This window comes from Hemitrygon akajei, chromosome 15 (genome assembly GCF_048418815.1).
Source record: "Hemitrygon akajei chromosome 15, sHemAka1.3, whole genome shotgun sequence".
NCBI lineage: Eukaryota > Metazoa > Chordata > Chondrichthyes > Myliobatiformes > Dasyatidae > Hemitrygon > Hemitrygon akajei.
In genome coordinates, this window is record NC_133138.1 from 60364027 (window position 1) to 60508205 (window position 144179).

At 40.4% G+C, this 144179-nt stretch overlaps 2 protein-coding genes, 1 long non-coding RNA gene and 1 other non-coding gene across 6 annotated transcripts; 3 read left to right on the plus strand and 1 right to left on the minus strand.

Moving 5' to 3' along the window:
* Window positions 1-25014: 25014 nt before the first annotated feature.
* ergic1 (endoplasmic reticulum-golgi intermediate compartment 1) lies at window positions 25015-111417 on the minus strand. Of its 3 annotated transcripts, XM_073067661.1 has the most exons (11): window positions 111315-111417; window positions 101692-101880; window positions 71018-71079; window positions 57446-57518; window positions 54293-54387; window positions 48225-48349; window positions 42965-43069; window positions 37421-37481; window positions 34511-34611; window positions 32972-33094; window positions 25015-25711 (listed from the first exon to the last, which is right to left on the minus strand). In XM_073067661.1, exons 2-11 carry the CDS (start codon window positions 101709-101711, stop codon window positions 25604-25606), a joined length of 873 nt encoding a protein of 290 aa, XP_072923762.1. In that variant the 5' UTR covers window positions 101712-101880; window positions 111315-111417; the 3' UTR covers window positions 25015-25603. The 3 variants fall into 3 exon arrangements, with proteins under 3 accessions (XP_072923762.1, XP_072923761.1, XP_072923760.1); XM_073067660.1 differs by lacking the exon at window positions 101692-101880 and having other exon boundaries at window positions 111315-111355; XM_073067659.1 differs by lacking the exons at window positions 101692-101880; window positions 111315-111417 and adding an exon at window positions 100773-100888.
* Window positions 29225-34385, plus strand: LOC140739392 (uncharacterized). The gene is made up of 3 exons (XR_012101619.1): window positions 29225-29359; window positions 29697-29784; window positions 34323-34385. It is a non-coding gene; the product is annotated as an uncharacterized lncRNA (long non-coding RNA).
* LOC140739627 (U6 spliceosomal RNA) lies at window positions 97167-97273 on the plus strand. The gene has a single exon (XR_012101697.1). It is a non-coding gene; the product is annotated as a U6 spliceosomal RNA (small nuclear RNA).
* Window positions 111418-111832: 415 nt separating the features above from the next.
* Window positions 111833-114155, plus strand: dusp1 (dual specificity phosphatase 1). Its single transcript, XM_073067658.1, has 4 exons — window positions 111833-112317; window positions 112607-112752; window positions 112913-113132; window positions 113452-114155. The coding sequence occupies exons 1-4, from the start codon at window positions 111948-111950 to the stop codon at window positions 113814-113816; spliced, it is 1101 nt and encodes a 366-aa protein (XP_072923759.1). The 5' UTR covers window positions 111833-111947; the 3' UTR covers window positions 113817-114155.
* Window positions 114156-144179: the final 30024 nt, after the last annotated feature.

Genomic DNA, 144179 nt, shown 5'->3' on the forward strand with positions numbered 1-144179 from the left:
ATTCAGGGCCTCAATCAGTGAGGTGAGGCAACACTTCACCTGTGAGTCTGTTGGAGTCATTTACCATATCCAATGCTCCCAGTGGGACCGCCTGTATATCGGTGAGACCTGACATAGATTGGGAGACCACTTCACTGATCACCTACCTTTCCACCAGAAAAAGTAGGATCTCCCAGTTGCTACCCATTTTAATTCTACTTCCCGTTCCCATTCTGACATGTCAGACCATGGCCTCCTCTAATACAATGATGAGGGCACATTCAGGTTGAAGGAGCAACACCTTATATTCCGAGTAGCCTCCAACCTGATGGCATGAAGATCAATTAATCAATTTTCCAGTAATTCCACCCCCCTACCCATCTCCCATTCTTGATTCCCTCTCTCACCTTATCTCCTTACCTGCCCATCACCTCCCTCTGGTGCTCCTCATCTTCCCTTTCTTCCATGGTCTTATACTGACTGCTATCAAATTCCCCCTTCCCCAGTCTCACCTATCAACTTCCCAGCTCTTTCCTTCACCCCTCCCCCCTCCCCGTTTCCCCTGTCACCTACCACCTTGTACTTCTTCCTCCCCTACCCCCCCCCCCCCGACTTCTCATCGTTTTTTTCCAGTCCTGATGAAGGGTCTCAGACCGAAACGTTGACTGCTTACTCTTTTCCGTAGGTGCTGCCTGGCCTGCTGAGTTCCTCCTGCATTTTGTGTTTGTGTTGCCTGGATTTCCAACATCTGTAGATGTTCTCTTCTTTGTGAGATCTATTTTACAACTATTTCTCACATTCTTAGCTTCAATGCATTTAAACTGCAATGTTCGCTGCGAATACTGTTCTTAAATGTCATTCCACTGAAAATGATTTGAATCTAGGATACAAGTGTAAAAGATGAGTGCCTTCCTCACTTCTGCTTAACTGTTATACTTGACATTCCTCTCATTTAAAAGGTAGGAACGACAGCCAATAATCTACTTCAGTGCATTAAAAAAAAATCTGTTGCCATTGAGAACAAATGAATAATTGCACATTGCACATCCTGAAATTTGTTAAGGAGTTGCAAGCCAAATAAAGTGGAGATGTCTGCAATTCATTTTTGTAGACCTTGCTGTTCAGCTGTACATTACATTTCACTTGGAATTTTTTCCTTCACTTGCACAACCGTGACATTGACGCTTCAATTATCTATTAAAAGAGAAGTGAGTTATTTTGGCATAGGGAACATCCAGTTAAAACACAGAAATTAAGGTCAGCACATGTTCAGGATTGGTCCTTAATGCATTCACAAAATAAAGAAGTGATTGTATGTCAAAGAACAGTGGAACTAAACTGTCAGTTTACTTGGAGGTAGAGAAAGTGCTTGAATGTTGAACACTCCATTTTCAGTGCAATTCATATTCCACTGTTAAGGGTGGTTAGCAAATGTGATATTCCTATATAATTTACTTAAATCCTGTATTCATCTCCAACATATTCCAAGGAGGCATTCCTCAAGATGCATTTTCAATTATATATTAATTTTTTCACCAGTTCTAGTGTTAAAGCAACAAGAAAAACATGTTACACATCTCATATGGCCTCATATGGAGCCAGTGATCATTAATGGAGAATGTGTGGAGCAGGTTAAGACCTACAAGTATCTGGGAGTACAGTTAGACGAGAAGCTAGACTGGACTGCCAACACAGATGCCTTGTGCAGGAAGGCACAGAGTCGACTGTACTTCCTTAGAAGGTTGGCGTCATTCAATGTCTGTAGTGAGATGCTGAAGATGTTCTATAGGTCAGTTGTGGAGAGCGCCCTCTTCTTTGTGGTGGCGTGTTGGGGAGGAAGCATTAAGAAGAGGGACGCCTCACGTCTTAATAAGCTGGTAAGGAAGGCGGGCTCTGTCGTGGGCAAAGTACTGGAGAGTTTAACATCGGTAGCTGAGCGAAGGGTGCTGAGTAGGCTACGGTCAATTATGGAAAACTCTGAACATCCTCTACATAGCACCATCCAGAGACAGAGAAGCAGTTTCAGCGACAGGTTACTATCGATGCAATGCTCCTCAGACAGGATGAAGAGGTCAATACTCCCCAATGCCATTAGGCTTTACAATTCAACCGCCAGGACTTAAGAACTTTTTAAAAGCTATTATTAATGCTTTTTGAGATAGTGATTTAGATGCATATCATATTTTTTACTGAGTTAAGTATTGTATGTTATTAGTTTTGCTACAACAAGTGTATGGGACATTGGAAAAAAGTTGAATTTCCCCATGGGGATGAATAAAGTATCTATCTATCTATCTATCTGTTCCGCCCAAAGAAAGAACTTTCAGACAAGTGTCAACTAATTATTAAACATGCTAGTGGTTGTGACACAGAAAATTGCCACACATAATTTCCTAATCTATTTTGGAATGAGTATAGAATATTCAAGTGTACATAGAACATAGAACATTACAGCACAGTACAGGACGTTCAGTGATGACCTTTTAACCTACTCTAAACATCAATCTCGAGGAAATCTGCAGATGCTGGAAATTCAAGCAACACACACAAAATGCTGGTGGAACACAGCAGGCCAAGCAGCATCTGTAGGGAGAAGCATTGTCGACGTTTCGGGCCGAGACCAGTCCTGACGAAGAGTCTCGGCCCAAAACGACGACACTGCTTCTCCCTATAGATGCTGCCTGGCCTGCTGCGTTCCACCAGCATTTTGTGTGTGTTGCTAACATCAATCTAATCTTTTCCTCCAGCATAGCCATTTTCTACCATCCATGCCTATCTAAGAGTTCCTTAAATGCTCCAAGTGCATCTACCTCTACCGCCACCCCTGGCAGGATGTCCCATACACTACCACTTTCTGTGTATAGAACTTACCTCTGAACTTGCCTTCATCCAATCACCTTAAAATTATATCCCCTTATATTAGCCATTTCTGTGCTGGGGGAGAAAAATCTCTGGTTATCCACTCTATCTATACCTCTTACCATCTTGTACACCTCTATCAGGTTACTTCTCATCCTCTTTTGCTCCAAAGAAGGAAGACCTAGTTCACTCAATCTACCTTCATAAGACATGCCCTCCAGTCTAGATAGCTTATTACTCAAGCTAAAAAAAAAGAAATGCGTGGATTAAAATTTAATGAAAAATGTCAAAGGATTAGCATTGGATTTCAAAGGTAACTGCTGAAATAATGCTCCTATTGATTTTTGAAAATATCCTTACTGGAAGATTTAACTATGAAAAGAAAACGCATTAATTTAGTTCAAACCCCTCGTCCTTCTAAACTATTTTGTAACTTTTCTGGAAAACTGTTTTGAGTAGCACATTCTCAAAACATCTTTATCTGGTTTACATCATGATTTGTATAACTGGAGAGCTGAAAATGTCCATTCCTACTTCATCTGTAAAACAACCATGCTACACGTTAACCCTTTTCTAGCCAATTAATTCACGGAAAAAGAAGCAAGGCTGTATACCATATTTAAAATTCAGAAGAAGATAGATTGCTAACAGCCCTATTTAAACATTATTACAGAGATGACATTGAGGAAATTAAAACATACACTCTTCCTTGGGTAAACAATTTCTGTATATTTCTTTCTTGGCCTGATAGAGAAAGAAATATTTCCTTTTAGAAATGTTTCAACATATAAACACTTCTAACTCATTCTGAAATCAATCAATAGTTTAATCTGTAGCCAACATCAGAGGCCAATTTGGGAATAGCATTTCCAAATGATGTAAAAATGCATGTGAAGGCCAAAAAGCAGATGTTTTATTCCATAATCACTCATTTGAACTTTTGAGTGGAAAGAATTTGTTTTATGTTTTGAGGAAGTGCAAATGCATTTATTTCTTCCAGTTTCTTGCTTTAACAATCTGACACATATATTTGGTTAGGATTGTTGTTAATAGGTCAAGTAACTAACTTGATATTCACCCAAATCTCTTTTCTTCATGCAAGAATCAATATGCGTGACATCGGTTAAACAGAAACTTCCCACTTCTAAAGATCATCTCTTTACGTTGTACAACTTACTGAATTGATAGAAATGTCAATGAGTGGAGTTAATCCCTAGTTACGTATCCAAGGTGAATTTCATGATAAAAATTATTATATTCCTATTAAGATGTCTGCTTCCAGCCATTAGTTCAGAATCATTTAAAAAACAAAATGCTTTCTTACAGCTCCTTCATAACTTCCTGGTGCCCCCAAATATTTAAAGCAAATGAAGTATTCATAAAGTGTATATAGGCAGCAAACCCCACATAATTCATTTTCAACAATATGAAATGAGTAAAACTCAGAGTAAGCTCATGGCCAGCCGGGAAGAGATGCCATGTGATCATTTTTATCTGGTGAGGTAGGGATGTGTTCCTATTTTCCAAGGACCATGTAATATTTTGACCCCAGCAAATGGCCCAAGAAGTGGCCTGCAGAACTCTTTCAAACTTTTCCCTGATAGCTCAGCACCGAGCTTCCTGTAGGGGAACTGATTGCTGCTACTGTCATATAGAAGGTCCAGAAGCCTAAAGTCCCATTTAAGGAAAAACTACTTTCTGAAACCAGGAAGTCCTTAAATCTACATGCACAAACCTAACCCTACCTCAGAAATGGAATACTAAAGACATCTTCTTGCTCTTCTGTCCACTTGTCTTCAATTGCTTTTATTCATTTTTGTAGTCTGTTTTCATTTTTCACTTTATGGTACAATTTACATTTTGTGTGTGGTTTCTGCCTACGTGCCTGCGATGCTGCTGCATGTAAGGTTTTCATTATACTGTGCCCCATCTTGTTTGTGCACGTGACAATAAACTCAATTAGGTGTGACTTAGAATGTCAAGAATGTTCTGTTGTGCTTATGAGTATATAGCTTACCTCTTCCTCCTGACACCAGTACATGTCATCCTGACTCCATACCAAAGCTGTGCACGTACCAAGCTGTAGACTGTGACAGTCTCTGCCTGTTACGTCTAGTCTGGAAATTGGTAGGGGAATAATGAGGGGAATGGGAAATCAGAAGGGGAACAAGGTCAGGCAAAAGATGGTGCAGGTTTTGTAGACCGCCGCAACTTCTTCCAGTTCATCCTCGAGGCAGCTTATTCTTCTTTTCTCATGTCTTTCTTATCTTTAGAAGGTGGGTGGGGTCCTGCTGCTGACTGAAGCATTGTCGGAGACTGAAACATCAAAACAGCAGGTGGTGTGCACTGCTGTCGGAAGAAGGTGTGTATGTGTGAGGGTGAGAGTGTGTGAGAGAGGGAGAGTGAGAGAAAAGAGCGACGTGGAAGATTGTAATATTAGAACAGCAAACTGCTGGTGTTATGCCGTTGGCCCCCTCCTTTGTGAGAATCACAAGAACCCTAGTTAAGGGGGGGTCAACTGACCCAAAAAGAGAGAGAGACCATGTTCTCCCAAGAAGCAGAATGAAGGTGACATTGACTATTGTCTCATGGAGACCACGTGAAAAGCCCTCGGGCAAAGTGGGCTGGTTGAGAGCGAGATCGCATTACCTGCAACTTGATTGACACCTGCGATCCCGTGAAGAAGTATAAAGGCGGGTCTGAGGGGGGGAGAACCCTCAGACGCACCCAGGAGACACCAAGGAAACACGATATCGATTCCCGTAGGAGCGGGACGCCATTTTGAAGGAAGCCACGTGCGTTAGATTCCGAATTTGAATCTGTGGCTAAAACCAACGAAAGACTGCTTTTAAATAACAACGGGGAAGTCTGCTCCCCTGATTCCAAGGATTTGCTCTGCCAAGACGACGGGCAAGTGTTCATCTTTTCTAAATCATCTCTTTCTCTCTACAACATAAAAAACCCCAGCGGGTTCCCAGAAAGGAAAAGCCTGCAAACTTCTGAGTGACTCTTTATATTTCCGTTGGACTCAGTATTACCCCCTAGACAACTGTAGAGCTTATTTCTGATTGATTATGGTTACACCGGTGTTTTAGATTGAGTTTTGACGACGTGTATGATCTGAATGTTTTGTATTAACCATACGTTTGTGCCCTTGTTGAATAAAACGTTTGAAAATAGTAGCATCCGACTCAGCTGATCCATCTATCTTTGCTGGTAAGTTACCTGGTTACGGGGTTTTCATAACACTGGTCTCTGCTCTCATTGTTGCAGGAGTGACCTTTCTCCCTGGCTGGTGAGAAGGAGCCTGCCTGAGATACCAAGGTGCTAGGCTATGGGCTAACATGAGGAAATCTGCAGATGCTGGAAATTCAAACAACAACACACACAAAATGCTGGTGCAACACAGCAGACCAGGCAGCATCTATAGGGAGAAGCGCTGTCGACGTTTCGGGCCGAGACCCTTCATCAGGACTAACCGAAAGGAAAGATAGTAAGAGATTTGAAAGTAGTGGGGGGAGGGGGAAATGCGAAATGATAGGAGAAGACCGGAGGGGGTGGGATGAAGCTAAGAGCTGGAAAGGTGATTGGTGAAAGTGATACAGAGCTGGAGAAGGGAAAGGATCATGGGACGGGAGGCCTCGGGAGAAAGAAAGGGGGGGAAGCACCAGAGGGAGATGGAGAACAGGCAGGGTGATGGGCAGAGAGAGAAAAAAAAACAACAACTAAATATATCAGGGATGGGGTAAGAAGGGGAGGAGGGGCATTAACGGAAGTTAGAGAAGTCAATGTTCATGCCATCGGGTTGGAGGTTACCCAGCCGGTATACAAGGTGTTGTTCCTCCAACCCAAGTTATGGGCTGTAGTTTTTGACAGACTCTTAGTCAAGGTCTCTTTGGGGGTCTTTGCTACTGGTGAGAGGAAGGTACTTTTGCTGGTGCAAGTGGAGGAGGGGTGGGTGATACTACTGCTGCTGCTTGTGTGTGGAGGGAGGGGGGCATTGTGGTTCCAACATTTCTGTCATTTATTCTTCGGGGTCCTTTGTTTTTTGGATGTCTGTGGAGAGTAAGAATTTCGGGTTGTATACTGCATGCATTCTCTGATATTAAATTGAACCATTAAGCCACTGAACTTAAGGAAAACATGTTAGACAGATAAACAGACGTCAGTAGGGATGCAAAATAGGAAATAAGAATGGGAAAGAGTATAGTAGTGTGAGAGGCAAATGGATTAATGTGGATGAGATGAGATTTGAGAGGGAGGAGAGAATTCAGAAGAAAGTGGTCTTTTTTTTAGCATATGGAAAATGTTCTTTTACAATTTGATGCCTGAATTGAAGGTGATGTGAAATTTGTACTCATTGTTAATGCCAGACAAATGTATCATCACCGAGTCAAAGATGACCCATGAGGTAATTCAAGCAGCGCACACATCCAGACATTTGTCATTATGGCATTGCAAATGGTGGGCAACTTAATACAATGTGTTTTCTGTAATTACTTTGTAAACATCTTGCAAGAAAGTCAAAGAGAAACTGCACATGCTGGGAATCTGGAAAAAAAAAAGCAAAAAATCCTGGAAATACCCTCTTATTCCAGCCAGGCAAGAATAGTTTCCTTTTGTCCTTTCTTCCACCCCCATCTATCTTCATATTCAATACACTACCCTTTTATAATGTTCACAACCTTCAACAAAGTTTTGCACTGGACCACGTCTACCCTTTCACTCACTGTTACCATTCTAAAGTGATCTGTCCCTTCTCATTTTCCTAGACCACACTTCCATCTCCTCTAATCACGCCTATTCCCATAGTACTTTTCCCTGCAATTGCAGGGTGCAACTCCTGACTTTGTTACCTCATCCCTTCTCACTATCCGAGTATGCAAGAGTCCTTGCATTTCACTTGCGCTTCTTCTAATTTAGTGCACAGCATTTAATATTCACTATATGGTCAGCTGTCATCCAAACACTGAATGAGTGACCGCTGTATAGAACGTCTCTGTATAATTATCACGGGTAACCTTGAGCTTCCAGTCACATCACATTATTCTCTCTAGATAGCCTTCAAACAGACGGCATGAACATCAATTACTCCAACTTCTGGTATTTTATTTCCTGTCCCTCTTCCTTCTTCTTCATTTCCCCTCTCTGGCCCCTTACCTTTCCTCCTCACCAACCTATCACTTCCCTCCAGTGCTCCACCTCCTTTCCTTTTCTCAATGATCTACTCTCCTCTTCTATCAGATTTCTTCTTCTCCAGTTCTTTGCTCTTTTCACTTATCATCTCCCAATTTCTTTCTTCATTCCCCCCTCCTCCACCCACTTGGCTTTATCTTTCACCTTCTATCTGATCCTCCTTCCCCTTCCCACTTTGTATTGTGGCTCTGTATCTCCAACATCTGCACGATCTCTTGTATATATTGCATTAATCCTTTGCCTCCTACACTGCTCCAATAGTCCAATATTACAGTATATTTTGTCATATTTCATATTTTGTTTGGACACATTGCAGCCCATGAGATTCAATACTGAATATCAAATAAACAGCATCTCAGTTGTATGGAACTGACCAGTTCTGATGTAAATGTCATCTGCCTTAGCCCAGGTTTTAGTCACTGCCTGATATGATGGGTATTTCCAGCATTCTCGTGTTCTGCCGCCCACTATTCCCACATGTTCTTTCTCCCGATGCGGCCTCCTCTACAGCGTAAATTAGGGGGCCGCTTCGTTGAGCACCTCCACTCCTTCTGCCAAGAGCGGAAATTCCTAGTGGTCAAACATTCTAATTCCAGACAGACCGGCAGACATACTTTACTGATCCCGAGGGAAATTGGGTTTCGTTACAGTCGCACCAACCAAGAACAGTGTAGAATTATAGCAATATAAAACCATAAATAATTAAATAATATTAAATAAATTATGCAAAATGGAAATAAGTCCAGGACCAGCCTATTGGCTTGGGGTGTCTGACACTCCGAGGGAGGAGTTGTAAAGTTTGATGGCCACAGGCAGGAATGACTTCCTATGACGCTCAGTGTTGCATTTCTGTGGAATGAGTCTCGGGCTGAATGTACTCCTGTGCCTAACCAGTACATTATGGAGTGGATGGGAGACATTGTCCAAGATGGCATGCAACTTGGACAGCATCCTCTTTTCAGACACCACCATCAGAGAGTCCAGTTCCACCCCCACAACATCCATTCCCATTCTGACATGTTGGTCCATGGCCTCCTATTGTGCCACAATGACACCACCCTCAGGGTGGAGGAGCAACACCTTATATTCCATCTGGGTAGCCTCTAACGTAATGAATATCGATTTCTCCTTTTGGGAAAAAAAGTTTCCCTCCCCGTCCCCTCTTCTGCTCCCTACTCTGGTCTCTTCCTCTCCTCACCTATCACCTCCCCCTGGGTCCCCTCCTCCTTCCCTTTCTCCCATGGTCCACTCTCCTCACCTGTCAGATTCCTTCCTCTCCAGCACTTTGCCTTTCCTACCCACCTGGCTTCACCTGCCACCTTCTAGCTATCCTCCTCCTCCTCTCCCATCCTTTTTTTTCTGGCATATCACCCCTTCCTTTCCAGTCCTGAAAAGGGTCCTGGCCCAAGCGTTGACTGCTTAATCAACTGCATAGCTGCTGCCTGACCTACTGTGTTCGTCCAGCATTGTGTGTTGTGGCATGGACTCTGTAGACCAAAAGCCCTATTTCCCCGCTCTATTTTTTCTGTGAGTCTACGGTTTAAAAGCTCTTCCTGTTCCCTCTCACATCTGCAAAGTATGCCGTTAAGTTAATTACCACAAATTAATCTAAAACACGCTGGTAAGTTTAATTGGCCACTGAAAATCAGGTAATGCTAAAAATAAACCAACGGAGAGTTGATTGTCATGAGAGTTAAGAGGTTGTGGATCTACACTGAAATGAGGAGAGAAGAAATGAGAAAAATGGGATTGCCCTGCTGGGAATCTGCTCTTGTTTCTACCATTATCTTCATGAAGGGGCAATTGACAGAGGCCAATTAAACTACCAGCATGCTTTGGGGATGTCAGAGGTAACAGGAGAAGCTTGAAAACCATAGACTCATAGAAACAGTCCACAGAGTCATGCTGACCCTTATGTCCAAACATCGGCGTTAAAGTTCCAGCTTAGGAACCCGTCAAAACCAGAAAAGTAGAAAAGAAGTGTATTTTAAGTTGCAGTAAGGTCATGGAATACAGCATAAACCAAATGGCCAAACGATCTGTGTCATAACAGTAACTACGAGCCCACTTGCTGACTATAGTCCACGAATGGCAACTCATTCTTTCAGCTAATCCAGAAGGCTGATAGTGACAGCCTATGAGGCCAAAGTACAAAGAAGAGATTTCAGTTGCACAGATTTGAAAAATGAGGGAGAGTAATGTCAAAATGTTTCTTTATTTAATTGTTCTTATAGGAAAATTAACAGGGAACTTTGAGGGCATTTTTGGCAACAATGGCCAGACTGCAGCTGTTATAGAACCAGCTGTCTTTACAGCTCTCCTCTTTCACAGTGGTCAGCGCTAACTTATTAATTCATCTGCTGAGAAGAGCTGTGCTGGACACCATCTAAAACAGAGATAATGGAAATTATGTGGCTCATATTTTTGTGCAAACTGGTGTGGTTTCTCAAGGGATCAGTGTCAGATTGTAAGATGGCGCCAGCAACCAACAGCAGCATTTTGCAGATAACTCACCAAACTACTAGATACTCCAGTAGTAGATAAACCTCTTCTGAACTGTGACCACTGCAGTCTGCAATTTCCCTTTTAAGGATGTTCTTCTGAACTGACTAAACTCTCTGGTGCTTTTGCCATCTCCTGGGGGATTCAGTGAACTCAACTCTTGAGTTGATTGGCCATTGATGGGGGTGGACGCTGCATCGAGGCCTGATGGTGGAAGGCAAAGCCAGGCCAATTCCATAACTCCACACTGATTAAAGTGTCGAGCAAGATTAAAATTGTCGAGGACAAGAACAGAAAATGAACAGGTGTTCAGCGCCTTCTGCCTGTGTTTGACTGGTCTTCCTCTTGTTACTACCACCAGACAGGAGGGGCAGGAGTCTTAGGTCCCATGCCACAGGTTCAGGACCAGCTGTTGCCCTGCTTTTATTGGGATCCTGGAAGGGCTTCACTCATCTCGGTGCTGAACAAGCTCTGCAGTTGTGGACTCACTTTCGGAGTCTCTGGAGTTCTTGTTAATGTGTTTTTCCTCAGCTTATTTTCGTATTTTCACAATTTGTTCAAGGTGTCAGGGCCGAGGCCAAAGGATAAACCAGTGTTCAGCTCAGGACTGGCTTCACTCACCTCAGTGCTGAACTGCCTCCGTGTCTATGGCCTGCAGCCATTTGGTTCTTGAAACAGCTTCTCTCACCTCTGCGCCGAACTGTCTCTGGCTGTGGACTAATTTCTCTGCGGTTAATGTCCTGTGTGTTATTTGTTTACTTTTTTATTGGTTGCACGATTTGTTCTTTTTTTGGGCACATCAAGTGTTTGACAGTCTTTGTTGAGTTTTTTACCTGGGCACTGTTGTTTGTTTTGTAGCTGTCTGCAAGAAGACAAATCTCAAGGTTTTATGAAGAATACATACTTTGATAATAAATGTACTTTGAACTTCTGAGTGCAGCACTTTCTTGCTTTCAACAAGTAACACGTTGGCTTTCCTGGAAAAAGGAGCCCTGGATTGTTGAATTCTACAGTACAGAAGCATCACAAACATTCCTTGGGAGCCTGTAACTTTAGGTTTTACCACCTTTGCATGGTACTTTTGACATGATTCTTCCCCTGAACTTGGAATGTAGTATCAAAAGCATCTGTGACCCAATCTATCCTATTAATGTCTATTTGAAAGCCTGCAAAACATCTTATTGTAGAATTTTTATTGGCATAGAAATTCATACTTTTGCCAGTGGAAACAGACCAAGCAGCTGTAAAAATGAGCCTTCACTGAGATCAGATCATTTGACTTTTTAAGAGACACAACATTGACGAGCTACTCTAGACTTTAATGTATTGGAAGGAATATTAAAATCAATTGGAAACCCCCAACATTTCCCTGTCACTTCATCATGAATAAACGAACCTACATTAAGAGGCACCTCATGCTAAAATTTCCCCCAGTCATTTAACTAGCGTATTTTCAAACAAAATACAAAAACTGATAAATTGAGATACGTTTTGCTGATCCGCATGAACAAATCATCATGCCAGTGGGTGATGATCATTTCCCCTAGTTAAAATTGACAGAAGATGGTTTAAATCCAGTTTCTTCTATGTTTGTTGATGGCCACTGTTGATTGGGGTTAACCATGGATGGTGTGTCCTAGATGTTGAAGTCAATACACAAATCAGGGCAGATTTTTCCTCAGCATTTACTCCTGAGGCCTTCCTCATGATTGGGTGTAGCCGCAAGGCAGCGGAGGTTTGAGATCAGTGATCCTTCTCCTAGATGAGCTGCTTCATCTGCCCGAAGCAACTCGTTTCAAAGCGCCAGTAATCCACTCTTTGCCCCTCTTTCCATCAGTAGAAATGGTTCTGCCTGGCGTAATAACAAAGCCACACATGGAGGCCAGGAGCCAGATTTGGTTGTCAGAGGCTATTTGAGATGCATGCCATAAGGAGCATTTAATAGGTAGTGAGAGCTTGTCCCTACTACACACACTCCTACACTGGCTATGACAACCTTAAGGAACCTTCTAAATTTACTTCCTGCTAATCTCCAATCTACAATTTCTTAGACATTAAATCGGCAGCTGCAAGGAACTCTTGTTGAGGCATAGCTTAGGGAAGGCAAGAGCAGGAATTGTATCTCTGATGGTTCCTTTGAAACTCTGGCATCAATAACGGAGGCAAAGATATTCTCCTTCCTCCAAGGGAAGCAAAGCATCCATCCATCATCAACTGTGGGACAAAGTTGCCAGGTATTACATGAAAAGAAATTGCTCTAATTTCTCAAAAATATTGAACCACACCAAAATGTGACATCAGTTATCTTCACTCCTGGCTGTCTCAGTTACTGCATCAAATAGACCAGGAGGGAGTTGATAAGTGGTCTCGTGTTAGAAAAAGGTGAATGGATGGAGAGCTACCAACTGAAAGGCTGAAATCAATAGGAAGAGGAGAGTATGTTTCCATTAGTAGGAGAATCCAAGATCTGAGTGCACAGTATAGTATCAGAATAAAGGGACCTCCCTTTAGAGCAGAGATAAGAAGGAATTTCTTAAACCACAGGGTCATGAATCTGTGGAATTTGTTGACACTGTGGAGGCCAAGCGATTAAACATATTTAAGGCAGAGGTTGATAGGTTCTTCACTGGTATGATGATTAAGGGTTAGAGGGAGAAAGCCATAACATTGGATTTAAAACAAAAATCAGCCACAGAAGCAGACCCAATGGACCAAATAGCCTAATTCTGCCTCTATACCTTACCATGGAATTGAGGTCATACCATAAAGTGGATGGCTCAGCTACAGATGAAGAGGATTCAGTTGCAGACTGCAAGCTCAAGATCCCAAAGGTTAAAGGAATTAATTGGAAAAACCTTGATGTACTGGGCAGTTTTCCAGCAAAAATGCAATAAAGCACTGAGAGCTATGCTTTTTTAAGTCATCTGAAGGCCTTATTCAGAAGATGGAGGTAATTTGACCCAACACAGTCAGATCCATCAACTCTATTATGTTACCTACTGTCATAAGAACCCACTAATATAATCTCCACAGCAGTAGAATTTGGGTACAAAATTTCATTTAGCTATTGCTGCAGCTCATGTTGTTGGCAATGGAAGCTCGTCATAGCCTAGGGGTTCATTGTTGACAAGTGTTTTTTGAACTCTCGGTTAAAATAAGGTGCAGAGGTATTTGTTACCCAGTCACTCTGCCAGACCAGTGCCCAAGAATGTTCTACAGCTAACTGGGCCAGACCACAGCAGTCTATATGGAAATCGTACAGACTGCAAGCCAAGACCTGTCTATGCAGATTTGCTTGAAGTTATCCACAAAAGTTATACTACATATCCCCAACATCAGTCTCCCACAAAAGTGATTTTCAACAGGCTTCAGTGTATTTGCATGGGTGGGTAGTATAAGTATTGAACTTTTATCAATTAACACTGACAGATGAAAATACATCTCATGAATCTGTTGCCAATCTCATGCTGGTTTAGTTTTCTGGTGAAATGAGGGCAAAACTGCAGATATATGATGAGTATAATGGCAGGGCTGGGTTAATTTTTGCTCTTCTCAGACTTTAGAATAAAGGTTTTTGCTGGGTGCTGCCTTGCCCCTCCTCTGATACCATTCACATCCTGGTGTGAAGTTATATTTGTAGCTCAGCAGCTGACGCAGCTGACTGATAAAGGCCAAAGCACAAGAGGAAATGCTCTTTGAATCGCCCCTGTGAATATATGTTGTGACATTGTCAAAGGTCCTCGGTGGTGCCTTCCTTCCTATTTCCCTCCACCGTCCAGCTCAGAAGACAGTCTACTTTCAAAACCAAATTTCTCTGAAGCAAACAAAAATGCAAGACCAGCAAAGCATTTTATGAAAACAAGTGTTAAGTAATGCAAGAGGCCAACTAACTGTCTGAAAGACACCAACAAGCACAATATTGTCTCTTTAAATAACAGCAGTGAGAGTGCGCTGCACTGTGTGTAAGTTCAGCAAATAGCAAATGAAAGTGGGATAAAAGCGTTAAAATGTAAAATGTTTGCAAGATGTGCAGAATCTGGGTTTCAATATTATCACCAGTGTGTGCCCCTGCTACTGACAAAACCACCTTTACCAACAGGGCAGACAGTATTAACTTCTTACTTCATAGGGAGTTTGATAGGCCAGTTAGTGCCTGATAAATGTACGTCCAAGAGTCTCATCCAAAGTACCTCAAACTGAGTTTGGTAAGAAATTAAACTATATGTACTACGCAGAGTTTCTTTGACACTTCAAATGTTCAGGCTATGTCACAACTGTCAGTTCCCTGTATTATTGTGTATAGCAGATACTATATTGGCCTGGCACATGAATTAATATAAATGTGTCAGAGCCACATACAATGTATCTTTATTCACACAATTATTTATATCCTAATTACACTAAGAGTATGTTCATCTTCAGAGTAAAATGCTGGCCATTAAATAAATTTGTTGTTAATTTCTTTCATCCCTTCACCTACTAAAGTTAACTTGCAATGGCTGAAATTATTTATCTGTACATGTTTTGGCTTTTTCAGCAACTTTAAGTAATCTACAGTTAACCTGACATAGTTTGTTAATTAAAGGCATTTCTCAAGCCATAAATCTGCATGTTTCAATATCTGTGTGAATATCTGTCACAAGTATGTGGAGAAATCTAAATAAGTATTGACTGTTTGTAGTTAAGAATCTATTACTGTATAATTCATATATTCATAAATTTCTCCATCCTTTAATGTGTCCAGTTACATCATGGAGTTAGAAAATAACATTTTTCTTAAAAAAAACTATAAATCATGAGCATTCTTAACCATCCTTCACATGTAGAGAAAAACAATAACAGGCATATTGAAATATAACTCAAGACTATCTATTTGGAACAATTAACTCAACTTATATTCAAATAAAAATACGAGAAAATCTGCAGATGCTGGAAATCCAAAGCAACAGATACAAAATGTTGGACAACTCTGGAGGTCAGGCAGCATCTATGGAAAAGAGTAAACAGTCGATGGTTTGGGCCGAGACCCTTCAGCAGGATTCATGAATTGTCTCAGCCCGAAACGTCGACATTCTACGCTTTTCCATAAATGCTGCCTGGCCTGCTGAGTTCCTCCAGCGTTTTGTGTGTATTGCATTTGATTAAAAACACTAACCTTTCACATATTTGCAATGAGTAACGTCAATACAAAGCGACATATGAAACTCAAGTTTATCTGAAATTGCCAAACATCGATCGATTAAAGATCAATATATCTAAAATGCAGGAAGTCATGATGGAACGTTTGTGCTTGGGAGCATAATTTGCTCATCAAGTTTCACAACCCTCAACAAGCATAGAGGCTTGGTAGCCAGCACAACTGGAGAATGTTGTCATTATGTGCTTCTTGCCTTTATTTAATGGTCATTTATGCATCAAGTTCATGCATGAATTGAGGGATCCCATTGTGTCAGACAGTCAACAGTGTAATGGTTGGGCAGCAAATTGGTTGTTAACTGAATGCCAAGAGTTCATTGGAACGTTCTAATGTATTTTGTGCTTTCAGTAGTGGAATCAATATGAAATAGACAGAGGAGAGTGGAAGTTAGCAATAAAGGAGGCTATTTGGCAGTGATTTTAAGGGTGACATTTATTAAAATGTATAATATTTTACATGAGCTGTGGCTCAGTTCATAACACTCTTGCCTCCAAGTCAGTAGGATGCAGATTCAAGCACTGAGCACGAAAATCCAGGCGAAAATATTGTGAAATAATGAGTCAGTACAATACTATTGGACAAAATCACTTCTTTTCAATTGAATAATTTCATGGTACACTTGAATATTACCACATCCCTGGCCAAAATTTATCCCACAAGTAAACCATTACTGTGTGCAAATTGTACTTTCAGAAACATAGCAACCAACGTACTTCAGTGGTCGTAAAGTAGCCAGGGACATCCTGAGTGCGACTTGGAAAAGCACTTTGATTCTGACACTTTGGGGGGAAAAAAGGGCTTTAACACCAGATTAATGCAGTTATAATTGAGAATCGATGTGGAACAACTTCCAAGAAAGCCAACAGTTGTTATAAAGCAGAGTATGTCCTTCTGAGTTCTAACCAGTGGAGGAGTCTGTTAGGTTTTGTGACAGATTTGAGTTTGTGTTAATACAGTGTTGGCGACTGACCAGGCTGTAGGAGAGAGCTGGTGGGCCACATGTTGTATACCACAGATCTGTAAACTGCAGTTATTCACCAAGGCTACTTTGAAAGATCTTCCAAATCCATAACCACCTTGAAAGGGAAGGACAGTAGGTGCAAAGAAACACAAGTGCAAGTTCCCTTCCAAGTCACACAGCGTTGCAATTTGGAATATATCAGTGTTTTTGACCCAGTGACTTCAGTAATGCATTCAAATTTTCCAACCCTTTCTAACCACAATGTGGAATAATTTGAGCAGAAAAACTGTAATATTTCAAGGAGGCAATTTGTCATCTTCTCAAGGGTAATATGAGTTGGACAATAAATGCCTTGAGTAATCAAAAGATAAAAATATTTTCATTATATGTTTTAATGAATGCATTTGGCATTAAAGATATGTTATTAATATACAATCTTCTACCCCCATCCCTACAAGAACAATTAGAAGGCTACTAATTAAACTAATAATTAAACTGATGACATAAAAATCATGACATTTCTTCATACTATTTGCAGTAATCTCTCCCTGCTGTGTCAAACCTTCTGACACTTTACAGATTATTCTGAAATTTTATCCAACAAAGCTGCCAGACTTCACTATGAATGGCTTTCTCTGCAAGAAACACAACACACTGATTCAACCAGTCGCTATGGCCTTTCTGTGGGTGGAAGCCACAAAATGAAGTTGGGACGAGGCAATTTTCCACTGAAATCTGGAAGAAAATCAAAATTTAGTTCCCACTCTCAGCTTCTATGGTGCTTGATTTTTGCTAGCAATCAGCTGGGAGTCAGCCAACAGTCTGCTTCCTTACCAGAAATGACTACAGGTCAAAAATGCAGAGAGAAGCTTCAAACAAAAATAAAGACAACTAAGCCATACAACGTAGTGAAATAGTTCAGGTTTTATTTATTGTGGTCACATTAATTATTTAAACATTTACATAATTGGATTATACAGCCTTTACATGTAGCATACCTCATGGCGACTGGCAGTGGAAAAGTACAGGAAGAGTCTGGCCTTTGGAAGTTGACGCTTCCCTTACAATATAATCTCCACTCATAAGTATGGCCTTTTATACAGATTGATGCAAATTCAAAAATGTATCCCCCTCCAACAAAAAAAGTCACATTGCTACGATAGAAAGAAATCATCAGAAAGCCATGTAGATGGAATGCTGATGAATCAGTGTAAAACTTGTGTGAAAGTATTTGGATTCCTAAAAAGGAATTCAGGTATCATCTTTGATACTATCACGAGGAGCTTCCACACCTACCGCTCGTTCAATCAGATTATGAATAACTGATGTGGAGATACAGTAGGCCAAAATACTGTTTCTGTCCTACATCTCTCCACGAATTGCAATCCTCCAAGTGATGTACATTTTGAAAGGTTAAATGTGGTAGGATTAAACATCCCAATAAAATTTCAGAGACTCTGTGAAATTTTATAAGTATATTTATTGTCATATATTGTTTCCCTTGTAGAAATATTACAATTTTACAGAATAGCAATGATATTAGAAACATAAAAAGCATAGAAAACCTACTGCACAATACAGGCCCTTCGGGCCACAAAGCTGTGTCGAGCTTGTCCTTACCTTAGAAATTACCTAAGGTTACCCATAACCCTCTGTTTTTCTGAGCCCCATGTACCTGACCAGGAGCCACCACCACTACCGTCGCCAGCAGCCCATTCCACACACTCATCACTCTCTGCGTAAAAAAACTTAACCTGACATCTCCTCTGTACCTACTTCCAAGCACCTTAAAACTGTGCCCTCTCATGCTGGCCATTTCAGCCCTGGGATAAAGTCTCTGACTATCCACACGATCAATGCCTCTCATCACCTTATACACCTCTATCAGGTCACCTCTCATCCTCCATCGCTCCAAGGAATAAAGGCCGAGTTCACTCAAGCTATTCTCATAAGGCATGCTCCCTAATCCAGGCAACATCCTTATAAGTCTCCTTTGCACCCTCTCTATGGTTTCCACATCCTTCCTATAGTGAGACAACCAGAACTGAGCACAGTACTCCAAGAGGGGTCTGACCAGGATCCCATATAGCTGCAACATAGGCTCCTAAACTCAATCCCATGATTGATGAAGGCCAATGCACCGTATGCCTTCTTAACCACAGAGTCAACCTGCGTAGCAGAGGAAAATAAAGTTGATGGAGGGAACCAGTGCATCTGGAAGAATCTTTCACTTGATGAAAATATTTAGAATTTAGAATTTATTTAAATCTTACATCCATCCCACAACATGAGGGAGTAAAACTCTTTGTGTTATGACTCTCTCGCAATGTACAGGCATGTGAATTTAAAAGTCTAATGGCTTGCAGAAAACTGTCCCGTAGCCTGTTGGTTTCGGCTTTAGTGCTACGTTATCATTTGCCAGGCGGAAGCAGCTGAAACAGTTTATGGTTGGGGTGACTGGTGTCCCCAATCATCTTCCAGGCCTTCTTTCTGTGCCTGCTGCTATAAATGTCCTCAATGGAGGGAAGTTCACATCCACATATGAGCTGCGCTGTCAGTGTCTTGTAGCATCTCTGCAGTACCCAGTGATCAGGGCTGGTGCAGTTCCCATACCAGGCGGTGATACAGCCAGTCAGGATGCTCTCAATGGTGCCCCTGTAGAAGGACCTGAGGTTTTGGGGGCCCACGCCGAACTTCAGTCATCCGAGTTGGAAAAGACACTGTTGTGCTTTTTTTGTCAGTGAGATCATCGGTGATGTGTATACCGATGATGAATCTAACCTAAAATGAAGAGCAACACATACAAAATGCTGGTGGAACACAGCAGGCCAGGCAGCATCTATAGGGAGAAGCACTGTCGACATTTCGGGCTGAGACCCTTCGTCGGGACTAACTGAAAGGAAAGATATTAAGAGATTTGAAAGTAGGAGAGGGTGGGGGAAATGCAAAATGATAGAAGACCGGAGGGGGTGGGGTGAAGCTGAAAGCTGGAAAGGTGATTGGCAAAAGGGATAGAGCTGGAGAAGAGAAAGGATCATGGGACGGGAGGCCTAGGGAGAGGGAAAGGGGGGAGGGGAGCACCAGAGGGAGATGGAGAACAGGCAGAGTGATGGGCAGAGACGGAGAGAAAAAAAAAGAGGGGGGGAAACTAAATATATCAGGGATGGGGTAAGAAGGGTAGGGGAGGCATTAACGAAAGTTAGAGAAGTCAGTGTTCATGCCATCAGGTTGGAGGCTACCCAGACGGTATATAAGGTGTTGTTCCTCCAACCTGAGTCTGGCTTCATCTGCCCTTACACTTCCTCCACCACCATTCAGGACCCCAGACAGTCCTTCCAGGTGAGGCGACTCTTCACCTGTAAGTCAGCTGGTGTGATATACTGCGTCTGGTGCTCCCAGTGTGTCCTTTTATATATTGGTGAGACCCGACGCAGACTGGGAGACCGTTTCGCTGAACACCTGCGCTCTGTCCGCCAGAGAAAGCAGGATCTCCCAGTGGCCACACATTTTAATTTCACGTCCCATTCCCATTGATATGTCTATCCATGGCCTCCTCTACTGTCAAGATGAAGCCACACTCAGGTTGGAGGAACAACACCTTATATACCATCTGGGTAGCCTCCATCCTGATGGCATTAACACTGACTTCTCTAACTTCCAATAATGCCCCCCATCCCTGATATATTTAGTTCCCCCCCTTTTTTTTCTCTCTCTCTGCCCATCACTCTGCCTGTTCTCCATCTCCCTCTGGGGCTCCCCTGCCCCCTTTCCTTCTCCCTAGACCTCCCATCCCATGATCCTTTCCCTTCTCCAGCTCTCTATCCCTTTTGCCAATCACCTTTCTGGCTCTCAGCTTCACCCCACCCCCTCCGGTCTTCTCCTATCATTTCGCATTTCCTCCTCCCACTTTCAATCTCTTACTATCTTTCCTTTCAGTTAGTCCTGATGAAGAATCTTGGCCCGAAACGTTGACAGTGCTTCTCCCTGTAGATGCTATCTGGCCTGCTGCGTTCCACCAGCATTTTGTGTGTGTTGCTTGAATTTCCAGCACCTGCAGATTTCCTCGTGTTTGCTAAAATGAAGAGCTTTTCCTCTGTTTTTATCAAAAATCAAATACCAACATAATAACAAACTATCAGATTAAGTAATATCCTCCCAAATAATTGAAGTAATTAACCAAACATTAAAGAATCAAAACACTCCTTCACATGAGTACAATTTTGCAAAGGGAAAATGCCTAACCCCAGTAAGTTTAGAGATAATCAGAACCAAACTCTAGACAGGCATCCTGGTCTGTTGAGAGATGCCCCCTCCCCACCCCCACTCAGTTATTACCAAAGGATTAGAATCAGTTCTAGTTGTGCAAACATCCTATATTCAAAAATTCTGCACAGGAATAATAAAAACATATAAAATTACCCAGCCACCCACAAACAAATTCTAAAGACAACTTTACTAAATGTTGCCTATTGTTTGATCCCGCAATTACCTTAAGCATTCATAAACATATGAAGAGTGGACCATATGTCTCCTTAGAGCCTGCTCCACCACTGCTTGCTTGCAGCTAATCCCTTGTTTGACTTAAATTCCACTTTTCTACATGATACCAGTCATCCTCAAATTTCCCAAGGTCTTAAAATGTATCTTTGAACATAAAGCCCTCTGGCGCAGAGAATTCCAAACACTGCAGCCTAATCAGAGAAAATTCTCATCTTATTCTCCAATGCCTGAAACCAAGTATCATAGCTTCAGACTTTCCACCAGCGAATAATTTGTAAAATCTATGCATGAGTAGAAATCCTAAATCATTTCCATTTATGGAACAAATTGAAGAAAAATATTGAGAAATAAGACCTTGTTAAAGTTTTGGTCTTGTGCATCTTGTCTCCAAATTATGATTAATATGACAGAACAAATCACTATGTCATTGCTACCAATATGTGCCCACACGTCCTATGAATCTTCTAGAGCTTACTTCACTTCTCATTTAAATAAGCCACAAACGTTCCCCGTCTGATGAAACGAATACATTTACATTTAGTTGGCAACTTATTCAGTCGCCAAATTGTACATCTAGTTCCATGCAGTCCACTGAATTCACACTTAATGAAGCTGCAGGCGACATCTACTGCTAATCCAAGAACACAAGTGCCAAGATTACCATGGTAATTTCTTTAATTAGATATAAATTTTGTTCATTTTAACAATTTTTAGGAAGCAAAGGATCAAAACTCCTATCAAACTCTAAATTTTACCAACAAATAATGCAGTATAATTTCTGATTTTCTTTTGTTTAATAAGTGCACAAACTTACAAAATGTAAATGTTAATGTAAAGGAGGGGAGTTCAGAAGGGAAAGATAAGCTGTACAGCAATTTTCATCTGTGCTTAATCATTGCAGCCCTTAACAAGACGGAAACACCCATAAAGTAAACGGATGTCTGAATATCCTCCGGGAAGAGAGAAACTTTCTTCGACATTTGTCCTTTCATCCAGTTGCACTGCTCTTCCCCTGATTAACCCATCTACTGAAAAATGCTGTCATTAAAATACTTTGATCAGTAAAACACATACAAATGTATTTTCCCAGTGTTCATTATTAAAGTGGAACCTCTGCAATATTTAATAAGATGGACTATTTTATGTCAGTGTTGCAAGAATGGCATAACTTAAATGAAAGAAAACAGATACATCGTCAATGCAATTACGCCCAGAGGACACACAGCTGTAGTTTTCAATCCAATTTGTTAGAGGATGATGACGGAAGTATGGAACAATCTCAAATCTAAAAACGTTATTTTGTGTTGAGTATAATTTAAGTTCATTGCTAAAAATGTCATTTGGCACTGCTGCAGCTCCAGTAAGCTAGCAGATGGCATACTTCTTGCAGCAATGCAGAACAGAAGCAAGCTAACCTGCTCCTGTTATCATAACAATACAAAAGGAAATTGTTCTAAAAAGTGGCACTGCACATTCTTTCAAGATGTGACCAGGTAGCTCCTATTCGATTTGCATAAATGCTCAAATAAAAAATACACAAATGAAAGTTATTATTCAGACAGAACCAAACCTTTGTGATGCATGACACTTCATATGTTTTGTCTCAAAAGTCCAAATTTGGCCTTCAAACAAGAACCGCATAAGCTATGAAACAGGATTATACCTAAACAGTAGGAATTATAACAGAAGACAAGAAATCTGTAAATTTCAGGAAAATATTTCTTCCTACATTATACCATTTCAATTTTCAAAGATTAAATCAAAGTTTGTAGAAACGAACAATTGAACAACTTACAGATGAACAAGGCTTCCAGGAAACATTCATCTTCAGTGGTGCCAGGCTTCAGCATGCGTTGGTAGTCAGCGGGCTAAATTTGCCTCTTGTATACCACAACTACAGGGAGCTAGTCTCAACCAAAGTGAATCAATACACAGAACATTAACAAGGAATTGAATGCACTAGATTATCAACACTCTGGCCCAAATAACATCTCAGCTGTAATGCTGAGGACTAGTGATTAGAATTAACCATGTCATCAGCCTATACAAGGTATGGCATAACTCAAACAGTAGACAAGAATAGCCCAGCCATTACAACAGCATCAATCTACCCTCGACCATTAACTTAGCTGTTCACTGAAGTATTACCATCAACTCCTGGTGCCATTCACTCTTGGTTACCTTGCTTGACAGTGCTCAGTTTGGATTCCATCAAGACAAGGAAGCTCCAGCACTCGGTATTACACTGCGGCCCGTATCAGGAATGAAGCAGAATCCCAAAGCAAGGTGAAAAAGTCCTTGATTCCACGGCAGCAGCTGTTGGACTTCAAGCTGATTGGAACTAGTGGGAGAAAAGTAAACATTATGCCTGGAGTCACATCTCATATGAAGGCAGTGGTAGTTATCAGGGGTTAATCATCTCAGCCTCTGGACAAGATGAGCTGCTTGCAAACACAGCTACCTTAAGATATTTCATCTTTGGCCTTTACCACATATTAATTTTCAGCTAAACTTTATTAAATCATATTTATTTATTTATTGGCATGCAGAGTGGAGGAGGCCTTTCCGGACCTTCAAGCCACGTCACCCGGCGATCCCCCAGTTTAATTCTATTGTAAGCGTGGGACAATTTATAATGCCCAACGGGAGTGTCTCTGGACTGTGGGAGGAAACCAGAGCACCCGGAGGAAACCACGTGGTTATGGGAAGAGTGTACAAACTCCTCGCAGGCAGAGGCAGGAATCGGGCCTGGATCACTTGCACTGTAAAGCATTGTGCTAACCGCTACACCATCGTGCCACCAATGATGTGACCTCTGAGAATGGCAGATTATTGTTAACACCACCACCTACAAAATTCCCCTCTTACAAGAAGGACATTTGAAGGTCTTTCAGGACCATTGAATTAATATCCTAGACACACACATAACCCAGAAGTATTGCAATGGTATCTTTACCCTGAACTTCAGAGGTCCAAGAAGGTGGCTACTCAAGAGCATTCCCATGAATGAAAAAAAATGACTTTTCACAATTCTGAATAGTATTTTTGAAGAAACATTTAGTTTCAGTCATTTTTATAAAATGAATCATACCATTATTCAAGATATTTGGTATGTATGCATTGTTAAAATAAAACAGCAACATTTTATTATTCATTCTTTTTCATCAGCATTTAAAAAAAATATCCTTAAAGCTATTTTTCTCACATGACAGCTGATCTTCTGATAACATGGCTGCTGATATCTTTTATCAATTGAATTAGCTGCTTCATGAGTGTCACTAAGTTTTTAACAACCTTACGAAGAACGCATCTTCTATTCTTTTTAACTATTTCAAATAACTTCAGCTTACAGAAGTAAAGCGACAGGAGGAAATTCATCTTTGGTTGCTTGCCCTAAACGTGTGGAGTCCTATGGACAATAAGTTTCACTAAGGTTGATAATCAAAAATGTGGGGCAAGAATATTCAACAGCTATACTAATAAACACTGGAAACCAAATACATATTTTCCTGCTAAGCCTTTCACCACCACATCTTCAACTAATTTCTAGATTTTTACCTAAACTCAAGCATTAATGTTGCATCCAGTAAGCTTTCAGATTTAATGTGCTGAGTAGGTGACTATACTGATAAGTAACAATACCAAAATGGCATTTAATCTGAACACAGATTATAATTTTACAACACCCTTATAGCTTTCACAATTTACATATATGCAACACATTCTTTTAAACACTTACAATATGCCAGTTAATCTTTGCCTATGTGCAGAACAAGGCATAGCATACAAGATAGCTTAGGATATCACACAACACAAATACAGCATTTTCACACATTTTATTAAAAATCACATAATTCATGAAATTATAACCCATCATTTGCATGACAATACTACTTTCTCTGGTTGAGATCATCAGAAATCTAAAGACAGAGCCAACTAATGATTAAGTAGTACGTTGATCTTTGTTAAAAGAAACTAGAAAAAAATCTGATTATCCTCAACTTTCATCAAAGAGGCATAAAAATGTGAAAGAAACAGGTAGTTCATTGTCCAGTGCTATGTCCTCGACTAAAGCTAAAATTAGTAAATTTGTATTTCTCAAATCCTTCCCAGTCTTTCTTCAACCATTGTCATTGATTTATTTCCAAATATAACTTACTACCAGCAAAGAGAGAAGTGTAGAATAATATTTTTCCATTCAAGAACATTTTCGTTTTAGATATGCAAACATCATTTTTGACACTTTTCTATTTGTAATGATGCAGATGTAAAAAAAACGAATCACCCAAGATCTAGCTAACTTTAAAAGACCTTGGATGACGGCCTGACATAAATAGAAAAAAAGATGCAAAAGAATTTAAACCAGTTACTGGCAAACCAGGCTGGCTCAGCAACTTTATATGTTCCTGTTAGTGCATTTTGCCCAACTGAATCTTCTTCCAAGCTTCAGATGCTGTAAAAATGCAGGAGTCTATGATCCCGGCAACTGTAAATGTTCCTCCAATGATTGCACAGATCTAAGGATTAAAACACATATAATGAGTCAGACTGTACAACTGAAACCTCATAATCTACATGCATAATATTTGGCAAACAAAATTCACTTTAAGGATTGGTTCCAAAACAAAATGTAAAAGAAACAGGTGGCTGTTCAAAGAAACAGATGGCTGTACATGCAAAGTTACATCTCTGTACGTCACAGAGGGTGGCTATTCAGCCCATCAAGCTCATGCCATCTTTCAACAGAGCAAACACACAAGTCCCATTCCCCCTTATTGTTTACTTAAGTTATTCAGATATTCAGTTTAAAAAGGGCCCTAATTAATCTACTTACTGTATTTTGTAGCAACTTTTAACTCTACAATATACAACAGAATAAGAGTTTCATTTTGTCCCTCAATATTATTTCCCCAATATTTTATGCAAATTTCTGAAATATTAAATTGGACAACTGTTGCCATTACAAAGGTCGGGCTAGCATTCAATATAGTCTTTGGTTCAGCACTATCCATTTCTACTACGCAATCAGAGATTACTGCTCAGTATCTTGTCCCACAAAAGCATGACCTGGAGTTCCAACATTGAAAACCGGATATTATAGAACCTCAAATGCTCCAGCCTGTGCACTTCCTTCATCTTCTTTGAAGTAAATCAACTAAGCACTTAGAAGAATTTCTTCAAAGCCAACTGCAAAACTAAAATTAATAGCAACTAACACCAAAAACATCTCCTTGGTCAGCTGCCTTAAAGTGAAATCAGAACTGTTAGGAGGGAGAAAAGGCCAAGCAAGACAATTTTACACTACTTTGGTAAAAAATCAATGTTCAATTGTAGCTACATTCAAATAATAAAGCTAGGTAAAATTAGAGTAACACACACAAAAATGCTGGAGGAGCTCATCAGGCCAGCAGAATCTATGGAAAGTAATAAAGAGATATTTTGGGCCAAGGCACTTCAACGAGACTGAAAAGGAAGGGGACAGAAGCTAGTATAAGAAATGGGAGTGGGGAGGAGGAGGAGTAAAAGCTGGAAGGTGATATGTGAAAATATGTGAGTGGAAAGGTAGCTGGGTGGTTAACGGCTATAAAGTGAGAAGCTGGGAGCTGACTGGCGGAAAAAGTAAATGGCTGAAAAAGGAGGATTCTGATAGAAGAGGAGAGTGGACAATGGGAAAAAGGGAAGGAGCAGAGACACTAGAGGGAGGTGGTAGACAGCTGTAAAGGGGTAAGGTGGGATCCAGAATGAGAAATGGAAAGAGAGAGAAGTGGGAGAGGGAACAAATGATTGGAAGTCAGCAAAGTCGATATTCATGCAGTCAGGTTGAAGGTCACCCATTTGGAATATGAGGTGTCATTCCTCCAAGCTAAACATGGCCTCATCATGCAACTACAGGAAGACATGGACCGACATACCAGAATGGGAATTTGAATTATAATGTTTAGCCATCAGGATATTCGGCTTGGTGCAGACAGAGCAAAGGTACTCAACAAAGCACTCCTCTGATCTGTGTCAGACCTCACCAATGCAGAGGTGATCACTGCTGGAACACCAGATACAGTAGATGACCTGACAGATCTGAGGTGAACTGTTGTTTCATCTGAGGGAATGTTCAGGGCCTGAAAGGTGGTGAGTGAGGAGGTGAATGAGCAATTGTAGAACTTGTTCTGCTTGCAGGGTATGTGGCAGGAGGGAAGTCAGTGGGGAGGGACGAATGGACAACAGAATCATGGAGAAAGTCTCTTTGGAAAGTAGAGAGTGAGGGGGAGGTAAAGACGCGTGTAAAATTAGAGTAGCTGCAATGCAGTAACATTAAAACATTTTTCAGTATCAATAGTAATTCAGCAATGATTCAACAGAGAGTGGTGGACATGCAGAACACCCTGCCAAGGGTGCTGGTAGAAGCAGATACATTAGGGACATTTAAGAAGCTCTTAGGTAAGCATGTGGATGAAAGAAAAATAGAGAGATATGCAGGAGGGAAGAGTTAGATTGATCTTAGTGTAAGTTAAACGGTCAGCACAACATTGTGGGCCAAAAGGTCAGTACTGTGCTGTAGAGTTCTATGTTGAGTTGCATCACACCCATGTCAAAATCCACTGGGCTAGTCCATCTACTTAATATTGAAAACTTGGAAGCAGAAAAAAGATTCTGAATAACTTCATACAATTAAGAAGAATATTACTGTGCAGTAGCAGAAGAGATTCTAGTCTGAATTGTTCCAAAAGTTTTAAACAGGAAGCATTTCTTTCAGTATTGTTCCAACTAAGTGCTGAACCAGGTACTCTGCTTCATTGATCTACTATTCAGGTTACATAAAAAACAAATCAAACATCTTTGAGTTAGAAAGTAGGTATGGACACAAAAATAAGTCCGCCTTCTAAATACTTAAACCCAAATGGGGAAAGAAAAACTGATCTTGAGTATTTAAGTAGCACATACCTTAAAGAGTGCAAAGTGACATTTTTCACATTCAATGCAGTTTGTAATGGCCTCTCATATTATCCCATTGTCTGTTTATTTGACAAAACAGGATGCTTAATGGATACCCCACAGGCAATATTTTGTGGTTCTAAAATGATGCATACTTATAATTTCTAACTTTCAAATGGACTGTAAACTACTGGATATCAAAGCTGTTTTCACATAAACTCCCAAAGCAAGAAGAACATAAATGAAAATGGAGACACCACATCATATATCAGGATATAAATAGTTGACTCTAATGCTACTTGAGGAGATCTGGTAGGTTTTCGTACTACTATTAATCTTTATTGCGTTTTAACAGAGGTTAGGTTAAGTAAGGTCATCAGATTTAGATTAACATGCTTAATTTTATAAATGCTTTATGGATAATTGCAAGTTCATATCTTGACAATTTTATTGGACTAAAATTATGACCCATACCATTTGATGAATATGTACTTGCTGTGTAAGTGTGAAAATGGCATCTTTATTCCCAATGTTTGCTCCATGAACAATGTACCATCTGCCATCCACCAGATAATCTCCCTAGAAACAGTCCTGGGTAACTTTCAGTCAACTACGATGATTCATGTAAATCCATAGCAACAATGATGCAAAGTCCTCAGGATTAGCACCATCAATCTCTAAATTTGGCCTATACGAATTATGTCCTTTGATTACAGGTTTAAAGTCTAAAGTATCACACTGGAAATCTTCAATCAATGGAAGCTTATCACTCTATTTCACAAGCCTTTCATTCAGAACAAATGCAAAATGACAATTAAAATACATTTTGAAATGCATATTGAAGTAGAGCAGATTCTGCACAAGATTGTGGGTCAAAGGACCTGTATTTTTTTCCACTTATATACTATATGCTCTATAAACCTTTATGAGTAAATTAAAAGATAATGGCCGCTCCCTTAAATTTAATCATTCTTAATGGCTCACAGGTTGGAACAATAATGATAGTGAAACTTCATATTGTGAAATCACTACACTTAAACAGAAGGAACTTTGTAGTACTTTCATGCGCAGATAAATGCAGTAATCAAGATGTTGTTGAACAAACACACAAAATGCTGGAGGAAGACAGCATCTATAAAAAGGAATAGAAGTCAACATTTCCAGCTGAGATCCAAGATATAGTTGTCAGTGATACTTTGCTTCAAATTAGGGAAGAGAGCTTCATGGCATTTGAAGTAAGTTTTCAACAGTTTTCTTGCCAAATTTACTGCATAATATTTCTTCAGCCAAAAATGGTGCGGTATCTCATTCTATGAGATAAATATTTGAAATTTTTATGATTTTTAAATTAATTATTTGTGATATTTCAACCTTTCTTTTATACCCTTGTGTACCAAAAAAAATTCAAAGTTCTCAGAAATACTAGTGTCTTTTTTCCTTCTAGGTATGTTAACAGGGAGTATTCTTTAACGTGATCCATTGCTCAGTTGGTCAATGTTCTGCCTCAAGAGACCATTGTTCATTTTGTACAAACATCATTTCCTTTTTATAAACTGATCATTTCTGGTGCAGGTTAATTTGGCTTTCGACTTGGAGGAACCATGGTAGAAAAACCTCCATCTCCATCCTCCCTTTATTTGCCTTTGAAACAGCAATATCTGTGAGTCTTGAGCTTTTTTAATATTGATAAGCATTTAGTCGATGTACTTTGAGGGAAGTATTACGCCCGTCATTCATTGATATTAAGCTATCGCTGTGCCACAAGTTCACTGTAATCCACAGCGTAGCAATAGAATGTTGTGCATGTGTATTACCTTGTTTAACAATGATTATGAGAATAATTTATATTAGTATATTCAGGCGCACAAAAATTCCTGTATTGAATCTGATGCACGTTGACTTAACTTTCTGCAATTTTGGGAAAGTGTTTAACTCCCTGCCTATATTTGTACATTATGCACTCCAAGGGCAGTAGTCAATAAAATCATGTTTGTTAGATGTCAGAGATCTTCGTGAGTGCTGGTCTAACACAAAATTCACACCACAAACTCCAATGTAACGTTCAGGGAAATTTCCAAAGGAAATGAACAACAAGTACAAGTGTTTACTTACAACCATAAATTTTGGGCCATTGAATGTCTCAATCCGTTAATAACCCCAATAAATAGTGTTCAGTTTCAAAATACAACAACACTGTTTACTCATTCAGAAAATTACAGCATGCTTACTCGGCAAGATGAAGGCATAAACAAAACCATCAATGGTAAAAACACGATCATTCCTGAAACAATAAGACATTACGCAAGCTTCACCTGAAGTAGCATAGGTAAGTAATTAGCTTCATAGGATTTGCAATTTACTGGCATTGGAACAAAAGTGACAGCTCATTATAATATACAGTATCAAGTGGCACTTGAGCTCCAAGCAGTGCTCCGTAGGCTACTGTTTCATTGATTAGCAGAAAGAGGTTCAAGAGATTGCAGTAGAAATTAGTTAAGCTAAGATATCAAAATAATATAAAATTTTTAAAAAAATAAGGACCTATTTTCTCTGTCTCTGATCAAATAAGAGTAATTTCACCTTGTTAAAAGATGAGTCAATATTAATCATTCAGGATAATGAAACGGAATGGTTTGCAATGTGCACAGCTATCACTTGAGTGATCAAATAACGAGAGGGAAGAATACGCAGATAAAACAAGACAAATTTGAAAAAGTGTGCTCACATGGAGGGACGGGTACAGAAAGGATGCCGAATTCAGAGAAGACTGAGCAAGAGGAGCTGAATCACCATCAGAGGACGAAGAATGAGAGGAGAGACCCTGAGGTAAAAGAGCTCTGCTGGCTAGATAACGAGAACACTAAAAGGAGAAAGAGCAAGGAAAAGCACCAAGCAAAGAATGCAGAGAAATTAAAATGGAACTTCAGAACTGTACCAAGTTTGTCTGGTTGATTAAAAAGTTTATTTTCATTTATTTTTGGGATATGGGCAGCACTGGCAAGGCCAGCACTTACTGCCAATCTATGAGAAAGTGATGGCAAGTCACTCTGCTGAACGGGCGAAGAAGGGTGCACTGTGGTAGTCAGGAGGTAGAGGTCACAGGTTTGGAGGTGATGTCAGCAAAGTTTGGACAAGAAAAAAAACTGAGTTTTGTAGATGGAGCACACTACAGCCACTGTGCACGAGTGGAGGTAAGGATGAATATTCAGGGTGATGGATGATGTGCCAATCAAGGGGTTGCTTTGCCCTGGATAGTGACAAGTGACTTGAGAGCTGATAAAATTGTTCTCATCCAGGCAAACAGAGAGTATTCTGTTGATGGCACTCTAATGACAGCTTCTGACCAAGTGTGCTTGTGAATCTTTCGGTATCTTCTGTAACAATCACACACACTGTCCAGCAATCTTTAACGGTGAAGATTTTCATGGAACCTCCATTAACCTCTTAATTCTCCATGACTGCCCTACAGAGCATGTGAGATCACTTGACTTATTCATGCTGGTTTTGATATTTAGCATGGAAGTTGTACTATTTTGCTGTTTCACAAAACTATAAGCTAAAGATCATCACATATCTCTACTGCTGTTCTTGCATTACCCTTCTGCACACATTGAACCAGGGCTGACTCTTAGTCTTGACAGTAATGGTAGAGTGAGGGACATGCTTGACAATTAAGTTACAGATTGAGGTACTGTAAATCTCTATCTTTTATGGTCCACCTTATAGATGTCCAGGCTGAGTTGCCAGGTCTATTCTGAGTCTACTTCATTTCTCACATTTGTGGTGTCTCACCATGGAGGATATCGTTGGCGAGAATACAAGGTGATTGTGCTCAGGGTGAGAAATGCTGCTGCTATAGAATGGTGCACGTATCTTAGGCAGCCATCGGTATTATCTAGCCGGGCATGGTCATCTGTAGCTTGGTTGGATATCATATAAAACTTTCCCTTCCACTATCTAGTCTCACTACCTTTAATTTACTACCTGAATTACCGTGGAGTCACTGAGATGAGGAGGAATTTCTCTAGTCAGCGTGTGGCAAATCTGTGGACTTCATTGCCACAGGCAGCTGTGGAGGCAAAGTCATTGGGGTATATTTAAAAAGGAGTTTGATAGGTTCTTGATTGGTGAGGGTGTTAAAGGATACAGAGAGAAGGCAGATGAATGGGGGTTAAAAGGGATAATAAATCAGCCATTATTGAATGGCAGAGCAGACTCGATGGGCCAGATGGCCTGATTCTGCTTCTGCGTCTTATGGTTGTATGGAGTTCCCAAGTATAGTTACTCTCACAGCCCTTGATCAAATTTATTAGACATCAAACCTGCTTACTGGAGAGGTGAAGCCTTTTCTCTCACTTCGCCTCAGTCATTCTGGCTTGAAATCTAAACCAAGATATGAGATCCTACAACATCAGGGACTCAACTTGTGTTAAATATTGTCAAGTTCCTAAATTTTTTTTTAATGCTTTTAAACCCAACGTCACTGCATCAGGGTGCTTTTTAATTGTGATTCAATTTATTTTCATTTTTAAGGGATTCTCTTGGGCAATCCGCTAAGTCAGGAGACCAACCACGTGGTGAATATTGTGTCATAGGAAATCCCCATTTTCAAAGTCCCTAAAAGTTGTACTCAAAAACCACACATGGTTATTAATAACAATTTCACATAACTGGCTAGAAATTAAAACTAGGCAAAGTCTCACAAATATGCTATTTTATGTAGAAAACTTGCAGTTAATTTGATTATTCATGATTGGCAAGGTCAGTGGAAAGCTGTACAATGGTCTGTGCCAGAATGGCTCAACAGAACAAATGTACTTCACCATGATTAACAAGTGTTTACTCACTGTTGTAATAAACCTGTATAACGGTTGTTTCCGTTCAACATATTTTACAGTGATTGGGCTGAGGTCGTATCGGAACCAGATGGCAGGGATAATACGCCCTGTGTGGCTGTATGCAACGTATTCCTGAAAGACAAAAATGTTCAGTATTAACTGAATTTTGAAAAAGGTTATTGAATTGAGTTCAGTCATAGTTTCATGAAACAAGTTCCACCTATTTTCACCCCCGGCTACATAGGAGGAAGAAGCTTGCATACACACAATTATTTTTCATTTCTCTCGAAGATCTCAAATACAGCTACCTGTACAGTAAATTGTTTCAAGTCATTTTTCTAGCTCTGAGGCAGACATAATTAACAGGCAAATTTCTGTATGTTTGGTATCATTCACTAAAGGGGAATGCTGTCAAGAGGATTCAGTACTGGGGCAGAATCTTTAATATTGGCAAAAACCTTTAAACCCAAGTTAAAATTTACTGCCTTAGTGTTTCAAAGGATGTCACAGCTGCCAATTAAATTTCAAAATAAACTTATTATCAAAGTACATATATGTTACCATTTACAACCATGGGAATTATTTTCTTGCAGGCATACTCAATAAATCCATAGAATAATAACCATAACATAATTGATGAAAGACCACACCAACTTGGGTGTTCAACCAGTGCACGAAAGACAACAAACTGGACAGTAAATATCGAGAACATGAGATAAAGAGTCCGTGAAAGTGAGTCCATAGGTTGTGAGAACATGTCAATGATGGGGCAAGTGGAGTGAAGTTATCTTCTTTGGTTCAAGAGCCTGATGGTTTAGGGGTAATAATGTTCCTGAACCTGGTGGTGTGAGTCCTGAGGGAATATCGTACTCCCTCAATATTGCCCACGGGAATGGAAATCTAATAAGTCGTCTGGCAATCCCAAAGAAGACTGATTCAACCCACAAGCAAATAAAAGACGCAAGATATTCTGCAGATCCTCAAAACCTTTTTTTAAAAAAAGTTGTTTTTTCTTTCCACTCTGTTCTATAAGTGTATACCTCAGATAAATACTTTGTGGAGATTTGTGATATATATGATTATATGATATATACGCACAATGTCTGAAATACATCTTATGGAAATGTTTGTTTGATGATGAAATTCAATAAAAAAATAAATTACAAAAAAAAGTTCAAATCCTGGAGGAACTCAACAGTCAAGGATCATCTAGGGAAGGAAATAAATAATCAACATCTTAGGGTGAGACTGTTGACTGTTTATTTCCCTCCATAGATGCTGCCTGACCTGCTGAGTTCCTCTAGTATTTTGTGTGTGTTGCACAAGTAAATAAGTCTCACTTTGTGTTACACCTATTCAGGTTACATGGAAAACGGATTTTTGTAATTTGAAGAAAAAGAACCTGAAGTACTGAACAACTTAGGGGTAAGGAAGTTTATTATTTAACCTTTATCTGTAGGCATTATTTATTCTACATTTATTGTGGTAAACGGTGAATAAAAGCACCATCTGTCATAAAGTTACAGAACAGAACTTCTACCACTTTACCTTTTGTGCCACTGTATACTGATAGGAAAAACGCTGCCTTTCCTCTAAATCTTCATAAACAGTCGGGACTATCTTCAGTACATAGTCATGTGATGCCAGAGCTATTTGAATAGAGACACATAACAAGTTATTTTTCCATTTGGAATTCTATTAGTATTACAGTATTTTTGCTCTCTAAATTATCTCTTGGTTAAACATGATTCCAAATAATCTATTAACTCAACAGCTGCTTCTTGGTATGAATTAAATCATGATCCTTTGCTTTGCCACTGTTATAAAAAGCAAATTAAACATTTTTTAAAAAATGTAATCACTCACAAGTCAAGCACACAAGAGTTTAAGTAAAATACCATCAATACCAAACTGACAGGTACAACAAAGACTTATGGGAAGGACTGTAATTTAGCCAAATACATAAATGTAGGCACTGTTTCACCTCTGTGTAGCCGCCATCGAACTATTCAGCACCATTTCTAAATTACACATGAGTCATATCCCAAGGAGACATGTTGTTTCAAACAGGCAAATCATCTTTCAATTCTGATAGCGTGTTTATAGTAACCAGGCAGTGGGAACAATAATAATTTATGCTTATATAACAAAGGTTAAATATCCCAAGGCCATTTACAGATGTGTTGGATGTGAAAGAAAACATGTCAATGATTCACATGAGATGGTTCTAGGGCAGTGAGGTGCTTTTTCAAAAAGTCTGCCTTAAAGGAAAAAGAAGGCACATACTTTAAGGTTACTAATAAAATTCCAGAGCACAGAACTTTGGCTAAGGAAGAGCTTGCCACCAATAATTTAAAAAAAAATCAAGGTTGCCCTACTGGCGAGAAGCAGAAACTGTAATGGTCTGCAGGACTGCATGTGATAACAATGATAGGGAGGGAGAAAAGAGGCAATGTGAAAATAAACCGAAGATTAAAAATGAACTCCCTTTATAACACAGCCAGTGTAGGTGACTGAACACACAACTGATAGTTTCTACAGGTTCTGACTCCATAAACAATGCTCCAAAGCATTGGATGGCTTTGTGTTTATGGAGGATGAAAGAAAAGGGAGATCTTCTAGGAGTGTATGTGAATAGTCGATATTAGAAATGGCAAAGAATCGGCAAAGGTTTACGTAGATGAACTGGGCAAGGATGGTGTGGACAATGCAATATAGCAGAGGTGGAATTAGCCCCCTGTTCAACACTGGGTCACGATATCAATGCTGCAAATATTCCAGATCATTTGCTAGGGAGGCAGATAGTGACCAAGGAATAGAGTTTATAGTAAGGAACAAAGCCAGTAACTTCAATCTTTACAACATTTCGTTGCAGGGAATTTCTAGTCATCGAGCATCAACTGGTAAGTGAGCAGTCTGGCAACTTAGAGTTAGCAGAAGGGGTTAATGGAGATGGTGGTGACAACAAGCGAGAATCTAGCAGCGGTGAGAGGAAAGGGGTAAATAAGAATATTTACTGTGATGACATCGTGTACTTTTGGACTCAAAGGCAAGCAGCATCCGTGGATTAACATTCAGGTCAATGACCATTGATCCGAACTGGGAAAAATTAGAAATAAAGCAAGTTTAAAAGATGGAGTGCATTCCCCCCACCCCCCCACCCATCTGGAGACCAGAAGAGACTGAATACTACTACTGGTGTTACCAGAGGTAAGCTGGAAAGGAAGTGAATAACAAAATATACATTTGTGGCAGGTATAAATATGTAGAGACAAAGGAAATGTGAACTTGTAAGAGACAAAAAAGGTGGAAATGTGAAATATAAGGCTGGAATGGTGGTTTATCCAAAATAGTTGAATTCAATGTTATTAAAGAAGAAAACCTGACTTATACAAACCTATTGCTGGGTTAAAGTGGCACAGGGTTTGGGTAGGATGTGCTACCTTCAGGAAGCCGAACAGCTGACACCAGGGATAAATCTGGTATTCTGTTTCTTCCTGTTGTCATCTTATGTGTCCTTTGCTATTCAGGTCACACAGCAGTCTGTGGCTCATGCACAAGTCTTTCATGCAGTGGACAGTGGGTACATGCAAGTCATGGGGTCTTGGGGCAGGAGAAGAGGAGAGAAAAAGAAAAAGAAGGAATCATGAAAGGAGAAAATAAAAAAGTCCTATTAAATTCTTAAAATATTTTAATGGTGGTTAAGACGTTAACATTGAGGGTCAAGAATTTTTCAGAACAAAATTTGTTTATAAGGAAAAAAGCTATCTAATTGTTTCATGATTAACTTTATTGATACTAAGGTTTTTAAAAATTTATTTCCAATTCATTTAACTAAATTCCCTGGCCGCCAGGTGGGACTGAAGCTGTGCCTCCAGAGCAATATTCCAAGTCGCTGATGCTAGCCTCTTAACTTAATCACCATTTTACCATATCCTGTCTTGTAAGTGCCACATTCTTGATAACATTAAATTAAAATGATAACAAATTTAACCACCACACACAAACACTACACAGATACTACCTCTGTTCAGTTAATAACTTGATTTTATATTTAGTAGAATGATTGACCTTCCTGCATCATCAGAATTTAGGTTCAAAACTGACTGATGACCTAAACATCTTCACGTACTTTTAGGAGTAAAATTAGATACATAAGAACATACAAGTAAATTTTAGCCCTGGATGGATAAAGCAATAATTGAAACTTATTAACCTAATTTGCAGCAACTTCCTCCACATATGAATCATGACGGTGCTATATGTCTTATTGGAACAAGGAACTGCAAATAATTGCTTTTGTGATTCACAATGGGTAATCATTAACTAAATCTCACAATAAATGCTGAAAATCATCTTGAAGCTAGATAACAGACCAATTATTTCCCTTAGATAAGCTATTTTTAATTCAAGTTAAAGCTGGGGCATGTGACTCAAGCAGTTACACGAGCTACTTACGATTTGAGGCAAGTTTACTTGACCCACCGAGAGCATTAAAAGCACCTTGAACATTTTTAACCTAAAGAAATAAAATAACACAAGATCAACTTTAATATAACCACTTGGTAGCTTTACAAGATAATTTGTCATGTTTAACAGAAATTAATTGTTCCTATTAGATAATTGCAAATCTCTTTCTTGGGTTGAGCATCTCTGAATGCATAACACTTGAAGAGGATGGGCTACAGTAGCTGAAGGCCACGAGCATACATTCACTAACCACTTTATTAGGTACCCTATACACTTGAAGTGTTATGCGTTCAGAGAAGTGCTTCTGCACACCACAGTTGTAAGGTGCGGTTACTTGAGTTAGTACTGCCCTTCTGTCAGTTTGAAGCCATTCTCATCTGACCTCTCTCATTAACAAGGGTGCTTCCACCCACAGATCTGCTGCTCACTGGATTTTTTTTCTTGTTTTTCACACCATTCTCGGTAAACTCTAGAGACTGTTGTGCGTGAAAAGTCCCAAGAAATCAGTAGTTTCCACAATACTCAATCCACCCGTCTGGCAACATCAATCATTCCATGGTCAAATTCACTTAGATTACATTTCTTCCCCATTGTGACGTTTAGTCTGAAAAATAACTGAACCTTGTTACCATGTCTACATGCTTTTATGCATTGCGTTGCAGCCGCCACATGATTGGCTGATTATTTGATTATTTGTATTAACATACAGATGCACATAAAAGTGGCCGGTGAGTGCATATTTCATGCTTTTAACAAAGTGTACTGTTGACAGCATTCTGACCGGTCGCATCACCATCTGCTATGGAGGCGGATGAGAAAAAGCTGCAGAGGGTTGTAAACTTAGCCAGCTCCATCATGGGAATATCTCTGAAAGGCAAAACCTCAAGAAGGGAGTATCCATCACGAGGGATCCACACCATCCAGGATATGCTCTCTTCCAATTACTACCATCAGGGACGGGGTGCAGAAGTGTCATGACACACATTCAATGTTTTAGAAACAGCTTCTTCACCTCCACCCATGAATGGCACCTCATTATTTTGCTCACTTTTTGCGCTATTTATTTATATGTTTTCTTATGGTAATTTATAGTAACTTTAATATATTGCACTGTATTTTGTCACAAAAGGGAAAAACAACTTCATGATACGTTGGGAAAATAAACCTGATTCTGATTCTGAATTACAGGCCAGTTAGCTAAATTCACTGAGTCAATTCTGAGGGAGAGACTAATCCCTCAGCTTCACCAAAGGCAATCTGCAGAGCACAGAACAGTACAACGTGAACAGGTTCTTAGGCCTACAATGTCTGCTGAATTAAACTAAATCTCAAGCATAAATGTGTTAATGAAATATTGTATCTAACTAACTTATTTTGAATGGTTTGAAGACAAAACAAGGATGAAGGTAATGCACATGGATTTCAGCAAGGTTTTGGACAAGATCCTCTATGGTAGTGGTCACCAGCCTTTTTAACCCCAAGATCTCCTACCTCGACCTTAGTGAAAGGCGAGATAGACTGCAGAGCGATTAGTTACACGCATGCGCACTGGGGTAGAAAAGACCGGAGGTAAAGCTCCACAAACCCGAAGTAGAAATAATGCATAAACACCAGGGGTACCCACCCTTTTATTGCACCGTGGACCAGTTTAATATTGACAATATTCTTGCGGACGGGCTAATGTGGGCCAGTAGCATCGGTGGTTCCCGCCGGCCGCTCTCCGGGCCAGTAGCATCGGCGGTTCCCGCAGGCCGCTCTCCGGGCCAGTAGCATCGGCGGTTCCCGCAGGCCGCTCTCCGGGCCAGTAGCATCGGCGGTTCCCGCCGGCCGCGCTCCGGGCCAGTAGCATCGGCGGTTCCCGCCAAGTGCGCGAGGGTATCACTGCGTTTAGGCGACTGATGACCTCGTGTGGGTTCAAGTTCAACAGTGGGTGAAGAAAGGTGCAGCTGACTTACACTGTTTCCTCCCAGCCCGGTGGTTGGGGACCACTGAATTACACTGTGTAGTGCGGGGGAGCTACATGCATGCGTACTGCGCAGAAAGAACGGAACTAAAACCCCACAACCTGGAAACAATCTCTCAACAGTATTTGTGTATTTATTTTTCATTTTTTTCGGGATCTACTGGGAAAGTCTCAAAGATCGACCGGTCGATCGCGATCGACGGGTTGGCAACCACTACTCTATGGCATGTTGGCCAAAGAAGATTTAAATGCCATGAGATCCTAGATAGAATAGCGAAGTGGACCCAGTACCTGTACAATGGCAGGAATCGAAGGGTAATGGCTTACGAGTGTTTTTGTGACAGAAAGGGAATCCCGCTGGCTCTATTGTTGGCCCTCTCCTGTTTGTAAGATGAACAAGCCTGCTAACGGCAGAACAATTGACTGCATGGTGAATAGTGAGGAAGAAAACTTTATATTGTTGGAAGATAGCGATGGTCTAGTCCGTTAGGCTGGAATCTGATAAATGAAACTCATAAGAACGCTTGAGGTAATGCACTTGAGAAGGTGCAACAAGGAAAAAGAGGAATACAAATGGAAGAATGGGGTCTTGTTATGTACATATGTCTACAGATCTTTAAAGTAAACAGGATAGACCAATAAAGTGGGTTAAAAAAAAAAGCATAATGGATGCCTCTCTGCTATTGGCATGACTTTAGACATAAAAGTAAGGAGATTTTGCTGGAACTGTATAAAAACTAGTTACAGCAAGGAATGCCTGCAATTCTGGTCATTAGGAAAAATGCAACTGTGCAGCAGGGTACAGGAAATTTACAACTATGTTGCCAGAAACATGTCATTTTATTCTAAAAGATTGGATTGGCTGGGGTTGCTTTCTTTGGTCACAAGCAAAAGGCTACAAGGAGACTTAATTGATGTGTAAAGTTATGAGGGAACAGTGTAAATAGTAATGATCTAATCCCCTGAGCAAAGAGTCATAAATTTAAAATGAATGACAGAAGGATTAAATAGGAAATGGATCTGTTTTCATCCAGAAAATGGCAGATATCTGGTTCACATTGCATGGAAAGACAGAGCAAGAAACAAACATAACACTACAAATTGCTTCAATGTCCATTTGAAAGGCTATTGACCTCATATTGGAACATCAGATTTCTAGATTGCATGGACATGATGGGCCAAATGGCCTTCTGTGCTATAAATTTTTGGACTCTATGACCTGATGATGTGATTCAGTGGCACTTAGATTCAAATTCTGAGGTAAATCTGTGGAAATTTATTCTTATTCACGGTCACCAGATTATTTTTAGACATGAACTCTAGAGTCAAATTCCAGAAGATAACCACCACGTGAAGCACACCATAACCAGTACATCACAACATCCGTCATCTTCAACTGGATCCTACTACCAAACACATCTTTACCACCCCACCACACTCCGCTTTCTGCAGGGAATGCTCCCTCCACGATTCCCCTCTCCACGTCCCTTCCCTATAATTTCCCTCCTGGTATTTATCTCAGCAAGCAGAAGAAGTGTGATGCCTGACCATTCACCCCCTTTCTCACCTCCATTCAGGGCTCCAAAAAGTCCTTCAAGTGAGGCAACACTTCACCTGTGAGTCTGTTGGTGTCATCTACTGTATCCCGTGCTCCCAATATGGCCTCCTCTACATTGGTGAGTCCGGCATAGATTAGGGGACCTTTGCTCCATCCACAAAGGCCGGCTATCCTGGTAGCTAATTATTTTAATCCCAATCCCCATTCCATTCCGACATGCCGGGTCCATGGCCTGCTCTACTGCCACAATGAGGCCACATTCAGGTTGGAGGAGCAACACCTCATAATCTGTATAGGTAGCCCCCAACCTGATGGCATGAACAACAATTTCTCCAACTTCTGGTAATTCTTCCTCCACTCTGCCCCCCACCTCCCTATTACCTCTTCTCTTCTGCTCACCTGACTACTCTCTCAGGTACCCCTCCTCCTTCCCTTTCTCCATGGTCTACTCTCCTCTCCTATCAGATTCCTTCTTCTCCAGCCAATTTCCTTTTCCACCTATCACCTCCCAGCTTCTTATTCTGTTCCCCCCTCCCACACCCACTTGGCTTCACCTATCACCTTTTTGCTTGAACTCCTCCTCCTTCCCCCACCTTCTTCCTCCTTCCATTACTGTACTGATGAAGGGTCTTGTCCTGAAACATCAACAGTTTATTCATTTACATCAAAGCTGTCCAACATGCCGAGTTCTTCCAGCATTTTGTGTGTGTTGCACTACAATAGTGACCATCCAGGTGAACATCGCATGGGACATCAAGAGAAACACTTTTTTGGCCTCGGGTAAAACTGCACGGTCTTTGTCACTGGGCCAAAGGAGCATCCCAGACAATACCACATCAACTTAATAACTCCTCTAAACTGATCCTCTGATAGTATGTCACTCGTTAAGAGTAATGCATTGAAATGGAACTTACTGCCTGAAATAATAAAAAGAAGAAACCCTGATCAAATTGAAAACTACTTGGATGTGCAGGTGAGGGGCTATGAACATGGAGAAATTCTTCTCATTTGATCACTTTTCCACAGAACAGATTCAGGAGGAAATGTGAAAATGCATAGAATCACCAAAATCAAGACCGGACTCAGAAACATAGGGAACGTGTCTGAATCAGGACATTTCTCAAGCAGTATAATATTTTAGAAGAGGGGTGGAAAGACAGAGCTTGAAATGTAGGCATCCAACACATAAGATGCTAGGCACCTCCATATAAGCTTGTCCCTAGAAGAGACAAAAGGAAGTTGTACAAAATGAACTTAATCAGAATTACGGTTACTGTTATAAGTCATGAAATGTGTTGCTTTGTGGCAGCAGTACAGAATAGGCATAACGAATTACTACAAGTTACACTAAAAATAAATAATGTGAAGAGGAATAGCATGGTGGTGTTTATCGGTCCGTGGATGGCAGAGGAGAAGTGTGGGTCTTCAGGCTCCTGTACCTCCTCCCTGATGGTAGAAATGAGAAGAGGGTATGTCCCGGATAATGAGGATACTAAATCATGGGTGTCACCTTCCTTAATGGTGGGGAATGGTACATCTGTAGAAATTGGTTTTGGTCAGCTACCAAATCTCCTCAAATTCCTAATGAAGTATTGCTGCTGACATGCCTTTCTGTGAAAACACCCATATCATGGACCCAGAATGGATCCTCTGAGATGTTGATACCCTGGAACTTGAAGCTCCTCACCCCTTCCTCTGCTGGCCCCTCAATGAGTTTTCTCCTAACTTCTCCTTCCTGAAGTCCACCATCAATTCCTTTAATAATAAATGTTTACCTTCACAAAAAACTTATAACCATTGGAACCTTTACTCACCTGCACTGACACCCTACAAAACTGGTCTGTTCAGTCAGAAACAGGTTCCAAAGATTAATAAAATATTCAGCAGACAGAAATATCGATACTATATTCACACTTGGCTGATGGATATCTGACAGAGATATAACTCTTGTTTGCTAGTTTAACAGGGTTTTTTTTTTAAATCAGTCATACTATATAAAAAGTGTGCTTACCTCTATTATTTCTCCAAATGCCAATTTGTTAATTACATGAGTCATATCTGGATTATCTGGTTGTGCTGTAGCACTGTGCGTGGATACATGGAAGTTTCCTGGTACCTAGTAAATAAATTTATATCAATGTAAACAAATAATAACTCTAGAATTCCACATACAGCGATTTAGAATATTTGATGAAATAGGAAATGCTTAACATAAGGAAAAATGTTACACTAAATTTCAAATAATGTTACCGACAACAAATTCACAGTCAGTGTCAATAGACAACACTAGTCATTGCCCATAAAATTTCAGGGCTCTAGGGAAATGACTTATTCCAACCTGGCATCTGAAACATCTCAAAGGGGCAGCTGTGTTTAGGCTCCAGATGAGAACAAACTGAATCATATTCACACATCAAGACTTTTAGAGTGAGACAGCTCAATGTTATTCTTTGTTTCCATATATGGAGAGAATTAACCAGCCTGACTTATTTGTGCTAGTGTTCGTAATGGAGTCCATATTTTAATGTTTCTCATCTTTCTCTCTTGAAGTCATTGGTCCACAATCATCATGTCTAATAAAGCAATGATTAAGGAATGTCCTGCAATCATCGCCTCCCCTCACCCAATCAGTATCAGCCCGTTTTCCCCCTGAACAAATCTCTCTGAAGAATGATGGCTGACAGCTGGCAGAAATCAATAGCTTGTTTGCAGCAGAATCCATAAGTCAACATCATAAACAATTTCAATAATTGTATTATCTTCTATGTTGTTTAAGTTATATATAAGAATATAAGAAATAGGAGCAGGAGAAGGCCATCCGGCCCATTGAGCCTGCCCCGCCATTCAATAAGATCATGACTGATCTGTCCGTAAACTCAGCTCCATCTACCTGCCTTTTCCCTATAACCCTTAATTCCCCTACTATGTAAAAATCTATCTAACTGTTTCTTAAATATATTTAGTGAAGATGCCTCAACTGCTTCCCTGGGCTGAGAATTCCACAGATTCACCATTCTCTGGGAAAAACAGTTTCTCCTCATCTCCGTCCTAAATCTTCTCTCCTAAATCTTGAGACAATGTCCCCTAGTTCTAGTCTCACCCACCAATGGAAACAACTTTCCTACTTCTAGCTTATCTATCCCTTTCAAAATTTTGTATGTTTCTATAAGATCCCTTCCCATTCTTCCGAATTCCAGAAGTGATGTTGTTTAAGTAGATTATTCCCCCTCAGAGAAATGAATAGGCCTACTAAATTCTGAAAATTATTGTGGTTAGTAATACTTCAGTATTATTTTCTACAATTATGTTGCTCTTAACTGCAATTTGGCTACAATATTTATTAGAAACATAGAAAACCTACAGCACAATACAGGCCCTTTGGCCCACAATTACCTCGTAGCCCTCTATTTTTCTAAGCTCCATGTACCTATCCAGGAGTCACTTAAAAGACCCTATTGTATCCAATAGGTTCTATTGGATAAAAGGCCCTATTACTGTTTAGGTTTACTATTGTAATGGTGAGATTATGGCATTGTATGTTTCACCATTATTTGTTGCAATCACAGCTCTATATTTACCGGCTAACGTTACCTATTCAAGTACATCTCAAAATAACATTGACCAGAAATTGCCACTCCCTAACAATAAGCAACTTTATAATCCACTTAAATGTGATTTGAAAATTAAAGACCTTTACATAATTCTTTGACTTGGTCAAAACAACAGATACGATTTTAAAGCAGCAATAAAGGATTTTAAAACATATGAGTCAACTTCCTTTACAAAACAAAAACAAGTCACAATGAAGTGATTAAAGAAATAAAGGTACATTTTGCAGTATCAGTAGTTGGAATGGCATTTGTAAAGGAGACAATTACAAATGAAATACGGGAATCCTGATACAATGAGTCACAGCTGAGTCAAACTGGTAACCAAACTGAGCAAAAATGCCTTACCTCACTATCTTACATAACGAGTCATACTTCTGAACATTCAATCCAAATCTTTTGTTGCGGTTTAAACTGTGATTTTATTTTGCTTTCAAGTAGTATTTTCCATAACAAAAAAAGATATATTAAAGAATGGTGTACTGGAAAGAATGGAAGATTAAAGGTGTAAATACAGTAGGTGATCTCTATGAGAATGGGATTTTTATGTCGTATGTGGATTTGCAGAGGAAATATAACTTTGTAGATAAAGGGAATTTCTGGAAGTATTTACAAATAAGACATTGCGTTAGTAGCATATTCAAGATTGTTGGCCCACAAAGTAACCCTTTAACTGAATACTTTACATTACCACAGGAAATTCATAGCGCATCAGTGTTTTATAAAATGTTCAAGCACTCTGTGGGTGAACCGTGTAACAATCTCAAAGCAGTATGGCAGAAGGATCTTGGAAGCGATATTGAAGATAATGAGTGGTCAAATATTTTATCAAATGTGGGTAGACATATTAGGGAAGCGAGAGGGAAATTTATTCAGTATAAGATAGTACACAGATATTATTGGACACTAACAAGACTCTACAAAATGTGGATTGTTGATAATCATTTATGCTGGAAATGTAAAAATGAGGTGGGCACATATTTTCACATGATTTGGGAGTGTTCCATGGTTCGTCCATTTTGGTGTAAAGTTCTTGATTTGTTGGGGACTTGGTCGGGTCCTACACTGCCCTTGTGCCCATGGCTTTGTCTCCTGGGTGATAGGACAATGATACCTAATGTAAACAATGACAAATTTACAATTTTAAAGGTGGGTCTCATCACAGCTACAAGAATTATATTGCAAAACTGGAAAAAACCCAGATGTCCGACTGTGAGGGAATGGACTGAGGAAATAGTTAAGATTTCATCATATGAACACATGTTGGGAAGAATTAACAGTGAGGGAAAAGTGCAAGACGTGTGGGATCAATTTTGGTTGTATGTTAATTTAAACTTAAATTAGAAGTTTTTTTCTGTTTCTTAGTTTTATATGTTTTCCTGTCATGGGATGGCTGTGTAAATATGGTGAACTGTATCTGCTCTATGATATGTTGTGATGCTTTGTAAAATAAGAATAAATAATAATAAAAATTTGAATTACAAAAAAAAGATATATTTTATAAATCAATTAAGTTCTCTAATAAACTGAAGGAATGAGTGAAACATAGCAACTTAGAGCATAAGGGAGATTACAATAACAACATATTCTGCTTTTATGTGTGAATAACTTTTATTATTATGTAACCCTTTTATTTTTTTTGCTAACTGCAAGAACAAGCTGGTCAACTTATCTTTTCTTCGATTAATTTCAACAAACTTGGCATAATATACAGATCTAATGCTAAAATCATTCAGTAACTTCTTTGACCTTACTTTCAAAGCAATTCAAAAATAATTTACCACACGTAAACTCTATACCCATGTTTACAGAGACTGGAAATCTGAAGTTTCTCTAAACTAAAAGAAAGAGGAGAGAGAGGCAGAATAAAAAGGTGCGAGGAAGTGGTGGAGCAGGAGCTGGTGGGTGACTGGTGGACCCAGGTGAGGAGGGCAACAGGCAGGGGAGAGGGGATGGGAATGATGCAAGAAGTTGGAAGATGAATGCCATTCCCCCTTGTTCCACCTTGTATCAGCCCTTGCTCCATTCCTTTCTTTCCAGTCTGGATGAAGGGCCTCAGCCTGAAACACTGACCTCACACTTCTCTCCATGGACCCTGCCCAATTCATTACATACTTTGGCCGCTCCCTTATGCCAATAGTTCAAACTCAACTCAGACCATTATTATACAATTTGCTTTAACTGTAGTGTGTCTTGGAGAATTTTCTTCAAAAATTACTGACTTTTCATCTTTTGAGCTAGAGAGTTCCTGCTTTGGGTCTTGTCAGAACATTATACTCAAAGTACATTTTGAATGTACGATGGAAATCTTCCAGGTCTTAGTAAAGTTAGGAAGTGTTAAAGGAACTAATTGTGTTTTTCATTCTTGATATGTACGCAGGTGGAAAGCTGGCAATTCTATTAATTAAATATAGATGTAATCAACTAAAACAAGCATACCTTAAGTAAGCTTGCCCTGTGGGTAATAAAAAGATCTATGAAAACAACTTAAACAATGATTTATTAGTTAATTTGACTGATGTACACTGGTCAGTTCATTAGTACATTGACCTCTCTTTTCCAGAATGTTCCAAAACCACATCCTAAAGATGGGTGGGTTTGTAGGTTAATTGGCCAGTGTAAATTGCCCCAGTAGGTAAGAGGAAGAACCTGGTGGAGCTGATGGGAATGTGAGAATAAAACTGAGATTAATTTAAGAGTAGTTTAAATGAGTGGCTGATGGTTGGTGCAGACTCAGTGGGCCAAAGGGCCTCATTCCATGCTGCATCTCTGTGTGACATACCAGTAAGAGAAAGGAAAGTTTGATAAAAACATGCGCGCACACACACATTAAGCCAGTACAACTGTATCAATGCAATGTCATGGCATAGCCACTCAAGTAGGCAGGCCCAGATCCAAGACAAGATCTTGAGCCAATATAAAAACATCACCTACTGATTAAAACTCTCATTCTTTTCATGTCAGCAAGTCCCATCGTTCAGCAATCTGGGTGCAACACTGGCGGTGACTAAAGAAATGCCCAGCCCTGTGCGCTGTGACCACAAGATACTTCCCTAAACCAAACTCAAGTGCAAAGAAAGATACATCACAAGCTTAACTAATGTTTCAGGTTGCTGGATCATCTGATCATAATCAGAAAAATTTTCAACATACAACTACATGAAACATAGAAATAGGAACAAGCCACATCTCATTCAGAGCCAAACCTGCCATTCAATAAGAATCAAAATTTAGGCTTTGCCCTACTTTCTTTCCTCTTGATCAGATTACCAGATTTCTCTACGGATCAAAAATCGGTTACATTTCAAATGGACCTAATCTGCACAAACTCTCGTCATAACAATGCCACTTTGTCTCGGGAATCAGTCCAATAAATCTTGAATCAACCAAATAAATGAAAGCATTTTACTCCTTAAGGAAAGTGTTTTCCAAAGATGTAAACATACTTCAGATGAGATCTGCTTCACACATCGCAAGGCCGTAGCAAGATTTCCCTAATTTCCCTAACTCCAAATCTTTTGCTCTAAAACATACTCTCTAACAGTATGTCAACATACTGTTTGCCTTTCTTGCTTCTTCCTCTACCTCAATACTAACTTTATATTTCACCTTTCAAATTTCAATAGAAAATATTTTGAAGACCTTGGCCTTCTTTGAACTTACCTTATTAATGCTAAATTGTCCTTCAAATCTGCAGCCTTGGCCATTATTTAGAGGTAATTTCATGGAATTATCAATATGGCCAACTTCATGTCTTCCCATTTCATCCTGGATGTCCAGTCCAACAACTGAGAAAGATTTTAAAATTAGTAATCTACTACAAGATTCAAAAGAACATCACAATACCTCCAGAAAAACTGAGAATTTCAAGACTAAACTTTTAATTTCCTTCCGACAAAGCTTTGACAAATGTTTGACAAATCTCATTGAATTTTTTGAAGAGGTTACTAGGAAAGTTGACAAGGGTAAAGCAGGGGATGTTGTCTATATGGACTTCAGTAAGGCCTTTGACAAGGTTCCACACGGAAGGTTAGTTAGGAAGGTTCAATCATTAGGTATTAATATTGAAGTAGTAAAATGGATTCAACAGTGGCTGAATGGGAGATGCCAGAGAGTCGAGTCAAGTAAGTCAATTTTATTGTCATTTCGACCATAACTGCTGGTACAGTGCATAGTAAAAATGAGACAATGTTTTTCAGGACCATGGTGTTACATGACACAGTACAAAAACTAGACTGATCTATGTAAACAAAACAACACAGAGAAAGCTACACTAGACTACAGACCTACACTGGACTGTATAAAGTGTACAAAAACAGTGCAGGCATTACAATAAATAATAAACAGGACAACAGGGCAAGGTGTCAGTCCAGGCTTCAGGTATTGAGGAGTCTGATAGCTTGGGGGAAGAAACTGTTACATAGACTGGTCATGAGAGCCCAAATGCTTCGGAGCCTTTCCCCAGACGGCAGGAGGGAGAGCAGTGGTGGATAACTGTTTGTCAGGTTGGAGGCCAGTGACTAGTGGTGTGCCTCAGGGATCTGTACTGGGTCCAATGTTATTTGTCATATACATTAATGATCTGGATGATGGGGTGGTAAATTGGATTAGTAAGTATGCAGATGATACTAAGATAGGTGGTGTTGTGGATAATGAAGTAGGTTTTTAAAGCTTGCAGAGAGATTTAGGCCAGTTGGAAGAGTGGGCTGAAAGATGGCAGATGGAGTTTAATGCTGCTAAGTGTGAGGAACTACATTCTGGTAGGACTAATCAATATAGGACATACATGGTAAATGGTAGGGCACTGAGGAATGCAGTAGAACAGAGTGATCTAGGAATAATGGTGCATAGTTCCCTGAAGGTGGAATCTCATGTGGATAGGGTGGTGAAGAAAGCTTTTGGTATGCTGGCCTTTATAAATCAGAGCATTGAGTATAGCAGTTGGGATGTAATGTTAAAATTGTATAAGAGTGAGGCCAAATTTGGAGTATTGTGTACCGTTCTGGTCGCCGAATTATAGGAAAGGTGTCAACGAAATAGAGAGTGTACACAGGAGACTTACTAGAACGTTACCTGGGTTTCAGCACCTAAGTTACAGAGAAAGATTGAACAAGTTAGTTCTTTATTCTTTGGAGCATAGAAGGTTGAGGGGGGACTTGATAGAGGTATTTAAAATTATGGGGGGGATAGATAGAGTTGACGTGGATAGGCTTTTTCCATTGAGAGTAGGGGAGATTCAAACAAGAGGACATGATTTGAGAGTTAAGGGGCAAAAGTTTAGGGGTAACACGAGGGGGAATTTCTTTACTCAGAGAGTGGTAGCTGTGTGGAACGAGCTTCCAGTAGAAGTGGTAGAGGCAGGTTTGATATCGTCATTTAAAGTAAAATTGGATAGGTATATGGACAGGAAAGGAACGGAGGGTTATGGGCTCAGTGCAGGTCAGTGGGACTAGGTGAGAGTAAGCATTCGGCATGGACTAGAAGGGCCAAGATGGCCTGTTTCCGTGCTGTAATTGATATATGTTTATATATATGGTTAAAGCAACACCAAGGTGTACACCACACCAACACCGCCTTCATCTCCTCACCAGTGTGTACGCATCATTGACCTGATCCGTCAGGAGTCCAATGGCAAAGCCAAAAGGCGAACTCTGGGAAATGGCAATCTTTTGTTAGCCAGATCCTGGGGGTTTCTGACTTGGAGATTAGGTGGAAAACTGCATTTTTTAAAATAAAATATATCTTAATTATTTTTACTTTTCTAAATTTGACAAAAGAATATCAGTGATATTTAAATGCCTGCTAGCCTTGAAGGACATGTTCTACAGAGTCAGCCTGGGTCCAAATGGTTCCTGTAAGATGATCCAGCATGCCACCAACACCCACCCCAATACAGTTCCCAAAGTTACATCAATCACTCGTGGCTCTGTGGTTCCACTTTCAGAATCTGTAACTAGATCAAAGTCCTTTAACCCAGAAAGCTGCTATCTGGGCCAAAGATGGGACACGAGATCTGCTCCCAAAGAATTGTAGGTCACCATCTGTGACCTACTTTATAGCCTCAGCAGCCAGGCTCAAGATCAAATGCAGAACCAACAGAACAGTAAACAGAAAAAAAACACGAAATGCTGGCAGAACTCAGCAGGCCAGACAGCATCTATGGGAGGAGGTAATAACGACATTTCGGGCCGAAACCCTTCATCAGGAGTTAAATGACCAAATTCTTTTCTGTATCAATTGATATGCAGTCTATCTGTGATAAAATGAGATCCACTGTAACAATGACCAATTGTTTCTGACCAGCTTCAAAACTTTGTAATTTCAAACACTGTATACCGGTCCACTAGCTTGAAAGTAGGTGGTTATGCTGTGTTCTGCAAATTAACCCATTTATATATGAAAATCAAAACCCAAAATATGCCCCAATGAACTATAAAAAGAAATAACCACACAAATTTAGTATAATTTTAAACTGCATAGTTCTTCCTTTTGTGGACAGCAGTGAACTATAGAAAAGGAATTTGGAATTTTTTTGGAGAACTAGTAGCAAAACTTTCTTAAGGCAACATGAGAATTGAAGATTACTTCCTAATATTGTAGAAACATAGAAAACCTACAGCACAATACAGGCCATTACACCCACAAAGTTGTGCTGAATATGTCCGTACCTTGAGAAATTATTAGGCTTACCTATAGCCCTCTATTTTACTAAGCTCCATGTACTAAAAGCTTCTTAAAAGACCCTATCATATCTGCCTCCACCACCGTTGCTGGCAACCCATTCCACGCACTCACCACTCTGAGTAAAAAACTGGCCTGACATCTCCTCTGTACCAACTCCCCAGCACCTTAAACCTGTGTCCTCTTGTGGCAACCATTTCAGCTCCGGGAAAAAGCCTCTGACTATCCACACGATCAATGCCTCTCATCATGTAAATGAATTTAATCTTTAATCCATTTCCAAATTTTGAATTACTTTCCATCTTTGGTGGGCGCCAGTATCATGAAATTAGCAGCCTTTGTGATTTTAAATAATTGAATCCTGAAATGGGTGCAGAGACTTTAAGCAAACAACGTAATACAGCGCATTCCCGTTAATTGGGCCAGCAATTAATCGGATCTGCTGCTCATTTGAGACAACTCTTAAAGAACAAAATCTACTCGAGAGAATAGCCAGGATTCTCTTTGTTTATTTGGGACATGATGCCACTTAATTAGGGCTGGAGACTGTAGTTGAAAAGTTTCTAACGAGAGTCAGATACATGCACTTGTGTGGCCGTTAGATACTACACTGTGCTTAGAGTGAAGTTTTTCAATAGCATCAGTTGCATGTACTGGTGCTCAGAAAGCACTGATTTTTGTCACTGATAGTTGGTGTGAAATAAGCAGTAAGACAATTCAGAACTGTTTTGCTCACTGCAATTTTAAGTATTCAGGCTTGGAAATGCCAGAAATGGCTGGGAGTGAAATTGAAACTATTATGTTCTGTGACTTCAAAACATTGAACTACTTCTAAGAAAGATGCAGGAGTTCAGGATTGCCAGTCTAATTTCATGTTTACTTTAGGCAACGCATGCACACACCACCCGGTAGTGTGGTGACATATGCAGAGATGCAATCTTGATCGATAAGCAACAGAACCTGGGCCTCTGTACCTCCCTCTGCAATTGGAACCTCATCTTTCTAACCAGAAGACCACATCTGTGTGGATCTGTAATAATATCTTCTCCTTGCTGATGATCAACACTGGCACACCATAGGGATGTTATGCTTGACCCACTGTCCTACTCTCTCTATACCCATGACTGTGTGGCTGAGTATAGCTCAAATGCCATCTATAAATTTGTTGATGACACAACCATTGTTGGTAGAATCTCAGATGGAGAGGGCGTACAGGAGGGAGATATACCAGCTGGTTAAGTGGTGTCACAGAAACATCCTTGCGCTCAAAATCAGTAAGACACAAGAGCTAATTATGGACTTCAGGAAGGGTAAGTCGAGGGAAAACAAACCAATCCTCATAGAGGGATCAGAAGTGGAGAGAGTGAGTGATTTCAAGTTCCTGAGTGTCAAGATCTCTGAGGATCTAGCGTGGTCCCAACATATCGATGCAGCTATAAAGAAGGCAAGACAGCAACTATATTTCATTAGGAGCTTGAGGAGATTTGGTTTGTCACCTAAAACACTTGAAAACTTCTACAGATATACCATGGAGAGCATTCTGACAGGATAGTGTTCTAAATTGTACTGTATTTCATTTAAATACATAATCTGTTACTCAGTAAAATGGTAGTTTTTTTTTTAAATACCTTTTTAACTATTTCCATGAAACTTTGACTAATTGCGACATCCGCTTAATTGGGTCAAAATACACTGGTCCCGATGTGTCCCAATTAACCGGAATCCACAGTGTATCAAATAAAAATGACATTTGCTTTTTGCACAGGGATAATATAGCTCCCAGCTGACAGTGATGATTGACATACTTGTATTATTACTGTATTTACATTCCTTTTATTACAGTCACTGAGCCATATTCTTTCATCAGATCACATTTTCAAACTATTCTCAGAACAGAAATAGAAGTGAAATATGATGCCAAACCATCAGGAAAACATGGCTACTACACGCAAGTTCTTCTCTTACGCCTACAAATGAGACGGCCTTTTTAGATCATTTTGAGAAAGAAGAAATACCGGATCAACTTGATTGGGCTGCACACGGAATAAGGCCATCAATGAATAAATCAGCAAAAGCTATTCCTATGGCACCTGAACCCAAGAGCTTCTGATCAGAGGGACAGAGGGTAAACTCACAAACAAAATTATCATGTTTAAATTATATAAAAAGAAAATTAATGAGAAGGATGTAAAAACATTTTATCTAGCTAATCAACTTTCTAAACCAATCACAAAGGAAGTTAAACAAAGATGCAACTTAAAATTGGAGAATGATTTCATGTTTAGCGCACAGTAAAAATAATTAACCAAAAATTCCAATGGATCAGCACCTAGCTCACAGGGTTGTGCTTTTCCTGCTGGCTTTATACCCACTGCAGCCCTACTTCTCTCCTTTGCTATACTCCCCACTTCCTATATTCCCTTTAAACTCATAAGGGCCCCATCTCTCACACGCCTTGGCCTCTTTACTCCCTTTAAACTTAGCAGAACTCTGTTTCACACCTTGTCTACAAGTTACCCCGGTCACATTTTCCAAATTCCTATTAAACTATGTTCCCATGAACCCTTTAAACTTATTGGGGTCTCATTTCCTACACTTGCTTTAAAGTCATCATGGACCTGATCCTGAAATTCCTTTGAACTCACAAGGTCACGGTTCCAATACTCACTACAGCACCTTTACCATGTCTCCTTTATAATCATCTGGAAACTTTATTATGGCGCTGCTATGTAACATGTTTTAAAAACAGAGCGGTAAAAGGAAGATCTGTTATTCCGGCACTGTTGAAATCCCGAGGGTGCTGTATTATAGTAGTTGTACTGTAGTTTAATAAAGCAACTGTTCTTATTCCATGGCTGTAAGACAGGTTGAATTTAAACACTGGGAAAAACATTGCAATGATTTTCCTCGTCCAACAAGCAGCAACGATACTGATTTGAAACCAACTGTAAAGGAGCAAAATGTAATATCAAGGCTTTTAAAAACAAGGCTGAGCCTTATATTCTTTTATTCCTTCCCATTATTTTTCATTAAACGTTACATTAACTCACCATCACACGGAAGATTAGGTAAGCTGATATTTAGATTTACTTCAATTTTTCCTCCACTATCTTTGTCAGGATCGTCCACGTACAATTCATTCACTCTGCAACAAAACAATAACATTTAGTGATGTGAGAACATTAAGTATTTTAGCGGACATTGCCACAAAAAGGAATTCAGCTTTTCCTCCGCTATTCCTAGCGCTTCACAGGTCGGTTTACTCCTTTGGATGCCATCTCACTATTGAGCAGCAGATTAATACAAATCTGTTTCGGCTCTGACCCGCAATCTGCGAGTATGAAGTCCATAATAACATGAATCCTACGAATTCCAACACAACCAGGTCAATCCAGCCTTTACAATGATGCAGTATTCTGTGATAATGCTACTTTTCTGAGAACTACATAAAAAGCACTGCACACAGTCTTAGGCTCAAAATGCAAAAGCAGGTTCTATAATAAGAGCACAGCATTAGCTTAGAACCCAACTGTGAGAAAATAAAAGTGTGGGGGATATTTCAAGAAAGAATTTAAGTCTCATCACTGATCAAATATACATTTACATTCAAGATATCAAGTATAGTGACAAGTGCACTCTGTATTTGTTTTAAGACCTGTTAATTCTCCCTCCTTTCCTTTCTCGGTGTTTAGATTACTGAACTTGCTCCCATCAAGTTTGATTTACAATTGCTTATTTAAATGACTTATTTCAGTTTCCATTCAGATATTCAAAATCATCTCATTTAATCAATCTTAGGGTTTTAAACCAAGAGCAAGAGCGGGAATTAAAGTCACGAGGAATTTTCATGTTAAGTGCCACAATAATCTGGTTTACTACTGCAGCTCTGTCAACAGCTGTTCTGTTTTAATCCTCAGTAGTTGCACTTGGACACATCTGATGTCATAAAGTCCAAAAGAAATCACTCATTGCAGAGAGTGAAATAAACTGCTGCTAAGCCAAAGCATTAGATGTTCCCAAGAATGCAAGCACATTTGCCCACTTATTATGAAGTAAAGATGCCCAGGTTAACACATGCTTGGGACTTGGGTCTTCAAATACCACTAAATAATTATCACTAAAGTTATTGCATTGGAGGTTTGATTGCAGGCTAATACAAATAGAACTTTCTGCAAACAATTTCCTGTAAAGACCGGTCAGTACCTCTTATATTTTGTTCAGTGACAGTAACTGCACAAGGGAGGGAAAATATAGAAATCTTAAAATTGTAGCTAAGTCATTTAGAGGTTCTGCTACAGACTAGCAGATTTTGGATCAGTGGGGTATATTCTTTCAATTTTCAGAATCTGCAAAACCAGCATTTATTGCTGATAATTAACTACCATTGAAACAAATAAAAAATGCAGATAGATTTTTGTAGAATTACTAAGGAGTTATCAACTGAATTAACCTGATGAAGATAAATTGCAGACTAGCTATAACACAAGTAAGATCAGAATATGCTCAAAAGGGACTGAAACTGGCCACTCTCCACTCAGCCTGCTTTCTACTTCTAAAACACATCCATTGTTTGCAAAACTGACATGGCAGGCTCTTACCCCTGGTGCTTTAGAATGGTCTGAAGGATGAGAGGTGAAGGCAAACTTCCTCTCTTCCCCTAGGGTAGTGGTCGCCAACCTTTTTAAGCCCAAGATCCACTACCTCGGCCATGGTGAAAGGCAAGGTCGACCGACTAAATTGTTTAGACACACGTATGCACACTGGACAGAAGGGACCGGAAGTGGAGCCCCGCAGCCCCAGAAGCAGTCTCTGTTTGCAGGCAGCTTTCCATAGCAGGAGTATTACTATGTTAGCATTATCTTAATTGGGATTACTTGTTTTTATAATGTTCACATTACAACAACTTTAATTCTGTTTCATTATTTAATTTTATTTCAACACGAAAAATAAATGAATAAAAATTGACCGTTGCACTCAGTGTGAAGACTGGGGCTGACTACTTCTGCCAGTTTGCTGAAATTTGGCTCATAACTACAGACAGCCAGTCTGAGAGGTAAGTCAGTAAGACAGCTCCTGTACTTAGATTTAATAATTTTCATCTGCTGCAGCACAGCCCCCCTCACAAACCTCCTGACAGACTGAATATTTGAATGGACAGTTTCCTTTGTTAGACTGAATGTTGAACCTGCCACGTTTTTCAGGTGTTTTGTATTGGTAAACTGTTACTGAGACACTAGTGTAAGTTTCAGAGGTACGCAAGCTAATGACACCGCTGATTTTGTTTCCCAGTTCTTTTACATTTGGGGAATGTTGGAATTTAAAGGGGGAGAAGTGTTGTAATGTGAGCATTATCAGACATCCCACCCTGCAAAAACTCATTTCAGGGAGGTAGCACCATCAATTTGCGGGAGACTCCCGGGAGAGGTGGGATGTCTGCAATCGAGTAGCTCCCTAGCAGCTAGCCAGCTAGTTTAAATAAAGTTAGCTATGATAATGAACGAATGACACCTGTTAAACTCACCTCAACATGTCTTTTATATTTTAACCCACAGTGGGCAATAGAAAAGTCACTGTTGCAAACAGTGCAGCGAGCAACACTGTCATTATTTTTGACCCCTATTAGGCAGGGGTACACTTTAGTGTAGTCTGGGGTGAAGTACAGTTTATATTTTCTTTTTTCTTGGAACACTCTGCCTCTCTCTCTCTCTCTCTCTCTCTCTCGTTCTCTTTCTCAAAAAAAAAATAGATTTCTGGGATATTGTATATAACTTGTGGGCATCAAAGAGCCACTATCAATAAGCAGGAGACTCCCGAAACTTCCAGGAGAGCTGGGATGTCTGCATTATAAAGATAGGTTGATGCCGATTAGGATAACGGTGATGTGGCGGTGCTCCCACTGCGGAGAGCTGTTTGTGGGGAGAGGTTGTTTCCGGGTATTACTTTCGGTCTTTTCTGCCCGGTGCACATTTTTCATTTTTTTCCGGGATCTACCAGGGAAGTCTCAAAGATTGACAGGTCGATCGCCATCAACTGGTTGGCGACCACTACCCTAGGGCAAACAAGGAGCACTGGGAGAATACTCTATACCTGCTGGGAACTCAAGGGCCTAGCAAAATCAACAGTTGTCATTTTAGCAGAGCCTATTGCACCTCATTTTCCAGTTCAGTTACACACAGGGGCCAAGAGGCATGCTGTTCACTTACATTTCAGTGGCAATGAATCCAGTCAGTTCTGACAAGAAAAGGAACAGCATGAATATGCAGCAGCAAATGGAAACTGTAAAACAAATGAAAGTGTTTAAAGATAAGATCCAATGCTTATTGCTTGAACTATGGTCAAAATCTGTTTTATATAAGAGTTGGAATTGAGTAAGTGGCTTTGAGAATTAAAGGATCCAAATGGAATGATCACAGGCATTGGACAGAACAAACAGCATAAGCTATAAAAGATGATAAAAAAATACAACTGTACTTAAGTTATCTCCAGTTAGCTTGTTAAATTAGGAGAATTAAAGCACCGATTAACAAGCAACAGCATCACAGCTTTGATTGGAGGCAAAAGTCCACATAATTCACTTGTGATGGTGCAATGATTCATTTGGGTAATTAAACCATTATAGTGAGCTAATGCAAAACAGAATTTTCCACTACATGATTTAGATAGCTGTAAAGCCTAGAAACAAAATTAACAGAGCAAATTAATATAAACTGTGATACATCAGCGGGAGAAACTGATGCCACGAGGGAAATGGATTTTGTTTTCAGAACATCAGATCTACTGAGCAAAACATGCTTTCTACCATGATTACCTTCACTTTCTTTACACGTTACAGTGATTATGGCATTTATAAATAGGCTGAAGAGGACTTTGGTACTTGGCTGTCGAGGACTATGATCGACACTAAAATCACAGAAGTCGCTACCCATACACAGATCTTCTTTCCCTTTTCTTAACCACTTCAACAAATATCCTATTTGTACACCTGTCAGATTCAGCAATAACTGAACATCAAATGTCCTTTCCTCAAGTTCTAGTTCAATGATGAAGTGTTCGTTCGTCACTGAAATGATCCCACAAGCTATGGACTGACTCACTTTCAAGGACTCTTCACCTCATGTTCTTGATGTTTATTGCTTATTTGTTTATATTTTTGTTTGTTCTGATTGCATTTACACAGTTAGTGGTCTTCTGCACTCTGGATGAATGCCCTAGTTGGGCGATCTTTCATTGACTCTGTTAGTTATTATTCTATACATTTGTTGAGTATGCTCACAATAAAATGAATCACAGGGTTGTATATGGTGACATATATGTACTTTGATAATAAAATTTACCTTGAACTTTGAAGCTTTATTTCCAATAGCCTACCTAAGTAAATTAACATTTTAGTTGAAAATAAAAACCAGTAAGTTCCATTTTCATTAAACCATTAGATATTTATCAGGCACCATAATGTACAGTCTACAGCACTAAACCTGGACATTCAGTTAAGATTCCCAAACTAAAGTGTTTTCTCATAAGGTATACATAAATAAAATGTCATTTGGCCTCTCGAGCCTGCTTATTATTACCAATCTGATCCTCAACTTCGTTTTACCTCCTGTTCCTCAAATTCCCACTCGCCAAAAGTCTATCCCGACTCTGAAAATATTTAATGAATCACTCTCCAGGGAGCTGAAAAAAGAACTGCAAGCTTCATAATTTAGCAGGGATCCTTCCTCATCTCCAGCTGAAATAAATGTCTGAACCAAGTCCCCTACTTCCAGATCCCAACTCCCTCAAAAGAGAAAACTGCCTTTCAAATTCAACCTGTCAAACATCCCCCAGAACCCTGAATGTCAGAATCAGAATCAGGTTTAATACCACTGGCATATGGTGTGAAATTTATTGTTCTGTGACAGCAAATATATATGTGAGAGAGAGAGGACAGTTTGGACATAGTGGAGGATTACAAATACCTGGGCATATGAATAGACAATAAACTGGACTGGTCAAAGAACACTGAGGCTGTCTACAAGAAGGGTCAGAGCCGTCTCTACTTCCTGAGGAGACTGAGGTCCTTTAACATCTGCCGGACGATGCTGAGGATGTTCTACGAGGCTGTGGTGGCCAGTGCTATCATGTTTGCTGTTGTGTGCTGGGCCAGTAGGCTGAGGGTAGCAGACACCAACAGAATCAACAAACTCATTCGTAAGGCCAGTGATGTTGTGGGGGTGGAACTGGACTCTCTGACGGTGGTGTCTGAAAAGAGGATGCTGTCCAAGTTGCATGCCATCTTGGACAATGACTCCCATCCACTCCATAATGTACTGGTTAGGCACAGGAGTACATTCAGCCAGAGACTCATTCCACCAAGATGTAACACTGAGCGTCATAGGAAGTCATTCCTGCCTGTGGCCATCAAACTTTACAACTCCTCCCTCGGAGTGTCAGACACCCTGAGCCAATAGGCTGGTCCTGGACTTATTTCCACTTGGCATGATTAACTTATTATTATTTAATTATTTATGGTTTTATATTGCTATATTTCTTCACTATTCTTGGTTGGTGCGGCTGTAACGAAACCCAATTTCCCTCGGGATCAATAAAGTATGTCTGTCTCAGAGAGTGAGAGACAGAGACAGAGACAGAGAGTAAGAGAGAGAGCGAGAGAGAGAGAGGGGGGGAAGGGAGAGAGAGAGAGACAGACACACAGACACTGAAGGCTCCTGCACCTCCTCTTTGAGAGTAGCAATGAGAAGAGGGCATGTCCTGGGTGATGGGTATCCTTAATAAACAATGCTGTCTTTTTGACACATTGCCTTTTGAAGATGACCTTGCTGCTGGTGAGCCTACTGTCCATGATGGAGTTTGCAACTTACTGAAGTTTTTTCCAATCGTGTACAGTATTCCCTCTGTACCAGACAGTGATGGAACCAGTTAGAATGCTCTCCATGGTAACCAGTAGAAATTTGCGAGAGTCTCCTTAAACTCCGAATGAAATATAGCCTCTGCCAAGTCTTCTTTGTGATTGCATCAATATGTTAGGTCCAGGATAGATCTTCAGAGATGCTGACACTCAGGAACTCGAAACTGCTCACCCTTTCCACTGCTGACCCCTCGATGAGGACTGGTGTGTGTTCCCTCGACTTCCCTTTCACATCAATTCCTTAGTCTTACTGATGTTGAGTGCAATGTTTCAACAAAATCACCGTTCTTCCCAACATCATAGAGTATAGGTCTAATCTCTTCAACCTTTCAGAACAAGGCAACCTCTTCTTCCTAGAAATAACATGTTGAACCTTCTCTGAACAGCTTCCAATGCACGTGTATCTCTCTTCAAGTAAGATCAAAAGGATGAAGTATACTCAACCTCAAACATTAATTTTGTTTTTCACCCCACAGAATCTATTTGATTTGCTAGGCGTTTCCAGCATTTGCTGTTTTTATTCCAACATTCCACTTGCTTTCCTAATTACTTTCTGCGCCCTCTTCCTGTGCTTCATGAAGTTCATCCAAAATCCTCTGTACAGCAGCATTCTGTAGTCTCTCTCTACTTAAGCAATACTCTGTTCTATTACTCTTCCTACCAGAGTGGATAACTTCATATTCCTCATTATATTCCACCTGTCAATTTGTTCCCTACTTATTTAACCCATCTGTACTCTTCTACGCAATTCATATTCTCTTCATAATTTGCTTTCTCATTAAATTTTGTAGCATCAATAAATCTGGTGGCAATACACTCAATCTCTTCGTCAAAGTCACCAATATAGATTATAAATAGTAGAGGTCCCAGTATAAATTTCCATGACAACAACCTGAGAACTTTTTTCACATCTGCTTTAGGTCAGTTAGCTAATTCCCTGTCCAAGCACATGTATTATCCCAATCCCTTATTCTTATCATTTACAGTAATCTTTTACCCGATTACAAATGGACTTCCCCTACACCTGAGTCCTGCCGAAGGGTGTCAGACTCAAACGTCAACGGTACTCTTTTCCTAGACGGCGCCTGGCCTCCTGAGTTCCTCCAGCATTTCAAGTGTGTTGCTTGGATTTCCAGCATCTGCAGATTTTCTTTTTTTTTTAACGTTAAACCAGTTTCTCTTTATCCACCCGTAACTTTTTCCGTAACTTCCACCACCTCCAACGGGACCCCACTACCAAGCACATTTTTCCCTCCCCCCTCTTTCTGCTTTTCGCAGGGATCACTCCCTACGCGACTGCCTTGTCCACTCGTCCCCCCCATCCCTTCCCACCGATCTCCCTCCTGCCACTTATCCTTGTAAACAGAACAAGTGCTACACCTGCCCTTACACTTCCTCCCTCACCACCATTCAGGGCCCCAGACAGTCCTTCCTGGTGAGGCGACACTTCACCTGTGAGTCGGCTGGTGTGGTATACTGTGTCCGGTGCTCCCGGTGTGGCCTTTTATATATTGGTGAGACCCAACGCAGACTGGGAGACCCTTTCGCTGAACACCTATGCTTGGTCCGCCAGAGAAAGCAGGATCTCCCAGTGGCCACACATTTTAATTCCACGTCCCATTCCCATTATGAAACGTCTATCCATGGCCTCCTCTATTGTCAAAATGAATCCAAACTCAAGTTGGAGGAACAACACCTTGTATACCGGCTGGGTAGCCTCCAACCTGATGGCATGAACATTGACTTCTCTAACTTCCGTTAATGCCCCTCCTCCCCTTCTTACTCCATCCCTGACATGTTTAGTTGTTTACCTGTTCTCCATCTCCCTCTGGTGTTCCCCCCCCCCCTTTCTCCTGAGGCCTCCCGTCCCATGATCCTTTCCCTTCTCCAGCTCTGTATCACTTTCGTCAATCACCTTTCCAGCTCTTAGCTTCATCCCACGCCCTCCTGTCTTCTCCTATCATTTCACATTTCCCCCTCCCCCCACTACTTTCAAATCTCTTACTATCTTTCCTTTCGGTTAGTCCTGACGAAGGGTCTCGGCCCAAAACGTCGACAGCGCTTCTCCCTATAGATGCTGCCTGGCCTGCTGTGTTCCACCAGCATTTTGTGTGTGTTGTTGTTTGAATTTCCAGCATCTGCAGATTTCCTCGCGTTTGCTCTTTATCCACCTGCTAGTTACATCATAAATAATTTATAATAAACTTGTCAAATACTATTTCCCTTTCATAAAATTATGCTGATAATATTTAATTGTATTATGATTTTCCAAATTTTCTGGTGCTTCTTCCTTGATCATAGGATTCAAGCATTTAGACCAACTGGCCTGTCGCCCTCTGCTTTCTGTCATCTTACGTTCTTCAATGAGGAATCAGTTTTATCAAGGCAACTTGATGCCACACACAATTAAATGCTGATTGATGCCAAGAGCATTCATTCTAAATTCAGCAATTCAGCTCAATGGTCCATATTCAGAGTAAGACTGTGATTGAGGTCTGGGGGCACAACTCTCCTGGTGAACTCCAAACTGGACATTGATATGTCATTGGCAAATAACTGCCACTTGATAGCACCAACGACAAGGTTCCCTTCACACTGCAGACAATGAGAGTAGACTCCTTGGGAGAAAATTAGCCAAAATGAATCTGTTCCACTTTGTAAATAGGTGTTACCAAATTATTAGGAAGATTCCAGTTTTGTAACTACACTAGAATGGCACAGCTAATTCTGTAGCACAGGTCTTCAGTACACTACAAGGCCTCACTGCAAACAATAGTTAACCTTGTGTTATTTAATTATAGGGAGGGGGGGTAAGAGAGGGGGGAGAGTGGGGGAGGAGGGGGAGAGGGGCAGGGGAGGTGGAAGGGGCAGGGAGAGAACTATTGAATTGCTTCCACATCTTTGCCTTTTAGTCCACAAATACGTATCCAACTGCCTTTTGAAAACTACTGCCCAACGTGCTTCAATTCCAGCTCTAGATTATAACTGCTTCCAAAACAAAAACATGTTTCTTTGTCTTGCCTTTTCCTGTTTTGCTTCTGTCTACCAGACGTTTGTCATTAGGAGTTTATTTTCTCTTTCAAAATATTTTGTGTTGAGAGAGTACAGTATTAAGGTGCTTGGAAATAGGTACAGAGGGGATATCAGGGGTAAGTCTGTTTTTTTTACACACGGAGTGGTGAGTGCGTGCTGCCGGCAACAGTGGTGGAGGTGGATACAATAGGGGCTTTTAGGAGACTCCTGGATTGGTACTTAGAAAAATAGAGGTAACCCTAGGTAATTTCTAAAGTAAATACATGTTTGGCACAGCATTGTGGGCTGAAGGGCCTGTAATGTGCTGTAGGTTCCCTATGTTTCCTGTTTTTGAACCTCTCTACTCAATTTCATTTTGAACTTCTATACAAAAGGTGCACTCCATTAAAGTGTGTAATTATCAGAAATCAGCCTGCAGCTGAATAACATCAGCTATAAATTGCATTTGTATGCAATTATCTAAAAATAGTGTGGACTTACATATGTATGAAAACTTTAAAAACCTACGATACAAGTTATTAACTCAAAATGAAACTGAACAGTACTTCCTTCAATCATCAAGAAGTCCCAAATCAAATAAAGGAAACCTCTGGGCATTTGGTAACATTTCGACCACCCTATCCAGATACTTCATGCATTGCCATTGTGAGCTGAACACTGTCTGGGAACTCCCCCCTGGTGTGGCTTCCTGAACTTCCTCTTCAGTGACATGAACCAGCACGGTGAGCTGTGGGCAGGAACCTTCATCCATGAGATCACTGGAGTGGAATTTCAAGAGCACAATAGGAAGAATTTCAGAGCCAAAAAAAATGTCCGATCTCACCTTCCTTTTCCCACTTAACTCTCAAAATGGTTTCAAAAAATAAACTGTTATTGTAAATATGTGTGCCCGTGTGATTATGCTTTATAAATCAACCTAATAACCAAATGAAAGGCCCAATCCCATAAGAAGTACACACTGAAATAGGAAATGAATCACAATAATATAAACTACACTGAAATCATTATAAAATTGGCATTCTGTCCAATCTCTCTGTGGGTGATGTTCATTCTTGACGAAAAGCAACCTTAGTTGCATGTGCCCACTCAGTTCGCGTGTCCATTTATTCACCATTCCTACAAGCACCTGGCTGCAATATTCTTAAATATCTGCTTTTGTTAATTTCACTCCCCACCATCTCTTAACATTCAAGCACTTCTCCTGTTTGCTCCCTTTAATCTATTGATTTTATATACAAATCCCCATATTCAACCACCTCACGCCTTTCTGATACCATATGTCCTGCATAATCCCTTAGTCACTTCTAATTCTTCATGCTCCCTACAAAGAAATAACCCAACTTGCCCCATGGCTTCCTTAAAATCTACAAAGAGAAAAGATTAAAGGAACAAACCAGAACTTGCCAAACGTTGAAATGGAGAAACAAATGATTATCTACTCTTGTTGATCTGGAAAAAGATTTATTTCAACACATTGAGTATAATATAAAAAGAACTAAGGAATGCTCTATTTTTATATTATAACTCACTTCATGCTATTAATAATCAATTTCTTAATAAAAGTAATTGGAGTATTTATTGAGTTCATTCTAAAGACATGGGAATCGCAACAATTTGCTGTCCAATCATAGATCGCACCAGAATATTTAAGCAGGTCAGGTTCAATGTTTCCAGCAACTTCTATTTTTATTTCAGATTTTCAACATCTGCAGTTTCCCCACTTTCATTTATATGTTGCCTTTGGGAAGGTAGTAGTGGGTTGCTCCCTCAAACAACTGCAATCAGGTGGTGATGGCACTCTTCTATGGAGTAAGGCATTCAGTTCAAAGGTCTTGGCCAGCGATGGTTACAAGACAACAGCGTATTTTAATTTAAGACTAGATATAAAACTTCTAATATATTAGTGCGGGATAAAAATCAGTAAGACCAAATTCAAAGTTTCCAATGGTCAAAACAGCACTTGAATTCTTTTCAATTCAAGTTTCTTTTTGATCTCCAAAAGAGAAAAACACACGGCAAATGACACTTTTGAGTGTATCTTCACACAAGACAGGAGTAGCCATCATAGTAACTATGTCATGATCACTCCTACTAAGGCCAGATTACAGGTAAGACAAGGTGAAGTAGTTTATTTCCATTTGCCTATCATACACCACATTCCACAAACCTTCTACCAGTTGAGAACTTAATTAGTCCAATTAGTACTTAAACAGAATCTTGACTGGGGGATTGCAGTGACTGCCTCTAAGGAGTGCTCACCAGAAAGGAAGTATTGAGGAAGAGTTGCTACTGGTGATCAGGTGTTTAGAAGAAATCAGAAACATTAAATCCAGTTCCCTCCCCACACGAGGGAGAGCGTGGTAACGCAAGATGGACCAGGCAGGAGTTAAAGGGAGAGTGTGGGGAGAGGAGGTCTGAGGGAGGGCCACGGACAGAACTGTCATCAAAGTGGTTCAGTATAACATGCTTTATAACAATGTACTACTGAAACATTCTGAATATTTGCTTATAATAAAAAAATAGATCAGGTAGTTTTTTTAATCTATTGCTTGTAATTCTATTCTTTGACTCTACATTCGTCATCTAGACTTTTATTTTGAAGGATGATACATTTCACTGTGCTTAATAGCAACTTGTAAACTGTATCAAAATCATTAACTCTAAATTACCTCTATTAATTTTAAAGACAGGATCTTGAGACAACACTTCCACCATCTCCTCTTGGGCAACAAATTTTCAAATTATAAATCTATCCCAACAATTTGAGATTTTAGTCCTGATGAAGAGTCTTAGCCAAATGTTGGCTCTTTATTCCTCTCCATAGATGCTGCCTGATCTGCTAAGGTCCTCCAGCTTTTTGTGAGTGTTACTCTGGATTTCTAGCATCTGCAAATTGTCATGTGTTTGAGATTTTAGAAGCATCTCTACAACAGTGTAAAGTGATCATCATATTGCGAGACAGTTGAGGGTTACGAAATATGCCAGAAAAGAGGAAACACGTTAGAACTCTCATAAACGTGCAACTCAAAGGAAGTGCTGAACAATTCTGACTCATCATTACTAAACTACAAAAGTGATTAATCCATGTATCACCCAATCCAGTTACAGGTCTTGTGACTTTTCTTAAATATTTATCAGAAAAACGTGGTTACACCATCCAACCTTAACTACAAAACATTGCATTTGTGCAACAATACAATAGAGGCAATGGAGGCTCATTCAGAAAGTAAGGAGGCATGGGATCCAAGTAGACCTTGCTTTGTGGATCCAGAATTGGCTTGCCCACAGAAAGCAAAAGGTAGTTGTAGATAGTTCGTATTTTGCATGGAGATCGGTGGCCAGGGTTGTTCTGCAGGGATCTGTTCTGGGACCCCTCCTCTTAGTAATTTTTATAAGTAACATGGATGAAGAAGTAGAAGGGTGGGTTAGTAAGTTTGCTGATGACACAAAGGTTAGGGGTGCTGTGGATCGTCTGGAGGGTTGTCAAAGGTTACAGCGGGACACTGACAGGTTGCAGAACTGGGCTAAGAAGTGACAGATGGAATTCAACCCAGATAAGTCTGGAGTGGTTCATTTTGGTAGGTCAAATCGGAAGGCAGAATATAGTATTAATAAGACCATAAGATACAGAAGCAGAAGTAGGCCATTTGGCCCATCAAGTCTGCTCCACCATTCATTCGTGGACCGATCTAATTCTTCCAGTCATCCCCATTCCCCTGCCTTCTCCCTATACCCTTAGATGCCCTGGCTAATCAAGAAACTATCTATCTCTGCCTTAAATGCACCCAATGAATTAATAGTAAGACTCCTGGCAGTGCGGAGGATCACAGCGACCTTCTGGTCCGTGCCCATAAGACACTCAAACTGCTGCGCAGGTTGACAGTGTTGTTAAGAAGGTTTGTTGGTATTCATCAACCGTGAGACAGAGTTCAAGAGCCGTGAGGTAATGTTACAGCTGTACAAGACCTTGGTCAGACCCCACTTGAGAATGTTGTGTTCAGTTCTGGTCATCTCACTACAGGAAGGATGTGGATACTATAGAATCAGTGCAAAGCAGATTTACAAGCATGTTGCCTGGATTGGAGAGCATGCCTTATGAGAATAGGTTGAGTGAACTTGGCCTTTTCTCCTTGGAGCAATGGCGGATGGGAGGTGACCTGACAGAGGTATACAAGATCATGAAAGGCATTGATCATGTAGATAGCCAGAGGCATTTACCCAGGATTGAAATGGCTAACACGAGGGGGCATAGTTTTAAGGTGCTTGTAAGTAGTTACAGATGGGATGTCAGGGGTAAGTTTTTCACACAAGGGAGTGATGGGCGTGGGGAATGCACTGCCAGCGACAGTGGTAGTGGCGGATACAATAGGGTCTTTTAAGAGACTCTTAGATAGGTACATGGAGCTTGGAAAAATACTGGGCTAAGTGGTAGGGTAACTCTAGGCAGTTTCTAGAATAGGTTACATGGTCGGCGCATGTGGGCCGAAGGGCCTGTAATAGGCTGCAAATTTCTATGTTCTAATACCATGAGTTGACAGGTATTTAAGACATATTCAAAACCATAAAATAATTATATTATTTGTGTTAAATAAAAAATATCAATTGGGTTTTACAAATGAGGGCATAAAAAGTAGTGTTGCACAAACAATGACAGACTGTAGCTGACATATTGTTTGCAAGTTGCAGGCACCTCATTAAAGAACTAAGAGAGCAGAGTTCCCAACCTTTGTTATGCCATTAAGCAAGGGGTCTAAGGATCCCAGGTTGGGAACCCCTGCTCTAGAATGAGTAACACTATATACTCTCTCTATATACTGAGGAATGAGAAAGAGAAATTCTGTGCTCATTTCCACAAGAGCAAAGAAATGAAGACTGGTTCCTACAGAAAGGCATTAAAATTATGGCTTCACAGTAACGTCCATATCCTATGGATAAGAAAATGAAGCATTTCACTCACTGCCAAGTCACCAAATACACACAACACCAGGGCATTTTCTTTTTTTAAAGAGTAGTGTTTAATTTACTGCAAGTAAAAGCAGCTAATTTTCACAAGGGAAAATGCTACAAACAGCAATGGAGTAATGACCACAGAACTCCATTTCTGCGATTTTGACTGAGGGATAAGTATTAGACTGGACTTTAAAACAGGCAATAGGATTGCATACATCTGCTTCAGAAAGCAAGTAAAATCCGCAGGAGAGAGGGAAGACCAGCAGAGCACACGGCAAGATGATTCTCCATATTTTATCAAGTAGTTAGATTGAGGCAGAAGGCAGTAGAAGAAATGTACCACAAAATGTAGGAGGTTCAAATAAAATTAGAATGACAAACAGCAGGACGTAGACCGAGATGGGGAGGAAATGGCTCCATCTTTGTAATATTTTACAATATTTGTACCATGTAATTTTGGGAACAGATTACAGTGCAGAGCCTAGAATACACTGGCTTGGGGAACAGCAGAGTGAAGAAAATAAGAAAGGTTGAAGTTGGGCCCAGTTGGCAGAGATGGTTAAATAACAAAAAGAACATTGACAAAGAGCTAAAAGTGGTAAGGGTTTGGTAAAGAAAAACTTGTCCAAAGGATACATCTAACACGCTACCCTAGTAACACTTTGAGCAACATGCACAAAATGCTGGAGGAGCTCAGCAAGTCTGGCAGTATCAATGGAGGGGAATAAACAGCTGATAACTCAGGCTGAGACCCTTCATCAGAACTGGAAAGTGGCAGGGGGGGAGGAGGCAGAAGGAGAATAACAGGGGGGTAGAAGAAGGAGTACAAGTGTTAGCTGAGACCAAGTGAGGGGGAAGGTGGTTGTGGGAGGGTGATGTAGTAAGAAACTGGATGGGATAGGCAGAAAAGATAAAGAAGGAGGAATTGAAAAGGAGAAGACGATGGACTATGGAAGAAAGGGAGAGGGGATGGATAGCCTCCAACCTGCTGGCATGAACATGAATTTCTCTAATTTCCAGTAATTTCAATCTCCTCCTTCTCACTTTGTCCATTCCTCATTCCAGTTACCTTCTTACCCCTTCTCTTCTCCTCACCTGCCCATCACTTCCCTCTGCTTCCCCTCCTCCCCCTCTTTCTTTCATGGTCTACTGTTCTCTCCAATTAGATTCCTTTTTTAGCCCTTTACATCTTCCACCTGTCCCCTTGCAGCTTCTTAATTCAACCCATCTCTCTGACACCCTCACCTTCCTCCTCCACTGGTCTCAAGCATCACCTGCTAGCCTCCTCTCCCCCCACCCCACACCTTCCTATTCTGGCTTTAGCCCCTTCCTTTCCAATCTTGATAAAGGGTCTCAGTCTGAAACACTGTCTGTTATTCCCCTTCAGAGACACTGTCTGACTTGCCAAGTTCCTCCAGCATTTTGTGTATGTGGTGTTCAAAATTTCCAGCATCCTGTGTTTACACTAATACTTTCGATTTATACTTCAGCTAAAAGTTTTAAAGTTTTTGTGATCTTCAGCTTCTGTGTTACAATAATATCTGAAAATAAATTTAATTACTAGTTTAAGATTCACGGTATATGGCCAGTCACTAAAAGCTCCACCTCAAAAGATATGCGCACGCAGTGGACAGCCTGATGGGAAATGCCACACTGAAAAGTATCATTGCTGATCCTGTGGCTCGTTGTTCGGTCAAATATTTTGCACAAGACTCAAGCTTCAGATCAATGACAATTAAGTACCACAGGTGGGACTGGGATGCATAAGTAGGAGGGAGGACTGGGGCTTGTTTTACTCCTGCTGTTTTATTGGTTATTGTGTTCCTGTTGTTCTGTGGGGCATCGTAGGCACGACGTACTGGTTTTGGAATGTGTGGCCACACTTGCACGCTGCCCCCAAGCACATCCTTTGGTGTTTTAGCTGTTAGAACAAATGACAAATTTCACTGGTAATAAGAAAATCTGCAGGTGCTGGACATCCAAAGCAACACTCACAAAATGCTCGGGTAACTCAGCAGGTCAGGCAGCATCCGTGAAAAAAGAGGAAACAGTCGACATTTCGGGCCAAAATCCTTCTTCAGGACTGAGAAGGGGCAAAATGCCTGAATTAGAAGGTGGGAGGTGAGGGGAAAGAGGCCAGCGGGAAGGTGATAGGTGAAGCCAGGTGAGTGGGAAAGGCCAAGGGCTGGTTAAAAAAAAAATCTGATAGGAGGGGAGAGTGGACTATAGGGGAAAGGGAATGGGGGGGGGGGGGGGACCCAGCAGAAAGTAATAAGCAGTGAGTAGTAAAAGCTCAGAGAGTGGGGAATTGGAGGGGGGGGGGGAATTTTTGTTTACTCGAAGGAGAAATCGATATTCACTGCATCAGGTTGGAGGGTACCCAAACGGAATATAAGGTGTTGCTCCTCCACCCTTAAAGTGGCCTCATCTGGCACAAGAGGCCATGAATTAAAATGTTTGGTGGATGTTTCAATGTAGATGTGATAAATAAATCTGAATCTTGAAGCTTGTGAAAAAGCCAGATTAGCAGTTGTCAATACATATGGAGGCCCGTATTGCACCATACTGTCGTTGAAGCAGCGGATAGGATTTGATTTTTCACTGTGTTGCCAACACAAGATTGCCAAATTATGGATGCTGTTGAACAACATCTACTGAAATGTACCTTTAACATCCTGATTCTTCATGGTGGTAGGGTGGAGGAGAGGGGGTCACAAAAGAACAGGAGATCTATTTCTGTGTCAGCAGAAAAGTTGCATTGTGTCTTGGACCCTCCCCAAGGATAGGCCTTCCCTCTGAAGTATTTTTTAAAACATGAATACTCGGAAGAACTAGCATGCGATTAAGTCTTTAAAAATGCAGGATGTAATACAACAATACTTACTGAAAGCTCCTGTATAAGTGGGCTGTGTAAGGTCTTTTGGAACTTTCCTGTAGATATCAAATCTAGAGAAAAATATGAAAATATTTTAAGATAGATTTAATGCAATCTTTGCACCATCAAAATTTTTCAACAGCTTAAAAAATTATTATACAAATTTCTTATAGAGGGAAATCTATTATTTAGGTCTCCTTACATTTGCCACCGAATATAAAATGCTCTTGGCCAATCGATAGCAAAATATCATTGATGTTGAAAATGAATGGCATTTTGCAAAGTACAGTTAAAAATCAGCCACAGCATTGGCAAGTACCGTAAATACATTTCAGTTTAAATCAGTCTGGGGAAGATTTCCCATAGTGGTGTTGTGTCATTCAGAGCCCCTGGTGAGGGTGGAGGAATCAAATGTTAAGAATTGAAGATCATGGGGTAAGTTTGGAGCACAGGCATTTGATTTCAGGATTCAACGATCTCACACTCAAAACAGGAACTAGCAAGAACAGGAATGAAGATGACACATATCTGGGACTCAGTGTGCGTCAGATGTTTGTTTTCTTGAAATTCAAAAAATAAAGAGTCAGCAATGTTGCCAAAGGTGAGAACAATCCACGAAGTTACACGAGCAAGGATAAATCTTTCAGCAGCAGAAAAGGACAAATGCAGACAAATTTAAATAGACTGGGTTAAAGACTGGGTGAATTTTCTGAAATTCAGCTCAGGGGTGAACAAAATGTTGGAGCCTTGCCTGCTCTAAGTTAGCATACATTCAGTAAGGAGCCAAGTTCATATCAGAGGTGAAAGTTATGCTTACCAGACTCCAATAATTCACTGATCAACTACTCAGAAATCCAAATAGTTCAACAACCAGCACACTGGGCAACATTTGCTATGCTCCTCTTCCAACTAGTCCATGGTAAGGAAAGCAAATGGAATGTTAGCATTCATTTTGAGTGGACTAGAACATAAGAGCAAGGATGTGAAGCGGTGGCTTTATAAGGCTTTGGTCAAACCACACCTGGGAGCACTGTAAACAGCTGTGGGCCCCTTATCCAAGAAAAGATGTGGAGACGATCCAGAGGAGGTTCATGAGAATGGTTACAGGAATGAAAGGGTTAACATAAGATGAGCATTTGATGGCTTTGGGCCTCTACTTAATTGGAATTTAGAAGAATGAGGGGTGATCTCATTGAAACCTATTGGACGTTGAAAGGCCTAGATAGAGTGGATACGGAGAGGATTTTTCAGATAGTGAGTGAGTCCAGGACCAGAGGACAGAGACTCAGAACTGAGGGATGCCCATTTAGAACAGAGATGTGGAGGAATTTTTTTAGCCAGAGGGTGTTGAATCTGTGGAACTCATTGCCACTGAGTGTTGTGGAGACCATTGAGTCAGGGCATCAAAGGCTACAGACAGAAGGCAGAAGAATGGGGTTGAGAAGGATAATAAATCGGCCATGATGGAATGGCAGAGCAGAAACGATGGGCCGAGTGGCTTAGTTCCTGTTCTTTTGCCTTATGGTCTTTTTAATGATATTATGTAGTATAATAAATTTTCCAGCAAACTAGATAGATTGAATAACGTATTGACTTTACAAACCCTCTTGGATTCACCTAAGAAATTCTGCCTAAACTTCTTGCATCAAGGAGGCCTCAGCCTATATTAGGAAAGTTTAAATCAGCCAACACTGTTGTTTTTACACCTTTCCCTAATCTGCCTGCACATCTCTTTCTCAATGTTCCAGTGGATGGGGGGGGGGGGGGGGGGGGAAGAGGGGGCTTCTGTACTATAATCCCACCAGAGTAATTACACTTTGATTTTCTGAGTTCTCCCCCATAGGGAATCAGTGGATGAACCCTACATGATGTCCCATTGAGTGCAGCTGCAATAGTGTCTGACTATCTCCACCCTTTCACATACTTCTCTATCTTTTGTAAAACATCAAACCCTGGAACATTAATGATCCATTCCCATCCTTTTCATAACCAAGTCGATGTTATGGCTACAACATCATAGTTCCACGTACTGGGGGGGGGGGGGGTGTACACATACATACATATACACGATAGATAGATATATCCACACCATTTCCTGAGCCCAATGGCTGTAGGCTAATAACTAAATACAAAGTTTTTATTCATAAAAGCAGCAAACAGACATTACAGTTACCATGCCAGACAAGGGAATAACAAAGGGATTTTTGCATTTGGTTTCAGAGGCCAAAACATTTATGATGGGGGAATGAGACCGGTCATGATAGGGAAATGAAATTACAATTACTTGTCGTTTTCCTCATAGGTTTGGGGAGTGGGTGATGGTAGTGAGGTTTATCACTTCCAATTTAAACAAGCCTGAGCTCATACAGAATAACACAGCCAAGTACAAGTTAGTCGAGTAGGAGCTGGGGTCTTTGAACATAAAGGAGAGAACTGTAGTGAAGGCAACAGTCCAAGAGGCCAGCGGATCAAATAATGATGAAATTGTTAATTAAAACAAAACGGCTCACAAAATTAATTTGGGGAAGGAAAACATATCTTGATCTGTACTCATTAGAAATAACAATTAACAATTCAGAAGTACAGAGTATCACACATCATGGAAATGTGATGCAAATAAGGAAAAGCCATCAAACCCTTTGCCTTGGGAAACAAGATGTGGATTCAGCAGTGTACCTAAGGGACATTCACAGGAAGCAGACGCAAACACAAAAGCACTGTAATACCAAGAAAGCAATAATTCCCTCCATTTTGAAATAATAATAAGAGACCATTAGGCCTCTCCAAGCTACTCTGGCACAGAAACAGTAGTGAGAAGGCAGAGAATATAAATTGAACTTTGTTAACATTTAGTTCATGATAAATATCCACAATATCAGGGCAATGTTCACAAATTTATATTTATTTTCCAAACCCAAAGTGATTTTTAAAAGGTAAAGCAGCTACTATGAGTTTTGTGAATGAGGCTATAATTGCATTTATTACATCTTGTCTCTATACAACTCATGGCAGCTGATTATCAAAAGAACGACATGAAACTCACAATGAACACTTACCAATTACCTTGTGACTTATTCAGACATATAATTTTCTTTATTTTCCCCACCTACACATGATGTAACTATGTCAAATTTATGACTGAAGTAACAAGCCAGATTGAAAAGGTCAGGGTGTCGGGGACCAAGGGGAGGGGCAGGCTGGTTCAGCTCACTGATCCACGACGTTTAGTCAGCTTTGCACTGAACTTTGGATCTGGACGATCTCTCTTTTGTGCACTTCAATTCTGACCACTATTTGTTTGCTTTTATTGCTTGTATGATTTGTTTTTTTCTCTCTCTGCACATTGGGTGTCTGACATTCTTTTTTTTAAATGGGTGCTTAAACCATATACAAGCTTGCTGATGACACCACTGTTGTGGACAGGATCAAAGGTTGAATAAAATTGAATTGAATTCACTTCATTACTTACATCTTTCATATACGTCTTTACGTAACATCTCCATCTAAATGTGCAATTTATAGTAATTTGTAATGAATAGTATGTACAACAGTCAATAGAGCATGGAGATACAGTTGCATCAACATGAATTAATCAGTCTGATGGCCTGGTGGAAGAATCTGTCCCGGAGCCTGTTGGTCCTGGCTTTTATGCTGCGGTACCATTTCCCAGATGGCAGCAGCTGGAACAGTTTGTGGTTGGGGTGACTCAGGTCCCCAATGAACCTTTGGGCCCTTTTTACACGCCTGTCTTTGTAAATGTCCTGGATATTGGGAAGTTCACATCTACAGTCACGATGGGCTGTCCGCACCACTCTCTGCAGAGTGCTGCGTTTGAGGGAAGTAGAGTTCCCGTAACAGGCAGTGATACAGCCAGTCAAGATGCCCTCAATTGTGCCCCTGTATTAAGTTCGTAGGACCTGGGGGCCCATACCAAACTTCTTCAACTGTCTGAGGTGGAGAGGTGGTGATGAACCAGCATACAGGAGGGAGATTGAAAATTTGGCTGAGTGGTGTAACAACAACCTCTCACTCAATGTCAGTAAGACCAAGGAACTGATTGTCGACTTCAGAAGAGGGAAACCAGAGGTCCATGACCCAGTAGTCATCAGGGGATCAGAGGTGGAGGGTCAGTAGCTTTAAGTTCCTGGGTGTCGCTATCTCAGAAGACTTGTCCTTGTGGGCTGAAGGGCCTGTAATGTGCTGTATTATTCTATTCTATTCTATGTCCTGGACCCATCATATAAACATAATTGTGAAGAAAGCATGACAGTATCTCTACTTCCTCAAGAGTCTGCCAAGATTCAGCATGTCATCAAAAACCCTGACAAACCTCTATAGATGTGTGGTGGAAAACGTGCTGACTGGCTGCATTATGGCCTGGTATAGGAACACCAATGCCTTTGAGCGGAAAGTCCTGCAGAAGTTAATGGATTTGGCCCATATTTATTTATTGCTATTTATTTCTATTTGCATTTACACAGTTTGTTGTCCATTGATCCTGTTTACAGTTACTGTTCTATAGATTTGCTAAGTATGCCCATTGGGTTGTATGTGGTGACATGTATGTACACTGATAATAATTTTTACTTTGTCTTTGACTTTCTTTTGGGTTTCTTTGTTTTGTGGCTGCCCGTAAGGAGACAAATCTCAATACTATATAACATATACATACTTTGATAATAAACCAAGTACTGTACATCAAAGGGTGGCTTCCCGAATATCATGATGTTCCACCTCAAATTACAGTGCATAATAAATATTTCATTAGCAGTGCCAATATCCTAACTAACATTATTATTGCCATTTTGATTAGGGCAATGAAACAGGCACAGTAGCAGTTCCTGACAAATAATACCCTAACAGAATCAGCTCTAAAAATTCCAGCACTAAGACAACCTGACTGTGGCATCATTTCCACTCGATAATCAGCATTATGTCATATCCACTGTTAAATGCTGTCAATCTGTTCTTTCAATTGTCATTAAAGGGAACATTAAAAAGGGATTAAAGTACTGAAGTGGGCACAATATCATTGTGGGTAAAATAATATTCCTCCGTCCCAAACAAGTCTTTATACTGTATGTCGCAGAATTCATTAAGGGATGAGAAAATCCAACATTCCTGATGTTATTTTGGGGCTGGAAACAAGCACACTGAACAACAAAAATAATTAGAAATTTAGTTTTGTACTGCATCTGAGCTGGCTTCATAAGCTTGCAGATGCAAGGGGAACAATAAACAAGTTCAATCAATATTATAGAGCTTAATTCTGGAAAACATAAAAAGGTGTTAACTTTATACACTTAGTTTTCACACACATCAATTCCCCAATAAAATTTTTAAATGAATCAAAATACCATAAAATGTTACTTAATAATTATAAAATGCTTAAAGAGCTTGCTGGTACTTATATTTATTTCCTTTAAAATACAAAGTTTGTAAATACTTAGCCTGAAACACAAGCACGCTGGGTAAAAACTAACTTTCCCATTGATTCTTGTCCCAAAAATCTCTTTCCATTAGTTTAGAAAGGGTCATACCAGTCATAATCAAGGAGGCTTAATTCCAATCTGCTGCAAACTGCCAAATCATGGGAGATGAGGATCGATGCGGGGTGGAAGTGTAGCTCCCAGAGGTGGTGCAAACCACACTTCGACCAGACATCATCGTACTGTGGTCCACCAAAGACAAGAAAATCATCCTGGTGGAGCTCACACTACCATGGGAGGAAGAATGCTAGAAGGCTCATGGGGTAGTAAATTGGATTAGTAAGTATGCAGGTGATACTAAGATAGGTGGCGTTGTGGATAATGAAGTAGGTTCTCAAAGCTTGCAGAGAGATTTAGGCCAGTTAGAAGAGTGGGCTGAAAGATGGCAGATGGAGTTTAATGCTGATAAGTGTGAGGTGCTACATTTTGATAGGACTAATCAAAATAGGACATACATGGTAAATGGTAGGGCATTGAGGAATACAGTAGAACAAAGTGATCTAGGAATAATGGTGCATAGTTCCTTGAAGGTGGAATCTCCTGTGGATAGAGTGGTGAAGAAAGCTTTTGGTATGCTGGCCTTTATAAATCAGAGCATTGAGTATAGGAGTTGGGATGTAATGTTAAAATTCTACAAGGGATTGGTAAGGCCGAATTTGGAGTATTGTGTACAGTTCTGGTTACAGTTTCCAAATTACAGGAAAGATATCAACAAAATAGAGAGAGTATAGGAATATTTACTAGAATGTTACCTGGGTTTCAGCACCTAAGTTACAGAGAAAGGTTGAACAAGTTAGGTCTTTATTCTTTGGAGCACAGAAGGTTGAGGGGGGACTTGATAGAGGTATTTAAACTTATGGGGGGGATAGATAGAGTTGACGTGGATAGGCTTTTTCCATTGAGAGTAGGGGAGATTCAAACAAGAGGACATGAGTTGAGAGTTAAGGGGCAAAAGTTTAGGGGTAATATGAAGGGGAACTTCTTTACTCAGAGAGTGGTAGCTGTGTGGAACGAGCTTCCAGTAGAAGTGGTAGAGGCAGGTTCAATATTGTCATTTTTTAAAAAATGGATAGGTATATGGACAGGAAAGGAATGGGCTGAGTGCAGGTCAGTGGGACTAGGTGAGAGTAAGTGTTTGGCACAGACTAGAAGGGCCGAGATGGCCTGTTTCTGTGCTGTAATTGTTATATGGTTATATAGGAAGGCCCTGAAGTACCAGTCAGTTCAGGAGTGCGGGGACAAAGGATGACAGACCTGGCTGTCCCCTATGGAGATCAGCTGTAGAGGATTCCCAGCATGGAGGCTGCTGTCTGTGCTGGGCCTTGATGAAAAGAGCAAGAATCACGCAGCTTGAAAGATGAGGGAAGGAAGCAGAAAGATCCTCCTGCTGGATATGGAGCAGGCAAGAGGAGCTGAGCTGGTAGTCGGGAGCAGTGACTTGGCCACACTGCTGTCCCACCTGCTGGAGAGTGTTGTGGTTAATGGTCCAAACACTCCATGAAGGTTGGGCACCACCTGACGACATCTGCCCCTGGCCAAAGGCTACAGTTACCTCATGAAGTAACTATAGAGAGCACCCTGGTGTAAGATGCAAGTGATCACATCCATAGAACCATAGAACACTACAGCGCAGTACAGACCCTTCAGCCCTCCATGTTTTGCCGACCCATATAACCCTTAAAAAATCCATACTAAATCCACACTACCCCATAACCCTCTATTTTTCTTTCATCCATGTGCCTGTCCAACAGGCTCTTAAATACCCTAATGTTTTAGCCTCCACCACCATCCCTGGCAAGTCATTCCAGGCACTCACAACCCTCTGTGTAAAATAACTTACCCCTGATGTCTCCCCTAAACTTCCCTCCCTTATTTTGTACATATGCCCTCTGGTGTTTGCTACTGGTGCCCTGGGAAACAGGTACTGACTATCCACCCTATCTATGCCTCTCATAATCTTGTATCAAGTCCCCTCTCATTCTTCTATGCTCCAAAGAGAAAAGTCCCAGCTCTGCTAACCTTGCTTCATATGACTTGTTCTCCAAACCAGGCAACATCCTGGTAAATCTCCTCTGCACCCTCTCCATAGCTTCCACATCCTTCCTATAATGAGGTGACCAGAATTGAACACAATACTCTAAGTGCAGTCTCACCAGAGATCTGCAGAGTTGCAACATGACCTCTCTACTTTTGAACTCAATCCCCCTGTTAATGAAGCCTAGCATCCCATAGCCTTCTTAACTACACTATCCCTGCCCTTCACTTTCCAGGAAGACATTCCTTATGTAAATCTTGGAATGGCTATAGGTATTAATTTCTTAGATGAAGGGATTTAATGTATTGCAACCAGATCTGCAAACCATACAAAGATATGAGGAAAGCTCATTATGAGGAAAGTATAGAGACTTCAGAAAAATAGAGAATTAAAGGAGGGGCCAAAAGTTTGGCAAATGGAAGCACAGAGTGAGAAAATGTGAGATTGGAAGGAACTGGTAAACGCAATATGGTTAAGTGGACAGAGATTTTAGGGAACAAAGTCTGTACAAAGTTTGATTATCCTGATATACGAAACGCAAGCTAGTCACGCAAGCAAATTTGGAAAACAAGCAGAATGTTGGCCTTTATTACAATTGGAATTTTGAATAAAAGCAAGTCTTACTAGAACTATACAGACATTGAATGTAGTACAGTTGGCCCTCCTTATCCGCGGGTTCCGCATGAGCGGATTCAACCAACCGCGGATCAAGAAAACCTGGAAGTTCTCTCTCCAGCCCTCGTTGTTTGAGCACGTACAGACTATTTTTTCTTGTCATTATTTCCTAAACAAAAAAGTATAACAACTATTTGCATAGTATTTACATTGTATTAGGTATTATAAGTAATCTAGAGATGATTTTAAAGCACAAGCAGTCCCTAGGTTATGAATGAGTACTGCTCCTGGGTCTGTTTTTAAGTCGGATTTGATGTCGGAACAAGTACATCCAGTATTATTTAGCGTCAGTCAAACGTTTCTCTTATTATATAGTATATATTTTACCTTTCTATGCATATAAAACACTTAAGAAATGTACGTATTTCAATAATTAAACCACTGCGTTGCTTAGAAATAATTGTAGCTTTCATCGGGGCAGGGCCTTTCACGTGCTCCATTAAAATTGTTCTGATCGTTGACCGACTATAGCCTAACACTTTTTCAATGACCGATGGCGTTTCACCTCTTTCTGGTCGCTTTATTACTACCACTTTATTTTCAATCGTGATCGTGATTATTTTCGTAAACAGAAACACTGCAGATTCAGAGCTGCACCGGGTCCTAAAGTCCACCACACTGAGACAGGTTAAATAAGGTCCGGGCTTCCGCTGGGTTCTAAAGATCACCGTACTGAGACTGGTTAAATAAGGGTCTTGAGCATCCGTGATTTTTTGGTATCCGCGCAGAGGGGTCCCAGAACCAATCCCCCACGGATAAGGAGGGCCGACTCTACTGCTAGATATAGTCTCACAATTTATCTTTATTCAGGAAAGAATGAACCTATGAACACTACCTGACTATTTTTTTGCTCTCTTTTCTCACTATTGACCTAATTTAATTTTTATGCATATTTCTTATTGTAATTTATCATTTTTTATCATTATGCATTGCAATGTACTGCTAGCACAGAACAACAAATTTCACGACACATCCCAGTGATATTAAACCTGATTCTGATCATGGTCTTCCTAAGGCCAGAGGGAACCAAAACCTGAAGCAGAGAGGAGGTTAAAAATGTCTACAAACACTCCTGACAGCTGACCCGCACAGGCTCTAAGTGCACAAGTAGGGACACCACCAGGACTGATGCTTTCCACAGGCTCCCCTCCAGAGGACTAATCTCCTATCTGTGATGCTGACTTTTGATTCTGAAGACTGTCAGAGTGGGTGGTGACATACCCATCCCCTTCTGTTCAAACTGTGCATAAAATGTGTTAAGATCAACAGGAGGGATGTACTGTTGTCGGCAATGCTGCCCAACTTAGTTTTAAGCCACAGCTGATGCTTGGACTGAGATTTGATTTTAGACTGGTACTGTCTCTCAGCATCTCCAATAGCTTTATAGTGGTCATATTTTGAATCGTATAAGGGTCAGGGTCACCTAATTTGAATGCTGCAGATCTAGATTTCAGTAGAGTGGTTCTCCCAGTTTATCCAGCTATTGTCCTCTTTTTGCACACAGTCAACACATTGTTGATAAAGTCTGTGATAGTAGTGACATAATGATCTAAACTGACAGCCGAGTCTTTGAAAATGGGCCAGTCCTTCCTGTTCTTGATATGAGAATATACACTCTATAAAATGAGCCAAGCAACGTACTATGTGAATAAATTAGGATTTCTGACATGTTTCCAGTACTCTCCCAATGTGATTAAATGTCCTCACAAGTTAGGCACGCCTGATGCTAGGACCATAGCAGGTCACTCAGGCTTATATTTTAAATCTCAAGTGGATAAACTTGCAGCTTTGTAATATACTTAAGAGACGCATTAGACCAGCTGCAAGTGACTTTGTGAGACACACGTCACAACCTCACACAACCCTGTCAGACAGGATACCTGATCAGGTTTCAGTGACAACATCTACGGCATCTCACTTGCAATAACTGAATTCTCTTTCTGTCTGTGCAACTCCAAGCTTACTTCTGAAAGATGTACAAAAGTTTGAAAGAGTTTGAAAGAGTACATCGAGTACTCCCAACCATGTTTACAACATGCCACAATATCTTCACTGCTGCTGATCATTTGATTATTTCTCCATCCATCATCCTCACTTCCCCATAACACCAGAAAGATTAACATTTCCATTTTAAAACAGTAGCTTTCAGCTTCAAATTGACTGCTGCTTTATTCCAGAGTGCTGTCGTTCTACCACATTAATTTGGTCTTTGCACCTGAAAACAGAACCATATCTGTTTTCCCAAAAGCAATTTTCTAATTCATTGCTGCAGAGCCTTCAACGGGAAGATTTGCTATCCCAGATGACAGTTAAATGTCAATAATAATCTACTTCCATGGCCAACTGTAAAAACCCACCATTTGATGATAAATTAATATTAATAAAACGACTGTGCAATAAGTCAAAGTTATGGAGTGCATTTCATTTGATGTAATATTTTGGAACAATGCAAACCCACTGGCCTAAAATATGAACTAGTAGATTTTCAAAGACTGTACATACCTCTTGGAAATCTAAATATCCTGTAACGAATAATTCAGAATTAAGCTCACACTAAAATGACAAACTCTAATAAGCCAAACTCTTCACTAAATGTGATGCAATCCTGGCCTTTATCCATTAAAAGTAATCAGCCAATGTGAAACTCTGCAATTAATTCCACGCAGCTCCACAATAATTTAAGTGTAATTCGCTCTTTTAGCCAGCAATATTAATTTTAATCAGGCAACACACAGCTGGCTTAGGGAAAGCCATGACCTCTTCTGTTCTTTCAACTGCTGAAGTTTTCATCTGTTCCATGGTGATGCACAAACACAAGGAAAACACTCTCAAAGAGCTTTTGTGGCTGTAATACCACAAAGGCAACTTTCAGCTGCCAAAAACAAACTGCTGTACTCAAAAATTAAACACCAAAACCACATGAATTCCACACATCATAGTGTCCCGTTTACATGCTTCTTCAGCCTTGTATAATGACAAGGGAATGAGGAAAATTATCAACAGGAATATTTAACACCTCTCATTATTAACTCTTACTAGGAAATTGAGGGTGACTTGCTTCCACTCTGGTTTTGAGAGTCCCAAGGTAATTGATGAGACTGCTTCCCTCAGATGAGGAAGAAGGAGCCTAACCGGAAAGTAGGTGGGACATTTTGTGGTACACCCCTTCTGCCAATATGCTGGTCTTCTATGTACTGGACATCTTCACTATCAGCCCAGATGTTTCTTTGCTGAATCTAGTAGCTATAGGCCAGGAATTCCCAAGAATTGAGAGGAGTGATGGGGAAGATGTTGTTTGTTTTAAAAAAAAAATAAGGAAGCTTCGACCACATCCTTGAACTGTTTCATCTCTCTTTCCAATAACCTTTCTCCATGACAGGGCTAAGAAAAAAATAGTATCTGTCAGGCTTACAAACAAAATGACCTGTCCAATGGACTGATAGGAATTTTTTTAAAACTCCAAATGCTGTAAAGTCTAATGACAGACTCAATGCTGGGGATGGATGTTGACTTGGAAAAGGGTACTGATATTAATTGATTTATTCACCCTGCAAATGTAGGGGATTTTACCATGACAATGTTAGTAGTTTCCAATCCATTGTGAAATTTGCTGTAGTCATTTCTCGTTGCAGAAGGTTATTGGAAGGCAGGAATCATTGTCCACTAAATAACAAGTTCTGCATCAAAACATCTTTCCTCTCTATTGTATAAAGACTGCCATCGCACAACAAATATATGCTGAATTTCATCATCAATATCTAGCTTTGCCGAGAGGTGTTGCCGAAGAAACAAGAAGTGGTCTACGATCTCCTGACTCTCAACATAAACATTTAATGAGAATGGAGATTTGGAAAATGAGGACAGGTTAGCTGATTATTTGCCTTACAGATATTGAGTGCAAAGATTACCCTCACAAACCCTTCACTCAAATAGTCTACAGTGTATTGGAGTTCGACTTCCAAGCACTTGCAAGTACAGTCAGCCCTCCATATGTGCGGATTCAACAAACCGCGGATCGGGAAAACCCAGAAGTTCTCTCTCCAACACTCATTATTTGAGAATGTACGGACTATTTTTTCTTGTCATTATTCCCTAAGCAATACAGCATAACAACTACTTACATAGCATTTACGTTGTATTAGATATTAGAAGTAATCTAGAAATGATTTAAAAGTACAGGCAGTCCCTGGATTATGAACGAGTTCCATTCCTGAGTCCGTCTTTAAGCCGGATTTGAAGTCAGAATAGAGACATCCAGTATTAATTAGCGTCAGTTAGACATATATCATACATATTTTACCTTTCTATGCATATAAAACCCTTAAGAAACGTATGTATTTCAATAATTAAACCACTGCGTTGCTTAGAAATAATTGTAGCTTTCATTGGGGCAGGGCCTTTCACATGCTCCATTAAAATTGTTCCGATCATTGACCGACTATAGCCTAACGCTTTTCCAATGATCTATGGCGTTTCACCTCTTTCCGATCGCTTTATTACTTCCACCTTATTTTCCATAGTGATCGTGATTATTTTTGTGAACAGAAACACTGCGGATTCAGAGCTGCACCACCAGGTCCTAACGTCCACCGCACTGAGCATGTTAAATAAAGTCCGGGGTTCCGCTGGGTCCTAATAATCACCGCACTGAGCCAGATTAAATAAGGAACTTGAACATCCGTGATTTTTGGTATCCGCGGGGGGGGGGTCTTGGAACCAATCCCCCGCAGATAAGGAGGGTCGACTGTACACGGGTCATCTACATAAAGCAGCTCAACTGCAGATGCTGGAGTGTTATTTGCCAGAAGTTAAATAGTTTCTCATTACTTCCAAAGATTATCTCCACTCCTGCAAAGTTTGAGATGAGGTGCAACATTCAGGAAAGAGAGATTTCTTAAAATGCCAGGACTCCGAAGCTGCTTTTTTTGTGATTTCTCTTCACCAAGATTGATTCTGATGTAAATCCATTTGCTAGAATTGTCGCTTACATCATTAACTATTGCAAAAAGTGCAGACACTTCTCAGTTCCATTTCCTCCTCCTTTCATTTTATAATCCTTTAGCCAAAAGCAAGTACCAAAGGGCTGAACTCAACATAGTTTTAAATGCTCTTGATTTGTAGCTTAATTCAGTGCTGTTATTTTAACAAACTAAGCTTCATTTCTCAAACTAAAACACTCTTTGTTACATAATTTCTTCTTTCACTGTCGTTAATTTATTGTGTTTGTCCATGAGAGTTAACTTCTCATTCAACTGCACTTTGAACCATCTGTCTGGGTTTTCGTTAAAGTTTCTTTCCTGCCCCAGGACCTGATGCTTTTTAATACATAACGAAGTTACAATGATGTATGCCATTTCTAAACGGGTTAAGATGTTCAGTGAAGTTAACCCCAAGGGAAAGAACTAACATGCAATACAGTATACAACAACCAGGAGAAGCACAGGAAAATGGATCATATTTCACATAAGAAAGTAGGAGTGGACCACCACGTCCTTCAAAGCTGACCCACAATTCAATGTAATCTCTGCTGATCTATGCTGGTTTCAATCTGTGCACCATCCTCAATTTTTCAAATATTAATCTGTTGCTACATTAAATATATCTCCAGCACCCTCAGGGACAGAGAATTTCAGAAATTTACGAACTCTAAGAGATGAAATTTCTACATGCCTCAGTTTTAAATAATTGACTTGTAGCCAGTTCCCTTATTCACAACTTTCCCACTAGTGGAAACAATTCAACATACACTGTCAAGGTCCCTTAGTGTGTTATATGTTTGAATAAGATTACCCTTCATTCTTTAAGCTCCAAGAAATCAGACCCAAACTGTCTGCCATCTCATCTCATCCCAGGAATTGACCTGATGAACCTCCTTTGGACTGACTCCAATGCTATCACACAATTTTGTTTCAGGCCAAACCCATTGACAACTTCCTTGCTTACACCAACAGCTGTGGCTGTCAGTCACCAACAGATGTAAGGGCTGGGCAAAAGCAGAACTGCAGCAAGCAGACTTGATTGCGTAGAGACAGACTCTACTTGCTGTCTATTAATGAACTGCAGCCTTGCTGGGAGTTCCCACTAGTTCATCATTACTTCTCCAATCAAAGCTGGCTTTGCCTCAGAGATTCCAAATGATTCAGAGGAGAAATCTCAGTTTAGGTAATAGAAAAGTTATTATTTTTAGCACTGGATCCTTTTTAATGATTTTTGTTCATTAAGTGGAAAGTACATTGAAACACATAACTTTACAATTAATTTCATAAGTTAAGAATTTTTAAATGCTTCTCAATGATAGACATGTAAACGGAACTAAAAATCTATGACATTTCATCACCATTGCATCGTGTCAAATGGTGCCAAGGCATTTTGAGGAAGGCCTTTCACATTTTACAAGCTGACATCAGTTCTCAGAGGCCAGTGAGATCAGTACCCTACATTTGGCCTCAATGAGCGAGCGTAGGCCACAGCCCTGCCCCAGAAAGATGCATAAATATTTGCATGGCATTATCAACTGAGATTTTTCCAGAGATGTAAACAACATAAGACATGATCTCAACATCCAAAGTCTTAATTCCAAAGTAGATCATTTCACCTTTTAAAATAAAACAAAGAAAAAAAAGACCAGTGTTCCAGTCAAAGAAAAACAAGAATCATTCCTGCAAATGTCAATGCGACAATCGGAATGCAAAGAAGTTTGGGTTCAACAGCACCTCTTATCTGCACACTCAGGAATCTTGAATTTCTTGTACCACTTCACTGCTCTTACACCTGAAAACAAAATGCTAGGCCTCTACCCCAGTGCCCAGGAAATGTATTTCTCATCCACCAGTCCTGAAAGTGGAATGCATCTTCCTGTGGTAAGATGTGATACCATAATGGAACATTATTTCAGTTATTGGATTAACATATCAGAGTTCACCTTGGAATTCAGATGATGTGGTATAGCCAGTCTGCGACCTTTTACCCTATGACAACAGATGGATTGAAAGGGGAGGCCCCATTGCCATGTCTTTATTTTGTGTGTAGTTAACCCTAGTCCACTGGTCCATTCAACTAATTATATATCATTGTTTGGCCACCTTCCTTCCCACTGGTGTAAACACGCATATGATAAGCATTTTAGAAGCTTATCTGAATAGTAGGACTGAGAAAGACACCAATTTTCAATTATTTCAAACAACATTGGAAGAAGGTGGGAAAAGAGAAGCAGAATTTCAATGGCAGAAAGACATCATTTTCACAATTTGCAGGAAGCAAGAGGGAAGCCCAGCTTGTCAGATGCCTTTTGCAAGGTTAATATTTTACAGATTTACTGCCATCTTATAATTTATCTGATGATTTAGTGAAATAATAATGCTATTTCAAGGTAAAAAGAGTCCAAATTCCTTAACAAGTAGCTAAAATACATTATCCAACCAAGATAGCACTTTTCACATGTTTAACTCAAGTTAACCCGAAAAAAACGTTTGTCATTTTGCCTGTCATTTGCAATGCAAGTGCCCTTTCATCATGTGAACAGCATGATGTCATTTGCAGTATCTTCCATTTGGCTTTCATTCAGTCATTCTTAGATATTATCACAGTTAGGCAAGTTAACTTTCTTGCCGTGTAATTGTATCACAGCATTTTTTGAGTACCAGATGTGACTTGCAACTTCAGCCCACTCCAGACCCAATTAAGTTATCAGGGAGGTAGAATAAAATGACAGAATATCCTGCTGTTCGACACTTATGTTAACACAGCTGCTAACTCAGAGGCTTCTAATCAACTGTTGTATTTATTGTAAGCAAAGGTGAAACCACATTTCTTACAACTACACAATTTGTGATTACCTATTCAAAGTTCAAACTAAGTGTATTACCAATATACGAGGGGTGATTGATAAGTTCGTGGCCTAAGGAGTCAATTTTAGAAAACCTAGCATATTTATATTTCAACATAGTCCCCTTCTACATTTACACACTTAGTCCAGTGGTCGTGGAGCATACGGATCTTGGACCTCCAGAAAGTGTCCACAGCAGGGGTGCTTGATAAGTTCGTGGCCTAAGGTAGAAGGAGATGAATTATACGGCTCTCGTTACATGCACATGCAGGTCAACTCTTTGAGTGATTACACAGAAAGTTTGAAGTTAATAACTCATCGGGGGGGGGGGGTGATTGATAAGTCCATGGCCTAAGGTAGAAGGAGATGAGTTACACAAACTTATCAAGCACCCCTGCTGTGGACACTTTCTGGAGGTCCAAGATCCGTATGCTCCACGACCACTGGACTAAGTGTGTAAATGTAGAAGGGGACAATGTTGAAAAATAAATGTGCTAGGTTTTCTAAAATTGACTCCTTCTACCCTATAGGCTAAGAATGTATCAATCACCCCTTGTACATATATGTTACCATATACCCTGAGATACATTTTCTTGAGGGCATTCACAGTAAATACTAAAAAACAATAGAACCAATGAAAAACTGCACACAAAGAAAGAAGGACAATCAAGTTGCAGAAGACAATAAAGGAAAATTACAGAATCCAGATTGCAGTGATAGTAGTTCAGAACTGTATCTAAGAGTTTTATGAGCAGCCCACAAAACGTCACTGGGTATTGCCAGTGCAGGAGTGACCAACAAAGCATCCAAAGGACTCCAAGTTCATAATTCTGCCTCTCATCTTCCCCCCCACCCCCCCCCCCAACTTCTTCTGGAGCCATTTCAAGTGTTATGCCATCCCACTTGCTATCCTTCTTCCTTACCACACTTTAAAGTAGCATAACATGATTCTACCAAACCACAAGCAAATATTCAACTACATTCAACCTTCGGTAAAAGAATTCTGCCAGTCTTCTACCTGAAACATTAAGTCAGCTCGTCTTCCAACAGGAATGGCCTGACTTGCTGCTCATAGTAAATTTCCCACATTTTCTGCTTTTATTGCCCTTGAAGCTACACTGGTTAGGTCACAGTTCATGTTTCAACGGAAAATCATTTGCATAATTGTAAACAAATTCAGCAATGAAAGAGGATCATTTTGCACCTTCCCCCGGACCTAATATAGAAGCAGAAAAAACCTATACCCATCCTCTCGATTGATATGACATTGGCAACTGTGAAACATGCAAAACAATTGCCAAATTGCATCCATCAATGACAAAAAATAAATTCCACTTAAAGAACATTCTGGAACCAGCAAATTTATCCTGAAGGCTTGGGGTGCATTGCAGCTACAATCAAAGTCGAGGAGAATCGAACTTTAAACCAGCAAAAAGATCACAAAGCAATTACATAGCTGAGCCTTCAGTTAAACATCCCTAAACCCTGGACTAGTTTGGAAACATTCCACTCCGATTGTGCCAATATTACATGTAAGAGTGTCTGACTACAATCCGTATTACTGGTTATTTCCAAACATTTCCTACTTCTCCTTGCCTCTTACCACAACTGCTGATGAAACCCTCATTAATATGTTTGTAACCCTCAGGCTTGATAAAGATATTGCAAAATCTAAACTTTGAAGTTCATATCCTTGTTTCAAAGTCCATCCAGTGCTATATTCCATCCCATTTCTAATAACAGCCAAATATCTACCCAACTCCAACTTGGAGCTCAAGTATTACATTTATAACTGCTCATGACATAAAGGAGGTCAGTAAAGCTGCACCATTCGTGGGTCCAAACTCTAAAATTCTCCACGCATTGATTTTTCTGGAAGTTAATGACAGGAAAATCTGTTCACCTGAAGACATCTCATACTGAGAACCACCATACAATGAAATTCCACCTTCCAGAACTAGTTACATAGGAACATAGAAAACCTAAAGCACAATACAGGCCCTTTGGCCCACAAAGTTGTGCCGAACATGTCCCTACCTTAGAAATTACTAGGCTTACCTATAGCCCTCTATTTTACTAAGCTCCATGTACCTATCTAAAAGCCTCTTAAAAGACCCTATCATATCCGTCTCCACCACCGTTGTCGGCAGCCCATTCCACGCACTCACCACTCTCTGAGTAAAAAACTTACCCTGACATCTCCTCTGTTCCTACTCCCCAGCACCCTAAACCAGTGTCCTCTTGTGGCAACCATTTCAGCCCTGGGAAAAAGCCTCCCAACTATCCACACGATCAATGCCTCTCATCATCTTGTACACCTCTATCAGGTCACCTCTCATTCTCCTTCGCTCCAAGGAGAAAAGGCCGAGTTCACTCAACTTCAGGTTACGGCTCTGTAAGTGTTCATGTAAGGAGTATTTCTACCTTTACCACTCATTCAGATCGCAAGTCAGCTAACAATAGCTGAGTGATTCCTTTTCTTCCCCCCTTCTCAACCCCAATCCAAATCAGGTTGGCAATAACATTAAATCTGCACTTCTTGGTTTTTGACCCTTCTCCGAAGGAAAATAGGTCACTTTTTTTGTTGCGTCAAGGCCTTTCTATTTTATACATTTCCCTTAATCTATTTCTTTTCCCCTAAAAATAGTAAGCCTAGCTTATCCAATCTTTCCTTTTGATAATATTTTACAGTACTGCCAACATGCTCATAAATCTCCTCTACACCCCCTCCAATATGGTGATCGGAACAGTACACATACCCATGCTGTGACCTAGCAAGTGTTGCATACAATTTCAGCATAAGCTCCCCGTTTATATTTAACACTCGACTAATAAAGGAAAACATCTGATGTCTTTTTAAATTACTTTTTTATGACCTGCCTTGCTAGCTATACTTAAGGCCTATCCACAGGCATTCCAAATCATTGTGTCTCACAACAATTTACTGCATCCGCCTGGTTAATGTGTATTCCTCCTAGTTTTCAACCATGTTGCCAATTATTGTATCACTGATGCACTTTTTCCATCATTCCCCTTACATTTTGAAATGTTCTAATTTATAGTAAGCAGCTAAGAAATGAAAGCTGTGAAACCCCGCCTGGTAACAGCCATCCAGTAACATTTCAAACGTTGCTCATTTCTTTCCGTTGCAAATTTGGTTACAATTGCCACTCTTCGTTGCATCTCATGAGTTTTATCTTTTTTTTCTAGCCCTGTCGTCCATAAAGACAAACTGCTGGATAAACTCAGCCAGACAGACAGAATCTGTGAAGGGAAATGGACTGTCAATGCTTCAAGTTGAGGCCCTTCATCTGGGCCAAAATGTCAACTGCCCATTTCCTTCCATAGATGCTGCCTCAGACATAAAGTTACTCTACATTCCGGTACCTGTTCTAAGAGATACAAAAACTGTACTAAATAGGAGTGATACAGAACTAATCTGGTACCTCAAAATGTAAGAAGTGACATAGACAATCAGTAGCAGACATGTACACTACCATAATCTGTAACCTCAGGGCCCAGGATCTCTCTTCTACCATACAAAAAAAAACACAGAATAATCCCGGTTCAGTGGGATGAGATCTTCATCTGATACACCTAAAGCAAAGAGATGCCAATCTGGGGAAGATACCAGTCAGGACTATATGCATGCAGGTACGTGATCTCTCAACCAGTCAGTCAGATTGAAGCCCTACAGATCTACCACAGCTGGTTGTGACCAATTAAAGAGCCAACTGAATTCACTGAAAGCAGGTAGATCAAACTAGTTGATCTTCAGAGGTGAAGCAAGAGGCTGCTCTTGACATCTAGGTAGATGTGACCACACATCAGGTAAGCCTGGTAAAACCGTTCAATGTACCTCGAGAGGAACACAGAGTCCATCCCAGACAGGAAAATGAGTGTGATTTTCAGTGGTCTACCATCTCAGTATGAGGACTACACTGCAAGAGATCCTCAGGACTGTTTCCTAGGCACAACCATCTTCAGCTAATTCAATGTTCAATTCTTTTCAAGTCTCCAGTATGTCTTGCATACAGGCGTCATGACTAGGATACCATTCAGGGTTAGCCTGACAAAAAATGATCACACCACAACCAGGTAATGATCAACAACCAGAAATACAACTAGCCATGCCAGTAAATCCTGTGACTATAATAAGAAGTCAGATGCCATCTGTCGCAAGATGGACAAGTAATCCCCTGATATCAAGGCTTTACAGCATGTACATGGTTGTGATGGAATGCTTTCCATTTGCCTAGAAGAACACATTTCCAAAACAATAGAGCTGCTTGACTCCATTAGGAGCAAACAGCCCACTTGATTGCCAACCCAACCACAATCCTAAACTTCCACAGGAGTGTGGTGCCATCTACAAAACGTACTGCAGTTATTCACCCGAGGTACCCTGCTATCACTTACAACATTTCCACCAGGGTTCCAAACACCCCCACCTGCCCCAGTTGCAAACTATTGTGACTTGGAAAAAGATTGATGATCCCGCAAGATCATGGGGTCTAAATCTTCCCAGCAGGCTTGTGGGAAAACCGTAACCAGAAGGACTGCAAGACTAGATGGTGGCAGTTTACTGCCAACTTTTCTGCAGGTTCAGCGGCTGACCTTGCCACTAAAGCCAAATATCAAGAAATTGAAAACAAAATGGGTTGTTTGAGTTGTTACTAACATATTAAAGCCTATCTTTTCAGATGTGCACTTAAATAATTCTACTAGGGAAGAATGGTTGGTTGTTCATTTTAAACCCATGACTGATTGCTTAAGCTCCTAAGGGATTTGTGACAATAGCAGGGGGCCATGAAGTGAAATTAAAATTGAGACAGTTGGGGAGCTAAGAGGCCTCTTGTGATATTGCAATACGGTATTTATTCTTCAGACCATGGCATATACGAAATGGATGTATTTTGTCTGTAGAACACAATGGAGAAATTGTCACAATAGCAAGACCTAAATAACTGAACTTGTCAATTCTTGACAACTAATTGCAATATAAATAAGCTATATAATTTCCCATGTCAAAACAATCACTATATGTTTATAATGCTTTTAAGATTCTATCTTGTTTGCAGGAAAATGTAGTTTGGGAAGAATCTTTAAAACATCAAAACATTTTCTTGCAAAATTATGCACTTTTGGCTGCATCATCAGCGTGAAGAAAAACAATACTACACAAGAGATTAGGTCATCAGATATGACACAGAAAAACCAGTATCTGCATTACCCAATTGTCCTTAGCAGCAATGAGCTTGATAAACATTTTCCTTTTGCACTTCTCTTTCCCAAAACAAACGAGAACAGTTGTAAAACATTAAATCAGATGATAAAAACAGAAATCTCTCTCACACATACAATCTCACACATATCCACTCAAACTGAGTATTCTTCCCAAACTACATTCTACTGGAAACAAGATAGAATCTTAAAAGCATTATAAAAAATATAGTGATTGCTTTGACATGGGAAATTATATAGCTTATTTATATTGCAATTAGTTGTCAAGAATTGACAAGTTCAGTTATTTAGGTCTTGCTATTGTGACAATTTCTCCATTGTGTTCTACAGACAAAATACATTCATTTCATATATGCCCTTATCCTTGAAAAATAAGTATTCTCTTGGAACAAGGAACTTATTTTTATTCAGTCCACTGAGTTTACATTATAAAGTTTGTTGCTTTGTTGCAAGACATAAAAATTACTATAAAATACAAAAATAAATAAATAGGGCAAAAGACAAATAATGGGGAGATATTCAGGGAGCATTCAGAAATCGGATGACAGAGGACAGGAAGCTGTTTTTTAAATTTGAGTGTGGGTCTTCAGACTCATGTACCTCCTCTCTATTGACAGTAACAAGAAAAAGGCATGTCCCAGATGGAGAGTGTCATTAGGAGCAGAAGTAAACTATTCAGCACATTGAGTCTGCTCTCCCTTTAAATCATGGGCTGATCCAATTCTTCCAGTCATCCCGACTCCCCTGCTTTCACCCCATACCCTTTGATGCCCTGGCTAATCAAGAACCTACCTATCTCTGCCTTAAAAACACCCAATGACTTGGCCTCCACAGCTGCTCGTGGCAACAAATTCCACAGATTTACCACCCTCTGACTAAAGTAATTTCTCCACATCTCTGTTCTAGAAGGGTGTCCTTCAATCCTGAAGTCGTGCCCTTTTGTCCTAGAATCCCCTAACATGGGAAATAACTTTACCATATCTAATCTGTACAGTTCTTTTAACATTTGGAATGTTACTATGAGATCCCCCCCTCACTCTCCTGAACTCCAAGGAATACAGCCCAAGAGCTGCCAGACGTTCCTCGTACAATAACTCTTTCATTCCTGGAATCATTCTCGTGAATCCTCTCTGAACCCTGTCCAATGTCAGTACATCTTTTCTAAAATAAGGAGCCCAAAACTGCACACAATACTTCAAGTGTGGTCTCACAAGTGCCTTATAGAGCCTCAACATCACATCCCTGCTCTTATATTCTATACCTCTAGAAATGAATGCCAACATTGCATTCGTCTTCTTCATGATGGATGCTACCTTCATGAGGCACCGCCTCCTTAAGACGTCCTCAGTGGCAGGAGGGTTGTGCCCATGCTGGAACTGGTTGAGTCTACAACTCCCTGTAGCCTCGAGACCTATGTATTGGAGGCTCCACACCAGGCTGTGATGCAATGAGTCAGACAATCTTCACTGTAAATCTGTAGAAAGTTGCAAGAGTCCTTGTGACACACCAAATCTCCTCTAAGTCCCAATGAAGTAGAACTGCTGTTGTGCCATCATCATGATTGTATAATGTGTTGGGCCCAGGGCAGACGCTCTAAGATTTTGACACCCATGAACTTGAAGTCACTAACCCTTTTTACACTGACCCATCAATGCCGACAGGTTGGTGTTCCCTCAACTTTCCCTTCCTGAAGTCCACAATCAGCTCCTTTGTCTTGCTGGCATTGAATGTAAGGTTGAGACCAATGACATACAGTGGTCAACCCTTCCTTTAACTTTCATTTGTAACTTCCAGTTTGTCACACTTCTTCACACCCCAGTTCCAACCAGAAACCTACCCTCATTCCTGATCCCTGGTGTTTTCAACCCTCCTCCTCCACACATTAAATATTGATGTTTCAGTACATGCCTACAGGAGGCATCAACATAATATCTCAGCACATCACCAAAGCGGGCTCTAGAGAAATGCACTGTTGTCTTACCTCTTGGTAAATAAACAGCTCAACAGATGGTAATGAATTGGTACAATGTCAACTGCTTCCTCTCTCCACAAATGTTGCCCTCCATACCCTTCCCATTCATGTACTTATCCAAACAACACCATCTTTGCTTTAGATTCAATTTACACGAGGATTATTTTTTTAAAATCTCTCCCTTTGGCGGAGAGAACAAAGAAACCAATTTTAACAGTATGCAGCCAATTCCAATGTACTACCAAAACAACCCAATTAATGAAGCTGACCCAAGATATTTTCTTTAAAATAAAATTAAACTTTTGCTAAGCATATGCTGTGCTTACTGAATAGCAGCCAGAACTTGATTTCTATTGAAATTCTTCATTGTCTGTAAAACATTTGCAGGAACTTTGTTACAGTCATAGCACAGCACAGAAACAGGCCATTCTGCTCATCTAATCCATTCCGAACTATTATTCTGCTTAGTCCCATCGACTTGCACCCTGACCATAATACTCATTGCTCCATCCATGTACTTGGAAAAGCAAATTTTGCAGAGGATATGTAGTCTCCAGAGAGATATAGATGGGTTAAGTGAGTGGGCAAGGGTCTGGCAGATGGAGAATAATGTTGGCAAAAGTGAGGTCATCCACTCTGGAAAGAAAAATGAAAGATCAGACTATTATTTAGATAGTAAAAGATTACAGCAGGTTGCTGTGCAAAAAGAATATGGGAGTGTGCGTGTATGAATCGTAAAAATTTGGTTTGCAGGTGCAGCAGGTTATTAAGAAGGCAATGGAATGTTGTCTTTCACTGCTAGAGTGAATGAATTTATGAGCAGGGAGGTTATGCTGCAAATGTGCAGGGTACTAATGAGGCCGCATCTGTAGTACTGCATGCAGTTCTGGTCTCCTTACTTGAAGAAGCATAAACTGGCTTTGGAGGCAGTGCAGAGGAGGTTCAGCAGGTTGATTCCAGAGATGAGGAGTTAGACTATGAGGAGAGATTGAGTCGCCTGGGACTATACTCACTGGAATTCAGAAGGATGAGAGGAGATCTTATAGAAACATATACAATTATGAAAGGGATAGATTACGGTAGATAAGATAGAGGCAGGAAAGTTGTTTCCACTGGTATGTGAGACTAGAACTAGGGGACATAGCCTCAAGATTCAGGGGAGTAAATTTAGGACAGAGATGAGGAACTGTTTTTTCCCAAAGAGTGGTGAATCTGTGGAAATTTCTGCCCATTGAATTAGTGGAGGCTACCTCAGTAAATAAATTTAAGACAGGGTTGGATAGATTTTTGCATCGTAAGGGAATTAAGGGTTATGGGGAAAAGGCAGGTAGGTGGAGTTCAGTCCACGGTCAGATCAGCCATGATCTTATTGAATGGCGGAGCAGGCTTGACGGGCCAGATGGCCTACTCCTGCTCCTATTTCTTATGTTATCCAAATTGCTCTTAAATGCTGAAATCAAACATCCATCCAACACGTTCACTGGCAGCTCATTCCACACTCTCACCACCCTCTGAATGAAGAAGTTCCCCCTCAAGTTCCCCTTAAATATTTCACCTTTCACCCTTAACCCATAACATCTAGTTCTAGTCTCACCAAATCTCAGCGGAAAAAGCTTCCTTGCATTTACCCTATCTATACCCTTCATAATTTAGTACACCCCTATCAAATCTCCCCTCATTGTCGTATGCTGCAGAAATAAAGTTCTAAACTATTTAAGTTTTTCCTCATATAACTCAGTTCCACAAGTCCCGGCAACACCCTTGTAAATTTTCCCTGCAATCTTTCAAACTTCATTGATACATCTTTCCTGTAGATAGGTGAAGAAAATTGCAAACATTACTCCAAATTAGGCATCGTCAATGTCTTATACAACTTCAACGTGACATCCAACTCCTGTACTCAATACTTTGGTTTACAAAAGGCCACTGTGCCAAAAGCTCTTTCTACATCCCTATCTACCTGTGACGCCACATTCAAAGAATAATGGATCTGTATTCCCAGATCCCTCTGTTCTTCTGCACTCCTCAGTGCTCTACCGTGCACCATGCAAGTCCTACTCTGGTTTTACTTCCAAAGTGCAACACCTCACACTTGTCTACATTTAATTCCACCTGCCATTTTTCAGTCCATTTTTCCAGCTGATCCAGATCCTGCTACAAGCTTTGATAGCCTTCCTCACTGTCCACTATGTTCCCAATATTGATGTCATCCACAAATCTGTTGATCCAGTTTACCACATTATCATCCAAATCACTGATATAAATGACAAACATCATTAGACCCAGCACTAATTCATACAGCATGCCACTAGTCACTGGCCTCCAGTCAGAGATGCGCCCACCTACCACCATTCTCAGTCCTCTTCTTTTAGGACATTTAGATTTACAACCTCATCTTTCCTGGTAACTTTCTTGAAAGATTCTGTAAGATTGGTTAGACATGACCTACCACACAAAAAGCCATCTTGACTATCCCTAATCAAGCTCTGTCTATCCAGATATATATGCAGTCCTGTACAATACTTACCAGTAAATTACTCAATACGGACATCAGGCTCACAGCCCATAATTTCCTGGCTTATTCTTACAGCCGTTCTTAAACAACAGAGAAATAAATCCTCCAGTCCCCTGGCATCTCATCTGTGGTTAACCATGTTTTAAATACTTTTGATAGGTCCCCTGCAATGCCTCCCAGAAGCTCTGCAGGAACACCTTGTCAGGCCCTTGGGATTTATCCACCCTAATTACCTCAAGACAAACAGCACCTCCTCCTCTGAAGTGCATATACAGTCAATGAACTTGCTGCTTTTGTCTCACATCAATGGACTTTGTATTCGTCTCCCGCGTAAACATAGATGCCAAATATTCCATTTAAGATTTCCCCAATCTCTTTTGCTTCCATACATAGATGACCACGTGTGCTCACTTCGGCAGCACATATACTAAAATTGGAACGATACAGAGAAGATTAGCATAGCCCCTGCGCAAGGATGACACGCAAATTCATGAAGCGTTCCATAATTTTAAAAAAAGATGACCACGCTGATCTTCAAGAGGGTCAATTTTATCCCTTGCTATCATTTTGCTTTTAATATATCAGTAGAAGCCTTTGGGATTCTCCTTCACCTTGTCTGCAAGAGTAACCTCATGCCTTCTTTTAGTCCTCCTGATTTCCTTAAATGCTCTGTGTTTCTTATACCCCTCAAGACCCTCATTTGTTCCTTGCTGCCTATACCTGTTATGCACCTCCTTCTTAGCCAGCCTCATTAGATCTCAAAAACCAAGGATCTCTAAACCCTGTTAACCTTGCCTTTTATTCTGACCATAACATATAAACTCTGTACTCTCAAAATTTTGCTTTTGAAGGCCTCCCACTTACCACGCAGAGTTTTGCTAAAAAAAAACTACCCCGATCTACACCTGCCAGATCCCTTCTGATACCATTAAAAGTGGCCTTTCTCCAGTTTAGAATCTCAACCTGAGGACAGGACCTATCCTTCTCCATAATTATCCTGAAACTAATGGCATTATGATTACTAGATCCAACACTACACACACTTCAGTTAACTGCCCTGTCTCATTCCCAAATATCACACTCCCTCTAGTTGGGACCTCTTGTGTATTGATTAAGAAAACTTTCCTGAACACATCTGACAAATTTGATCCCATCTAGCCTTTTTTTACAGTCTGGGAGTCCCAATCAATATGTGGAAAGGCAAAATCACCTATTACAACCTTATGCTTCCTGCAACAGTTGGTTTGCAACTGTTTCCTGTTGCAAACTGCTCATGGTTCTCTGGTTCACACTAGCAATAATTTTATAAACGTTGAAAGGTGAACAAACAATGCTTCATCACTACTAGCAATTAGAGATTCTTCATTAGTCTCCATATGCACCAGTTGTATCATGAGGTTATGCAAAAAATATCAACAACCTCCACCTAAAATTTCTTCAAACAATCCCCTTATTGCTTTTGGGATACTGTAATACCGTTGGTCACAATGGAATTTTGTTCAAGAATGGAAAAGGTGAATTTTACCCTTGACTCACTTTTGCCATTTTTGGACAACATTCCATTTTTGAAATGGAACAAATTGAACAAAGTGGCACCATATCAAACAATACATCGTAAAAAAGTTTGGGCACTCATGTTAAACGTCCTTCCTATTAGCTAAACAATCATCCAATGGTGCCATTTTTTTTACGTATATACCAGCACAATTAACTGCATGGTATAAATAGTACTGTACTGTACCTATACCGACCAATCAGTTCATGTCAGCAAATTCATGCAAAGCAAATACTCTAACGTAATGCACAATAGTTTATAAAATTAGTGCACATTCATGAAATTCAAATTGTCATATCTCAAGATCGCTGATGCAGTACAGATCAATTCATAAAATATATTCCATGACAATATAAAATGTTAATTGTATTACCATTTTAATATATAGATACCAGATAAAGGACCCCCAGAAGTACCAAATATCACTTTCTAAATGGGTGGTCCTCTGGGAGCCCTTGTATTACAAAAAAAAGCATTAAGTGCCACTCAGACCTTCTTAATGCATTTAATACCTCCTGAATAACTATGCTGAATCATGGAAACCAATTCTTCTCCAAGAACCCAATTGTATTCTCAGAAATCAGATAAAAATATGAAAAACTATACTACTTAAATCTGTTGGTCTGCTTTGCTAGGCAAATACATGTAAGAATAATCAAAGTATGCTGAAGCGAACAACAAACAAACTCACATACCATAAATGTTAATGCTATTTAACCACATCAAGTCCTGAAAGCTTTTCACAACTGTCACCCAAAGGTAAAATTATTAGACATTATATATAATTAATGAACCAGAAAAATATTACACACTAAAACAAGTGTCCATTGCAACAACATAAAAACTAGTACAGATATTACAGAATGAATAATCTAATCCAATACTAGGTTTCAGCACATTTTTTTTATCTTCTACAAAAACACTATAAGATTGCTATATCTTTTCCCATTGAATGACACGGCATTAAAATGCAATGCAGTTCTATATTCAATAATGAAAAATAGAAATATTTAACATGTCATTATGATGCCTTTTTCATGGCAGAACTGCTGAAAATTTATTACTGTATATTTTTTCCTACTTAAGTTGCCTATCCGAGAATTACTTGATGGAAGGACACAAAAGACTGAAAACTAATGTTCACAAAAATACAATGTAAAAGCATATACGTAACACATTCACTTATGGAAGTTTAATAAATTAGTTGTGAGGCATATTCATTTCAAGCTCCAAGCAGAATATTTTTCCAATCCTTAGCCAATATTTAAGCAGCCATGCTTTCTCGTATCTTGTATGGCACCTGAAGAGTGTTTGATGACTCTGGGCCTGTATTCACAGGAATTCAGAAGAATGAGGGGTGTCCTCATTGAAACCTGTCGAATGGTGAAAGGCCTTGATAGAGTGGATGTGGAGAAGATGTTTCCTATGGTGGGAGAGTCTAAGTCCAGGGGACAAAGTAACTCAAAATAGAGGGGCGTCCCTTTAAAATAGAGATAAGGAAGAATTTCTTTGGCCAGAGAGTGGTAAATCAGTGGAATCCTTTGCCACAGGCAGCTGTGAAGTCCAAGTCCTTATCTATACTTAAGGCAGAGGTTAATAGATTCTTGATTGGTCAGGGCATGAAGGAATATGGAGAGAAGGCAGGAGACTGGGGATGAGAGGGAAGTTGCATCAGCCATGAGGAAATGGCAGAGTAGACTCGATGGGCCAAATGGCCTAATTCTGCTGCTATATCTTATGGTCTTATATTAAATGCACCATCCTTTTGCCCATCATCTGTAGAATTCAAAAGGTTTTAAATGCCTTATTGAGAGCAATGTATCTTTGTTTTGTTCTTATAATTTGATCATTCACTGTCTGTACTTTCACCAACTATTATTAGGGTTCAGATCATCTACATTGCTTAACAAAGTGTAAATTTTGGAATATTTAGCCTTTGCTATAAAACTCTGGCCCAGGTTATCAGCGTCAAACGTGGCTCTTCTCATTCCATTCTACACTCCCACACTCTATTCCCACATTGACTGCTCTGGATGCCCAGTCTGCAAGGAGCATGAAAGGCAATAATTAGGGCACAAGGAAGAACCATGCGGAGGTATTGGCACACAGAGGGTCAGGTGAATAAAGGAAACTGGTGGACAAGGCAGATTGCTCACAGCGGTCCAGGGAGTCAGTCTGCCTTACCAGTAAAAGACATCAGTGGGCTGCGGATACCTGTTCTTGGAGTTGACAATGGGTCAAGGACACCTTTTTAGTCCATTTTGACAAATGATAGCTAGCAACTGGAGCAAGATAGCAAATGGTTCACACCAGAAGCTCCAAGATAATATCATTTTAGCAGGTATGAAACAATTTTGTTAAATATTTATGTAATTTAAGACGTTCATCTCACTCTCCCAAAACAAATATGTGAGTGTATTTTGTAAATGCCAGTAACAAATAGGTCAGTATTACCTTGTCAAAATGCTGGTATCGTTATCTGCAACTCTGCCATTTTTAAAACAAACCCACAATTTAAGTACTTCTAATTGAAACATTATATGTCTGCACTGTGAATATAATAATAATAATAATCCAAAATACGTTTTGAGATTTCCAGACAAGTCTGTAGGAAAAGCGATAAATTTAAGGTGCAGAATCAGGATCAATTCTAATCCTATTTTACCAACAGAGAAAAAAAAATCCAAAGTAAAATACTATAGAACTAATATAATAGATTTTAACCAAATGGATATTAAAGCATTACAGCTGAATCCTTGCCAGTGAAAGCAAAATTCCTACACTACCCAGTGACTGTCAACACGTTTCCTTTCTGAAGCTGTGATTTAGAGCGGAGAAAAATATGCTTCCGGGTAGAGCCGGACCCTGCTTGGAACAAATCAATGTGTGCCACGTGTTATAAATTAAACCTGCTCTTATAATAATACTGTTAAATGTAATCAACCTCAAAGATCACCCGCAAGATGGAGAAACAATTCATTCTACAAAACACTGGAAGTGCACCATTCTGTGGAGTGTATTGTTATTTTTAAACCCAGGTGATTAAAATGAAAGGAATGCGTTTGCTTGAGTGGTCACATATCTGGGGGTAGGTGACCACTCAAGCAAAAGAACCGTTGCAAGGCCATTGATCACATCTCAGAAATAATCCTGAAGGGTGCATTGCCTGGCTCGAAAATCCCTAGTGAAGCCCGGCTCAGGGTTGCAAGCAGAGGAGTGCAAAGCTAATTCTAGCTGCTGCTTCCCCCGCCGGGCTGCAGCAAATGAATCGTGCAGGAGGGACAAGGGAGCAACTTGCCCCGAATTGAGGCAATATTCCCTTGCATCCTTTGCCAACCTCGCTTCAGCAAGAAATAAATACCGATGCACTCACCTCCTAACGTCGAATGCCATCACGGAGGCTTACGCTGGAAATCAATTCAATAACTGTAATTCCTACGAGTGGTAAAGTGAATAACTTTCTCGGGAACCCGCCGGCAATCGCCCGGATGCACCGTCACTCTTGGACGCTTTGTATTTTGCTATTGGCTGCTGAGAACCAGGTCGCTGGTCTTATTCCGGTCTGAAAATACAATCCAGTTGTTTCATCAATGAGAGGAATGAACAGTAGCCGTTTCGGACCGAGATTCTATTGTTCATTATTTCCATTAGATGCTGCCTGACCTACTGAGTTCATCCAGCATTTTATGTTTGTTTCTCTAGAGTTCCAGCATCTGCAGAGACTTGTGTTCATGAGCTGTTGCATCTGATGGGAATTCCAAGAAAAAGTGACCCCAATTTCTACCAACACGAGAAAATCTGCAGGTTCTGGAAATCCAAAGCAACACACACAAAATGCTGGAGGAACTCAGCAGGCCAGGCAGCATCTATGGAAAAGAGTAAACAGTCGGCGTTTCGTGCCGAGACCCTTCATCAGGACTAGTGAAGACTGGTGAATCGATTGCCTGCCGTTTTACAAAACTGAGATCTGTGGTGTTGTCATGAAAATGAGATGAAGGTTAAAGCAGAGAGCCAGAGAGGACTGTAATGCTGAATAGACTCTGTGTTCTTGGCAGAGGCAATTCTGCTAACACCTAGTCAACCAAAACTAACACTTTGTACAGGTACTTCAGATGCTGAAGACTTTTGAACTGTGCTGTAGCATGGATATTAATCCTCAAGTCGCAAGAACTGGATTTGAATCCACAAATTTCTTACTCAAAATGTAATCAGAGATAACACATTGACACCCATTATTTTAACGGAATGTATTATAACTCGGACACAATTGCAGAGTTTCGAAGTAATGTAATGCAAACACTTGGGTTTGGTAGAATTCAACTCTATTTTGGTGAAATGTAGTTGGAATTTTCCTCTTGTAGAATTCTCGTAATTTATGTTCTTAGGATGAGTAAAAAGATGAACAAGGCTCAAATTTTTTCAGTGTTTTTGAAAATCATGATTGATTAACAAAACAAATCTTAGAAACATAGAAAACCTACAGCACAATATAGGCACTTCAGCCCACAAGGTTGTGCGGAACATGTCCCTACCCTAGAAATTACTATGCTTATCTACAGCCCTCTATTTTTCAAATCTCCATGTACCTGTCCAAAAATCTCTTAAAAGACCCTATCGTATCCACCTCCACCACCTTTGACAGCAGCCCATTCCACACACTCGCCACTCTCTGAGTAAAAAAACTTACCCCTAACATCCCCTCTGTACCTACTCCCCAGCACCTTAAACCTGTGTCCTCTTGTGGCAACTATTTCAGCCCTGGGAAAAAGCCTCTCAACATCTTATACACCTCTATCAGGTCACCTCTCATCCTCCTTCGCTCCAAGGAGAAAAGGCCGAGTTCACTCAACCTATCCTCATAAGGCATGCTCCCCAATCCAGGCAACATCCTTGTAAATCTCCTCTGCACCCTTTCTATGGCTTCCACATCCTTCCTGTAGTGAGGCGACTAGAACTGAGCACAGAACTCCAAGTGGGGTCTGACCAGGGTCCTATATAGCTGCAACATTACCTCTCAGCTCCTAAATTCAATTCCATGATTGATGAAAGCCAATACACCGTAAGCCTTCTTAACTACTGAGTCAACCTGCACAGCTGCTTTGAGCGTCCTATGGACTTGGACCCCAAGATCCCTCTGATCCTCCACACTGCCAAGAGTCTTACCATTAATACTATATTCTGCCATCATATTTGACCTACCAAAATGAACCACTTCACATTTATCTGGGTTGAACTCCATCTGCCACTTCTCAGCCCAGTTTTGCATCCTATCAATGTCCTGCTGTAACCTCTGACAGCCCTCCACACTATCCACAACACCTCCAACCTTTGTGTCATCACTTAAAATTGAGGATAAAAATGTAGTTCCTTAGCATAAGTTGGAGATGAAAGCCTTAATTAAAAGTCTATTCAATTACTGTGGCTACAAAGTTGGCATAAGGAAAAGAAAGGACAGCATTTATATAAAATTCAGAGGATGGTGGGAACTCAGCTGGAAGATGGATATAAAAAGAGAGAAGTTGTTATACATTTATGTATTAGAGATACTAGGTTGAATAATTCCCTGTTCAGAATTAATATGCATAACACTGGCATCTCTAGGGAGTGTACTTGTCAAGAAACGGTTCTGTATATGTTGTTTGAATGCAGTTCCTATGAGGTGCGAAGGAAACATCTAATTGCTAAATTGAGACTATTGGGACTGACAGAGTTTAACCGTTGAAATTTATTAGGATATCACTGCCACCATAATGTACGTAAGTGCATATTTGACTTTCTGAAAAGCTTTAAACTTCTTGATATTATTTGAGGGTTTTTTTGGCAGGGGGGATTTAGTAGGTATACTTCCTGTCTCATTGCTCCACACTCCAACCCAGTAGGTGGTAGTAATGCCATTAAAATCTACAAGAAGGTGGCAGCTGTGGTGTGAAAACGCTGAATAAGTGGTCCTGGTGAGAACAGGAGTTTTGAAAAGGCAAGTCTCAATGATTGGCTAATTAGCGACATTTCATTCAATAAAAGGAAGGTAAGGTTAGGTGGAATGGCCTTAGAGAGCAGAAGTTGTGAGATTCGAGATTTGAGGCCTTATCTTAAGAAGCTTGGGTGAAAGGGCACTGATAAAATGAAGTAAAGCTTATTTTGCCATTCATTCATTCATTCATACGTGATTCAGTGTAGGTGGTTTTTCAGTAATGGTAGTAAAATGCTTCTCCTGTAAGATATGGGCAGTTGGCGAACCTCATGGTCTCCTTGATGACTACATCGGTGAGAAGTGCTTCCGGGTGCAGCTCTTGATAGATCCAATCAAGGAGCTGTAGCTGGATTTGAATGTATTCAGGACCATCTGGGAGGCTGAGAACCTCAACTTCATAAGTAAGACTCTTACTGAGGGAATTACACCAAAGGTAAAGGCATCAGATAGGTGAGTGAACCCCCCCCCCCTCAAGAAAAGTAAGAGGTATAGACAGTCCCCTGAATCTATTTCCCTTACTAACCCTTGAATATGATTGAAGGGGATGTTCTTTCAGGGGCTAGCAGTCAGGTCCCTGGCTCTGAGGCTCGGAGGGGAAGGATGCAGTTAGACAGGGTGTTAGTGACAGAAGAACTGATAATAAGGGGGATAGACTGGAGATTCTGATACTGCAGGAGAGTCACCAGGTTGCCTCCTGTGTGTCAAGGTTAAGGATGTCTCTGAGCACCTGCAAACAAATCTTGAGGGTGAGAATGAATAGCTGGAGGCCATTGTCATATGTACCCATATCTACAAGAATGGAATAAGGGCTGAGGTCCTGCGAATGAGTACAGGGAGTTGGGTAAGAAGCCAAAATGCAGAATCTTGAAAGTATTGATCACTGGATTACTACTCATGTCCCGTGTTAGGAAGGTCAGAAATAGATGGGCCAGATGAAGTTCCAGTTGAGGAGCTGGTCCGAGGCTTCAGATTCTTGGACCATGAGAATTCTTCTGAGGTAGAGGTGATAGGTCCAAAGGGACAGTTGGCACTTGAAGAGAGAGGTATAAATATCCTTGCATGTAAATATGTTAGTGCTACATAAGGTAGTTTTAAACTAGATTGACAGAGAAGTGTGACCTGTGAGCAGCAGCAAATTATGAGATAAAGCAGCAGAGAGTGGCAGCAAGTCTAGTGATCAGGAATACGGTAAAGGCAGTGAAAAGAATAGCCCGCCAAAAGTTATCTTCATTCTCTAGGTTGAACGTGTGAGGGGTGACCTCATTGAAATACACAAGTTATAAAAGACTCAACAAGGTGGAAGTTGACTGTAAGCATCCCATAAATAAGGAACATAGAACCAGGAGTCAGTCTCAGATAAGAATCAGAATCAGGTTTATTATCACCGGCATGTGACGTGAAATTTGTTCACTTAGCAGCAGCAGTTCAAAGCAATACATCATATAGAAGAGAAAAAAGTATTAAATAAAATAATAATAATAAATAAGTAAATCAATTATAGTATATGTATATTGAATGAATTAAAAATGTGCAAAAATCAGAAATACTGTGTATTAAAAAAAAGTGAGGTAGTGTCCAAGGGTTCAATGTCCATTTAGGAATCAGATGGCAGAGGGGAAGAAGCTGTTCCTGAATCGCTGAGTGTGTGCCTTCAGGCTTCTGTACTTCCTATCTGATGGGAACAGTGAGAAAAGGGCATGTCCTGGGTGCTGGAGGTCCTTAATAATGGATGCTGCCTTTCTGAGACACCGCTCCCTGAAGATGTCCTGGGTACTTTGTAGGCTAGTACCCAAGATGGAGCTGACTAGATTTACAACCTTCTGCAGCTTCTTTCGGTCCTGTGCAGCAGCACCCACCCCCCACCCCATACCAGACAGTGATGCTGCCTGTCAGAATGCTCTCCACAGTACATCTATACAAGTTTTTGAGTGTATTTATTGACATGCCAAATCTCTTCAAACTCCTCATGAAATATATTTGCTGGCTTGTTTTCTTTATAACTACTTATACAGTATATGTTGGAACCAGTTTTAGATCCTCAGAGATCTTGACACCCAGGAACTTGAAACTGCTCACTCTTTCCACTTCTGATCCCTCGGTGAGGATTGGTATGTGTTCCTTCGTCTTACCCTTCCTAAAGTCCACAATCAGCTCTTTCATCCTACTGACATTGAGTGCCAGGTTGTTGCTGTGACATCACTCCACTAGTTGGCAAATCTCACTCCTGTATGCCCTCTTATCACTACTTGAGATTCTCGCAACAATGATTGTATCGTCAGCAAATCTATAGATGGTATTTGAGCTGTGCCTAGCCACACAGTCATGTGTATATAGAGAGTAGAGCAGTTGGCTAAGCACACACCCCTGAGGTGCACCAGTGTTGATCATCAGCGAGGAGGATATGTAATCACCAATCCATACAGATTGTGGTCTTCCGGTTAGGAAACTAGGATCCCATTGCAGAGGGAGGTACAGAGGCCCAGGTTCTGCAACTTCTCGATCAGGATTGTAGGAATGATGGTATTAAATGCTGAGCTATAGTCGATGAACAGCATCCTGATATAAGTGTTTGTGTTGTCCAGGTGATCTAAAGCCATGTGAAGTGCCATTAAGATTGCATCTGCCATTGACCTATTATGGCGATAGGCAAATTACAATGGGTCCAGGTCCCTGCTGAGGCAGGAGTTCAGTCTAGTCGTGACCAACCTCTCAAAGCATTTCATCACTGTCGATGTGGGAGTTGGTCATTCAGATTGGGACAATGTCTGAGGGCAGTGAATCATGCAATTATCTATCTAAATAGCTAGGGAGGTTTATTTGCTGGGCTGCTTCAAAATACAGACTGATACATTTCTTGAATATTAAGAGAATTGAGAGAGATGGGAATAGTGTGGGGAAATCAGAATCGGATTTATTATTACTGACATGTTATGGTTTGTGGCAGCAGGATAATGCAAAACATAAAAATTAAAGTTACAAGAATAAATAATGTAATAGATGAATAACGAGCAATACAAAATGCTGCAGAAACTCAGCCGGTCAGGCAGCATCTATGGAGAGGAATAAACAGTTGATGGTTCGGGCTGACACCCTTCATTGGGACTGGAAAGGAAGGGGGAAAGAAGCCAGAGTAAGATGGGAGGAAGGGAAGGAGTACATGCTGGTGTAATAGTTGAAATCAGATGAGGGGGAAGGTAGGTGGGTGGGGGTGGGAGTGGGAGGGGGTGGGAGATGAAGTGAGATGCTCAGAAGTGATAGGTGGAAGAAGTAAAAGGCTAAAGAAGGAGGAATCTGAAAAGAGGGGAGCAAGGAAGAAGGAGGGACACCAAAGGGAGGTGATGGACACTTAAGGAGGAGAGCAGTGGAAAATAGGGAATGGAAAAAGAGAAAAGTGCGGCAGGAAAATTACCATAAACTGGGATATAAATTTCAATAGAAAAGGCATTTAAAAAGGGCAATTTTATGGTAGCCATGGGATACTTCAATAAGCAGATTGGTGGTGGATCCCAAGGGAATATGTAGAATGCCTCTGAGATGACTCTTTGGAGCAGTTTGTGGTTGAGCCCACTAAGAGAAAGACAATTCTGCATGGGAGCTGTGTAATGAACTACATTTGATTGGTGAGCTTAAGGTAAAGAAACCCTTGGGAGACAGTGTTCATAATATGATAGAATTCACCTAGTTTGATAGGGAGAAAGTACATTCAGATGAATCATTATTACAGAAATAGGAATTTCAGAGGGATGAGAGAGGAGCTGGCCACTATTGATTGGAAAGAGACACTAGCAAGTATGGTGGCAGTACAACAATGACTGTTGTTTCTGGAGGTAATTCGAAAGGCACAGGATAGATACATCCCAAAGATGAAGATGTTTTCTAAAGTGAGGATGAAGCAACAGTGGCTGACAAGGGAAGTCAAAGATAGCATAAAATCAAAAGACAGTGCATATAATATAGCAAAAATTAGTGGGATGTTAGAAGATTGGGAAGATTTTAAAAAGTAAGATTTTTTTTTAAAACTATAAGGAGAGAAAAAATGAAATATGAAGGTAAGCTAGCCAATAATATCAAAAAGGATACAAAAAACATCTTATAAATATATAAACAGTAAAAGAGAGGTAAGAGGTCACATTAGACTGCTGAAAAATTACACTGGAGAGGTTGTAATGGGGGAGAAAGAGATGGCGAACAAACATAGTAAGTGTATTGCGTCAGTCTTCATTCACTATTTGTTGGCTCTGGGACTGTACTCACTGGAGTTTAGAACAATGGGGGGAGGGGGATCTCATTGAAACCTATCAAATACTGAAAGGCCTAGACAGAGTGGATTAGGAGAGGATTTTTTCCTGTAGTAGATGAGTCTACGACCAGAGATCACAGCCTCAGAATAAGAGGGGAGTCCACTTAGAAAAGAGATGAGAACAAATTTCTTTAGCCAGAGAGCAGTGAATCTGTGGAATTCATTGCCACGGACGGCTGTGAGTATATTTAAAGCAGAGTTTGATAGGTTTCTGACTAGTAATGGTATCAAAGGTTACTGGGAGAAGGCAGGAGAATGGGATTGAGAGGGATAACATATCAGCAATGAAGGAATGGCAAAGCAAATTTGATGGGCTGAGTGGTCTGTTTCTTCTCCTATGTTTTATGGTATCATGGTCTAAGTTAGAATCATCAAAGTTCATGCTGTCATGGTGGAAGCTACCCAGATGGAATATGAGTTGTGGCTCCTCCAAAACTGTGAGTGGCCTCATCATGGCAGTAGAGGAGACCTTGGACCAACATGTCGGAATGGGAAGTAGAATTTTAAAAGTTGACTACTGAGGAAGCCCACCTTTTGTGGTGGATGGAGCGAAGGTTATATTTTATGCCACTGAATAAATTGGATGTGGATATACAGGTATGTCTGAAATAACGGCAGGAAGTTAAAGGTTGTGGGAAGGATGGGAGGGGACTTTGACAATGCTGGAATCACTTCTGATACACTCTGTATCCACTTTATTAGGTACACCTGCTCATTCGTGCAAATATCTAATCAGCCAATCATGTGGCAGCAACTCAGTACATAAAAGCGTGTATACTTACTTGCTCAAGAGGTCCAGTTGTTCAGACCTAACATTAGAGTGGGGGGAGAAACGTGATCTAAGTGACTTTGACCATAGAGTGGTTGCTGGTGGTGGTTTGAGTAACTGTTGATCTCCTGGGATTTTCACACACAACAGTCTCTAAACTTTACAGAGAATGGTGTGCATAACAAAAGAAAAATATCCAGTAAATAGCAGATCTGTGGGAGTAAATGCCCTGTTAATGAGAGAGATCAGAGAAGAGTTTCCAAGCTAGTTTAAACTGACAGAAAGGTGACAGTAACTCAGATAACCAGGCATTACAGCAGTGGTGCGCAGAGCATTTCTGAAGGTATGCCCCCCCCCCCCCCATCAAAACTTTAAATGGATAGGCTAGAGCAACACAAACATACATACAGTGGCCACTATGTTAGATGAAGTGGCCACTGGGGGTGCATGTACTGAATGGGGGGGGGGGGAGGTGGAAGAGACACCAATGATATTTTCAGCAGTCCTCACTATCTGTTGCAGGGTAGTCGGGAATGAGGACAGGCAAGTGACTTAAGAATCTATGTAGAAATCCTTTGGCAGCAGTGACCACAGTTTGGTAACTTAATCTACTTCCATGGATACTTTGTACATTAAACTATGGTCGCTATTTCCAAAGGATGTTTACGTAGATTCTTCAAATCACTCATCTGTCCTCAGTCCCCAAGATAAGATCGAGTATAGCCTTTTCCCGTTCTGCACTCTACGCACTGCTTCAGGAAACACCTTGAATGCATTTTACTTATTGCTCAGCAAAGCAGTCCTGGTCAACATCGGAAAAGTTAAAGTCTCTTACTATGACTTTGCCTTTACAACTTTTATAACATGTAAGACATAACTCAGTTGTAAAGTTGCCTTTACAACTTTTATAACATGTAAGATATAAAATACAAATTTTAGGCAAACTGGGTACTCAAATAGTTTTGTCTTTTGCTATTATTACCAGTTTTGCACATTCCTTCATCTCTCCCCCCCCCCCCATACAGACATCAATAACATAATATTGAATCAAGTACAGTAATTGTCAGAAGTCAGATCAGACACAGACTCTGAATTGGGGTTAGCGTTAGCTTAACGCCATTACAGCGCCAACGACCCAAGTTCAATTCTTGCCACTGTCCAAGGAGTTTGTACGTTGTCCTTCGAGTGCCCCGGTTTCCTCCAGCGTTCCAAAGACATACGGGTAGATAGGTTGGTTAATTGGTCACATGGGAGTACTTGGATTAGGCGGTGCGGACTCGTTGGCCCGGGAGGGCCTGTTACTGTGGTGTACTGTACATCATACGTAATTATTTAACTGTCGCAAATACTATGAATCCTTAAAAGGGTGCAATTTTGACTAAATTAAACTGCATAAAACCTAAAATTAGTTCTGTATTGAAGTTTTAAAAACAAAGGATTTTAGTTTTTAATTAGCATAATTATTTTTAATCTGACGTCGCTTATAACGCTCGAAGATATTCCCGCTCGTTTTGAATAGTTAATATTATTGGTGACACCATTTCTACAACAGCAGCTTTATTCGGAGTTCACAAATCAAAAGCATGCCCGCAAAGTCCTATGCCCGCAGTTGCTTCATATATTATGAAGAGCAATTGACACATTTAAAATACAACTCATTTCATGTTTCTGTGGGAAACGTTTCTTTCAACGCTTTTGGGTTGCTCTCCATTCAAAAGTACTTTAATTGCGTGATCGAACTATTCATTCAGAACGTGTTGTACTTTAGCTTACGTACGAAATGTTTTACTTCAATCTGTATCAAATCTGTAGATCATAAAGATAGCCCAGTCAGTTTTGAAAAATGTATGATTAGTGTTTTTGAAAATTTTGAAACATTCACTTTAAGAGCCTGCAAATCTGAAAGCTGCGGAAATGGCAGGTAAATCCATACTTGTGCGGTGAGTACTGCATTACCTCATTCCTTCAGTGCCTGAGCACATTTGCGTCGACTGGACGGTATGTATCCAATGCCGTTAAGCCCACCACCTCGAACCGCACACATGATTAAAGTTTAACACCGCGCATAACCCACACCAAAATTAATGTACTAATCAGTAAACGAATGTTTACTTCCGATGATTATGTAAAAGGATAACTACTGTTAATCATTACAGAGGTTTAAGGACGTGTGATTTCTACAATGTTTTCAATAATAATTTACTAATTACTATACATAGTATCACAATGCATTAACTTCAAAGTACTCTGTTAGTTGCCATACTGGCACGGCGGGGTTCGGGTCAGCTGGTTTGAAGTTACAGTACACTATTTACAATTTAGCATTGAAACGGGTGTGACGTGCCTCTTTGGCACACGTCAAGGACAAGGCGTGTCAAGTCCATCAGGCGCCGAGTGCGTCACGACATTGTATCACGTGACACAGATCGCGTCAATTTCATTCACAAAATCCTCTATAAAAAGGCGGCCGGGACAGAGCAAGGGCAGAATCTTCAGTTCGGAAGCAAAGCGTGAGGATAGTTCAAGAAGCAGCTTTGCTATCAGCAGAAGCGAGGCTTCTTGAGGATCAACTGTGTTAAGTCAGCAATTATGGTCATGATGGAAATCTCAAGTGTTGATAATGAAACTCTGGGACAGCTTCTGAAAGAAGACGCCTCTAAATGTTTGCTACTGGATTGTCGCTCTTTCTTCGCCTTTAACGCATCGCATATATTGAATTCAATCAACGTCCGCTTTAGTACTATAGTTAAACGAAGGGCTAAAGGAGCGATGGGACTGGAACACATTGTACCTAACGAAGAGTATCGCAATAGTTTGATCTCCGGCCGCTATTCATTCGTTGTTATATTTGATGAAAAGACTTCTGAGTTTAACATGCTCAAAAAAGATAGCACAGTACACCTAGCAGCCAGCACGTTGTGTAGAGAATCCTATGGAGCAAGCATCAACTTTCTCCGAGGTTAGTACATTGAGAGCACAAACTTCGCTTTATTCGAGTAACAACATTTAAAAAAAGCCTGAAGCACTTTAACAACAAATATATTACTCAAAACCTTCTCGTCTTTGCAATAACGTGCCTATCCGGCGAACACATTTTTCCGCGTAAAGCATTTACAACTTAAACGAATTAAAACGTATAAAATGTGTTGCGTTATATTTTGGTGGCTCGAATTCTAAATGGCTTCAGTAAATTTGAAACTATTTTAAGTTTACAGCGAATTAATTAGTTTCTCTATGTTTAATTTCAGGAGGCTATGATGCATTTTCATCGGAATATCCGGATTTTTGCACTAAACCCTCACCCCCTCCATTGTCGCTACCTCTGAGCGCTAACAGCCGGCCCAACAGCGCGGAGCCAAGCTGTAGTTCCTGCGACACTCCGCTCTATGATCAGGTTAGTTATTGCTAAACCTCACAAATTGAGCAAGAATTATTATCAACCTTTTAACATAAAGGTCTCTGTAATATAGATTACTTATTAACGAGGCTTTTCCACAAAATTAAATTATGGGAATTTTTTTTAGGGAAACTGACAAGTGCTTGTTTTTCCGCAGGGTGGACCTGTTGAAATCCTCCCTTTCCTCTACCTCGGAAGTGCCTATCATGCGTCAAGGAAGGACATGCTGGACGCCCTTGGAATTACGGCTCTAATTAATGTCTCTGCTAACTGCCCAAACCACTTTGAGGAGTATTATCAGTACAAAAGTATCCCGGTGGAGGACAGTCACAAAGCAGACATCAGCTCCTGGTTCCTCGAGGCTATTGACTTCATCGGTAAGAGCTTGTGCTTCTATTCATAAAAATAAACAGTTAATCCAAACAAATTGAAACGTTATAACTTCAGCCTACCAAAAGAGTCTCTAATAATGATAAAAGATGGGTAATCAGTATTTCCCTATCACTGAATACACGGAAGCGAAATCTGAAGATTGTTAGCATTAGTTCGTCCCATTTTGCCCTCTACCTTAACACTTGTGTTTATGATAATTTGTTATAAAAATCCATAGGATTTTTAAAAAAATGAACTATAAAGATTTTATTGCATATCTGCTTTTTGGTACTAAATCGGGCGTTTATTTTTGTCTCTCTCTAGACTCTGTGAAGAACACTGGTGGCAGAGTGTTTGTTCACTGCCAAGCTGGTATCTCCCGATCCGCTACCATCTGCCTGGCTTATCTCATGAGGGCCAACCGGGTGAAGCTGGACGAAGCTTTCGAGTTTGTTAAACAACGTAGGAGCGTCATCTCCCCCAACTTCAGCTTTATGGGACAACTTTTGCAGTTTGAATCTCAAGTATTCACTCCTTCCTGTTCGACAGAGGCTGCCAGTCCCTCACATAATACCTCCAATACTTCAACTCGATTTGTCTTTAATTTTCCTGTCACCATGCCCGTGCGTTCGCCAGCTAATTCCTTGGGTTATCTTCAGAGTCCCATTACGACCTCCCCTACATATTGACGTGCGGAAAAGACTATTTCTCCGGAATAAATAAAGCACAATAAGCTAAGAGGTCGTGTCCGCACTCTTCCTCAATGTAGACATTCTCGGTTATGGTCTCCAGACCAGAAGTTTCATTTTTGAAAACTGAACTTTCTCAACCAGACCATTGCACTGTGTCCAAATCTGAAGACTGTCAGGCGAAGATGCAATCGACATTTTAGCACTTTTTATACCGTTTGGGGGGGGGGGCAATTTATAGTGATTTCAGTTTGATAATTTATAAAATTATTTATTTACACAATGGCCATTTTGTTGTATAGATATTTTGTACGAGTTCAATAAAACAATTTTTTTACATTTTTTTTGCTGCTGAACATCAGTACTACCTTGTCCTGTGCATTAATACAACACGTCATTTAACACTACAAATCGCTGGAGTGTTTAATCCTAGATTGTAATCCAACAATCCATTTTGTATAACCTTTAGCTACCATTGCATCGTTATTTCCTTTCAATACTGTGCAAACATGGACCAGGAGGCATAGATTAGTGGTGAATAGAGTGACAGCTATACTGAGAGCATTTTGGAATTAGATAAATGGACAAATACAAATCCATTTCACAAAGTAATGTACTGTATTAGTTTCAATGAGGCTAATGCATATTAACAACAACTCTATTCTTCCAAAGTAATTAATTTAGAAATCGGTGCTGAATGTAGGTACAAAGGTGGTCTATAAACGTATGTTTCTAATTATCCCCTCCAATCCCTTTAGGATATTATTAAAGGAGTTGGAACTCAGTATGGTTAAAAGATGCACAAATTCTGTTAGAAATGACCCCAAGATGAATCTGCTTTAGAGTCACGTGCTCAAATTCTATAGTGAATAGCTCACTACTGAATCCAATCCCCTATATCATTCCAGAGTCACCAATCATTTTGTTCTGGTTATCAGAAATCTGAACTGCTTCTGTCACATCTGGTAACTTAATCCACCTTTGGAAATATTTTTTTTTTTTTATAATTGTATAAATGAGAAACTGGTGGCTAAACTGAACGTCGGTTGCTTGGAAGATAAGAGGGAATTAGTATTGGGTACAGCAGAAATGGCTGAGGCTTTGAATGATTATTTTGTGTCAGTTTTCATGCTGGGAAGACACATCCAACATGCAGAGAGAGATAAATGTGATGGGAGGTGAGGGTTTTGATACCATTGTTATCACTATAGAGACAGTGCTGAGCAAACTAGTGGGCCTAAAGTAGGCAAGGCCCCTGGTCCTCATGGAGCACATCCCATGGTACTGGAAAGAAAGAAATAGTGGAAGTTATGGTAGAGGTTTTTGTGATAATTTACCAAAATTCTCTGCATTCAGGACAGGGCCAGATAGATTGGAAGACAGTGAGTTTCAGGCCACTGTTTAAAAATGGATGAGGGCAAAAAGGCAGGTAATCATAAGTCAGATAGCATTAGCTTAACATCTCTAGTCAGGAATATGCTTGAAATTACCACTGAGGAAGAAATAATGAGATATCTAAATAGCTATCATTCCATCAAATTGGAGTCAGGAAGGCCAAGCACTGTTTGACAAAGTTATTGGAGTTTTTTGAGGATATAACTAGATGAGTGGATAGTGTGTATCTGATGGATATTGTATACTTGGATTTCCAGACGGTATTTGATAAAACGCTAAGTAGAAGACTTATCCATAAGATAAGAATGCATGGAGTTGGAGTTAGGGTATTTGCATGGATAGGGGATTGGTTAACCAATAATATGCAGATACTTGAGATAAATGGGGTTTTCTCTGGTTGGCAATAAATTTCGGACAGACGTGAGGAGGAACTACTTTTTTGGAGAGAGTAGTGTAGATGGGTCATATTCTGCATAGAGATTGGTGACAGGAGTGTGCCTCAGGGATATGTTCTGGGACTGCTTTTCATCATGATTTTTATAAACGACCTGGATGAGGAAGTGGATGGATGGGTTAATAAATTTGCTGAATACATAAAGGTTGGGGGTGTTGTGGATAGCATGGAGGGATGTCAGAGGTTACAGCGGGACATCAATAGGATGCAAACCTGGGCTGAGAAGTGGCAGATGGAGTTCAACCCAGATAAGCATGAGGTGGTTCATTTTGGTAGATCAAATATGATGGCAGAGTATATTAGATGTAGTGTATATGGATTTCAGCAAGGCATTTGATAAGGTACCCCATGCAAGGATTATTAAGAAAATAAGGAGGCATAGAATCCATGGGGACCTTGCTTTCTGGTTCCAGAATTGGCTTGCCCACAGGAGGATCAGTGGGATCTTGGGGTCCAAGTCCATAGGGCACTCAAAGTTGCTGCGCAGGTTGACTCTGCAGTTAAGAAGGCATACAGTGCATTGGCCTTCATCAACCGTGGGATTGAGTTTAAGAGCCGAGAGGTAATGTTACAGCTATATATGACCCTGGTTAGACCCCACTTGCAGTACTGTGCTCAGTTCTGGTCACCTCACCACAGGAAGGATGTGGAAACTATAGAAAGGGTGCAGAGGAGATTTACAAGGATGTTGCCTGGATTGGGGAGTATGCCTTATGAGAATAGGTTGAGTGAACTCGGCCTTTTCTCCTTGAAGCAGCAGAGGATGAGAGGTGACCTGTTAGAGGTGTATAAGAGGATGAGAGGCATTGATCCTGTGGATAGTCAAAGGCTTTTTCCCAGGACTGAAATGGCTAGCACGAAAGGGCACAGTTTTAAGGTGCTTGGAAGAAGGTACAGAAGAGATGTCAGGGGTAGGTTTTTACACAGAGAGTGGTGAATGCATGGAATGGGCTGCCAGCGACAGTGGTGGAGGCGGATACGATAGGGTCTTTTAAGAGACTCCTGGATAGGTACATGGAGCCTAGAAAAAGAGAGGGCTATGGGTAACCTTGGGTAATTTCTAAAGTAAGTACATGTTCAGCACAGCTTTGTGGTCTGAAGGGTTGTGCTGTAGGTTTTTCTATGTTCTATAATGTTAGCCATTATTCCCAAATATCCCACCCAATGGTGGACGTGGTAAAATACTTCAATCTGTATTTGAGTGGTAATTCAGAGAGGTGTATACCAATAATCCTGGGCACATAAACTCCTCTCATCTTGGAACTTCAATTCAGCTGTAACATTCTGCAAAGCGACAACAAGATCACCCAATTGTTAAATCCTAATAGCTTCCTTTGAGTATAGTGGGGAAGGAACCCTGGGTGTGCTCTGCTCAAGCATTTGTGTGGGTCTCATTCTGGAGATTACCAAGTGTTATATCTGCTTTTTTCCCAAAAAGGACTGTCAATTCAACCAAATGATCTACATCCAGGGAATAAATAGAATAGTGAATTTATTCCCTAAATGGATTTCGATTAACTACCTAACTCCTATGCAATCCTACAAGATGAATTAACCTACTGTGAATTTCCGGATTTATTAAAATATATTTGATTCAACATGTTTAAATTTAGAAATATAATTCTAACACCTATGGAAATACTTCTAATGCTATGATGTTCACCAAAAACTGCAACTGGGAGCAACAAAAGGCAACTATTAACTGCTTTCGTTTTTGTTGAATTTTATACTGCATTCAGTATAATACTGCATTCATTTTGCGAGCATACGGAACTCTCTAAATGTATATGACATGTACAGTGTGTTTATACATAGACTCGAAAGTTCGGGAATTAAACCCAAGTAAATAAATTGAGACGAAATCTCCACCTAAAACCTATCCAAAATGCTTCAAAAGTTACGGGACGCTTAGGTCAAATGTAGAGATTAACCAAGTTATTTGTTCTGGCATTAGTTTAATCGTAGTTCAATAGCGTTGCTAAGTCACACAGAGGAGTTGTTCCTCAGAAGTGTACGATTAATTGCGTCTCCATGGAAACCATTGGGAGTTTCCTCAGTCACACAAGGATGCCGTGCGTCACATCTGAGCTTGGACACCAGCCCAGACCCTTCTGATCAGACTCTGTTTATATGAATGGTCTCCAAGTCTAGTACCCGAATACTTCTTTATACTAACATATCCTCCGGCAAGCAGCACGTAAAACACTATTTCCTATATTTGCTTGAACACTAACACAGTATATACTAAAATTCCTTGCTGCTAAGGATTATTTACACTGATTATCCATGTGTGCGTGTCCAGTTAAACTTCTCCCGTTTACCTTGTTTTCTTGCTATAATAAACATAAACAGGAATATAAGAAATAAAACACAAGGCACTGGCTCCATCGCATTCGTTCTGCCATTTAATATGGTTTATCGCTGACCTCACTGCCATGTTTCTGTACTAAAGCCACTGCTATCGAAACCCTTAATACCCGTCCATTCTGCTAAATTGTTGCAATCAAATATTTGTGGAATAGTTAATTCCGCAAACGATCGAACGGAACAATTTGCATCAACATTAAATAAGCATTCGCTGTGCTCAAGGAAGATGACAAACTGATTGCTGCTGCTTCCCGTTGGATATGTCACTGTAAAGCAGGATGATGGGTGCTGGACCTGGAGACCATTTGCAAAGCATAAACTGAGCTTGGCCACTCTAGCAAGTCAAAACCGAGCAGCCAGAAAAGGCAAATGGACAATCGAAACCCTTCATTGGTACATTTCCCTCCACAGATGCTGTCTGGCCCATTGAGTTCCTCCGGCAATTGTTTTTCTCTTGTTCCAGATTCCTGTATCTGCAACCACTTTAACATGGAGAGTCTAGAAATAACATTTAATCAAATATCTGCAGACAAGCAAGACATGCATTGCTTTATACCTCGTTGTTTATAATCACTAAGTGCTTTAATTGAATGTCCGATTAGATCATTGGATAACATTTAGCACGTCATAATTGATAATTCAATTGAAACATAAGTGGAATCATATGTAATACCATTCAACAAATGTCAAATCGGACAACAACGAGATACGTCGCCAGTAAGGCACTGCAAGCATGTAGTGTGCTAATGTCGGGTTATAAAAAGCACACCATGAACAGGATCTGTTAGGAGCTGTTGATCAGCTGTACGGCAGCATTTCGCTTTCCTGATGATTGGTGCGATAACTGTTCCTGAATGATTCTCCTAAGGGTCACCTTAGGAAATAACGCCCTCCCGGCGCCAGCCAAGTCCTATTTTTATAGGACCCCCCCTTGCCGTTTATGCTGTTCTATTGTGGAAAATTACCGCATTCAAACTGAAGCACATGTATGGCCCATGGAGCTGTCACTCAAGTTACTTTCCATTACAAGACGGCAGTGGCGCGTCTGGGGCGTATTTTAAGGATAAGAGCGCATTGACGTTGAAGCTTAAGAACAGCGAGATCCAAGGACGTCGCGTTCCCTTCATTCTTTAATATGCGTGCAGCACGTTTTCTTCCCCACAGTGCTGTTGGAGGTCATGCCGGATATGCTGTAATACTATAATTGGAAACATTTATGGATCGAATTGCATTTCATTTTTCTAACTGGAAATAGCTTTGCAAGCTTAAGGATTTTACATCCTGTTCTTGGTATCCGAATATCTGTCCATTTCTGAAGATAGATCATTGTAACTTCCGCCAGTATTAGTATTTCAGATTAAGAAACTAACTCACTTTGCACACTCTGTTTCGAACAAATGCTGGAACTGCATCCCCCCCCCCCCCCACTTTTTTTACTTTAAAGCTCGTCCCGGTGTCGAAATTTACTTTGTACAAAATATTGCCGCAGAGATCATTTGAATCCGGTTTAAACACTATTAGATATTAATTCTATTGCAACACACACGAAATGCTAGAGGAACTGAGAAGGCCAGGAAGCATCTGTAGAAAAAAAGTACAGTCGACGTTTCGGGCCGAAACCCGTCGGCAGGACTGGAGAAAGAAAAATAATCCCGAGTAGATTTGAAAGGAGGGGAGCTAATTCTTTTGACTCATTTTGTAAAAATGACATTTCTATTCACTTTCAAGCATATCATGGATTATTATATATATTTAAGTTTCTTGAAATTGGGTCAGCCATCTGTTCAAATCGCATTATTTTTGACAATTAAATAACTACAAGTTTCAATCATGATATCAAATACCGGGAGCACAAAGATGCACGAGTGGGAAGATGTGCTAGTTCTTACGATGTGTTAAGAACCACAGGATTTAAAACAAAACAATGTATTACATGAAGCTTAACTACAAATCAGGACATTATGGTTCCAAAAAAATCTGTTCTCAGAAATCGGAACAATGCCGGATGAACAATTCTGTTATTTAGTTGGTCGTCAGCTGTATGGAAACTATTGTAACGGGTTCCAAAAGCAGCTTCTGGCTTGACCTCCGACCACCATTTAAACACATCCTGTAGAAGTGTACCTGCTTTCAAGATATGCCGTGTAAATATATGAGCCAGTTGATTAGAGCTCCAGAAGATAAAGTACACGCATAGGAAGTCTATGCAGTTCAGTTATCAGACGTGTAGCACATGCACGTTTGCTTTCATTAACATTGTAAAGAGTACTATACGTTTAAATTCTTCTGCTCAAAGTTTTGTGTCATACTTGGGAAAAGCACAAAGAATGAGAAAGATTCAAGGAGAGGAAGTTCAGCGAAGTTCCAAATTCATCTTTAGAAAAGGTGTCAGGTATTCTCTCTGTGAGCTTTACCAGTCATGCTAAACCCAAGGCCAAGATAGAAATGATAGTTAATAAAGGAAACAAACAGTTAAGATGTAGGAAAGTCAGAATTGAGAGTCTAGATTCAAGGCCCAATAATGGTCGCAACATATTTAAATCGATAGAGTTGGAAATGACCATTGAAGTATGCAGTGAACTCCGTCTACCTATTCCAGCATACAATACAGTCACGACTGAACTCACTTCAAACCTTTAGCCTGGAGAAAATTACCCAACTCATAAAAGAGGCCTTAAAGTCAACATGACCTCCAATAAAAGCGCAAGGTTCAAAATATGAAACGGGTTGTTAGAAAGGGGAACAGATGAACGAGAGACTAGAGCGGGAAAAGCGAATGCTCCAGATTTGATGTAGTATTTTGAAGGGCGAGTTTCTAGATTCATATAGCATATTTCTTTTGGTTGCTAGCCACAGAACCTGTAGTCTGTTTGACAGGGGTCTTCACTACAACACTCGATTTTCCTGGATTGAGAAATGGAAACCGCATGTGAGCTAATGGGGGGGGGGGGGGGGGGGGACATCATGGTTCCGGATAAATTTCAGCTGTGCCAAATGAACACACAATCAATTTGTCGGCCTCCTGCTGTTGTGCAATGTAGTCTAAAGAGCTCTAAAAAGTTTTATTTCACAACTTGATCCATTCTAATTGTTACCATGTTCCCTCCGACTCGACAAAATTCAGCCCACATCTGGCGCTGGATTCCTCTGTGTTCTTTGCATTTCTCGAGGTAGGGAGAAATTCCTTGCTAGCGCTAAGTATGTGCGAGAGTATCGACCGCCACTTATATACCAATGTACACAGTGGTCAATCTAATGTGTAGGAATGAGTGTGGACTGGTAATAGTATATACTTCTGTTTGCTTCTCGCGCTCATGACCAAAGATAAATACTCTCACCAGCAGTCCCCAATTCACCACGATTTCACAATTTTTTTAAACCTCTTAGGTATCTTATGCAGATGACCGTTCTCTAGACAATTGATTACTTCAAGTGGCCAATAACCTGACAATGAAGGTTTTTTTTATTTTTACCAACATTTTGATTATTATTAAGATTTTTTTGTGATGTTTGAATCGTTATCAATTTTAGTAGCGCAATATTGACTCGTAATTGTGTGCACGTGCTAATTAATGAGCTACGAAAACTATTGTGTGCGTTCGAGCATTTAAAGCGAGGTAAAGTGGAATAAAATTTAATTGCAAAGTAAAATCTTTAATCTTTGATAGTGAGAGATGCCAATTAAATGTATTCAGTACCTGAATTTTATGTTTGTTTTTTGACTTTTTGTGACATCTCTGATGAAAGCAACAGCAATTTGGATTAATTTGAAATGAAACCTCCCCCTTAATGTTTCTGGTGGAATATTTGTTTTCAAGGTGAGTGTTGTTATGTTGGACTGACTTGTGTGAATCTGAAGCTTAATGTGGACTGAAGGAAGAGAAGAAGAAAAGTCTGGCAATTAGTTAATATGTGGTGTGGAGGTATAAATATTGTATAAATCATATATCTAAATATCAAATTAAAAACGCATGGTATTTTGATGGTGCTGACCATAAAGGAAAGGATTGGTACTGGAGAGTGCATAGTAAATGCAAGGTTGAGATGAAATGCAGGTAATAATGATAGGTTACAGGTTGAAACTTGAGGGATTCAAGAATGTAATGTATTATTGTAAAATGAGGATGAACAAGTAGAAGGTCATAATAAATGTGATTCTAACTACTTTATTAGCACTAATATATGGTATGTTGTGAAATTTGTTTTGTACCAACAAAATATTATATATAATATATATAATATATTATAATATTATTATATTAATAACTTTTATTATAATAATGAAAAATTGGATAGCAGAATTTTAAGAAGAAATATCCTGGCTGAAAGTCCTTTTTTATTTCTGTCAAAGACCTGTGATGGTTATTCACTGTCCAGGACTGGGGATGGGGGGGGGGGGGGTCTTTTTGCCAAGCTCATCTTTCTAGTACAGCAGCTGACTCTTCTAGAGCTTAAGTAGTTGTTATTGAGTAAGTTAAGCTTCCAATCAATATATTTTGTTCATCTTCCTGTTGTAAATGAGAGCCACTCTTCAGTTAATGTAAATTGCAAGCAATAATCAATCTGAAGTTAAAAGGACAACTTTGCATACAAACCGCACTGTCTGTAGAGCATAGACTGCAGGCGCACAGCATAGGCTGCTTAAGAGATGCAGAGTAAGACATTGGGGTTATGTTAATTAACCTTCATCAAACCAGACCACACCGGTTAAGCTATCTAGTTCAAGTAAGTTTTCAGACCAGATTGCTACTATCACTTGCTAAATCAAATAGCTGATCTATCAATAATTGGAAATTTTGTGTATAGTCGGCATTCACTACATTAACTTTGGGTGGTTGGGATATTTGTCCCGGAAGCTTTTAGACGATCTGTGTGAGAAGGTATTTGTAAAAAAAAAAATAAATCACATTCATGTGAAGTCACCAAGTGGTAGAAAAAATTGTATAAACATTAGACAGCAGATGGATTTGATATGAATGGTCAAGGAACCATAAGAAGAATGAAAGAAAGAGGGTGAACTAGAATCCATTCCTCTCTATTGTCTGTCATTTCTGTGACAGACAGCTCATTCATCTGCAACTTGTTGGAATCTCTTTTTAACTTGTAGGAATTGTACCCGTGTTTTGGAAATCTTGTGTCCAGAAATCTTTTGTAATTTAGAAATCTTTTACTAGATGGAAATCCTGAGTTTTAAATGTTTTAAGAATTTTATGTAAATTTAAACATGTACACTAAAAATAAATGAACTGTGGTTGAACTACTCTGGAAGTACCTCCTCCTTGGTTGGGAGGGAGGACCCACTGCTTAAATAGTGGGTTTTAGCAGCTAAACTTGCTGTGGAAAATAAATAGAAGTGATCTAGCCTTTGATGTGGCTGCAGTTTAACCTCCATTTATTGAGGGTAACATGGCGACTATATCAGCTAGGGTTTAAGATCTTTGAGTTTGGAGCTTTTCAGACATCAAACCCAAAACCATCACTTACCATTGATTGCTTAATTTCGTTACTTTCTGAGATCTTGCGTATTCCCAGCATTTTCTATTTTTATTTCCAATTTTAATCTGCAATAGTCTGCTTTGTATGCTGCCTTATGGTTGCTATTGTTCTATATTACAGTTAAATGGAAGATGTGACAGGTTTTTGGGCATTGTTTTTATTAAATTAAGAACATGGTTTTGAATATACTTTGTGAGCAAGTATAATGAATTGTATAGGAAATACAGTAGAGTAACTCCTGCACCAATAGAGATGTGAATGTCATTAACCAAGGTGTTGCATTTAGAAAAGACTGTATTTGCACGGAGACAAAATGTAAGAAAGTAATGTTGAACTTGTTTACGATATTGGGGGTGGGGGAGAGATCTTGGAATATTCTGTACATTTTTGGTACTCTATTAAATGTATAAGATGAAAGCATTGAATATTGTGTAGTGCAAATTTGCTAGAATATTGTGATCACTTATTTCCTTGGGCATTTTCCTACACTAGGTCTGTGGATTCAGAGATAACTGATGGAGCCAATGCAAAACCCGCTAACTCTTTTACACGTGTGGTAGGAGATGCCTGAAAGGGTGGGTGGTTTTGCACACTGGTCTGTTTCTTCTGCCAGTTATGAGTATAACTTGTTTTCAAGGCATGGATGTGAGGTCCTCAATGCCATTTCATATACTCCTCCTACACTTGGAGTGATTGCAGACCAGAGGTTAGTAGGTATATTGTATTGTTTTTTTTCATGGAGACTTTGAGAAGAGCTTTGAATCTCTGTCTTTAACTTGGGGGCTCCAGATGCACTCAGTTGTGTTGGGCAGATGATGCCATGCATGTAACCAACACAAGGCTCCTGAAACAAAAATTATACCAGGAAGAGATCACTATGTGGAGGTTATGATATAGATTGGATGACTGTTTTGCAGATCACTTCTATTCATTTCACAAGGATTATTTAAAGCTTCCAGTTGCCTATCACTATAATTCTGACTCAATCTCATACTGACTGCTCTTTCTTTGGCCTCTCACATTGTTCCAACAAAATCCAGTGTGTTCTCCAGGAACATAATCTCATCTTCTGAGTGTGCTGTCACCCCTGAGATTTAATATTGAAAAACCAGATGACCATTTCCAGTTTGCATCAATTCTGATATACGTAATGTCTAAAATCTGTAATGTTAATTCATGTTTTCTCTCTCGAAAGATGCTGTTTGATACACCAGGCATTTCTATCATTCTCTTTTGTTTCAGGTTTTCAGCAACTTCTGTATTTTAAATCTCACATTTGCAGTATTTTTTTGTTCTCTGTCTCTGTGTCTGTCTCGTCACAAAACACATTTCATGACATGTCAGTGATATTAAATCTGATTCTGTCCTCTAAATGTTTCAAAAATTTGCCTGTTTTCCAAGATTTATGAGCATATTACTGTGACTGGAAAGCTTCAATTATAAGATGAGGCTGGATAGGTTCAGACATGTTTCTTGAACTTTGCGAAGCTGAGTGATGGCCTGATAGTTCCTCAAATCATGAAGGCCATAAAGTGAATATTAAAAGTCTTTTCATCAGGGCTGGGTTGTCCAGGACTAGAGAGCTTTGCTTTAAAGTGAGAGGGGAGAGATTTGAAAGGGACCTAAGGGACAGCTGACTCCACAAAGAAGATGGTGAGTATATAGAGTGACAGAGGAAGTTCTAGAGGAAAGTACAATTCTGACTTTTATAAGGGAAATGGGAATATACATTAGATTGTAAAGGTTTAGAGAGCCACACACAGGCAAATGAGGCTAACTAACTTAATTGGGCAACTTGGTTGTCATGGAGAAGTGACAACATTTCCTTGTTCTGATGAAAGCTCATTGACCTGAAATATTAATTCTGTTTCCATCACAATTGACACTGCCTTTGCAGCTTTTTGTGTTTTATTGTTTCAGCATTTTACCATGTCCTGCACTCTGATACATTTATTACATTCCTCTTTGTGATATTGCACTACATAAACTTAACCAGTGGTGTGATCACACGCGAGAGGAATGCAGTTGATAAAGGTGCTTCAGAGGCACAGGAGCCGCTGCTAATCTCCAGCAGTGATGCTGATTCTGTTAATGGGTGAATGTTGACAGAACCATTAGCTATTCTTTGTTGATATAAACCGAATGATAGCCAGGAGACGAATGGTTTAATTAAGAAAAAGGTTCCCATTAGTTCAGTTGAGTAGCTGAGGTCACAAATCAGAAAATTATGGAGCGATTACAGCCTCTGACCTTGCAGTTTCTAAGATTAATACCATGTTATCATTAAACTTGCATGGAAGGGAGAGATTTGCTGTTTAGTGTGCTGCATCTTACCCCACAGAAGCTGATACTTGACATCTTTTTAATCTAAGAGTTCTCCAATAACAGGGCACCATTGACCACAGAGGAGGGGGTGGGTGAAATCAAAAGATATCAGAAGCCCTGGTGTGGAAGGGCATGCCATCGGATCAGATATAATACAATTGCAGAAATTGGGAGAATGGAATCCTTGCAGGAAACAGTAGGAAGATGTGCAGTGTAGATGACCCTGACTGGTAGCAGATGGTGGTTACTAACCTATCCTCTAAAATAGAGATGGAGTACGTGAGGAAGGGAAGGGTTGGAAGTGGTCCATATGAAAGTGAGTGCAGTAATTCACACTAAAATTGATGAAGCATTTTTTTTGTGGTTAGATGCAAGGAGATAGCATGTGAGCTTCCATCAATATATTGGGGGAAAAGAAGTGAGAGAAAGGACTGTTCCAGGATTGTCAAAGGGACAGGCAAAGGCTGGATACACCAGGGATTCTAATCGGCACAGAAACAGGTTCTTCAGCTCATTTTGTCCATCTGACCATTGAGTACACATCTGTATTAATCCCATTTGCAAGCATTTGATGCACAGTCTTCTATGCCGTGGCAATTTCAGTGCCTGTCTGAATAATTCTTCAACGTTGTAGGAGTACATGCCTCCACCAGCCTTTCAAATTCTGCTCTGGAAGGAAAAAAAAAATTGTTCTCCTATTCCATTTAAACTTTTTACCCATTACACTAAACCCATGCCGCTGGGAATTAACACATCTGCTATATGGGGAAATGTTTCCTACTACCTACTCTACTCTATCAGAGATGGGTTCTTGCCGTCACTATTACTTTAATTCTCCATGTTGCTCTCACAATGTCTACACTGCTCGATGAAACTTGACATTAGATGAAGGAACAGTGCTTCATCTTCTGTATTGGCAATTTAGCCCTCAAGACTCAAAACAGAGTTCAACATTTTCAGATAATCAGCAATTACACCCTTTGCATATAAAATTCAGTATTTCCAGTTGCATTTTTTTCAGGTAACCTCATTGATTTGTCTTATTTACAGATCCTGCAGACTGTGTTTTGCATTCCCCATCACCTTCCTTTCACCTTGTTTGTCACCTCTTCTGTCCGTTGTTCTGTTCAGCTCTCCATCCTACCACAAGCATTTCTTGGAGCTCTTTCCATCCATCCTTTTTCTCTGCATCTTAAGACATTTATTTTATCTCCACTTTTCCTAGTTCATTGAGTCAATGAGATCTTGATTCAAAACATAAACTTTGTTTCTCTCTTCAAGGATGTGTCTGAACAGCTGAGTATTGCCAATGTTTCCTCTTTTAACTTGGATAAATCCTGGCTGCCTGCCTTGCCACGTGCTGAATTGGCAGAACTCAACAAAGTGCTGACAAAACATAATTGTCTTCAAAAGGCATTTGGCCTTTATTTCTATTCACAAATATTATCTGATTTCTTTTGGAAGTACACATGTAGATATTGGATGTTGAATGAGCCAAGCTTACCTTTGACAGTACATTGAAAGATGTTTAGGGTAATATACAAAAAATAGCTTCATAGATGCCAGAACATTGCTGGTGGCTGTGAGTGAAACTACACTTTTGTATGAAATTAACAGTCTGGAAATAGGCTGGTTTTAAGTGACATAACTAACTTCTGAAAAAGTGACTAATGTATAGCTGGATTATAAAACATGGGTTTTGTCCAGTTTCCCCTCTCAATCAAAATGTGTACTGGATAGGTTAAATTGGTCATTGTAAATTGTCCCATGATTAGGCCTAGGTTAACTGGATTTGTTGGTTTTTGCTGGGTCAGGGTGACTCAGGGCAGTGTGACTCAGGGCAGGAAGGACTTACTGTGCACTATATTGTTAAAATGTAATAATACTACCTCTTGTATACACCATAGTTAATGTTAATCAGTGTATGTGTGAAGTTTGACTGATTAGGGGTACAGAGTGTAGAAATAGAGAAAATCATTTGATCGGATTTTAGATTCTTGACCAGTCAGCAGTAGGAAATGTTCAGAATTTAATTAATGCTGAAATACCTAACCAGCATAGGGTTGCAAATGCCATCAAGCATGTTTCTCTAAATATCCTCTTAGTTAGGAATTCATATGTAGAAGTCAACAAGCTACAAAGAAAAGGTTGTAAAGTGGCTTTTACCAAGAAAGACGAGCAGCAGGAGTGTGGGATTACCATTGTTTGGCAGTACCTTTCTAACATGCTTGCTATTCTTATCAGGGAAAAACATCAGTAGTCCTTGTATCGTTTGGTGGAAATCCCAAATCTCCCCAGACAACAGGACAGTGAGAGGACTTCACTAGAAGGATTGCAGTGTTTTGAAGTGATTGTTCACCATAACCTTTTAAAAGGCAATTAGACAAAGACAACAAATGCTCACTAGACACTAGAATACTACAGCACAGTACAGGCCCTTCAGCCCTTGATGTTGTGCCAACACATATTCCTTAAAAAAAGTACTAAGACCACACTACCCCATAACCCTCTATCTTTCTTTCATCCATGTGCCTGTCCAAGAGGCTCTTAAGTACCCCTAATGTTTTTGCCTCCACCACCATCCCTGGCAAGTTATTCCAGGCTCCCACAACCCTCTATGCTTTTTTAAAAAAAACAAAAACAAAAAAAAACAGCTTGCCTCTTGTATCTCCCCTAAACTTCCCTCCCTTAACTTTGTACATATGCCCTCTGGTGTTTGCTATTCCCTGGGAAATAGGTACTGGCTATCCACCCTATCTATGCCTCTCATAATCTTGTAGTCCTCTATCAAGTCCCCTCTCATTCTTCTACATTCCAAAGAGAAAAGTCCCAGCTCTGCTAACCTTGCTTCATATGACTTGTTCTCCAAACCAGGCAACATCCTGGTAAATCTCCTCTGCACCCTCTCCATAGCTTCCACATCCTTCCTATAATGAGGTGACCAGAATTGAACACAAAACTCTGTGTAGTCTCACCAGAGATTTGTAGAGTTGCAACATGATATCTCTACTCTTGAACTCAATCCCCCTATTAATGAAGTCCAGCATCACATAGGCCTTCTTAGCTATCCTATCAACTTGTGCAGCGACCTTCAGGGATGTATGGATTTGAACCCCAAGGTCCCTTTGTTCATCCACATTCTTAAGTAACTGACCATTAACCCTGTACTCAGCCTTCTGGTTTGTCCTTCCAAAATGCATCACCTCACACTTATTTAGATTGAACTCCATCTGCCACTTTTCTGCCCAACTCTGCATCCTGTCTATAACCTCTTGTAACCTTCGACAACCTATAGCTCCATCCACAACTCCTCCAATCTTCGTGTCATCCGCAAACTTACTCATCCATCATGCTGCCTCTTCAGCCAGGTCATTTATAAAAATCACAAAGAGCAGGAGTCCCAGGACAGATCCTTGTGGCACTCCACTAGTCACCAACCTCCAAGCAAAATACTTTCCTTCCATTACTACCCTCTGCTTTCTTCCTGTAAGCCAATTTTTTTTGTCCCAACAGCCAAGGTTACACTGATCCCATTCCTCATGACTTTCTGGATGAGTCTCTCGTGGGGGACCTTGTCAAATACTTCGCTAAAGTCCATGTAGACCACATCCACTGCCCTATCCTCATCAATTTCTTTTGATACCTCTTCAAAAAAGCTCAATTAGGCTTGTGAGGCACAACCTTCCTTTCACAAAGCTATGTTGACTATCCTTGAAGAGACTGTACATCTCCAAATGCTCAGATCCTATCCTTAAGAATCCTTTCCAATAGTTTGCAGACCACCGACGTAAGACTCACCGGTCTATAGTTCCCAGGATTCTCCCTATTACCTTTTTTAAACCAGGGAACTACATTTGCCATTCTCCAATCCTCCGGCACCTCCCCTGCAGCCAAAGAGGATTCAAAGATCATAGCTACTGCTCCAGCGATCTCTTCTCACTTCCCACAGCAACCTGGGGTATATCACATTCAGCCCTGCAGACTTATCAATCTTGATGTTTTTAAGAAAATCCAACACTACTTCTTCCTTATCTCCACATTGTCCAGCACACAGGCCTGTTCTATTTCGACCTCACCCTAATCAATGTCCTTTTCACTTGTGCATACTGAAACAAAGTATTCATTTAGGACCTCCCCAACCTCCTCTGCCTCCAGGCATATGTTGCCTTCTTTATCCTTTAGCAGCCCTACCTTCATTCTTGTCATCCTTCTGTTCTTCACATACACATAGAATGCCTTGGGGTTCTCCTCAGTCCTACATGCCAAGGCCTTCTCATGCCCCCTTCGAGCTCTCCCAAGTCCTTTCTTTAGCTCCTTCCTGGCTACCCTATATTTCTCATGAGCCCTTTCTGCTTCTTGTATCTAACATATGCTTCCTTCTTCCTCTTGACGAGCTGCCTCACATGTTTCATCAGCCATGGTTCCCTTTTCCTACCATTTTTTCCATGTCTAAGTGGGAGAAACCTATCCTGAACCCATCACAAGTGGTCCCCAAACTTCCTCCACACTACGTCTGTGCTTTCACCCTTGAACATCTGTTTCCAATTTACTCTCGCTAGTTTCTGCCTTATCCCTTCATGGTTAGCCCTTCCCCAGTTAAGCACTTTCCCATTTTGTCTGTTTTTATCCTTTTCCGTAGCTATGCTGAAGCTAAGGGAGTTGTGGTCACTCTCATCAAAATGCTCCCCCACCAAGAGGTCTGTCACCTGGCCAGGTTCATTACCCAGAACTAGATCCAGTATAGCCTCTCCTCTCGTCGGCCGGTCCATATACTGTGTCAGGAATCCTTCTTGAACACCTGATAAATTCAGCCCCATCTATCCCCCTTGCAGTCAGGAGGTGCCAGTCAATATGAGGGAAGTTGAAATCACCCATAACTACAACCCTATATTTCCTGCACCATTCTAAAATCTGCCACCTTATCTGCTCCTTGGTGTCCCGAGGGCTATTTGGGGGCCTATAGACTACTCCCAGCACAGTGATTGAATCATTCGTATTTCTGATTTCCACCCACACCGACTCAGTGGACACTCCCTCTGCAATATCCTCCTTTTCTATAGCTGTGATACTATCCCTGACCAGTAATACTACTCCCAACCCCCCCCCCCTTTCTACCTCCCATCCTATTCCTTTAAAAACACCTAAACCCTGGTACCTGCATCAGCCAATCCTGCCCTTCCTCCAGCCAAGTTTCAGTAACAGCCACAACATCATAGTTCCACGTACTGATTCATGCTCTAAGTTCATCCCCTTTATTCCTAATGCTCCTAGCATTGAAATAAACACATTTCAACCCCTCTAACTGGCTACATTTATGTTTTGTCCCCTGCCTGTCCTTCCTCACTAACTCAGAACACATAGAGTCAAGCCCTGTTCTTCTACACTAATCTCTGCACTCACATTCTGATTCCCATGCCCCTGCAACACTAGTTTAAACCCACCCCAACAGCTCTTGCAAACCTGCCCACCAGTTCAGGTGCAGCCTGTCCTTTTTGTACAGGTCAGACCTTCCCCAGAAGAGATCCAAATGATCCAGAAATCTGAATCCCTGCCCCCTGCACCAACTCTTCAGCCACGCATTCATCTGCCATAACTTCCTGTTCCTACCCTCTTTGCCTCATGGCACAGGCAGCAATCCCAAGATTACCACCCTTGAGTCCTGCTTTTTAACTTCTTTCCTAACTCCCTATATTCCTTCTTCAGGACCTCATCCCTACTCCTATCTATGTCATTGGTCCCCACATGGACCACGACATCTGGCTGTTCACCCTCGCTCCTGAGAATACCGAGAACTCGATCCAAGATATCTCAGACCCTGGCACCAGGGAGGCAACAGACCATCCGGGATTCTCCATCTCTCTCACAGAACCTCTTAATCTGACCCCTAACTATCAAATCCCCTATCACTACTGCTCCCCTCGGTTCCCTCTTTCCTTTCTGAGCTGAGGGTCCAGTCTCGGTGCCAGAGATGTGACCATTACAGCTTGTCTCTGGTAGGTCGTCCCCACCAACAGTATCCAAAACAGTATACTTATTGTTGATGGAAATGGCCATGGGATGCTCTGCTCTTTCTGTCTATTCCCCTTCCCTCTCCTGACAGTCACCCAGTTACCTATCTCCTGACTTTTAGAGGTGACTGTCTCCCTGAAATTCCGATCTATTACTACCTCTGCTTCCCGAAAGATCCGAAGTTCATCCACCTCCAGCTCCAGTTCCCTAACTCGATTTGACAGGAGATGCAGCTGGATGTGGCTTATGCAGGTGTAGTCATCAGAGACAATTGTGCTGTCCCTGACTTCTCATATCCTACAATCGGAGCACTGGACTGCCCTATCTACTGCCTCCATTACCAACTCCGAAGTTAATTAAAGAAACTTACCCGGCCTTACCTCACTGGGAGCAAGTTCGTCCTCTGCCTCTCGTGCCAAAACCTCAAAGCTCTACTCACTCACTCACTGGCTGCTCTCCACTGTGCCTTAAAAATGAAATAAAAGAAAACAATACACATACAACATATTAAAATTTGAGGATTATTTCTTAAATATAATTGGGAAAACCTTTTGAAAATATTGTAGAACCTTTCAGATTGGTATTTTTTTTGATACTTGGGGAAAGTCAGATATTTTTGATGTGCGCTGTAATTCTGCAATTAACTTTTTTGATTTAATATAATCAAGATTATGCCATAGTTCATCTCAATCATTAAATATGACACAATAACAGTGTATTAAAATAGCCATTGGACTTCAGTTCAAACAGTGTATTGCTAAAATTTTCTTGAGGGAAATATACCCTTGATGATGAGAGTGTTAAAATGAGTGTGAATCTTTGTCATTATGCAAATTAAGATGTTGCAGAAATAGTTATGTGTTGCAAAAGGCTGTGGTGGCTCTAGGATTTTTCAGTACTTTGGATAGATTAAATAGAGAAGATGTTCCATAATTGCTAAACTCCATATCTGCTTAGAGAAATATGTAATCAATTTCTTTAAAAATTCCAGTATGTCATTGGAGGAATTAAAAACTGATTATTTGATGTTCATTTTATGAGCATATTTAAATAGTGAAAAATGGCAAAAATATCAGAATCAGAAAGCAGGCCATTTCTTATTATGGTCCTGACATTTGAATTATGCTCCTGAGGGTGGTTACTGAGGAATTTCAGAGTCTCGCAAGTAACACATTTATCTAAATGTATCTTAGTCAAAGGGCTCCAGATTATAACTATCAATGCCATTTGTAAAGTTGAGAAACTATGAAGTTTGAATAACAAATATTTTAGTGGTATAATGCTGACAAATCCCTTGCAATATCTGCTTAAGTATTGGTACCTATTAGTTTTGGATAAAGTTGTAAATCTGGAATCAAAATTCAAAGTAGTTATTCAGTGAAGCTAAGTAAGATCTCAGCCTTCAGGAAATCCTCCTTTAGTTTTTTGTAGTGAGGTGAGTCACTGCCTCAGGATTTCGGCACTGATTCATTGCCATATTAATGTGAAGTAAAAAATCCTTTGTGAAGTAACATTTTAAATGTAAGATTTGAGTAATTTCAGACATAATGCAGAGAAACTCTTCTTTTCAGGCAGTCTGTCTGATTTGAAGATGACTTGCTTCAACTGCTGTTAAGAGGTGTCTATGAAGTGGCTCATAACTCCCAGGTGGAACCTGCGGGCTCTTTCATGAAGAGATGTTTATTCACCTACTCTGTTTTGTGTTCTTCGTCAATTTTTCTTCTGATTTTTTTTTTTTGGTGAGTTCTAAACTCTGCCAATCCTCAAGTTTGCTATGTTTTCTGGCAACTTTGGATCTAATACTATTTTTATTTTAGTCATGATTTGGTGACCTTTACTCGATGTAGCAAGATTGTTAACTAATCCCTTCTCACTGAAGTGTGCCTAATCTTGAATACCTTGTGATGGATATTCACTTTCCAGAGCCAGAGAGAATTATTTTTAACCTTTCTAGCTCAGCAGCATGATGTTTCCAAAGGGTCAGTTGTTTGTGACAAAAGTATTCCTTGCTCAGCTTCTGGGTGTAAACAAGAACCAGTCTTTGGTTCTAAGTGTAAAATGCAAGCAAAAATCAGTTTGAAGTCAAAGGGGCAGCTTTGCACACAACCAGCACTGTCTACAGAGCCCAGGCTGCTGGCCCACAGCAGGGGACTGGCTGCTCGAGATATGGTTTGCAAAGTAAAATGACTGAGACATTCGCATCAGCCAAACATAAGAAAATGGGGTATTGTTAATTGGCTGGATCAAATGGTCAAGATATGATCAATCAGTTTTGTGTACTCAAGAAGTCAGCTTGCACAGCCTTAATTTTGGGTGGTTACAAATTCGAACTGCAAAATATCAGACCGTACACCACATGCGATTTAATGATAAATCTTCATCTGACTAAAGGGTTAGTAAAGAAAAAAGCACATTTTAATGAAACAGTCTACTGTGTATGTTGGAGCTCACAGATTCTTCCATTCATTCCCCATTGACCTCCTCTCTAAGTCGCTGACCATCGGACCCTCACTCCAAGTCCACTCCATCAGCCAGTCTACCAACTTGTTCCATTCGTGTCTCCTCTCTTCAACTCTCGCCGACAGACTACCACAAAATTCCTGCGCCCAGACCCACAAGAAAGAACAACATGCCTCTCATTGGCTACCACACATTCCAAAGCCCCCGTTATCTCTAGTCATAACGCAAACATTGCTGATACAGAGAAACCATTACCTAGCAGTGAAACATTACAGTGTGTTACACGTGTATTAAAAACTATCTATCTAAGTTTAAACATGTATGATTTAAAAATGTGTTTAAACTGCTTTGTTAGCTGGAAGTATCTCCTCCTTGGTAGGTAGGGGAGGACCCACCACTCAAGAGATGGACATAGCCAGCTGGACTTCACCACAGAGACTAGACAAGGAAGTAAGCTGGTCTCTGAAGAGTAGGTTGATACAGCATAACCCACCCCCACCCCCCAAGATACCAATATCAATTGGGACATAAAGTCTCCTTTTGAGTTTGATGGTTTGCAGATGGAAACCAATATTGTCATGACCTATGCAACACACTCCATGCTGGAGAAACTCAGCAAGTCAAGGGACATCTATGGAGGAAATAAGTAGTCAATGTTTTGGGCTGAGACCCTTCATCAGGACTGCCTGTGAATAGGATGTTTAATAAGATGTGAACAGACTAGGATAACCTGTCTATTTGGCTCTTCAAAAATTGGTTTAAAAAGAAATACTCCACCCTATTATTGCTAATTTAATTATTATAGTACCCTTGTTATACACATTACTAATTTCAAATATTCAAAGTGCATTATTATCGAAGTGTGTATGCAGCATGCAACCTTGAGATTCATCTTCCCATAGACAACCATGAAACAAGGAAAGAAAACCATGGAACCACTCAAAGAAAAATGTCAAACTCCCAACGTGCAAAAAAAAAACAGAGCCTGCAAATGGCAAAAAAACACAATGTAAAACAAATCACAAATCATTGAAACAGTCCAGGCATATTCAGCAAACACGAGGAAATCTGCAGATGCTGGAAGTTCAAGCAACACACACAAAATGCTGGTGGAACGCAGCAGGCCAGGCAGCATCTATAGGGAGAAGCACTGTCGACGTTTCGGGCCGAGACCCTTCATCAGGACTAACTGAAAGGAAAGATAGTAAGATAGTACTCTTTCCTTTCAGTTAGTCCTGACGAAGTGTCTGGGCCCGAAACGTCGACAGTGCTTCTCCCTATAGATGCTGCCTGGCCTGCTGCGTTCCACCAGCATGTTGTGTGTGTTGCAGGGATATTCAGATCAGCTCAGTTCAGTTTAATCCAGTGCTGTGTTGTCTGTTAACTTCAGGTTGCAGAGCCAGTCTGCCCTGATCAAAAATTGCCAAAATGTGTGTAGGCCTCCGTTAGTCTCAATAGACCATGGATTTGCGCCTTGGAAAGTTTCCAGGGTGCAAGCCTAGGCAAGGTTGTATGGAAGACCAGCAGTTGGCCACGCTGCAAGTCTCCCCTCTCCATGCCACTGATGTTGTCCAAGGGGAGGCATGCTCTAATGCCAAAATAGTAACAACAAGGAATAACCAGAAACACATTATTATATTCCTCAACTTCTGGTTTCTGCAATGGATGACTTGTTTATCATTCATAACATGAACTACAGTGTTCAATCCACAAAGCACATTGATTAAGCCTGCCTCAGGATCTAGGTCTCTGGCACTACCCTCCAGCAGCATGGAGGGAGAGTGAGGCAGTCCAACTTAGATACATTACTGCCACCAACTGGACTAGAGTATGGTGTAGCGAGTTGGGAAATAAAACCCCTACTGGTTTTTTTATCAAATGAAAACTAAATTACCCCAAAGAGCCCTATAGATTGTAAATAATGAAAAAAAATTGTGAATTAAATTAAAATAACTTTGATAACTTAGTAAAGTTTTTAAAAGTGTCAACCCCCCACCCCCCAAAGCTAGTAATACAGCCTGCATTTGCTTTCTTTCAGACTTGTATGCTTCACATTGTAAAATAATATGTTCAACTGTTTCATAATGATAACATCACCTACATACACCCAGAGTGATGTTTTCCAACAAGAGGTAAGGAATAATTAAACATAGTATGCTCAGTTCTAAGTCTAGTCAATATAATTCCTTCCCTTCTTGTCTTGCCCCTTTCTCTGATCAACCCAATAGTTTTATGTATTCTGTAAAGGTGTTTTCCCCTTGTGCGCAATATCCTAGAAGTCTTGCCATAATCCCTTAATTCTTAGCCGCAGCAACCCCTTGGCTTCAGATTTGCTAAGTGGAAGGTCTATATCCACAGATGAACAGTTAATGGTGTTTTTGGCCAAACAATCAACACCTTTATGTTCAGGGACCCATAAGAAGCAGACATGAAGACCAATATTTTGAATATGAAATGAAGTTTGAAGAGCTTCCAGCAGTAAATCTGACCTAATGCTAGAATGACTTGTTTTAAGACTAGTCAAAACAGAAAAAGAATCTCAACCAATTATAAGTTTGCAAGGACAGATTTCCTCCACCCACTGTAAGCCCAAAATGATGGCAACCAGCTCTGCATTATATACTGATAAAGACACTTCTTTATTGTTACTTGTGATTCAGGCGCAAAAACAGCCACACCGACATTCCCTGTTTAAATTATTGTTTGATCCATCAGTAAAAATGGCTGACATATCACAATAATTTTCCTTAACATATTGATGAACAAACAGACTCTCAGGCACATCAGGATCCTTGAACTTTATTAAAATCATGGAACCTAAAGTCAATTCAAGCCATCGGAAAAAACCATGGTGTGGTTATCGAAAAGGCTACAGTGTGACATTGTGTAATCCAGCAAACCCATATTCCTACCATGATCAGAACCCAGTCACCCAAAACTAACTCTTCTTGTGATGTTCCCAACAGTCTAAGATGGAGTGCCCAGTTTGAAGGGTTTTTGTATCTATAGATCATTAACTCCTTGACATCCTGGTCTTTATAAAATCCTTGGTAGGGGGATCAGTACTTCTTTGAAAGTACCCGTTATTGTGGAAATCAGTGCAGCCCCAATGCTGTAGTATGCTTGAGAAGCACAGATGATTGTTCCTCAAATTCTCTTCCCCTGGGAATTTTCCACACTTCAATTTTATGTGTTGTAGAATATCCTTAATTTGTATCATTCAAGGTTCAAAGTTCAAACTAAATCTATTATCAAAGTATGTGTATGTCACCATGAGAGGCATTTTCTTGTAGACATTCACAGCAGAAAAAAGAAATTTAATAGAATCAGTGACAAATTATACACAAAGACTGATTTAAAAATTAATGGGCAAAAGAAAGCACTGTGTAAATAACAAATAATACTGGAACACAACTTGCAAAGTGAGTCCATAGGTTGTGGAATCAGTTCAGATTGAGGTGAGTGAAATTATCCATACTGGTTCAGCCTGATAGTTGAAAGTTTTTCATTGTTCCTGAACCTGGTGATGTAGGTCCTGAGGCTCATGTATCTCCTTCCTGATGGCAGCACTGAGAAGAGAGCATGTCCTGGATGGTGGGGTCCTTGTACCAGGATAACAGAAGACAAACATTTTTTGTCTAAGAATTCCCTAATATCCAAGTAATCACTTAAAACCAATACTACAACGGCAATGCCAATAGATTTTTAAAAAATGTTTTCAACTATATCAGTGCGGGTGTGATTGTTTTTGCTACCTGTTTTGATTAATCTATCTCTAGGAATGCATGAGAAGTTTTATGTGCATTGAGGAGGTTTGGAATGATTCCAAAGTGCACTTTTAATTCCACAGATTCACAGACTTCTTGCTGAAGAAATTCTTTTTCATCTCTTTCCTCAAGGGATATCATTCTATTTTGAGGCTGTGCCCTCTGGTCCTAGACTACCACACCATAAGAAACATCCTTTTCATATCCACCCTATCTAAGCCTTTCAATATTTGATAGGTTTCTGTGTGTTTCGCTCATTCTTCTAAGCTCCAGGAAAAGCAGTCTTTTTACTGATAATCCTGTTGCATTCTGCAACTTTTTTTTTGGTGCCATTCTGTCTGAGGTTTATTCTTATTGAAAAATCTCTGATTGAACCGTCACATTCGGTTGGCTGTGCTGCATTATCTTGTTGTGGAGAGCACCATCAGCTGGCTATCATGAATGCTGCAAGGGAAATGGGCCGTTCATCCCGATTATGTAGCAAGTAAATTCAGAATCAAGTTTATTATCATTGACCCATGTAGAGAAATTTGTTGTTTTGCATCAGCACATAAAATCTATGAGAAGTTACAAAATAAATAGTGTAAAAGTCAATTCACGAGGTAGTGTTCATGGGTACATTGGCCGTACAGAAATCTGACAGTGGAGGGGAAGAAGCTGATTTAAAACGTTGAGTATGGGTATTCAGGTTCATGTACTTCCTCCTTGATGGTAATGTGAAGAGTTGGTGAAGTTCTTTAATGATGGATGTCTCCTTCTTGAAGTACCTCCTCTTGAAGATGTCCTCTGGCAGGGAGGCTTGTTTCTGTGATGAAACAGACTGGGTCTACAACATTCTGCAGCATCTTGTGATCCAATGCATTAGAAGCTCTATATCAGGTTGCGATGTAACCCGTCAGAATCCTCTCCACTGTACGTCAGTAGAAATTTGCAAGAGTCTTTGATAACGTACTAAATCTCCTCAAAATCCTAATAATGTAGAACCACTGGTTCCTTCTTTGAGACTGCATCAATGTTTTGGGCCCAGGATCGAACTCTGAAATGTTCATACCCAGGAACTTGAAACTCCTCATGCTTTCCATTGCAGACTCCTCAGTGAGGACTGGTGTGTTTTCTCCTGATTTCTCCTTCCTGAAGACCCCAATCAATTCCTTGGTCTTGCTGACGTTGAGTATGAGGTAGGCTGTTGCTAAGCTACTCAATCAGCCAATTTAACTGGCTCCTAATGCTGCAACAACAGTGGTGTTATCGGCAAATTTATAGATGGTGATTGAGCTGTGCTTAGCACACAGCCATAACTGTAACGAGAATAGAGCAGTGGGCTAAGCCCACGCCTGTGCTAATTATCAGCAAGCAGGAGATGTTATTACCAATCCACACTGACTACGGTCCCCCAGTAAGGAAGTCAAGGATCCATTCCAGAGGTACAGTGGCTCACGTTTTGAGGCTTGTTGATTAGTACTGAGGGGGATGATGGTGTTGAACTGTAATCTATAAACAGCAGCCTAATGTACATTTTGCTGTTGTCCAGGTGCTCCAAAACCAATTGGAGAGCCCATGTGATTGTGTTCTCTGTAGTTCTATTGTGTCAGTAGGCAAATTGGTTGTTGCTCAAGAAAAAGATTCTGGCCATCAGCAACCTCTCAAAATACTCCATCACAGTAGATATGAATGTTACTCTGTGATAGTCATTGAGACAGTTCATCCTGCTTTTCTTGGGCACAGGTCTGATTGCTGCCCTTTTGAAGCAGGTGGGAAGCTCTGACTACAGCAGTAAGAAGCAGAGGATGTCTTTAAACAGTCCAGCCAGTTGGTCAGCACGATTTTTCGTACTGGGCTTGGTACACCATCATAGTATAGTAGTATTACCATATACTATGTCTACCATATTTTTCATATTTTGTGCTGGAAGTCATCACTACTTATCTGCTTTGAGAGGAAAATCTGGACTAAAGCAGAAAACAGGTCCATGGTGAACACTATTTCCCTGGTCCATCACTTGTCTTTTGAGCATGTGGACAGAAAAGATGCCCACAGTAGCCCAACATTTACTGACTACAGTTCTGCTTTCAATGCTATTGTTCCAAGCAAGCTCATCTCCAAACTCCAGACCTTCAGAGCCAATGTTTCCCTTTGCAACTGGATCCTTGACTTTCTGACCAACAGACCATAATCACTACGGATAGGCAGCAACACCTCCACCACGATTACCCTTAACACTGGTGGCCCACAAGGCTGCATCCTCAGCTCTGCTCCTTGTACACTCAAGTGCGTGGCCAGGTTCTGTCTACAAGTTTACAGATGATACCATTGTAGTGGGCTATATCTCAAATAATGATGAATCGGAGTACAGGAAGGAGCTGGAGAACCTAGTGACACCAACCTTTCCCTCAATGTCAGCAAAACAAAGGAGCTGATCATTGACATCAGGAAGGGGAGGGGTTGGCAATGCACTTGTTCCTGTTTGCAACAACAATGCTGAGGATGAGAAAGTCAACAGCTTCATGCTCCTAGGAGTGAACATTACTAATGGCCTGTCCTGATCTAATCCGTCGATGCCATGACCAAGAAAGCTCATCAGTGCCTCTACTTCCTTGGGAGGCTACAGAAATGTAGCAGGTCCCTCTCACCTGTCACCAATTTTAAAAAATGCACCATATAAAGCATCCTACCCAGATGCATTATGGCTTGGTATGGCAACTGCTCTGCCCGTGACCAGAACTCGCTACAGTTTCACGGCTCAGCACATTGTGGAAACTAACCTCTTCTCTGCAGACTCTGTCTACTCTTCTCAATAAAGCAAAGTTCAAAGTACATCTATGTCACTGTATACAGGCCTGAGATTCATACTCAACCAATCCATATTAGAATAATAACAGTCATGTAAACAATGAAAGACCACACCAGCCCGAGTGTTTAACCAGTTGCAAAAGACTACAAACTGTGCAAATACAAAAAAGAAAGAAATAATAATAAATAAATATTGAGAACGTGAGATGAGTCCCTGAAGAGAATATGTGGAGCATAGAAATCTACAGCATGTTACAGACCCTTTGGCCCGCAATGTTGTGCCAATCATGTAACCTACTTAGTTTGTAGAAGCATTTCCATGATGGGGCAAGTGAAGTTGAATGAAGGTGTCCCCTTTGGTTCAAAAGCCTGATGGCTGAACTGCTCCTGAACCTGGTGGTGTGAGTCAAGGTTCCTGTACATTCTTTCTGATGGCAGCAGCAAGAACAGAGCATGTCCTGGGTGGTGGTGGCACTAATGATGGATGGTGCTTTCCTGCAGCAAAGCTCCATGTAAGTATGCTTTAGATGGGGCTTTATCCATGATGGACTGGGCCATATCCACTTTTTTTTTTTTGTAGGATTTTTTTGTTCAAGGACATTAATGTTTCCATACCAGACTGTGATGCAGCCAGTCAATATACTTTACACCACACGTGTATGAAAATTTGTCAAAATTGCTGATGAAATAGAGGCACTGCCATGCTTTGTTTGTAATTGCAGTTAAGTGCTGCACCCAAGACAGGTCTGAGGAATTTGAAGTTGGTGACACTCTCCCCCTCTGATCCTCCGAAGAGGGCTGGTTCATGGGTCTCTAGTTTCCTCTGCCTGAATTTAATAATCAGCCCTCACTTTTACTGACCTTGAGAAAGAGGTTTTTGTAGCACCACTCAGCCAGATATTCAATCTCCTTCCTATGTGCTGATTTGTCACCTCCTTTGATTCAGGCTAATAATGATTATGCTGGCCAAAGCAGCTAGCATAATCAAAGACCTCACTCACACCAGACATCCCTTTTCTCCCATCTCTTATCAGGCAGAAGATACAAAAGCCTGAAAGCACATACACCAGGCTCAAGGACAGCTACTATCCTGCTGTAATAGGACTATTGAATAATGCCCTTAGTAAAATTGGATGGGATCTTAACCTCACAATCTGCCTTGCTGAAACCATGTGTCTTACTATCTACCTGTACTGCATTTTCTCTGTGCTGTAATACTTCAAAATCAGAATCAGGACCAGATTTTGGATCACTGGCATATGTCGTGAAGCTTGTTAACTTTACAGCAGCAGTACAATGAAATACATGATAAATAGAGGAAAAAACTGTTACATTGAGTGTGTGTGTGTGTGTGTGTATATATTGTTATGACCTCAGCCCCCTCCTTTGTGAGAATCGCGAGAGAGAGAGAGAGCCTTACGGTTTGGAATGTGGGCTGGTCGCTCAACAAGACAAAAGCCTTGGACATAGCCATTGTCTTGGGAGACACCTTTGTGGAATAAGGAACTGGCCTACGTGCAGACCCTCAGGGCAATGTGAGATGGGTGATGGGGGAAAGATTGCCTCGCCCCCCCCCCCCCCCCACCCTGATGGACATCTACAACCCTGCCAGTCCAGATAAAAGGTGGGCTGCCGAGGCGGGGCCGGAGACGCACCAAAGCGACGCACTAGATGGAGACCATCGCTCATTCCTCTCGTAATAATGGGAAGCTGCTCGGAAGTCACGTGTGATTCGGATCCCCTAGCTAAGGAATCGAGTGGCTAATAACCCCGAAAAGGATTTCGGACTGACAACGAGGAACTCCCGTTCTCGATCTCATGCTTTGAGTCCAGAAGGCTGGCAAGTTTATTTTCTCTCTCCAACCCGTGAACACGCAGCGGTCCCTCAAGCGGCAAAAAGCCTCCGTGAACTGGCGAGACTTTTATATTTCAATTGGACAAATCGTTTAACCCCTAGACAACGATAGAGCTCATTTTTGATTGATTATTACTACACCTGTGCTTTAGATTGAGTTTTGACGATGTATATGATCTGAATGTTTTGTAGTAACCATACGTTTGTGCCCCTTTATAAATAAAAATGTTTGAAAATAGTAGCACCAGGCTTCAGCGGACCTCTCTATCTTTGCTGGTAAGTCACCCGGTTACTGGGGAACGTAACTATATATATATAGATTTAAAATAAGTAGTGCAAAACAACAAATAAAAAGTAGTGAGGTCGTATCCATGGGTCCAATGTCCATTTAGAAATCAGATGGCTGAGGGGAAGAAGCTGTTGCTGAATCACTGAGTGTGTGCCTTCAGACTTCTGTATCTCCTTCTTGGTAGTAACAGTGTGAAGAGGGCATGTCCTGGGTGGTGGGGATCCTTAATGAAGGAAGATGCCTTCCTAAGGCACTGCTCCTTGAAGATGTCCTGGATAATACAGAGGCTGGTACCCATGATGGAGCAGATTAATTTTACAAGTTTCTACAACTTATTTCAATCTTGTGCAGTAGACCCCCCCCCCTTCCTCCACCTCACACCAGATGGTGACACAGCCAGTCAGAATGCTCTCCACAATATATCTGTAGAAGTTTTTGAGTGTTTTAGTTGAGAAGCCAAATCTCCTCTAACTCCTAATAATATAGTGGCTGTCTTGCCTTCTTTATTGTTGCATCAATATGTTGCAGTCAGGTTAGGTCCTCCGAGATATGGACACGCAGTAACTTGAATTTGCTCGCTCTCTCCACTTCTGATCCCTCTGTGAGGATTGGTTTGTGTTCCCTCATCTTTTCCTTCCTGAAGTTCACAGTCTGTGTTTTGATCTTGCTGACGTTGAGTGCTAGGTTGTTGCTGCTCAACTAACTGGTATATTTCACTCCTGTGTGCCTTTTTTTCACCATCTGAAATTCAGCCAGCAATGGTTGTATCATCAGCAAATCTATAGATGCTGTTTGAGCTGTGCCTAGCCACACAGTCATGGGTGTAGAGAGAGTAGAGCAGTGGGCTAAGCATACATCCCTGTGGAGTGCCTGTGTTATTTCCAATCCACAGAGATTATGGTCTTTTGATTAGGAAGTTGAGGATCCAGTTGCAGAGGAAGGTATAAAGGCCTAGGTTCTGAAGCTTTTCGATCAGCACTATAGGAATGATGGTGTTCAATGTTGAGCTATCATCAATAAACAGCGTCCTGACACAGATATTTGCATTGTCCAGGTGATACAAGACTCCTTGGAAAGCCATTGAGATTGCTTCTGCTATAGACTATTGTGGCAATAGGCAATCTGCAGTGGACCCAGGTCCTTCCTGAGACAGGTG

Coding starts and splice junctions, on each gene's coding strand:
- ergic1 (XM_073067659.1), bottom strand. CDS start 100,855: ATGTTTCAATTAGAAGTACTTAAATTGTGGGTTTGTTTTAAAAATGGC. Junction 71,080..100,772: donor GATACCAGCATTTTGACAAG/GTAATACTGACC, acceptor ATTTTTCTCTAG/ATTTGATATCTACAGGAAAG. Junction 37,482..42,964: donor CATTTGGAGAAATAATAGAG/GTAAGCACACTT, acceptor TTATTTCTTTAG/GTTAAAAATGTTCAAGGTGC.
- dusp1 (XM_073067658.1), top strand. CDS start 111,948: ATGGTCATGATGGAAATCTCAAGTGTTGATAATGAAACTCTGGGACAG. Junction 112,753..112,912: donor ACACTCCGCTCTATGATCAG/GTTAGTTATTGC, acceptor GTTTTTCCGCAG/GGTGGACCTGTTGAAATCCT. Junction 113,133..113,451: donor CGAGGCTATTGACTTCATCG/GTAAGAGCTTGT, acceptor GTCTCTCTCTAG/ACTCTGTGAAGAACACTGGT.